A 144,179-nucleotide genomic window follows, 5' to 3' on the forward strand; every position below is an offset into this window, starting at 1 on the left:
GACACTCTGGAAAAGTTGGAGAAGTGTGAGTTGATATTCTCTCTCTCCTCCCTCTCTTTATCTCTCTCTCAACTCTTAAACTCACATACCCCCATGGGTCCTGTATTTGATACAAGGAAAAGAGAGTTCTAGGCTTGTCAAAGACTTAGATTCTAGTCCTGACTTTGCCTATTGTGACCTTTGATGAGTGACTGAACAGTATGTACGTGGGAGTTCTGAACTACTTGCGTTAATTCTTCTTGCGTCTGCCATTTGCTAGCTTTGTAATTTTGGGTTGTTATTCAAACTTTCTGAAATATGGTAGGGGCTCAGTAAGTGTTAGCCCAGTGTTACCCACTCCAGCACAAAGCTTCTGACACCTGCCCTTTCCTTCTCTTCCTCTCCTCTCCCTCTTCCTACTTCTCTGCAGGGCTCCCTTGCTCCCTCTGCGGGCCGAGAGCCGCAGTACCAAGCCTTCTGGTTGCTATGGGTACCGAGGTAACGCGGTAACCAAGGAGACCAAGGCGGAAGCTCCCGGCAGCTCGCTGCGGCGGGCGACGGTGACGCACACGTCTGGGGGCTCCAGGTGGGTCGGCTGGCTGCGGTGGCGGCGGGCCTCGCAGTCGGCGTAGCGGGCAGCGCGCCGGGTCTGGGTGGTGCGGGGAGCGGTCCGGAAGGCGGGAAAGGAGACAGGGCCCCAGGGGAGCTGGGGGCGCCGGCCCAGCGGGTGTTTGTTGAGCTCCTGCCTTGTGCCCGACACAGTGCCAGGCGCTGCAGGAAGCGGCCTAGACTCCCGGAGTTGGGAGTCTTCTTTTTTTCCAAAGAAAGGACTTCCCAGCCCTTGATGCTAATGGAGACATGAACGAGGGTGACCCCTAAACAGTGAAACCCGGGCTTTCGTCACATCACTTGTACCCTTTCTACCACCCAGCTTTTCGAATGAAATCTTTTTGAGTCTTATTTGAAAAATTTGGTGCCCTGACAAACCATTATCACACCTCCTTCTGTAGCCGTCTTTCTGCCTGGGCGGCCACATGCATACACTTCCTTCTAGAAGTCCACTCCTCCCTAAAGGTCACGGTGAGGGGTGGCAGATTCCTGAGAAATCTGAAGCTGTGGAAGTTTTTTCTTCTTCCTCCCATCAGCATTCGAGGAACTTAGATATACTGTATAAGTTCAGTTATGTATTTTTTATTTGTGGAGTTATCAAGACTCATTAAAAAAAAATCCTATAAAGTTGATGCCTACCCAGGATTAAAACTATGTAAACTATATGCTTATGGAAGATGAGAAAACACACACAATGCACACACCTCTACTTCCCTCTAGCACCTTATCTTAGGGGCTACTAGAGGTCTGCCCTGACCTCCCATAATACTGCCAGTTGTATTACAAATAATTATTTGAAAGAATCTCGGTCCTTTATTTCCTTCAAAACATTTAATACTTCCTACAATTATTTTATTTGCTTTTAAATTTTTTCCTACTTCCTTCACCAGAGTGTAAGTTTAGTGAGAGTTAGTACTATACCTGTCTGGTTCACCTTGTTCCTCAGTGTTTAACCTGATACCTGGCACATGGAAAAAAGAAAACAAAAAATTTGTTGAAGTGGGAAAGAAGGTGTGTTTGTTTTAAATTTTTTTTTCATGGAGTTGATTATACAGTAAATTCAAAGCAGTAGAAAAATATTAAATACTAAAACCTAGCACATTATTATTGACAGTACACTATGTGTAGACACTCTACTAATTGCTAGGGATTCAAAGATCAATGGTAGGACTACCCTCAAATATCTGGGATACTTGGGGAAATAACATCTGTATAAGCAAAGCAGCAAAAATAACACAAGACAGAATATAGTAGCAAGTGAGTGTAATACACATTATGTACTTAAAGGAGAGAAGCTCGTTTCTGATGGAAGAAACCTTCATGGTAGAGGTGGCCTTTGAACTGGGCACTGAATAGAAAAAAACTTGGTGAGCCAAGAAGTGGCAAATAAAGCATAAGGCATAATGGATAATGGAGAATTTTTTTTTTTTAATTATTTGCTTTATTTATTTTTAAAAAAATTTTTATTTATTTATTTATGGCTGTGTTGGGTCTTCGTTTCTGTGCGAGGGCTTTCTCTAGTTTCTCAAGCGGGGGCCACTCTTCATCACGGTGCGCGGGCCTCTCACTATCGCGGCCTCTCTTGTTGCGGAGCACAGGCTCCAGACGCGCAGGCTCAGCAATTGTGGCTCACGGGCCTAGTCGCTCCGCGGCATGTGGGATCTTCCCAGACCAGGGCTCGAACCCGTGTCCCCTGCGTTGGCAGGGAGATTCTTAACCACTGCGCCACCAGGGATACCCGATGGAGAATCTTAAGTACCAAGCTGAGTAGCTGGATATTTTTTTTCCTGTGTTTAGGGGGAACTATTTAGAGGCAAAATACAGAGCAGTCTGACACTCAAAAGGGTTTCAATGGTGTTTAAATAAATTGCTGTAAAATTTAGAAAATAGTTTTGGTAAAACAGTTTTTACTCTAAATTTCCTTTTTATGATAGGTTAAGAGTATGAAAGTATGAAAGGGGGGGAGAATCTGAATGATATGAATTAGTTATTTTAAGTATGTAGAACAATTTAGATTTTAAATCCTAAGAGGAGCTAACAGGACTGAGAATAAAATTGTAATTTCTGGCTTTGTCACCAGTCTTGGATGGGTGCCTTAATTTTCCCACGCCTAAAATATTCACAAGAGAGCACCTAGGATAACAGTAGATTGTATGAGAATGGATGGGAGAAATAAACTATAAATATATAAAAGGACTTAGGTTTCTAAAAGGTATGATTTATAAATTTAAAACCTGTATTTTTTATAATCATATAAAGTTTTTAGTTGATGCAGAATAATAATTATATATTACTTTATTATTGTGCCTTTTAAACTTTTTTAAGCTCTAGAAGAGTTTCTTTAAGTCTGACCCAGAGGCTCATTATGTAAAAATAGATGAAATCAGGGCAGCTGTGGGTAAAGCAGAGCCTTGATGCTCCCCTCATTTGCTTCTCAAGGTAGTTTCTAAGGCTGCCCCCTTCTCTAACCCTGAACTCTCTGAAGCCCTTTATAGGCCACGAATCACAGACGTTTTGTTCAATATTCTGCAAATTAGGGAGGGGGAGATCCCTACCTTTTTATACTGGATAAACAAACTGAAGCTCAGAGACCCTCTAACACAAAGGTCTTCTGAACTTATTAAACCCAGTATCTTTTAATATCACTTACCATTTTTATTTTATTTAAAACAATTTTTATTAAAATATAGTTCATTTACAATGTTGTGTTGGTTTCAGGTGTACAGCAAAGTAATTCAGTTATATATATATATGTATATATATATATTCTTTTCCATTATAGGTTATTACAAGATATTGAGTATAGTTCCCTGTGCTATACAGTAGGTCCTTGTTGGTTATCTATTCTGTATATAGTAGTGTGTATATTTTAATCCCAAACTCCTAATTTATCCCTTCCCCCACCCTTTCCCCTTTGGTAACTGCAAGTTTGTTTTCAATGTCTGTGAGTCTATTTCTGTTTTGTAAATAAGTTCATTTGTGTCATTTTTTTAGATTCCACATATAAGCAATATCATATGATATTTGTCTTTCTCTGACTTACTTCACTTAGTATGATAATCTCTAGGTCGATCCATGTTGCTACAAATGGCCTTATTTCATTCTTTTCCAGGGCTGAGTAATATTCCATTGTTATTCTTCATGGGACTACTTATCATTTTTAGTTGGAAATTATCTTAAAAGGATATCTTGCCCCTTGATATTTAAAGCCAAACTTTTTCAGTTGTTCTCAAGGGAACTGGCACATAGAAGGTAAAAACTGGGTGACTTGGGTACCATTTAGTGCCCTGAAGCAGTGTTTAATTATCAAATATTTTGGTTGGTTGAAAGATTGAATGCAGCCTGGATGTTAATCTCTGATTTACTTTCAGGGTCTATGGTAGGAGAAAATGACATATATTTATTTAGTAGGGCACTCAAGCATAAGATGTTATGCTAAGGACCATGTGTTTACAGTCCTTTCCTTAGATTAAAAAAAAAAAAAAAATATATATATATATATATACACACATATATATTTAAAATAAGGATTATATCAGGCAGAGAAACTGTTAAAATTCTTTTATTAATTTAACTATTTTTAATTAAATTCATTTTCATTTAACATTTCTTGCTTAGGTCTTTGATTTCTAAGTACTATGGTAAATACCCATCCCCAAAATCTTGCTTATTAGACCCCTTGAAAGTATGTGCTAAAGTAAAGAAAAATCCTTATTTATTGGCTTTTAAGTTTTCAGCTCTAAGATGATCTGGGTTGTTAGAAGAATCAACTAACCTTAGATAAGTTTTCAGTTATATGAAAACAGTGGTTTCCCAAATATCCCATTCTGCCAATGGTGTGATGGTAAATTCTCTGAGCCTAGGGCAGCTCTTGAATACTCTTGAGTTTCTAGATTTATAGAGCATACATTCCTTGTTTCCATTCTGTCGTGGCAGGCCTTGATGCTTGGGTTGCTTTCCCAAAATGGGAACTTACGTAGAAGGATCATTCAAACCATCATGGCCAGTTCTGGGTCATATTGTGTGTATGTGTCTGGGGAGGAACAATGTTGGGGACAAAAATGATGCAGTCTAATAAATCAGGTAACTAGAAAAATTTCCAAATAACTACTGAACTTTTGGTATTCAATTATAAGAAAAAATTTATTGATCAAAGGACACATGGAATTATGAGGTTTGTATAACAGAGAGTATATCTGTATTTCCATGGTTCCATTAAGTGACTAAGTTTTGTGCCTTGCTATTCTTCCTGCTGACATTGTTATATCCTTGCTGTCCCAAGAACGGTGACTAATTCTCTGTTGGTTTCAGGGAAGGAAACAGGCAGAAGAGCGTGACTCACAATTATAATCTTCCTTTTCTTCTTCATACAAGAAAATTGGCCTTTGTTTGTGGCTTGATAAAACATTTAATTGAGAAGAAGCCTTACTAATTGCATTCAGTGAAGTGAAATGCCCCCTGAATAAGACTATTTATTGGCTAAATCACATTATCAGCAGAGCTATAAATCTGAATCATCTCATCCTAATGAAATTTACAGATTTTTCTTTCATTCATTTCAGTCCTTGTGTATCAGTTCAGCTTTATGCATAATGTACATACACATATAAAATTGTGTATCTCAATGCATAAATGAAGTTAAGGCAATTTAAGTTATTTTAATTAATCAGACATATTAACTTTGGGGATTCTTTTATTTTATTTTTTGATGATAATGGTAATGATAACATTATGGAACTTTTCATGAAAAACTTACCGACAGTAGATGGGTGTCCAGCAGTTGGATTTCCTGATTTAGATCAAAAAGAGATACATAGACTCTCTGTTACTCTATGTCCTAGAAGTTTTTAAAAGGTGCCTTTTGTAGTCTCTGATAGAAATGAGACAAAGATTTTACCTACAAAGAAGGGGTAGAAGCAAACCAAATTTTGTTTTTCATTCCTGTGGTATCTTTGGTTTTCTTTGACTCTGATTTTAGCTTTGAGAGACAGGACTTAGTGGTTGAGAAATGCGTCTGAGTTAGACGTCTCTCCTAAGTACTTTCTTCTTTCAGAATGTCGCACGGTATTGCCTTTATTTGTGTGGTTTCCCCTTGATTGTGAGTCCTTTGAGGGAAGACACCATGTCTTATTTACCATTGTGACTTCAGTACCCACAATAGGGCTCACAAAGGAGCAGCTAAATAACTACTGTTGATTGAAGGCACAAATATACTTTGTCCTATGATGCAGCCATTACATTACTTACAGTATAAAATTATTTTGTATAATTGCATTTTGGAATTCTCTTAGAATAAATAAATTCCCTTAGAATTTCCTCTAAGGAGTTAAAAATCTACCCTTTCAGGCTAAATCTGATTTCTGGAGGTAGAGTAATTTGAAACTAGATTTGAGTGAACAAAGTAGTTGCTCCTGCTGGCCACCATCATTTTTAGTTTTGAATGAGGTATAGCAAAGTAGATTTGTGTGTTTGTTGGATATATGATGGACTCTGCAGACAGTCTCAAAAGAGGCATTCCAAAAATGTTTTGATCAGTGGTTGCATCATTGGAATAGTAAAATAATCTCCCAGAGATTTGATTCATTCGATTGTGTTGACCTTAATGTCACAGTAGACTTAACACTTGATTACTCCTGTTCTGATGTCTTCTCTGCTTAAGTCTTTGAGCATACCTTCTAGGCTTATTTCCTGTTCTTCCTTCTAAAAGTTTCAGTGATTCTCATTAGCTACAGAACACATTCCAAATGCTTTAACTTGGGATTTAACATCACCCATTATTGGGCCTCAGCCTACATTTCCAAGTTTACACCTACTATTCCCCCTCCATTCAAGAGCTGTTTTCTTCTAGCAGTGAGGAAAGTTCATCCCATCCATATCTTTATATATTAACCCCCCTTCACCTTAAAGCCCCACTTTAAATGCTAGCCAGCTTGAATTCTCTTCTTTTGCTCCCCTCTTATATCTGTAAGTTTTATAGCCTTTGTAATTCCTCCCTTGTTTTATGGCTTTTATATATAGGTCTTCTATGCCCTATTTGACTCTACACTATTTGAGCCCAGAGAACAGATCTCCTTGGGCCTTGACTCCTTCACGTCTCTCAGTACAGTGCTGTGCATATAGCAGAGCCTTAATAAATATTTATAGGGGTTATGAGCACATGGGAGCACATATATAAAATGACGGTATCAAATGGTTTGGGCATTTATGACTATGGACTCTATTATATGGCCTCATATTTAAGAGTGTTTGGAATTTGGAAATTTTTATTCATATAAAAATCTAATAGTTGTGCATGTGACTCAGCAGTTCAGCATTACAGAGTAAATTATTGTAGAACCGTGAGTAATTGGGATACTCAGGAAATAGGGTGTTCTGAATAATTTAATTTTCTGGCTAACTTGGAGTTAGGCAAAAAATCTTTTTTGTTTCATTTTATGTTGAAAAATTCTTTCTAAATATGCTAATTTTTGATCTTAGGCAAAGAGCATCATTAAATTTTTCTTTGATAAATGAGGATACTAGAATGCCTTTGGGTAATTATTGCATACCTTAATTCTCATTTTACATTACCGTATAGGTAAAAAAAAAGGTTTTCGAGTTTGGATTGTGTTTCTAAGGTTCTTTTCACTACTTACCTAGCTTTGGATATTATTTTTGGCTGGGAACAAATACCTGATATATATTGTTATAATCTTAATCATAGAAAGAGCCAGAATATGTGCTCTATTTGTCTTAAGGAATTCATTCTTCACTTTCAGTTTCCACAGTCTTTTGCTATATAATTATTGGTAAAATTTTAGTTCCATCAGATATGTTATAGTTATAACTATATTAGCATATAAATATTTGTATAACATAATATATTTATCATTTATAATAATTTCTTGTTGTTTTACCATTGATTCGATCTTTTCCCTCATAATGTTTTCTTGTTAAAAAATTTTCCTGAGTTATATGTATTTTCAAATTTGTAACGTTAACCACTTTATGTTGACATAATTCTTTTGCCTTTGTTACTTTTTCAGAAGTTTTCGCAAATCACAATAATTTTTAGACAATACTAAGACAGTAATCATGAACACCAAAGATTTTGTGGTTCTTCCATGGGGAAAACCTGGAAATTCTGTAAAGCTAAAATATAAGTAAGTGCATATGTGTTTATTACTTAAATAGAATAGTTGCTAAAGTTTCTGTATTTTATAATTTAAAGTATTCTTTTCCTATGAGGCTGTTTAGAGTTGAAATAAAATTTTGTGAATTCTCATCTCCATTTTCTTCACATTGCTCTATTTTAAGAGAGTAGGTTTGAAATATTATAAATCTATAATGGTTTAAAAATGAGGACTAAAAATACTTATGCCACAAGAATCTGTGCGAATTGGGTTCATCAACTATTGAAGCACTACAACAGAAAGTTACAAATATTTTTGTAACACTTATACAAAATTAGAAAAGAATCACCCTGAAGAAACTGAAAGAAATTGAAATTTAGGGAGACTGTTAAAGTGAGAGACCTTTAAACAGGGAATAGAAATCATTAACTACCCTTGCACTTTGCATCGTTAAAGGACTTTATGTTGAATTCACCTTTCCCAGGACGGGTACCTTCTGTCCTAGATTGCCTTGGAGATGCATTCGGCCTGAGTCAGGCAATTCTGGGTATCCTAGAAATTTCAGGACATGGTAGGGGTACCAGACGGTTCAATATACCATTTCCCTTTGAGATCATCTAGAGTCACTGGGAATTCCCAAGGCCTTCCTCTCAAATATGATTCAGGGCCAGCCATCATGGGTTGGGGGCTGACTGTCAATGTTTAATTTTAGTTTCTGAGTTCCCTGATCCAGATAAATAGTCCTGTGGTTACTCAGTGTCTTCAGAGCTTTCCTAATTCTCCCTTTACTTTTGAGATACTGTGTGGAAAAGCATTTTGTCAACTGGAAAGAGTTATATGGCATTATCATTATTAGGTTTACTAGTTTTTGGTAGGGAGGGGAGCTATCCAATTGCTAGTATTACCAATTTTACTTTTTTAATGCAAAAAGAGAAGGGGCAATGCACTTTGGTGATATGTTTTAAGTCTGTGTATATATACCTATAAACATTCATCCAAGAAACATTTGTTAAGTACACATAGTCTATACACCGTGCTAAGGAACAATGGATACAAAAGAAGAAAGTCACAATCTTTGCCCTCAGGTAGCTTGTGGAGGATGTGAATAAGTAAAATTACATTTACAAAGTAGTGTGAAACATGGTGTGATATTAAAGCACAGGTAGCTATGAGAATATGGCCCAAACTGCTAGGCCAGGGGTGAGGAGGTCTCCAAGCTTTGCCTGAAAGATGCAGTAAGTTGGGTAGTTGCTGGGTGAAACTTGTTCAAAGGCACACAGACACATAGTCTGGGGACTTTCAGACATATCCAGTTCACTAAGATTAATAGAACAAAATTGGTGAGAATGGCAATTCATGTAGCTAATAAATTAACTTGTATGCCACACTAAGGAGTTTGGGATTTATCTTGGAGATGAGGGGGAATCACTGTTCCCTGGCCTGCATGTCTCCCTGGTCCACCCATGAACCACAACCCATAGAAACTAGGGTGGGAACACCCGTTCTATGGTAATTGCTCTGGAGCTTTTCTTGCCCTTTCCTTGTTCCAAGTCTTTCTTATTTGACATTGTCTCAACAGTTGTCTTAATGTTGTCTTACGTTTTGGTGTTCTCCAATTCCTCTCTACTCTTTTCCAGCCTCCACACCATTTCTGTGGGCTGTTTCTGCCTCTTGGATTTGTTGTGTTGACACGGTCCCTGTGGGATCAACTTTAGTTGCCCTTCTGGCTCTGTGTCTAAGGCTGTCTCCAGGAAGAATCTTTTATTTTGTTCCAGACCCACGGAATTGCACCATCAACTTGACCACTTTGTCAGTAGGCCAGTTGCTTTTTTTCAGTCGCACCCCCTTCCTCTACCGTAGTGGGGACTTTCAAAACATCAAAAGTTTTGTAAGCAAACAAGTGACACAATCACATGTGTGCTTTTGAACTCTTCCTCTGGAGGCCATGTGGAAAGTGTTGTGGGCCACTGAGTCTTTGGGCCACTAATCCTGAACTGTGTCCCCAGCCCACCCCAGAGTGAATTAGTTCAGGAAATGGCATCACTGGCTTCCTGGTTGCCCCTGGGATTATCTCAGGTTCCTTCCTTGTCCCTTCCTTGGTCAGTCACCGACTTCTGGTCAGTCTCCAAGTCCAGTTAATTCTATTTTCTTATATTTCTCAAATGTTCCCATTTTTCTCTCCACCGTCTCTGTCCTGTCAGACCAGCACAGTCTCTCTGTTATTAGGATTACTGAGATAGTCTCCTAACTGGCTGCATTGCTCTCAGCCTTACACCCTCTGATTAATATTCCATTATACAGCCAGAGTGATCTTTCTTTTTTTTTTTTTATATTGATACCTTATTATTATTTATTTATTTATGGCTGTGTTGGGTCTCCGTTTCTGTGCGAGGGCTCTCTCCAGCTGCGGCGAGCGGGGGCCGCTCTTCATCGCGGTGCGCGGGCCTCTCACTCTCGCGGCCTCTCTTGTTGCGGAGCACAGGCTCCAGATGCGCAGGCTCAGTAGTTGTGGCTCACGGGCCTAGTTGCTCCGCGGCATGTGGGATCCTCCCAGACCAGGGCTCGAACCCGTGTCCCCTGCATTGGCAGGCAGATTCTCAACCACTGCGCCACCAGGGAAGCCCCAGAGTGATCTTTCTAAAGTGCAAGTATTATCAAGTCTCAATTCTCTTAAAACCTTTTAAAAATTCTTATTGCTCATAGAATACAAATCCCAATTCCTCATCATGGCCTACACAGCTCTTCATAATCTGGCCACTGTCCACCTCAGCAGTTCCATTTCTTGCCAGTCTCCCTGTCCTGTACTTAATGCCTGGGCACATGGAACTTCTAGTTCCTGGACCCACACATCACTCTTTTCTACTGGTACCCACACTTTTCTTTCTTCCTGGAACACTGCTCTCACCACCTCCCTTTGACTGGCTAAGTCCTTTCATCCCTTGGGACTCAGCTTAGTCTTCACTTCCACCAGGAACTGTTCCTACGGCCCCAGGGGCTGGGTATGTGCCCCTTCTGTGTGCTCAGGTATCTCCCTCTACTTCTCCAATGAAAACACCATTATACTATACTTCAATTACCTTCACACTTGTCTACGTTCCTTTCTATAATGGAAGCTCCATTGGGTCTCACATCCTATCACTTACGACAGTGCTTGTTTGTAGTAGGGGCTGAATTACTCCTTGTGAAACAGATATAATGAAAATAATGCCTCTCTCTCTCAATATCTTCACCAGCTTCTCTGAATGCTCTAGACAGTTTTCGCCCCCTGTCACTTTCCATATATCTTCCTGGACTGTCCACCTGGGGACATATCTTTGGCCCGCTTGCTCTTTGGTGGATTGCTCACCACCTCTCAATTGTTTCTCTCTCTTATCTTCATTATTCTTATTTTGGTTCCTTGCCATGGCACACATACCCAAGTAGCCCACACTACTTGATTATAATAAGACACTACTTGATTATAATAAGACACTAATGAAATAACGAAGGAAGAGATTTAAACTCATGATAGAGAATGAAAGCTAGAGAACCAGGTTGGTTTACTTCTATGAAAGAGAGACTCAGTGACTAATGCTGACAAGGGACCAGAATTGTAGAATGAAGAAAATAGCTTGCGTCAAAAGCTTGATGAACTTCAGATATTATTACGAGAGCTCTTGTACATGAATCTGTAAGGGGGCTCTTCTCTGCCCTCAGAAAGTTTTCTTCTTGTTGCTTTCCTTCAATGGAAACAATAGGTGGTGCTTGGCTCAGTTCCCATTTATCCCTTTGATAGCTCCTGTTCCAAAACCCTTGATAGGTGTTTTCTTCCTAATAGGTTCCAAGCAGGCCCTTCTCTCTCTTTCTCTCTCTCTCTTTCTCTTTTTGTATTATACGTACATGGCATAAAGGTAGAAATTTATCGAAGTTTTCCAAGATGATTAATTTAGCAAAAATGTTTATTCTGCCCATACAGAAGTTATTTTAAACACTATGATTCAAAGTATGAATACTTGCATCCTTTAAAGACAGTATGAAAATTAGAAAATAATTTTTATTTTATTTTCTATTTGTGTGTCATGGATATTTGTACCTATATAAAGACATAGCTCATGTATAACGTGAATTATGATTTGAGACCTCTAACAATGTAATAAAACGAAAGTCGAAGATTTGAAGCGATACCTTGCTTCAGGAGAATATTAATTGAAGGCAAATGCTAACTTTAGAAACCATATTTCAAAGACTACAAAGGAAGTATTTAAAATAGTTTTTCACATATTTATTATTCATAATTTTAATTAAGGGCAAACCATGATATAAACTTATTTTGCCTTTTTTTTTTTCTTTTTGGGGGGTTTGTTTGTTTACCCCAAATGAACATTTTGCATTTAAATCTTATTCAGAAATGCTCAAGAACTGAGAATGGAGAAAGTACAGTTAGAGTTGGAGAACCAAGAGATGGAAAAGAAACTACAAGAATTCCAAGCAACAAGGAGCAAAGAAAAGGAAGAAAGAGGGTGGGTGACATTTTTAGAGTATTTTAGAGGAATAAAATGAATTTTATTATAAACTGAAGTTCTTATGTCAAGAACTATTTTATATATTATTGTCATTCCAATGACTATCTGTCCTGAATGAATCATTTCTGGCTTTTCCTGATGAACAAGCAATATTAAATTTCCCCTCCTTTTTCTATTTGTGTCCCTTTCCTCTGAACCTTATTTGGTCTTACATGTTCTTATTTCTCTTCTTACATTCCTCTTCTGAACCAGTTATAGTCTGGAATGTTGAGGACAGCAATGCAGTACTTGCCCTTTGCTCCCATAAAATTGCCATCAATAGCAGATTGCCAGTTTATGTGTAGGGCATTTTTATTTATTAAAAGACTTTTGGGGGGCAGGGGTTAACATGCACATAGATAAGAATCATTCAGACCCTCACGTATGTTTGAAATATTTTTAGCAAATGTGCTTTAGCTGAAATTTTATTAATGAGACTTCTCTAATATTATGCTTGCATATCTGTACTAATTTTACCGAGCATTTTGCTTTGTTGTAAAAATAATACATAAGTATAATTAAAATTAAGTATAACTGATAGTTATATAATGAAAATTATCTCTTCTTCACTTTAGGCTAACTCCCAGCCCATTTTGTAGTACCACTTTTAATAATTAAAATGTTTCTTCCCACAAATGTCTTGTCTTTGTACAAGCCTATGTATATATAAGTGTTTGAATGTGTGTGTGTGTGTGTGTGTGTTTGTGTGTAGGTTTGTATCTGACATGTCTTTTACATTTTTAAAATGAGTTCACCTATAAAAGTCTGTGGATGGATTCACATTCTACTTTTCTACTTGATATATCTTAGTCCTCTTGCCACGTCAGTGCACAGCGATCTCATTCTTTTAGTGGCTGCATAGTATTTCTTTGTGTGGCTATAATAGCATTTATTTTTCAGATCTTTATTAAGTTTTCAGTATTTTGTGATTATATATGCTGCCATGAATATGCTTCTACATATATTTTTGCTTACATATATAAGAGTATCTCTGGGATAAATTCCCACCCATGTAATTTTAGGTCAAAGTCTATGGCAGTTTACATTTTGGTAGACATTGGAGTACTTCTTTCAAATAGGCTTCAAAAGTGTATAACTTTCTCCTACAGAGAATGAGTGGGCGTATTTCATATGCTTTTGGTGGTACTAAATATTACCAGACTCTTTGTGTATTAAATTTGCTTTTGTTTAGTATTCAAAATGATGATTATCAAATATCTATGAAGTACCTTCTGAACCATTAAAGAAAATTCAAAGGTTTATTATAGTTTTAGTAGTGTTTATCTTTAGAGATTAACTCTTTGAAAAAGTATTCATGAGCTGTACACACAACCTTTCTAATAACCAGAGTATTGGTTTAATCAAAGTCATCTCAATGTAGTACATCCCAGGTGACAAAGTTTATTCTGTATCTTGCTGCTCTTATCCAAATGATCCAATGGCCAGTTCTCTTTTTTTATTGTGGCTTTTTTGGTTTTTCCTTTTCTTTCTTATTTTTTTAAACCTTCACTAATTTGGATTTAGTTTGGGCTTCTCAGTGGATCATGAATATATCTGTGAATCAGAGTTCCTGAAATCAGCCCCCAAGAGTAAGTTTTCATTCGTTGAGGAACCTTTTCTAGATGTTTTCAAAAATGTTCTAAAGCTTGACTAGGTTTTCAGAATAGTTAAATGCTTTTCTAAGGTCACACAGATAGTAAATGTCACAGCCAGAATGAGAACCTGCCAGTTACTGGTCAGGAAGATGGCAAGTCTGGTTTTCCAATCTTGGTTTTATGATTTATTATTTCTGTGGATTTGGGCAAGTTTTTCTCTCATTATTGTTTAAAATGGGAATTGGCCTCCCTGCTCTGCTGACTTCAAAAGATTTTGTGAGGCTCAAATAAAAGTGCTTTGAAAACTGTAAAATGAAACAGTTTGCCTTCTTTGCAAGCTCTGTTACCTTTTGCTGTGGGAGCTAATTTGAAGTCTTAATAAGGAATTCATCACATAGTAGATCTGCTGAATTTTGGGGGGTCTTGTTTTGCTTCCTTTTTCTCTTTACATTTCTGAACGCTTAGCTTTTAAAACTGCATGACAATCTGTAGAATTTCCTATAAATCAGTAAAGCCATCTTTAGTCATTGTAAATGTCTAAAAAATGAAATTCTTCATCTGTGTTTGGACATTTCACTTTTATTCATTTCTTCTCAAAAGTTCCAAATATAATAGAGCTATATTTTAGAATTACTGAGGATATTGTGGCATTACTGATATTTCATTTTTATTTTGTGGTGGTCTGTTAAATGTTAACAACTGAATTTCCATTTTCTGAAACAGGGGAAATATATTTGTTTTCATTAAAAGGAGAAATATATTTAGTAATTACATTTTGTCTTCTGTTCATATATATTGAAGGTCAAGTGGATGTCACTGGAAATCTGGACAAGTGGGCAGATTGGGTAATCAATCATGCATGATGTCACAAAATAAAGGAAATGTTATTAAGGTAAGAAAATACCATTTGATTCTTAGGCAGTTTGCTGAGAAGATATAAATTATTTTTTCAGATCTTGCATTCCTTTCCATACTTAAGAACCTCCTATTCTTGTTTTAACAACTTTGCATGTTACTGGATTTCGATTATATTTTATGGGCTAATATGCAACTTTCACTATTCAGATATGTTTTTGTTTTTCATCTGAAAGTTGATTTTTGAAAATTCGTCTTCAGGTGAATTTTCTAAACTGAATTTTTCCATTCAGTTCAGTTCTGGTTTTAAGTATGTGAAATAGAACTATGTAGTTCTATATTAAGGTGAAAGCAAAATTATTTGATATAACAAAGGACAGACTTTTTTCTGCCTTTTTATTATATCACATTTATTTAATGTATTTATGTTCTGCTTGAATAATAATTATTCATAAACTGTTGATTCCGTATGTGAAGATACCCAAGGGAAAATGCTTTAAAATTTCCCAGCTATAGAATTGCTTTATCTTTACTGTGTATTGTAAAATATAACATTACATAATATTTAAGGTTAAAGGCAAATGAGTGTCCTTATGTAAAGAAAACTGTTTTGCTTCTGGATTCTTTAGTACAAAATCTGTGACTTTGTAAGTTTTAACTTATATAGCTTTTTCTTTTTTATACACCTGTCATTAAACTTTCATTGGGTCAGTTGGCATCTACAGACATCTTGGCACCTCTAACCTTTTTGGCTTAGAAAAGGCATTTTATTCTTTAGTGTCATTCTCTTACTGAGATATGTTTCTTTAATTTTTGTATTAAAAGTTTTATAATCCACTTTGCATTTTTCATTATCTTTCTGAGACAGTGTTCCATACTCTAGATGTTGTTATAAATATAATATATTAAAAGTGCTGACTCTTTGTGATTATTGATTTATTTATTCAATAGCATTTATTAAGTGCCTTCTTTGTCTTCTAGTGAATTATCCTTGTTCTCAAGGATATCCTTACCTAATGTAAAAGATGATGCACATATGAAAATATTTATAGGAAAAATCACTATGTAATTTTTGCCATGTAGTGTATGAATCATTTGTGCTTGGGAAATAATAGTTTAGCTCTACAAATATTTGAGAGTGTACTAGATATATTTGTAAGGAAAAGTGATGAATAAGTCATAATGCCCATTCCCATAAACCTCATAATTGAGGATGAAAGCGTGGGGGGTTGGGGAGTTACAGAAGGTGGGAGTAGAAATAAGATTGGGCAGGAGGGTAGGAGGCCTGAATACCAGACTCAGGAGTGTTGACTTTTTCACTGGGTGGATAGAATTCCCTGACAACTTTGAAGCAGGAGAGTAGCAAGTTTAAGGTAATGATGTATGATGGTTGATCTTGTTAATATCCAGTGTATTTGAAGTTTATGTAAGTAGAGTATAGAGCAAATGATATTCAAACTCTTTCGATCATGTACCACAGCAATAAAAATATATTTTGAGAATGGACTTTCTATCTATGAATTTTTTATTTACTTATAAATATAATTTATTTATATACATACTAATTTACTAATATGTCATGTTTATTGTAAAACAAAATATGGAAATTAATCAAAGATGATATAAACATGAATAGATGCTTCTTTTCTTCTCTTTGATCTTTTCCTGAGCTCCCTCAGGCATGCATACATGCTACTTTGGAGACCACTGATACAGAAGCATAGAGACTATTTATAAGTCTATTAAAAGGTCAGATGAGAAGAGTCTGAATGAGAACGTAGCAGAAGAAATATAAAGGAAACATGGACCCAAAACACAGTGAGAAAGGAAAAGAAGAAGTCAAATATATAACTGATATTCCAGGATGAATTGCCTAGGAGATAGAATAAATAAAGGAGCTGGAAAAAAAAATTCTGGTGTTTAGATTTAGAGCTAGATAGTTGGCTTCCTCCTTCTCTCCCTCCCTTCTACCCTCCCTCTCTTACTTTCTTTTCCCAGCTTTATTGTATAATTGGCAAGTAAAATTGTAAGTTATTTAAAGTGTACAACACGATGATTTGATATACATATACACTGTGAGTGAATTCCCTCTATCGAGTTAATTAACACATCCATATTTACCTTGTTTTTTTAAATAAAAACATTTAAGTTTACTCTTAGCAGATTTCAAAGATTTTAGAGTTTTGTTTGCATTCTCATGTATTAGTTGAAGCTGAGAGAGTAAATGTGCTCCCTAAGAATTTATAAAAAGGATAAGAAAGGTGTAAAGGATAAAGGGCAGGTATGAAGGATAAAGCCCAGAGAATATGGAGGCAAAGAGAACTCGAATATTTATTCACTATCTGTTTTATACCAGTCAACAGTACTTTTCCTGTTTTATCTCATTAAGTGCTTGTATCACTCCTAAGAGGCAGTTGTTATTTTTTCCAGTTCTACAAATGAAGTAATTTAACATCAAAAAAGTTAAATAACTTGCTCAGTCAAGGGTCAGGGCCAAGATTTGGAATGCAGGCTTTCAGGCTAGTTCTAAGATAATTTGCCAGCTCTCCAGTAAAGGGAGCCTGAGAAGAGAAATAATGGGAGAAATAGAGTCAAAGTAATGTAATTTCATAGGAGATGAAAGTAAAGGAGGACATTTTTAGGAAAAAAATGGAGACGTCAACCTTGATTGATGTATTTGTAATGAAAAAGTTAGGTTTAGTTTTAGACCAGTGTTTCTCAACAGGGGGCAGTTTTGTCCCCCAGGAGACATTTGGCAATGTCTGGACACATTTTTAGTTATCACCCCTGAGGGGGATTTTTTTGGCTAATGGTGTGTAGTGGCTACAAGCCAGGGGTGCTGCTGAACATTCTACAATGCACTGGGCAGACCCCACAACAAAGAATTATTTGGCCTAAAATGTCAGTGGTACCAAGAACAAGAAACCCTTTGCTAGACTATATAGATTAAAATCCTGACTCATCTCATTAGCTTTGTGATTTTAGACAAATGATGTAACCTTTCTTGGGCTACTGTTACCATATTTGTAAACATGCATAACAGTACTTGCTGACTACTTCACAGAGTTTTGAGCAAGGTGTAAGATAATATGTGTGAAACCAATTGTAATATTAACTGAAAATCACATTAAAAATGTTTATTTACGGAGAATGAGAATTTTTAAAAACAATAAATTTGATGGTTGGATTGTTATCAGATGTAAAAATATATTTCAAGTGGTTGAAAAAGAAAGGCAGGTGGCAATGAGTAAAGGCTAAAGTTTCAGTAAACGTGAGAACAGAGGATGATCTCTCAAGGCTTTAATAGGATCAAGGAGACTTTATATATATAATACAAAAATATATAAACAAATACTATATATAAATACTGTATATATATATATATATATATATATATATTTAGAAGCAGGGGGAAGGTGTGAGCCAATTTGTAGCTGAGGGATAGATTCACTAGTGGAAGAAAGATTGAAGATTCAAATGAGAGAGGTGCCAGTTGCTGAGGGCTTTGAAGAGGTAGCTCCTTGAGGAGGGCCTGACCAAGGGAAGGAGGGCACATTTTCTCTGAGACAAGAAAAATGGAAGAGAAAACAGGTGGCAGTAAAGGTACATTTTTAGAGGTTGCTTTTGACAGGTGGTGAGGCAGGAAGCTGTGGAAAAATATTAATAGGAAGACCTTGGCATTCTTAGTAAATTTGAAGGCAAGATCATCTGTTCAGATTAAGGAAAGGAAATGGGGTGAATCTGAGTTTTTTGGAATGGAGAAGATTTGGAGTAGCCAAATCATGTGAGAATCATGTTTGAGGTTTAGTAGCAAATGAATGAATGGATTGCTGAAGAGCCATAAGAGCCCACGGGGCTTATTCAGCATGGATTTGTAGGGGACCCAGTTGCTATTATTTCATCACAATGGTTGGTAGATAATGGGAGGTCTAAGAGGAAGGAGGTAAGGAGATTGCGGTTTGCACTGAGAAACTCTGAGTTTGGGATTTTGAAAATATGGCCATTCAGATTGCTGCTTAGGTCCAAGGTTTGGTCATAATGGTCAGGTGGCTGAGGAGGCACTTAGACGTTCATAGTAGTCAGCATGTCGGAGGGTTTTCAGCATCAGGATGTCAGGTGAACATGGACAGTAAAGTCTCCACGATCATCACCCAGAAATGTGCTGGAGAGAAATACTGAACAGACTGCTGAGGTTCAGGTGGAAGAGGATCCTGGGTATTGATAAAGGCAAAAAGTGGATGCTGGGGACCTTCAGTAGAGGCAACTTCGCCTAATGGTGAGAGCGGAACAGTATTCTGGAAGCAGCACTGAGGGGCAAACAGGGAGAACATTTTCCTTCTCTCCTGGTGAGTGAAAGGGAGTAGAAATGGAGCTATTTCCTCTGGAGAGTTCTGTGGAGAAGGTTGTGTGTGAGGAAAGGTGGGTCCAGTTACTGTGAACTTTTGGAAGAGATATTTTAAGGAAATTTTTAAGGCATAAGATAGTTAAAGGACTCTTTAATAAAGGGCTTCATGGAAGGGCAGAGCAGCCTGGACGGAAGGACAAGTAGTGGAGAATGGCAAAGGTTGAGTAGCTAATTGGATTAAGAATGAGGATATATGAAAAGGCGGCTTGTGGAAGGAGTGTGGGCCCAGCACGGTGGATTAGGACATTAGTGGCAGGATGGAGGCATTTGTGAATGCCAGGGAGGCCGATGAATACAACGTAGTCTGACCCCAAGGGCCCAGATGATATGTCTGTGTGGTAGAGACACTAAGCTGCCCTGACTCCTGATAGGACCCCGTTAGTATCTCCTGGTGGAGTCATAAGTGGGTTAATAAGGTATAGGCTTCAGTCTATTGAATTCCTGGTGTTTTATATATACACACATATGCATATCCATATATATATATCTTTATGGTGTTTGCCTGTGTGTGTGTGTATCCCTGATCCAGCCCTACTCCACCCTCATCTCTTTCCCCAACAGATAAAAATCAGACTTAGGAGGAAATTCTATTTGCCTAAAAATAGTAAGCTAGCAGTTTGTTCATTGAAATATTTGTATGCAGTTTGATTCATTTGAAGTAAATATGGCTATATTCATAGAGCAGAAAAATATTATTCACAGTAACAAGAACAAAGTATAACATGTCCCTAATAATGAATTCGTTTTGCTTTGGTATATGCATTCTGCCCAGGTAGCCTATAAACACATAGATCATGTTGCAATTCAGATGTATCATTAAGGTAATAGTATTGGATAATTTGGTTATAAAAAATAAGATTAAATTATCTGTAACTTGTACAACACTGCCAGTTTAAAAATAAAAGTGTGGTTCACATAAAAATTGATTATTTCAATTCTATTTTCTTGTCTGCTGTGTTTGGTACATAGCATCTGAGCAGCTCCTTAAAGAATGGGAACAAACAAATGCCCTTTTGAAGCAAAACCACGAGATTCACTGAAAATAATTAGGCCTAAATTTTCAAAGATGACTGCAGTTGGTACAGCCATAGACATAGAGGCAACCATTGTTCTCATATTCTCATGTACAAATTGGGCAATTGAGCATGCAAATTGAAAATTGAAAATGAGGCATGAATTGACAGTGTGTGTGTAAGTGTGCACCATGCTCTGTGAATGTCTGTGTACTTCAGATGTTGGTTTTAATAAGACCAAGGCAAGTATGTGCAATTGGCGAGTCTGTTTCGTTTCTTAAACTCTTAAGATCCAAGGATTTTAAGTGATTATTTATTTGAAATACCTATCCATAATTGTTACTTACTCAATTTTTTTGGCTACAACTTGGGGAAGTCAGGGATCACAAATAATATATTTGAAGGTTATGCCTATGACGCTTAAACATGTGGTCCTCTAATTTGGGCAATTAAGATAATAATATTAGCTTCTACAGTTATGTGAGCAGAATAGCTTAGTCAGAATTCAGCTTAGATTCAGTCTACACAAATATTAGGCTTTGTGTGTTTCAGAAAGATCAGAGATAGAAAAGACTTACTGAGCCTTTACAATATTTGAATGCTAGTGCTTTCCTAAAATCATTTCATGGTGATATGTAATTTTTGTTTAAAGATAATTTGTGACATGTTTTTTTAAAAAACTGGTTTATATATATTTCCAAAATATATTTTTCTTTTATGAATTTTCTCTTGATTTAATTAAAATTCCTATATATGCATTAAAGATATCCTATTATATTATTCTTTCAAAATGTTTGTTTTGTTCAAGATGCACCAAAATGTTATGGCTTTATAATATTTTTATTAGTAACTTAATTTGAGTTTGTATACCTGACATGCAATATCTATTTTATTAATACAGCTTTCTGCTGGAAAAGTGAAATTAAAATTACTGAAGGAGCAGCTTCAAGGTAAACAGTTTACCACTGTATTATTAAATGCTGAAGGTATAATTTCTTGTTTTTACATTTGAATTACATAGAAAATTTAAGTGTTAGAACTGTTCATGCAGCATAAAGATTCTAAACCCAAAAATGGTGACTCTTTATCTTTGATACTCAAAATATATTTTATCTGTATTTTGGGGTGGGGTGCTTATTTTATGTCACAAATCAACTTAGGATATGATCATAATAATAGTATTTTTGAAAAGTGAGAACTTTCATAGCATTGTTCCTTAAACTCTAGGAAGAAAATTTTAGCAGTATAAAATTATAGATTGAAATTTTACTCTGGGAAATTAAAAGAATATTGAAAATTGCTTTATATTTTAATACAGTATTTGAAAATAGCAAAAACCAAAAATAAAATTTGAATTTACAGTAATTCTAAAAGAAATAAGATTTTTAAAATAGAGGGTAAACATTTAATTTGGATAGTTAAGATAATTTGATAGAACAAATTATAAAAATATATATAACTTATTATAGAAGTTGTTCTGTGTGGGCTTTAGTTTGATCCAGAGATGGGGCAGAATGCTATGGGAATTCTATCCAAAGCATAGTTTTTAACATTCTGTAATTTTACATGTCCATTTCAACTGAGTTTACAGCACAATGGATATGGGTGGATATGTGTGGCCCTGTGGTCACAGGGGGTGGGAGGGGGACTGTGGGCTCCCTAGTCTACTGGGAAGATTAGACTTGGCTACATGCCATTCTTATTGGGCAACTAACATTTATATACTATTTGAGAATTTAGAAATGTGCATACTTTCCTTTATCAATCAGAAAACGGAACATTGTATTTTAATGTGATTGGTCTTTTTTTTCCCTTTCAGAACCAGTGAAACAACCGTCTAATTATAAAATGGCAAATTCTTCTGAACATGAAAAACCCAAGATCAAAGGGAAGGTTTGTGGGCAGTGTGAGAACAAAGCCGCTCTGCTAGTACGTACACTGGAATAAGATCAGACTTTCACATGGGCTCATACACCTGTCCCGACTTAACTTGCTTGGTAGCCATGTCTTTTCCTTCATGACCATTACTAAGGGTGAAGTGTGCAGGCTGACAGGAAAGGCCAATGCTACACAATGCCCTGAATCTCATCCTCTCATGCTTGTTTAAAGACACCACCTAACTCTTGTCCTCTCTCCCTTGGATTGTGCCTATCAGCACAAGGACATGCTGCAGTATTTCCCGAACCAAAACTGGAACAGAAATTCTTCTTTGATCGCCACATCTCCCCCTGTACCCCTTTTAGTAACATTTCTAAAGAGTTGTCTACACTTGCTGTCATCACATTATCTCCTCCCATTCTCTCTCTCTCTCTCTCTTTTTTTTTTTTATTGAGGTATAATTTACCTACTGCGAAATGGACAAATCTTAAATGTATACACCCCCATCAAGATAATAGAATACCCCAGAAGGTTCCCTTGTGCCTTTTCCAATTAACTCCCACTACAAAGCCAACTACTATTCTGATTTTTAGCAGCATACAGGTAGTGGTGCTAAACCTATTGAAATTTATATAAATGGAATCGTATGGTATGTATTTTTCTGTGTAAGGCTTTGTTGTTTTTCTGTATTCTTGACCCCTTAACGTTTGAGTGCCAAGGGGCTTAGTCCTCAGGCCTCTTCTCTAGTCTGTTTATACTTGTTCTTTAGGTAGTTTCATGTACTCTCTTGGCTTTAAAGCCCATCTTTATTTTGATGGTTCCCAAATTTACATCTTTAACTCATATCTCTCCCCTGAACTTTCAACTCAGACTGCCTAATCAACACTTCTACTTGGATGTCTAACCAAAATCACTAATTTAATGTGTTCAAAATTCAACTCTTAATATTTCCCCATCAAATTTTCTCCCCCCCAAGGTCTCCTCATATCAATAAAGGTCAACTCAAACATTGCCTGTCCTGACAGCTCTTTATAAAATAGCAACAGCTGAGATGACTCTCTATAGTTTTGTGAAGCTGCCTCATTCATCTGCATAACATTTATCACCCTTTAGTGTATGTTTATTTGTTTATTTTCCACTCACCTACAATGTAAATTTCATGAGAGTAGGGATTTACTTTTGTTCCCTGCTGTGTGCTCGCCACCTTGAATTATGCCTGCAATTTAATAGGTACTCAACAAATGTTTGTTGAATGAGTCATTTCTTTAAAGCATTTCTGTTATTGAAAACACTGTTATCATTGAAGGTAACTGAAAGGAAGATATCCAATATATTTTGCAATTAAAATATTATACATACCTAGGAAGCAGTTTTCCCCCAAAGAATTTAATGATTATAACTAATGTGTGTGGATCACTGTAACTAAGATTTATTAAGTTTCAGAGAATTTAGTTATAATCACTTCTGGTTTAAGATTATATTACTAGCCTTATTTCATGGCAGTTTTAACTGAGCTCAGAGAGTTAGAGTGCTTTAAGTCTAATAAAGCACTAAAAATATTAAATGTAAAACCCTGGCTCTTGGTATAATGCTCTTACTTTTACCTCATACATCATACTATTTTTCTCCTTACTTGATATGATGGTGGAATTTTAACAAGTTATACCTATCCAGAAAAGTTCAGAAAATGTAAACAAATGCTAATATTCCTGAAGTTTGAAGTATGAAAGCTAAAAGGGTCTTATGGCAGAACTGAATTGTTGGAGTCCACTGTTGATCTGCAAAAGTATTTGCGTAGGAGCTATGAGTCAATATTTCTTATTAATCCTCTTCTATGTTGAGCACTTTTTAAAGGCCATGGAATTCAAACAATATGGCATACGTAGATAAGATCTGACTTGGAAATAAAGGCTCTGTTTTTCCAGAGAGAAGGAAAAGCAAGCAAATGACATTCCCGGACAGTGTAAATGGCATGTGCCTTGGCTGGAAAGCAGATGAGAGTGACGAAGCGTGCAGTGATTACAAAACTGATTTGCCTGAAAACTGCTGTAAATAGAAGTCAGGGTTTAGGCCCTAACCATTCTTAAAGAATTTACTAAGATTTTAAGAAAAGATGTTCCCTGATTTGAAATGAAAATAATATCCCATGATACTTGTTAAAAGCACAAAAAGTTATTTAAAAATTCAAGCTCGGTAGATGTAATGAACTCTATAGTGTTGAACTCTGAGGTTACCTGGTGTTCTTAGCTTCCATCATTTTAGATGGTCATGCTGACTGGATAATCAGAGTCAACCTTTCTATATCCTATGATATAGACCTTAATCAGGGAAAATTGTACAGGGATGGGAGGTGGGGAGTAAGAGCTTACATTTTGGGGGTTTGAATCTCAACTTTACCTGTTGTTAGCTATGTGAACTTCAGCAAATGACGTAATTCTTTTGTTTCTGTCTTCTCATTTGTAAAATGGGATAAAACGGGTAACAGTAGTATAACGACCTCAGAGTTATTGAGGATAATGGTTAATGCATGTGAAGTATTTAGCATTGTGCCTAGCACATTGAGAAGAGATAGTAAATTGTATGCCTTTTGTTGTTGGCACATTTTATATGTGTTGCATTCATATATGTTGGTGGTAAAAATAAAAGCCCCAATTTGCAGATTTCTTATTTTTAAAAGAAATTCCAGTGGCTTTAGGCTGTTTCTACATAACAAAAGTGAAATGGATAGTTAAAAATTACATATTAATTTGGCAAATGTGGATAATTTAATTAAACTCAAATGGTTCTGAAGGCTTAGCATAAGTGATCTAGCCTTGAACAAATTAAAAAGATATTTGCTAAAACAGCACTTTAGTATTCCATCGTCAAAGAAGCATCTGTGGTGGAATGGCGTCCTTATCTACATTTTTAGTATGTTCCTGCCAGTTATACAAACTACCTAAAAAGATTTTCCAGTTGGCGGTCATTTTAACCCAATTTAAATCCAAATGTGCTTGTATAACAAAATATATAAGCTTACTCTGTGACTCCAGCTTTGATCTTCCAGTATAACATCCGTTTGGCTACTTTCATCGAAAGTCTATTGTTAGCAAATATTTGGCTTAGAATTATATGCTGAAACTGACTCTCAGTCCTCTATATTACATTGTAAGAATGGTGCCAAACATTTATGAGAAATTCGTTAAAATATTAGCTGACATGTTGTAGAATACATTTTGAAGTCTACGTTAATACAATAATACTTCCATATGTGTATGTGAAATTATAGCTTTTAATTTTGCACTTAAAAATTATGGATTTAGATAATGTTTGTATCATCATTTCTCTAAGAGACTATAGCTCTTGAAACAGGAGTTGAAAGGCTAGGATTAGTTCCCATACTAGGGATAGTATTTATTTTTCTTCCACTAAAATTATAAATCCAGTTCTGTGTAGCTATAATCACATTTGAAAAATACATTTGGATTTTGATAAATACCAGACCATGCAATCATTTGACATTTTGGATTTATTTTATTGCAGATTTTATGAAGGTTTTCTAATAAATGATTAATACTGAAATTAATGGTCAATGATTATTAGTAATGTGGGTCATGGGTAAGAGCTTAAGCTTTGAACCAGACTCTGGGGTTGAAATCCTGGCTCCGTTAGCTGTATGACTGGACAAATTCTCAATCATTATGTTCCTTTGTTGCCTCATCTTCACAATGGAGGTACAATGGTCATGCTAACCTTATGAGGTTATTGTGAGGATTAAATGAGATGGAACATACGAAGCCCTTAGAACAATGAGTAAGTGCTCCCTGAATGTTGTGGATATTGTTATTGTTATTTGACCCTTCCTTTTTAGTTTCATTTTAGTTATATACAACTTCCTACTCTTTTAACCTATTTTTGGAGTGTTGTCCTAATCATTTCATATTTAATAAACATGGCTACATTATTGTAGGTAACTGCATCATCATGTGGGAACTTGCAATACAATTTTTAAAAATTAATGGACTCTTATTGGGTTTTATTTTTTTTTTATTGAAGTATAGTTGAGTTACAATGTTGTGTTAATTTCAGGTATACAGCAAAGTGATATATATATGTGTATATATTCTTTTTAAAAAAATTAATTAATTAATTTATTTTTGGCTGTGTTGGGTCTTCGTTTCTGTGCGAGGGCTTTCTCTAGTTGCGGCAAGTGGGGGCCACTCTTCATCGCGGTGCGCGGGCCTCTCACTATCGCGACCTCTCTTGTTGCGGAGCACAGGCTCCAGACGCGCAGGCTCAGTAGTTGTGGCTCACGGACCTAGTTGCTCCGCAGCATGTGAGATCTTCCCAGACCAGGGCTCGAACCCATATCCCCTGCATCGGCAGGCAGATTCTCAACCACGGCGCCACCAGGGAAGCCCTGTATATATATTCTTTTTCAGATTCTTTTCCCTTATAGGTTATTAAAAATATTGAGAATAGTTCTCTGTGCTATACAGTAGGTCCTTGTTGGTTATCTATTTTATATATAGTAGTGTGTATCTGTTAATCCCAAACTCCTAATTTATACCCCCCTAAGTTTAGTCTCCTTTTCTTCATCCAATACACTCTAGTGCCTTCTTACTCCCTGTGTGGTCTGCACCCAGCAGCTGCATGGGCATCACCTGGGAGCTTGTTAGAATGCAGGATCTTGGGTCCCATTTCAGACTTCCCAAACCAGCGTGTGCACTGCAAGGAAATCCCAGGAGATGTGTATGCATGGTACAGTTTGAGAAGTGTCACTGAATTGCGCATCAGGTCACCAGTGACCCGTACAAGGCAGAAGAACCTGGTCTGTCTCTCCCAGTCTGCCCCAGCTGCTTTATGCTTATTATACCCTGAGAGGGGAGAGGAAGAAGGGGGAGAAGGGTGGTGGGCACCCTAAAGGGAGAGGAAATGAAAGAGAGCTAAAGGGAGCGTGAGCTCCTTGGCACAGACTTTCTGACTGTCTCTCTCCAGGCCTCATGCTTTCTTATTTGTACTACTGGATGTCCTGAACCTAGGCCAAACTCAAGAAAATGGGGGCTACTAGCCATTTGCACTATTTTTTATCATACTGTAAAGGGTGTTAGAGTGGCTGTACGTCTGCACAGTAGTAATTACTCTTGCAGTAAAAATTCCATGTTCTTTTCTCACTTTCACCCTTGCTTGGCACCATCATAGGTAGAGGTATATCACATTTTCCAACTTATCTGAAAATTTAAAGAATGACATTTTAGCACCATAGAGAACTTGCATGACAAATACACACTTGTCTGTAATCATTTCACCAGTCATAAACATTGCTGACATGTTGATGAAGATCCATCCAGTTTTTTTCTTATACTTTTTTTTCCTTTGAGGAATCTTCTAAGAATGCTTTTAAAATCACATTTTGAGAATCACCAGTGAAGTAGTGCTGTTCAAAGAAGACTGCGGGGATTTTTGGAGACAAATAGTATACACATCCTTTGAAACTAATTGTGTCATGTAAATCCATACAGAAAGATAAAAGAACTCATAATGAAATAGTTTTGACCCAGAGATGTTGCTGTTAATTTTTACCAGGTTAAGAAGTTTGATCTGAGGTTGCCGTTTTTTTAGTGATTTATTCAGAAATTGTATATACATACATGCACCTAACACATATATCTAAAACCTACTTACAGCTATTATATTTATTTTGCTATGAGAGTAATTAAAGTTTACAAGTTAATTTTTCTCAGAGTTACATCTTAACTGGGACAAATGTCCCGTTTCCTTGGGCTTCTCAATTCTGCTGACATCTAGGTGTGTAATTGGAGAAGTAAAGATGAGAGCAATGAATTTTTTATGCACATATTTTCTCAAAGTCATATTTTATAAGATTGTATGATTTTTCAATATCTTTTAAGGTATGCCTTGAATGTGGAGAAGATTATTGTTCAGGATGCTTTGCTAAAATTCATCAAAAGGGGGCACTGAAACTCCATAGAACAACTCTTTTGCAGGTATGACTTTTTAAAACGCTTTACTTGTAGTGTATTTATAAAATGTTTCAACACAAAGACATATAAAACATGTTTAATTATCTAGAATTTAGGATGATTTGCATTAATTTGTAAAATTCTACTATCTACAATCTTTACATATAACTTAAAATTATTTTACTGAATGCTAATCTGGATTTTATTTTGCTGTTTAAACTGTGCTTTAATATAGCTCCTGAAACACTTAGCTTGATTAGAGTTTTTACACTATACATTCTATCTGTGAACTTGACATTTAAAAATTAGACAATATTTTTATCTATTGTGGTTTCAAATGAACACATGATTTAAGTATTATTTCTATCTAGTTTTAAAATAGAAATCTCTTGTTTTCTTCTCATGTTTATTTAAAAAAAATTTGTCTTTTATTTGTCCTCCCCCACTATTTTTTAAATAAGCTTATCTCTCAGGTTTCTACTTTTCCTCGTACATATCACAAACTTTTATTTATCCTCATATAGTTGTTGTTTTTTGAAATGCCTAAACTCAAACCCTGTCAGATGGCTTTAAGATTCTAATACTTAAACAATAAATATGGTTAAATATTGATATAACATTATACCAGTTACGTTTGATGATGCATTGTTTTGTCATAGATTTCATTCATTGTGCAGGGTCAGTGCTAGGCAGTGACCCTACACAGATGAATAACCCTAGGATCCTCCTCTTAAGGACCTGGAAATAAAAGTGAGAATCGAGTACCTTGTATAATGGATTGAAGGATTAAATATTATCTTGTAAATTTTAATATTGATATTATCTGTATTTAGAAAGATCACTGGTAGACTTCAATCTTTACATGTTGCTTCAACATATATAAATATTGGTAGCTCTCACAGATGCTGATGACCCAAGTCATGATAACCACAAAGCATAAAACTGACCTTACTTTTATCAGTATTTACCGAAGTCTGTTAACTTTTTTTTTTTTAAACAACAGCTCCTGTTTATTTATTTTTTTTAATTTTTATTTATTTATTTAATTTATGGCTGTGTTGGGTCTTCGTTTCTGTGCGAGGGCTTTCTCTAGTTGCGGCAAGCGGGGGCCAAGCTTCATCGCGGTGCGCGGGCCTCTCACTATCGTGGCCTCTCTTGTTGCGGAGCACAGGCTCCAAACGCGCAGGCTCAGTAGTTGTGGCTCACGGGCCTAGTTGCTCCGCGGCATGTGGGATCTTCCCAGACCAGGGCTCGAACCCGTGTCCCCTGCATTGGCAGGCAGATTCTCAACCACTGCACCACCAGGGAAGCCCAAGTCTGTTAACTTTTGAGTGGCTAGTCAGTGTTTAGAGCCTTCTGGCAGAAGTGATGGAGGGAAAACAAAAAGAAATCCACCAACTACTCCCCTGCCTCAGGAAGTATCCTAAGACCGGACAGTCATAGGAAATGAAAATTAATGTATACAAAAGTGAGTGTAATTGTTAATATGCAAATAATATAGAATTTAACTAAAGGCACGCCACTGTAAGGGTAAAGAGTGTAATTATCCCACTGTGAATTCTTGTTAGAATTTTCCATTCAATGATTTATTCAGCACATTTTCTGAATTACTGCTCAGTGAATTTAGGCACTGTCCTAGCTGGTGTGGAGGGTACAAAGAAGAATCAGACATGGCTCCTTCCCTCAACTTCAGTATTTGACCTTCAAGATTTATCTAAGTCTGATTCTCTTTTCTCTCTCCCTTCCTTCCCCTCTCTCTTCCAGACCTCTGTCCCTTTCTGCTTCTCTCAGTCCTCCCCCCCGCCCACATTCAATTTCAAAACACAGTCAAACTTTGCCATGATATGGTTTATTGTAATCCAGAGGCAGATATGACATGGGTCAAATCATGCTTACTAAAAGTAGTGTGACATAGCATATGTATAGTAAACATTGAGTGTTTTTCTATTCCATGTTAATGTCATTAAAATGGATATATTCGATATCTTAACATAGAAGAACATGATTTTTGTAAATTATATTCTTATAAAGTTCTAAATGTGGAATTGATGCTGAAGTGAGAGAATTAATATTTACTGAGTATAAGCTTCATCTCATCCCAGCATCACATTTTCTAGTTTTGGTTGCAGGGGAGGAAAGGTTGGTAAGCCAGAAACAGTAGAATGGTATTTAAGTTCCTAGTGAATTTCTAATTGTAGAAGATGCATTCATCTCTAGAAATTAACATAAATGAATTTCATAATATGTATACAAATCAAAGAGCATAGCAAGTAATAATGAATCCTTGAGAGTTTTTTTCAAATACGGGAATTCTCTTATGTATATATTTTAAAGTTAAATAATGATAAATAACTATATATCTTCTATATTTATGTTACTCCTCTGGATTGCCCTCTAGTCTGTGGAGACCAAAGTTGCTACTTGGTGCTATCTTGAGGATTTTCCTGGGAAGTTCATTGTCTGCTGGGGAAGTCAGATTGTGAGGCTGACCCTTAGAAAAGAGCAAACAGAGACCACCTGTATTGGGAGCTAAACATACATGGTTACTACTCTCTTTGTATATGACATCATTTTATGTACCCAGATTGCTAAGTAATGAAATACTTTGAAGGAGCTATCTTTTTTTAGATAATTCAAGTAAATTTGACCCTTTATTTTATTCAACTAAAATTTTAAAATAAAAAAAAAAGTTTTTTTTAAAGGAAGCTATTTCAGAATGTATAACCTACTCCTTCCGATCTTAGTAAAGTGTACAGTGGACAGAGTCTCACTATATATTGGTGACTCCTGCCCATTATGTTGATCAGTAGCTGTTAGAACAGTTAATAGGAGGTCTCAACTAGCTGATGTAATATGTGTCGCTACACATTCATCCTCAGAGATTTGCTCTTCCGGTTAGTACTTTATTTTTGCTCCTCTATCATGGCCTTATCCATTCTCTGCCATCCCATCTTGAATTTAATCAATTGTCCCATTAGCTATCTGCCATTTTCTTATTATTTCTGTGCACTATTTAGCCCTTTGTGTTTTTTTTTTCAGTCATCTTGCTTTTTTTCTTCTTGTTTCCATCATTCTTCCCTGTACATTAAGGTAAGGTTCTTGATGCTGTTGTGTCTTGGCCTGATGGCCATTGTTCAGCAGTGAGTGAATACCTCTTTCTCTTTAGCCCTCATTAACCAGCCATAGCATTTTCAGTTTTCCACCACTTTGGTAACTGTCAAAGTCATGAGATTTTTTTTGTACACCTGTAACTTATATAATATTGTACAGCAACTGTATCTCAATTTAAAAAATACGTGAACTGTGAGGACGAAGAAAAAGAAGTCATGAGATTTTTTTTTGTTGACTGTTGAATTCATACCTAATCTGAGAAGTTAGAGCAGACATCTTATATCTGAGTATTAAGCATTACTATATAAAAAGCAAGCATTCTAGGCTAATGACGGTTATACTTTATATTATTTAACCTATGTTGACATTTCTGGTTATTATGAAGAATAGCTTATTTTGAGTGTTGTTAATCATTTCAGCCCCCAGCCTACATACCAGTGAGTCTTTACAAAGTTCACAGTCAGTAGGGAGCATTTTGTCCTGGCATATCTTGTTTCACTTAAGAGATAAATCCCTGAAAAATTGAAGACAAACTATTACCATTTCCATGTTGGCTAACATAATTTCAAAGGGTCTTTCTTTTGATTTACGATTGATTAATACTTGGAAGTGATTTCAGCACAAGTTTTTGTTTTTGTTTTTAACCTTCTCTAACCTCTGTGAAATAGTTAATTATCTGCAAAATGATGTGTAAATTCATGAGGGGAATTACTAAGGATGAAAATTCTACTTCTGTATTTAGAATGATTTTCAACACTAAGGGTTAAAACAAAAGGCTTTTTCACTTGGTAAGCCTCACATTGGTGAAAAATAAGGCCTCAATATATCAGGAATTCCTATTTCCTTTTAACAACAAAAGATCAAAGAAGAGACAAGGTTAATCAGAGATAAGGGAAAACGGGGTGGGGGGGGGAACAAACGAAAGGCATTTCATTGTGAAGTATGACATGCGCAAGGGGAGGCTGGATTAAGAAAATCATTAATAGATTCTGGTATATATATTTTCTTAATTAGAATGGAGATTTTCTTAACTAGAAAGGAGAGACCTTGGGAAGAGGGGTGGTTAGTAATGAGAGAAGAGATAACTAAGGTAGAATTTCTATGTTTTCTAATATGAGGCATGTATATGCAGCCTCTTCACTTTTTTGTCTACGAAGTAAGGTATACCTACATAAATATGGATTATAAGTGAGAATATTTGTTTGCTTGAACATACCTACAGGAAAATAATTACCAGGCAGACCTCAGTTATCATAATACTATTTATGCTTTCCGACTTTATGGTAGATTTTTTTCTTTCATTTGACAATGACCAGTATCAGCTTTTAGGCTCACACTACCATTATTCTGTTAATGTTCAGGATAATACAGTAATTTTAGGTCATAGCTGGTCATTTGGTTAATATCGTGATTGCTTACTTGGATGATCCTAATGTACCCGTTTTAAATGCTGTGGACACACATAATGTAGATGCTATGTGTGCCACCCAGATCTTCCTCTTTAGAAATGAGACACTCACTACCCTAGCTGTCTGGAATGTTGCCTGCATTTGTATCATAGTTGAGTCTCTCCCCTGGAATTGCCTTTGCCCAAAGAGAACTGCCACCTCCAAGCCTACACTCCATCCCTGGAGGCAGCCCATCCTCTGGGCCAATATCTGGTCTATGTTAGGGTACAAATTCCCAGCTACCTCTTGCCTCAATTGGGAACAACTCTGATGGGCCATCACAGCTCCTCCCTTGGGATTGGCAATTGCATCAAATTCAACTCTCTGCTTTGCCCAGTTCTGCTTCCTTCACTCGCCCACAGGTGTTCTTCTCAGAGAACTCCCCAGTAAAAGTCAGGCAGGCAAATCTCAGAATTTGTTTCCTGGCCAACCTGACCTGTGACAATATGTAATTCAGAATGAGATTACAGTATAGATAATTGTTGGCCAGTTTTAGAGTGTACTGCAATTTTTGAAGGGCAATATATACCATCTCTTTCTTCACTTTCCATGTTCTAAACCAATTGAGAAATAGGTATTAGAGTCAGAAGGTAGAAATCAAAATATCAGTTTTATTATTGATACAATCAGAATTGGTGGTTGTAGCATGGGTGTTCAGACAGATCAGCTTCCTGATATTTCCTGGAACTGAACTTTTTGCCCTCCCCCCTGCCCCAATGTTATAGACTTTTCCCTTTGACAGGGCAAGACGTACCCAGAAAAACTCCTTAAAGGAGATCTAGACTGGAATACATCCCTCTCTAGACAGGTAGCCCTTGGAGAACCCAGAAGGGGCAGAGGTCAGCACACTCACTTTCTTCTCCCAAAGTCTCACAAATAAGATAGAAATATAGGGATGGGGAGTAAATGTTCCCTCAAAAAAGAATTATAATAAATTCACATGATTTTAGAGTCCAGGTAATGTCAATATCCTAAAAAAATTATAAATTTGCTATTTATAAATATTAGTGTTACACATAAGAAAAAATAAAATATTTAAAATATATATAAACAACTGAGTATTGGCATGCTTTTCTTTCTTAAATATAAATAATTCTGTATGATTCAATATGATTATAACTTTGAACTTCTGTCAAAGGATTTTTTAAACTATATTGTTATTGACTTTTTACTCTTTTATCTCTTCTGATAAATTTCAAATCGTGTAAGGAGAGGGACTGTTTCTGTCATGTTCATCACTGTATTCTTAGTGCTTAACATTGTACCTGGCATGTAAAAATCTCATTTTTGAATGAGTGAAAGCATGAATAAATCCTGAATGATATGCTCAAGCTCGTGAAATAATTTAAAATTACATTTTAAATGACAAAGTTTATTTCTCTCTAAATTTTGAAAACCAAAGGTTGGACAATTAAAAGAACATATGGTATGTTAATATGTTATGTTGGTGAAGGGTTAAGAAAAGCTTTTCCTCTTGTGTCTGAGAATTTGACCTTTAGTTAGCTTTCTAGCTCTTTTCCAGGGAAACAGATAAAGGTCCTAATGTCACCTATGTTCCTAGACAACATATTCATGGTAAACATGACTCCTCACTGGCAAATTGCATCTAACGGGAGGACTATAAATACTTGGGGTAAGCCACAGCTCCCTGAACATGGTGAGCTTTGTAGCTGGCACGTGGGCTGTGGGGCTCTGGAAACCTGCAGATGGGGATTGACTCTGGTGGGAAATAAGGCTTCTAAACCAGGTCTCTCCCTCATCTATCTGAGCTGTACTTCTGCGTGAACTATTGCCAGGACTCCCAAGAATAACAACTGATGCCGTCCCATTGGTAAACTATTGTTCCTGTTCTTATCCTTGTGAGCAGACTGTTGCCAAGAGGGGTTTGCTGACAGCCTGGTGAGTCTGAAAGTTTAGTTTACCCAGGTAGACTCCTTGGAGGGCATTGCAATTAAGTCTTTGATTAACCAGAATTTCTAAAGACAGAATGATGGGTTACCCAAAAGACAGATCAAGAGCACTTATAGAGGCATCATAGACAAGAATTTTTTAAAAACAGTTTTATTAAGATATAACTCACATACTGTACAACTTTTCCATTTAAAGTTTATAATTCAATAGATTTTAGTACATTCACGGATATGTGCAACTATCACCACAGTTAATTGTAGAACATTTTTATCACTTCAAAAAGAAACCCTGTACCATTTTGCTACTATTCCCATCCTCCTCTACCATCCTCCCTGCAGTCCCCTGGCAACGACTTATCTACTTTCTGCCTCTATGGATTAGCCCATTCTAGATATTTAATATAAATTGAATCATACAATATGTGGTCTTTTTGACTAGCTGCCTTTACTTAGTATAATGTTTTCAAGTTTCATCCATGTTGTGGCATGTATCTGTGCTTCATTTATTTATGGCCAAATAACATTCCATTGTATGGATATATCACATTTTGTTTATCCATTCATTGTCTGATGGACATTTGGCTGTTTCCACCTTTCGGCCATTATGAATAATGCTGCTGTGAATATTTATGGACAGCTTTTTGTGGGCATATGTTTTAATTTTTCGTTGCTATATCTCTAGTAGTGGACTTGCTGGGTTGTATGGTAACTCTAATATTTAATTGTTTGAGGAACTGCCAGAGTGTTTTCCAAAGTGGCTGCTCCATTTCACACCTATCAACAGAATATGAAAGTTCTGATTTCTCTGTGCCCTAGCCAACAGTTATTAATCTCACTTTTTGACCTAGTGGGCGTGAAGTAGTATCTCATTACGGTTTTCATTTGCATTTTCCCGATTACTAATTATGTTGAACATCTTTTCATGTGCTTATGGCCATTTTATATCTTCCTTGGAGAAATGCTGATAAGGATTTTTGAGAAGACAGTTTCAAAATGTGAGACATATTTTAAATATGGGACATTTTAATAACCTGCACTTCAGTGAAACCATAACTGTGATGATGATATTTTTAGGTGCCAGTACTAGGAAAAGCTAGGGAAAGGGAAAAGACTACATTTGAAAAGTGTGTAGAAAAGTAAGAGCAGGGCTTCTGTTACCACCAGTGAAGAATTGGAAGAACATTAGTGGTTCAGGGAGTATATTACAGAATCAAGTGACAGAGTTACAGATGCAGTGGAGAAGGAAGATGCAGTGCTAGGGTTTAATGCAGAGGTGGCCTGAATTCATCTCAAAGGGAAAAGAGGGTGTTTCTGTAATATTTATGCTAAAAGAATCTTTAAGATAAAACTCATATATGCAAGCTCAGAAGCTTGTAGAGATGTTGTGAGGATCTGATTAAATGACAACAAATATAAAAGTATTCTGCTCATAGCAGGTGCTCCAGGCATTAGGTTTTATTAGTCAGGATATAGTATTTGTAAAAATTCAATGCAGTTCTTAGACCATCTAAATTTAGAATCTAGAAAACAAAGTATTTTAATGATAATGACTCTAAAGAATTAATGAAATGGTTACTTTTGGTTTTAGGGATGTTTTAAAAAGTATTATAGTAATACATATTTTGGAAGACTTTTGTGAAAATACAGTGAGGTAAAATTTTAGAAAAATACAGACTTTCCAAATAGAAAATAATAGAAGCTCAATATTAGAGGGGACCATAAAGATCATTAGTCTGAGAACCTGTGACTTGCCAATAGAATATGACAAAGGTCAAGGGGTTTTGCAGATGTAATTATGGTTCCAAATAAGTTGATTTTGAGTTATCAAAAAGGAGCTGATTCTGGGTGGACCTGGCTTAATCACATGAAAGCTCTTAAAAGGGAGACCGAGGCCCTCCCTGAGGTCAGAGAGATCCTCTTTTTGGCCTTAAAGAAGTAACCTGCCCTGTAGTGAGAGGGCCTGGGAGAGGGAGAGGGCCACATAGCAAGAAAGTGTGGGCAGCCTCTAGGAACTGAGAGCAGCCTCAGGCTGGCAGCAAGCAAGAAAACCAGAACTTCAGTCCTGTAGCCTCAGGAACTGCATTCTGTCAACAACCTTGTGAGCTTGGAAGAGAACCCCAAACTCAGGAAGGAATGCAGCCTGGCCCACACCTTGCCTGCAGCCTTCTAAGATCTTGAGCAGAGCATCCAGTTAAGCTGGAATTAGACTCTGACTCATGGAACTCATGAGATAATGAATGTGTGTTGTTTAAAAAAAAATCGTTAGTCTAACCACATGTCTGAACCTTTAATCAATCACATCGATGCTGATTATTTGAGGAGTCTTTATAATTTACAGGTGCTACCCATATTATCTTACAGGTTTTTCATGGAGTCTGACAAATTTTACAGTAGTTTTTTCTTTTTTTTTTTTACTATATTTTATGTTCATTGGTATTTATGGGATAAAAATTGTCAATTGTGATGTACTACTTATACATAGTAGTAGCATTACTATGTATAAGAAAACGAATGACAAATTACTGATTGTTATTTATTAGTTAGTTTATTCTGCTATGCCTAAAAATCTGTTATTCAAATCATTGCATATTAAATCATTTGTTCTTCATGTATCTCAAATATGCATAATTGCTAAAAGCAGCTAACTCATCTGGATGCATTATACATGTAATATTAGTTGAAAACAATAGTAAGTACTTGCTAAGATAATTAATATAGTGCATAATTATATGGCATCAAAACTGCAAATAGAAAGCAGATTGCAGGTGTGAATTTCCTACGTTGTTTTCTTGTTGCTATTCTGGCTCACTTTTAAGATTGCTCTCTAAATAGACTTTTTAATGTTGTAATAAAATTTGAAAGGCTGAGAACACATTTTGTTATTTTTCTTAATATCAAGTGATTTAAAATTTTTGACAATATATTATTTTTTTAGCTATTACATTTATATGCTGTATTGTCTTATTTTTAAATAGTTTAATGGCATTAAGTGTGTTTTATTTTGTTACTCTCACGTTACTTTATGATAGTACTAAATATTGAGTCCAGATTACTTTTATTTGACATTTACTGTCTATTGAATAGTAAATTGCATTTATAATCCGAGGCCTGTGTCCAGGTACTTGCTTATTTTTTTATTATCCCTTATGTGTCAAGGAGGAATAATAACACATAAATCTTTGATTAATAAAACCTGTGGTTTCCATTAGACCTTTAGAGGAAAGGTAAATCTAAGGGTCCTTTAAGTTCTACTTAAAGTTATACTGAAATGATGCTGGAATAAGCAATAAACTTTAGTCACATGAATTTCACACTTCCAGAATTTGATTCCTAACTAGCTTGCAATAAGTAGTTCTTTATACCATTGACATTTTTGTACTACTCATGCAAATTTCATATCTGTTTTTAGAAATATAATGAGCAGAACTGGATTTGAAACATGATTCTGTTGTGAGTTTCTCTGCTGCAATTTTCTTTCATCCTATAAATATTTAGTTTTCTCCTGTTTCTTCATGTACTTATATGGGGACTTCTACTCAAACTCTGTTTTTCTTTCTGGTGTCTGCTATATGGAAATTCCTGTCCTTTGTTTCTTTACCTTTCAGCTGGCCTGAAGTTGACTTTTTTCTTTCTTTCTTTTGATCCTAACAGTAGACAAAAACTTTGGTCAAGTCCTTTATTTATGGATACCTTTTACTTCAACTTTCATGGAAAATTCAGAGTTGGCCCTATGGTAAAGCCTATTTTTAGGGAATAAATTTGTACTAAGACTATCTGTAAAGGTGGATTCATCAGAAAAGCAAAATAACAATTTGCTCTAAGAATAGAGTATATATTTTAATAATGTGAAAAAATTGAGAGATGAAGCTCCATCTTGATCTCAGAGAGACAGCAGCAGGGTCTTAGTTCCCTGCCCAGGAATCGAACCTGGGTAGCCTGAATGAAAACCAGGAATCCTAGCCACCAGGGGCTAGAGGCTAGATGCAAAGTTCCCCTGGCTCTTGCCCCATGTGAAAAATCAATTTCTTAAGGAGGCAAAAACTGTAAAAACAGGTACAAAGTTTATTATTAGAGACACAGTGAGACATGTGGGGGAGAACACAGAGAAACTGTTTGTTTATTTAAGACAGAAGCAAGGCAGAAATACACACCTGGAGAGAAAGGGTGTGGGCGTCCTCCCTAATGAGGAGGAGTGTAGTAAAGAGATGGTTAAATCATTTGTACAGAGCAGTTAGTCCGGGTCTTTGTTTACCTTTGACCAATTACCTCACTTCTCTTCCCACATCTGACCTGTTCTAGGACACTCCCCAACATGCCTGCTCATCGTCTTACCAAGATGGATTCCAGCACAGAGGCTAGTGGGAGGTTTGACAGCACCTATTATGGGGTGGCGCCCCTCCCTTTTGACCCCCAAGGAGCCTTTCTGCACATGTGCAGTCGGGGAGGTCTCCTTGACCTCAAGAGTGGTCATCTTATCTCTTTGCTCCAGCAGAGCTCAGCTCCTGTCATTAACTTGGTCCTTGAAGTGTCTCGGGAAAACAAAGCTCCAATTTTACTCCGCTTGACAAATACCATCTGTCCAGCCCAGGGGCCCATCCACCTCTTACCTCAATCTTTTTCATTCTTGTTTATTGGGTTAGGATGTTCATAGTTATGTATTTTTATAAATAAGTTTTACTCTGCAAAGATAGTTTTACTAGGTGGACATTTCATGGGCTTATTGCATCTTATCATAGATATATGATAATTTGAGAAAATTCATCTGCTTGGTATGTTTAGTATTCCTTCTTTTCTATGTAGCTTCCAACTCAGAGAGATTTAGTCTGGTTTGTTATTGTTGATTTTAGTTAACAGGATCCTTACATTATCATCATGCACTGTATTTAATATATATATATAAATAGAAATATGCTAGCAAAATAATCTGTGGAGGTTTCTTTGGGTAAATATACCTTGAGCAAATGTTTTGATGAGTTTTAATAAAAAAGTATATTTTACTATAAATTAAAGCACAGTTCTTTAGTGTACATGTATTACTGCCATAACAATATACAATTTCTGAAAAACTTCCCATTCTGGATAATCCCCTACCTATCTAATAGGGCTCCAGGAAAAATTAGGGTTAGGGGAAGGCCGCTCAAATCCCATGGCACTTTGTAATCAGAGCCCTAACAAAAACAGTTAACCATCCTTATAAAACCACTGGCACATGTTCCTTGAGGATTTGTGTTTCCTTCTCTGTGATATAGGTCCTGGTAGTAATTCACTTCTAATGACGTCATATTTGTCAAAATGAAAACTCTGAATCAAACTGTTGCCTCCTTTATTAATCCATTGTTTTAAATCAGAGAGTATCTTTATTACTTCTTTATCTGCACTCACATTTTTTCCAGATAGCTTAACTTAGTGGAATGCATGGTCATGAAAGTCATTAGTCTGTACTTGCACTGTGGGGAGGCATTTTTATAGATTTTCAGCTTTTTTTTCCCCTAAGATCTTTATATATTGCTAAGATTTTGGCTTTAATTGTGAGACAGCTTGCCCCCGATTGCCTCAAAACAGTAATGTGCTGGAAAAGAAAAACTTAAGAATCAATAAAACTCCATAGTTTTATACTGACATCATTCCCCTATTTACCAATTGCATATGAGTTAATTCACATCAAAGAAACCAAAAAAAACTGTACTTGGGAAAATATTCTCTATATGGGAGGGAAGTGTTTTCTCAAAAGTAAGGCCAAAAAACCCTATATACATACACACAGACACACACATATATATATATATATATATATATATATATATATATTCCTTTTTTAAAAATTCCATTAGTGCATAATTTCATCTTCCTGAAATGATTTTTATAGTTAAAAGCTATCCAAATTCCAACTGTGTTCAACAGTCATTGTAACCAGTGAATTCATAACGTTTCTTGGGTTATGTGTATATGTAACACAATTTTTTCTGTGTATGTGTATATGTGTACACCTCTGTCTCTACCTCTATTATCTATTTGCCTAGCAAGTACCAATGAAATAACAAAACTCTTCTACAGGAATTAGAGTTTTCCATTTTTAAAAAAAATGTTTATTTATTTATTTTCTTATTAGTCATCCATTTAATACACATCAGTAGAGCTTTCCATTTTTTTTTTTTTTAAGATTTATTGATTGATTGATTGATTGATTGATTGCTATGTTGGGTCTTCGTTTCTGTGCCAGGGCTTTCTCTAGTTGCGGCAAGCGGGGGCCACTCTTCATCGCGGTGCGTGGGCCTCTCACTACTGTGGCCTCTCTTGTTGCGGAGCACAGGCTCCAGACGCGCAGGCTCAGTAATTGTGGCTCACGGGCCTAGTTGCTCCGCGGCATGTGGGATCTTCCCAGACCAGGGCTCGAACCCGTGTCCCCTGCATTGGCAGGCAGATTCTCAACCACTGCGCCACCAGGGAAGCCCCCAAGCTTTCCATTTTTTTTTTTTTTTTTTTTTAAACATCTTTATTGAAGTATAATTGCTTTACAATGGTGTGCTAGCTTCTGCTTTACAACAAAGTGAATCAGTTACACATATACATATGTTGCCATATCTCTTCCCTCTTGCATCTCCCTCCCTCCCACCCTCCCTATCCCACCCCTCTAGGTGGTCACAAAGCACCGAGCTGATCTCCCTGTGCTATGCGGCTGCTTCCCACTAGTTATCTATTTTACATTTGGTAGTGTATATATGTCCATGACACTCTCTCACCCTGTCACATCTCACCCCTCCCCCTCCCCATATCCTCAAGTCCATTCTCTAGTAGGTCTGTGTCTTTATTCCCATCTTGCCACTAGGTTCTTCATGACCTCTTTTTTTTTTTTTTCCCTTAGATTCCATATATATGTGTTAGCATACTGTATTTGTTTTTCTCTTTCTGACTTACTTCACTCTGTATGACACACTCTAACTCCATCCACCTCATTACAAACACCTCCATTTCATTTCTTTTTATGGCTGAGTAATATTCCATTGTATATATGTGCCACATCTTCTTTATCCATTCATCCGATGATGGACACCTAGGTTGCTTCCATGTCCTGGCTATTGTAAACAGAGCTGCAATGAATATTTTGGTACATGACTCTTTCTGAATTATGGTTTTCTCAGGGTATATGCCCAGTAGTGGGATTGCTGGGTCATATGGTAGTTCTATTTTTAGTTTTTTAAGGAACCTCCATACTGTTCTCCATAGTGGCTGTATCAATTTACATTCCCACCAACAGTGCAAGAGTGTTCCCTTTTCTCCACACCCTCTCCAGCATTTATTGTTTCTAGATTTTTTGATGATGGCCATTCTGACCGGTGTGAGATGATACCTCATTGTAGTTTTGATTTGCATTTCTCTAATGATTAATGATGTTGAGCATTCTTTCATGTGTCTGTTGGCAATCTGTATCTCTTCTTTGGAGAAATGTCTATTTAGGTCTTCTGCCCATTTTTGGATTGGGTTGTTTGTTTTTTTGTTATTGAGCTGCATGAGCTGCTTGTAAATCTTGGAGATTAATCCTTTGTCCGTTGCTTCATTTGCAAATATTTTCTCCCACTCTGAGGGTTGTCTTTTGGTCTTGTTTATGGTTTCCTTTGCTGTGCAAAAGCTTTTAAGTTTCATTAGGTCCCATTTGTTTATTTGTGTTTTTATTTCCATTTCTCTAGGACCTGGGTCAAAAAGGATCTTGCTGTGACTTATGTCATACAGTGTTCTGCCTATGTTTTCCTCTAAGAGTTTGATAGTGTCTGGCCTTACACTTAGGTCTTTAATCCATTTTGAGTTTATTTTTGTGTATGGTGTTAGGGAGTGTTCTAATTTCATACTTTTACATGTACCTGTCCAATTTTCCCAGCACCACTGATTGAAGAGGCTGTCTTTTCTCCACTGTATATGCTTGCCTCCTTTATCAAAGATAAGGTGACCATATGTGCGTGGGCTTATCTCTGGGCTTTCTATCCTGTTCCATTGATCTATATTTCTGTTTTTGTGCCAGTACCAAACTGTCTTGATTACTGTAGCTTTGTAATATAGTCTGAAGTCAGGGAGCATGATTCCTCCAGCTCCATTTTTCGTTCTCAAGATTGCTTTGGCTATTCGGGGTCTTTTGTGTTTCCATACAAATTGTGAAATTTTTTGTTCTAGTTCTGTGAAAAATGCCAGTGGTAGTTTGATAGGGATTGCATTGAATCTGTAGATTGCTTTGGGTAGCAGAGTCATTTTCACAATGTTGATTCTTCCAATCCAAGAACATGGTATATCTCTCCATCTATTTGTATCATCTTTAATTTCTTTCATCAGTGTCCTATAATTTTCTGCATACAGGTCTTTTGTCTCCTTAGGTAGGTTTATTCCTAGGTATTTTATTCTTTTTGTTGCAATGGTAAACGGGAGTGTTTTCTTAATTTCACTTTCAGATTTTTCATCATTAGTATACAGGAATGCAAGAGATTTCTGTGCATTAATTTTGTATCCTGCTACTTTACCAAATTCATTGATTAGCTCTAGTAGTTTTCTGGTAGCATCTTTTGGATTCTCTATGTATAGTATCATGTCATCTGCAAACAGTGACAGCTTTACTTCTTCTTTTCCGATTTGGATTCCTTTTATTTCTTTTTCGTCTCTGATTGCTGTGGCTAACACTTCCAAAACTATGTTGAATAATAGTGGTGAGAGTGGGCAACCTTGTCTTGTTCCTGATCTTAGTGGAAATGGTTTCAGTTTTTCACCATTGAGGACAATGTTGGCTGTGGGTTTGTCATATATGGCCTTTATTATGTTGAGGAAAGTTCCCTCTATGCCTACTTTCTGCAGGGCTTTTATCATAAATGGGTGTTGAATTTTGTCGAAAGCTTTCTCTGCATCTATTGAGATGATCATATGGTTTTTCTCCTTCAATTTGTTAATATGATGTATCACGTTGATTGATTTGCGTATATTGAAGAATCCTTGCATTCCTGGAATAAACCCCACTTGATCATGGTGTATGATCCTTTTAATGTGCTGTTGGATTCTGTTTGCTAGTATTTTGTTGAGGATTTTTGCATCTATGTTCATCAGTGATATTGGCCTGTAGTTTTCTTTCTTTGTGACATCTTTGCCTGGTTTTGGTATCAGGGTGATGGTGGCCTCGTAGAATGAGTTGGGGAGTGTTCCTCCCTCTGCAATATTTTGGAAGAGTTTGAGAAGGATAGGTGTTAGCTCTTCTCTAAATGTTTGATAGAATTCGCCTGTGAAGCCATCTGGTCCTGGGCTTTTGTGTGTTGGAAGATTTTTAATGACAGTTTCAATTTCAGTGCTTGTGATTGGTCTGTTCATATTTTCTATTTCTTCCTGGTTCAGTCTCGGCAGGTTGTGCATTTCTAAGAATCTGTCCATTTCTTCCAGGTTGTCCATTTTATTAGCATAGAGTTGCTTGTAGTAATCTCTTATGATCGTTTGTATTTCTGCAGTGTCAGTGGTTACTTCTCCTTTTTCATTTCTAATTCTATTAATTTGAGTCTTCTCCTTTTTTCTCTTGATGAGTCTGGCTAATGGTTTATCAATTTTGTTTATCTTCTCAAAGAACCAGCTTTTAGTTTCATTGATTTTTGCTATTGTTTCCTTCATTTCTTTTTCATTTATTTCTGATCTGATCTTTATGATTTCTTTCCTTCTGCTAGCTTTGGGGTTTTTTTGTTCTTCTTTCTCTAATTGCTTTAGGTGCAAGGTTAGGTTGTTTATTCGAGATGTTTCCTGTTTCTTGATGTAGGCTTGTATTGCTATAAACTTCCCTCTTAGAACTGCTTTTGCTGCATCCCATAGGTTTTGGATCGTCGTGTCTCCATTGTCATTTGTTTCTAGGTATTTTTTGATTTCCCCTTTGATTTCTTCAGTGATCACTTCGTTATTAAGTAGTGTATTGTGTAGCCTCCATGTGTTTGTATTTTTTACAGGTCTTTTCCTGTAATTGATATCTAGTCTCATAGCGTTGTGGTCGGAAAAGATACTTGATACGATTTCAATTTTTTTAAATTTACCAAGGCTTGATTTGTGACCCAAGATATGATCTATCCTGGAGAATGTTCCATGAGCACTTGAGAAAAATGTGTATTCTGTTGTTTTTGGGTGGAATGTCCTATAAATATCAATTAAGTCCGTCTTGTTTAATGTATCATTTAAACAAGCTTTCCATTTTTAATACAAGGCTGTGGTTGCAGTAAATCTCTTCTAAAATTTTACAACTGGAAAATCAGTGAAAGTTAGGACCATGAAAAGAGACATTTCAACATTTTTTTTCAAACTTAGGAAGTAACGTCGGTCTAAATCACGTGTGAACTTCTTTGAGCTGGAACTTCTGGATCATATAAGGAGGCATGGTTATGTCAACATGATTATTAATGTTGCTGGATAGCCAGAGTTTTGGATGATGATGATAGAGTTTTGAAGCACTGACACTACCATAAAGTATATCATTTTTCTAACTAAGCTAAAACTTTTACTGTTGGACCTTAACTTCTATAAGGTGCCATCCATACCAAAATGCTATAAAATATTAACCCTCTTTACTTTGATTAATGATACATTGTCAGAGTGATGAATTCTCCTAGAGTGTAATTTGAAAGATAATATCATTCTAGGGAGAAAAAAAAAGTTCAGGTGAGAAGTTAGAACAGTTACCAGATGAAATCCTACCATCATGCAGTGTAGTGAAGGCTGTGGGGGACTCTGGAAATGCTGGCAGTAAATCACATTCTTTGGCTTTAGTTTAAGCCTCTCTCTTACAGTGAGATATATGATTTACTATGTGCCCTGAAGGCTGTTTTGTTTTGATTTTTAAACATTTTTGGCATGTAGAGAAGTTGCACAGGTAATTTTATTCAATTTTAGTCCCCTCTGCCTCCTATTAGTTGCTACCTATGAGTACTGCTATATGTAAATTTTCATGAAGATGGAAATAAAATTATCTTCGAGTTTTTTTAATGTTTTTTTTTATTGTGGTAAAAGTCACATAATATAAAACATACTATTTTAACCATATTTAACTGTACATTTCAGTGGCACTAAGTACATTCACATTGTTGTGCAACTCTCACCATCATCCATCTCCCGAATTTTTAACCTTCCTGAAAGTGAAACTCTGTCCCCTTTAAACACTAACTTCCCATTCTTCCTCCCCAACCCCACCCCACCCCCACCCCTCGGCCCCTGGCATCGACCCAGTGTACTTTCTGACTCTATGAATCTGACTATTCTAGGTACCTCGTATAAGTGGAATCAAACAGTATTTGTCTGCACCTAATGTATATTGAAATGTATTTCTAAGGTTAACTTAATAAATATCCTGCAAACAGATTGTACCTTCTTTTTTTTTTTTTCCTGTGCTATACACATTTACCATTGCAACAAAAGAATAAAATACCTAGGAATAAACCTACCTAAGGAGGCAAAAGACCTATATGCAGAAAACTACAAGACACTGATGAAAGAAATCAAATATGACACAAATAGATGGAGAGATATACCATGTTCTTGGATTGGAAGAATCAGCATTTTGAAAATGACTATACTACCCAAAGCAATCTACAGATTCAGTGCAATCCCTATCTAATTACCAATGGCATTTTTTACAGAACTAGAACAAAAAGTTTTACAATTTGTATGGAAACGCAAAAGACCCCAAATGGCTAAAGCAATCTGGAGAAAGAAAAATGGAGCTGGAGAAATAAGGCTCCCTGACTTCAGACTATACTACAAAGCTACAGTAATCAAGACAGTATGGTATTGGCATAAAAACAGAAATATAGATCAATGGAACAGGATAGAAAGCCCAGAGATAAACCCATGCACCTACGGTCACCCAAGCTATGACAAAGGAAGCAAGAATATACGAGGAGAAAAGACAGTCTCTTCAATAAGTGGTGCTGGGAAAACTGGACAGCTACGTGTGAAAGAATGAAATTAGGACACTCCCTAACACCATACACAAAAATAAACTCAAAATGGATTAAAGACCTAAATGTAAGGCTGGACAATATAAAACTCTTAGACGAAAACATAGGCAGAACACTCTTTGACATAAATGTTTGAGTTTTAAAATTTGAAAATATCTTATAATACATATCAGACAGTGTTATGGCACAACATTTATAGTTATCTATTTTAAATATTTTATAACAATAACCTTTACATTCTTGTTCATTGGTTACTTATTACTTAAAATGATAGTTGATATATTTTTAAGTGAAAGATAATGTGTTTTGTGTTGCAAATCTAGATGTGTTCTTCTAAGCAAAGACAAAAGGCTGCAGGGATATACACCGAACTGTTAATAGTGGTTACCCCTGAGAAGTAGTATTCATGAATTGGAAGGAACCTCTATTTCTTACTTTTTAGTATGATGGCATGATGATTTATTTTCACTGGGTTTCTGTAATTTTTTTTTAACTGTTGCTAGTGTAATTCTAGGTCTGTGATACTATTCCTCAACGGGAATCTCTTGAGTGTTTGGGGCAGGAACTTTTCTTGAGGTGGACCATTCCTCACATTTCAGAATATGTATTAAACCTGGTTATCATCCATTAAATGTCAGTAATGCTCTCCAATGCTTGTGAAAACCCAAAACATCTCCCCACATCTTCAGGTTTCCTTGCCTCAATTGGGAAGTACTGATCCTTGCATTAGTTAGGACTCTTTACACTAACTTGGTCAAAAAGAATTTTTTCTTGTTATTAAAGACCTCACAGATGTCTCATTGTAGGAGAGTAGGGGTCATGTAGCTGAATCATGGTAAGAACCAGGACTGGATTTTGGAAATTGTTGAAAGACTAGGCAGACTCCTTCTTCCACTTTTATTATTTTTTCCTGTATATCTACTTTTTTTTTTCTTGTAATTGACAAATTATGAAGATACATAATAGAGGATCAGTGACAGAGAGACCAATGTTGCTTTCTTGATTTCAAATCTAAATCTTCATGAGCTCAACCTGGTGCTCACTTATTGTCCAGTGAACCGTGGCCCAGAGGGCAGAAATATGTTGAGCAGTTGTATTTTCCATGGTGGGGCTGGTGAGGATGAGCACTGCTGTGGGTCAGGAAGAAATTATGATAGAAGGGGACATGACAAGAGACTGTGCATTCACCCTAATACAAGTCTCTGCTGCAGTCAGCCTAGTCTTGTCTATTGTTTTATTTTTTAGTCTAAATTCCTTTTATTGAGGTTTAATTTACATACTCTGAAATTCACATTATAACTGTGCAATTTGATGATTTTTTTTAATAGATGTATTTATTTGTTTAGTTTTTGGCTGCATTGGGTTTGTTTTTCATTGCTGCACACGGGCTTTCTCTAGTTGCCGTCAGCGAGGGCTACTCTTCATTGCAGTGCGCAGGCTTCTCATAGCGGTGGCTTCTCTTGTTGTGGAGCACGGGCTCTAGGCGTGTGGGCTTCAGTAGTTGTGGCATGCAGGCTCAGTAGTTGTGGCTCACGGGCTCTAGAGCGCAGGCTCAGTAGTTGTGGTGCACAGGTTTAGTTGCTCCGCGGCATGTGGGATCTTCCTGGACCAAGGCTCGAACCCGTGTCCCCTGCATTGGCAGGCGGATTCTTAACCGCTGCACCACCAGGGAAATACCAATTCAATGATTTTTAAAGTAAATTTACAAACCTGTGCAATAATCACTACAATTGAGTTTTAGAACATTTCTATTACACCAAAAATTTCCTGGTACTTTTTTTGCAGTCGATCCTTGCTACCACTTACAGCCCCGGGCAACCACTCCTACGTTATCTGTTGCTATAGATTTGTCTTTTCTAGAAATTTCATTTAAATGGAATCATTCCTATGCAGTCTTTTGTGTCTGACTTCTTTCACTTAGCATAAGATTTCTGAGGTTCTTCCACAGTGTTGCATGTTCATTGTAGTGGTTCATTGCTTTCTAATGATGAATAATATTCCATTCTATGGATATATTATATTTTGTTTATTCAGTCATCAATTGATGGGCATATAGATTTTTTTTTAGACTTTTGGCTGTTAGGATAATGATGCTAGAGATATTTCTTTGTGTACAGGTCCTTGTGAAGACATATTTTTACTGCTCTTGTGTAGGTACCTAGGAGTGGAATTGTTGAGTCCCAAGGTTAGTACTTGTTAACTTTTCAAGAAACTATCAAACTATTTTCCAAAGTATCTGTGCCATTTAACATTTCTTTTTTGTTTTTTTTCGGGGGTGGCTGTGTTGGGTTTTCATTGCTGTGCGCAGGCTTTCTCTAGTTGCGGTGAGCGGGGGCTACTCTTCGTTGAGGTGAGCGGGCTTCTCATTGCAGTGGCTTTTCTTGTAGTGGAGCATGGGCTCTAGGGCACGCAGGCTTCAGTAGTTGTGGGACGTGGGCTCAGTAGTTGTGGCTTGCGGGCTCTAGAGCGCAGGCTCAGTATTTGTGGTGTATGGGCTTAGTTGCTCCACGGCATGTGGGATCTTCCCGGACCAGGGCTCAAACCAGTGTCCCCTGCATTGGCAGGTGGATTCTTAATCACTGCACAACCAGGGAAGTCTGCCATTTTACATTTCTTACCAGTAACATATGAGGGTTTTATTTTCTCCACATTTTTGCCAAAGCTTGGTACTGTCAGTATTTTGCATTATAGCTGTTCTACTATGTGTGTAATGATATCTTATTGTGGTTTTAATTTGCATTTCTCTAATGACTAATGATGTTGAACATCTTTTTATTTTCTTGTTAGCCATTTATATATCTTTGGTGAAATGTTTATTCATATCTTTTGACCATTTTAAAATTGGGTTATTTGTCTTTGTGTTATTGAGGTTTGAGTTCTTTATGTATTCTAGATATATGTCTTTATCAGATATATGATTTTCAAATATATTCTCCTATCTATGGCTCAACTTTATTTTTTAATTCAAATTAAAAAATTCAAATTCTATGTCTTTTACATTTCCATATACATTTTAGAATAAGATTGTCAAGTTTAGGATAAGATTGTCAGTTACTATAAAAACAAACAAACAAACACAAAACCTGATGGAATTTTGGTATAGAATATATGACATTCTCAGATCAAATTTCATTGATCAAGTTTCATAACAAAGGCTTCATTTATCTTTCTTTCATGGGTCATGTTTTAAGTGTCATCTTTAAAAATTTTGCCTGATCCAAGGTCCTAAAACTTTTCCCCTACATTTTATTTCATAAGATTTATAATTTTAGCCCTTGGATTTAGAGCTGCAATGCATTTTATTTTGTATACGGTGTGAGGTAAGTGTCTGTAAGTTCATATTTATGCATATTGCCCTCTAATTGGCCCAGTACTATTTGTTACAAAGACTATCATTTCCCACTGAATTTCCTTGGCATCTTTGTTAAAAGTCATTTGAACATAAGGTCTTATTCCTGGGCTCTGTATTCTGTTCTTTTGATCTATTTACCTAGCCTTATGCCAATACTACACTGTCTTGATTACTGTAGCCTTATAAGAAGTTTTGAGATCAGGTGGTATAAGTTCTCCAAGTTTTTTCTTCTGTTTAAAATTATTTTGGCTATTCCAGATCATCTACATTCCATATACCTTTAAAAATTTTAAATTGTGGTAAAACATACATAACATAAATTCTACCATCTTAATCATTTTTAAGTGTATAACTCAGTATGTTCACGTTATTGTGCAATCAGTCTCCAGAACTTTATCTTGCAAAACTAAAACTTCATCCCCATTAAACAACATTGTACTTTGTTTCTATGACTTTGACTATTCTAGATACCTAATATAAGTGGAATCATACAATATTTGTCTTTTGGTGACTGACTTATTTCATTTAGCATAATTTTCTCAAGTTCATCCATGTTGTGGCATATCAGTTTTCCTTCTTTTCTAAGGTTGAATAATATTTCACTGTATCTATATACCACATTTTATTTATCCATTCATCCACTGATGGACACTTGCATTATTTCTACCTCTTGGCTACTGCCAAGAGGTAGAAACAATGCTGCTATAAACATGGGTATGAAAATATCTCTTCAAGATATTTTGGATATATACCCAGAAATGGAATTGCTGGATCATATGGTAATTCTGTACTTAATTTTTTGAGAAACCCCCATTTTCCATAGCTGCTGAAACATTTTACATTCCAATTAATAGTGCACGAGTGTTCCAATTTCTCCACATCCTCACCAACACTTGTTATCCTCTGTTGTTTTGATAGCAGCTATCCTAACGGGTATGAGATGATATCTCGCTGTGTCCATATACATAATAGGATAAGTTTGTCAACTGCTACAAAGAAAAATCTTCATGGGATTTTGATAAGGATTTTATGGAGTCCACAAATCAATTTGGGGAAAATTGCCACTTAACAATATTGTCTTTCAGTCTATGAACATGATTTTGTTCCATTTATTTAGATCTTATTTAATTTCCTTTGTCAATGTTTTGTGGTTTTTAGTCTTAAGTTCTTATGCTTTTCTGTTAAATGTTTTCCCAAGTATTTTATTCTTTTTGAAGTTACTGTGTATGTAATTCTTTTCTTAATTTTATTTTCAGGTTGTTCATTGCTAGTATATAGAAATAAAATAGATTTTTGAATGTTGATCCTGAGTCCTGTGACCTTGATGAACTCACTTATTATAATAGTTATTTTTTTAGGTACCTTGGGATTTTCTACATAAAGGATTGTATCCTCTACAAATAAAAGTAGTTTTACTTTTTCCTTTCCAACCTACATGCCTTTAATTTCTTTTTCTTGTCTTAATGTGTTAGCTAGAGCTGCCAGTAAATGTTAAAAAGAAGTAGTAAGTGTTTACTTCCTGGCTTTGTTTCTGATTAAGGGCAAAGCATATAGTCTTTCACCATTAATTCTGATGTTAGTTATAGGTTTTATTGTAGATGCTCTTATCAGTTTGAGGAAGTCCCTTTGTATTCCCTGTTTGTTGTGTGTGTGTGTGTTTCCTGCTCTTACTGAAATAATCATGCTGTTTGTCCTTTATTAATATGGCTTATTACAGTACTTGATTTTCAGATGTTATGATTGCATTACTGGGGTATAATTTCACTTGGTCATGATGCATAATTTACTTGTTGGTGGATTGAATTTGTTAATATTTTGGGAAGGAACTTTGTATCTACATTCATGTGGAATATTAAGCTGTAGATTTGTTTTCCTGAAATGTGGTTATCTACTTTGGTATCAGGGTTGTATTGGCCTTATAAAATTCATTTAGAAGTATTTCCTTCTCTATTTTCTGTAAGTGTTTGTATTGGATTGGTTTAATTTCTTCCCTAAATGTTGGATAGAATTTGCCAGTGAAGCAATCTGAGTCTGGGATTTTTTTCATGGGAAAATGTTCGATTACTAATTCGATTTCTTTACCTTATTATTCTACTTTTCTTCTTTTTCTTGAGTCAATTTTGGTAATTTATGTCTTTCATTGAATTTGTCCATTCAATCTAAGTTGTCCATTTGTTGGCATGAATGTTTCAAATTCCACTATAATCCAGAAATTACTGTAGGTCTATAGCAATGTTTCTTATTTCATTATTGATTTTGTTAATTTGTATTTTACTCTGTTTTTTTTCTTGGTCAGTTTAGCTAAAAGTTTATGAATTTTTAAGTCTTTCCAATTTTAGTTGCCTTGATTTCTTTGCAGTTGTTTTTATTTCATTGATTCTACTCTGATCCTTATTTTGTGAATTCTACCTCCTTTTGGACTTTTTTCTTTTCTTTTTCTACCTTCTTGAAGTGAAGCTTAGATTATGATTTTAGATTTTTCTTCCTTTCCAAAATAGCACTGAAAGCTATAACTGTCACTCTAACCACTGCTTTTACTGCATACCATACATTTCGATATGTTGTGTTTTTATTTCCAGTCAATTTTCTAATTTTCCTTGTGACTTATTTTTCATCCAAAAGTGATTTAGAAATGGGTTGTTCAACTTCTAAATATTTTATTATTTCCCAAAACTATTTGTTCCTGATTTATATATTTTTGTTGAGATCAGAGAACATACTTTCTATGATTTCAATTCTTATGAATTTATTAATACTTATTTTATGTGGAGCATATGTCTGTCTTGGAGAATGTTCCATGTGATCTTGAAAAGAAGTCATAATCTGATGTTGTGAGATTGAGGGTTATTTAAATGTTATTTAGGTCAAGTTACTTGATGTCGTTAAAGTTTTCCATGTCCTTACTGATATTCTGCCTAGCTGTTTCATTAATTTCTGAGAAGGAGGTATTGAAATTTCTAATGGAACAGCTAGGCAGAAAATCAGTAAGGCCATAATGTTAATGATAGTGCTAATGATGTTGCTATATATGATTTTATGCTTTTAAAAGAAATTAAGAAAATAAAAGAGAAAATAAATACTTAAGCATCTTTTCTATTTACTCATATATTTATGCTTCCAGGCCTCTATCTTTCTTCTGGTAGATTTAATACCTTTCAGCCTTAAAACCTTTCTTTAGTATTTCTTGTAAGGCTGATATGCTAGAAATGAATGATCCTCTTTCTGAATATAAAATTATCTTTGGCAGTTTTTCCTTTCAGCACTTTGTATCATTCCACTACCTTCTGGGTCTCCATTTTTTCAGATGTGAAATCAGCTTGTTATTCATACTGATGTAGCCTTATATGTAGTGAGTCATTTTTCCCTTTTTCCTTTCAAATTTTTCTATTTGTCTTTGGCTTTCAGTAATTTGATTATGATATGTCTTGGTGTGGATCTCTCTATGTTTATCTTTCTTGGGACCTGTTGAGCTTTGTGGATTTTTGAAGTGATAATTTTTCATCAAATATGAATATTTGGGGCCCTCATTTCTTCATATTTTTTATGCTCATTTCTCTCCCTCTGATATTCCCACTAAATGTATGTTGGATGCTTGATGCTGTCCCAAAAGTCTTTAAAGCTGTGTTCATTTTCTTTAATCTTTTACATTTTTCTTTTCAATTTAGATGATTTATCTTGGTCTGTCTTAAGTTGATTGACTCTTCTTCCTTTCATTTCAAATCTATTGTTAGTTTATATAAGTCGTACTCAAGAATTTTCACTTGGGGTTTCTTTGTGATTTCCATTTTTTAATCAGCGCTTATATAGATCTCATTTTCAGGATCATTCCATTAAGTGTTTGTCTGGTCCACTGCTCTTCCCAACTGGGACCAAAACCTCAGGCTGTCAGAACCAAAGGTTTTCCCCATTCATTTATAACCAAATTTTCTAGTTCACTGATAATGCCAATGTAACTTCAAGACTCTGTCCTCCCCTGGGAATCAGGCACACTCCCTGTTCAGCAAGGCCAGTCTTGCCTTAGTAATTGACAGACTTGGGAAGGGACATTTAATATAGGAGTAGCCCCATGCAGGGAAGCCTTACACTTTTACTGTTCTTCATTAATTTCAGCGTAGTTTTTCTTGAATAAATATTTCTTAATTTGTTTGCTTTTGGTTGGTTTCCAGAGTTCTGAAATGGTTTTTAACAAATTTATCCAGTTTAGCATTTGTTTTATGGTGATAGAATTATTTACTGACCTCTTCATTATACCGTAGTCAGAGGTCTATTGAATTTGGCAGGAATTCTATTTTCTGGATATTTAAACTATTTATCTTATTTACAGAGAAATAGTATGCTATCGTGATCTAGATAAAATGATAGCAGTCATTTGAATGCACTTCTTTATGTCATCACTCTGCTAGGTGTTTTTCATAAAAGATATGTACTCACACAGCCCTGCAAGGTAGAGATTGTCTTCATTTTACAGGTGTAAACATTTAGGCTTAGAGAGGTAAATGATTTGCCCTTTTGTGCTGTTATTAATAGTGCCATTTATTTTGCCTGTGTTGACATTGACTCAGATAGCTTGGGTATAAGGAATGAATGTTCAAATGGAATTTTTAGTCATTTTTATCTCAGTAAGTCAGTTAAATTAGATTCAACCAATATTTCTCAAGTACTTACCAGCATCAAACAATGTTCTAGTTGCAAAGCATGAAGGACAGGGCTGCAGGGAGGAGAATTTTATATATATATGTGTGTGTACACATTTATATATATGACATGGTCCCCTCTCTCAAGGAATCAAGGAATTCATCATCACAAAAGAGAAGATAGATATTTTCAAACAACTGTAACACAGTTGACTAAGTGTTCTGACATAGTGATTCTCAAACCTTAATGTATGTTAAATTACATATTAAACTGCAGATTCTGATTCAGCGAGTCTGAGTGGGACATAGATTTCATATTTTTAGCAAGTTTTCAGGTGATGGTGATACTGCTGATATATGGATCACACTGAAAAGCAAAGCTCCAGCATAGATGTAAGCTGGGAGTTATAAGAGCACCCAGAAGACGTGAGGTTTTTTTGCTGTGGTTAGTTAAGGAAGAAAACATCATCTCAAAAGGATAAACAATTTGCTCTTGGAGTGATGTCAACATCATGGTAGCATGAGATGCTCTGTTTGTCTCTCTCCTTCAGTCCACAACTAGTAAAACATCCATAACTCAACAAAGCTTCCTCTGTCCAACACACTAGGATGCCAGAGAGTTCCACACATCTGTACATCAGGAGGTGAGTGGACTGGAACACAAAGGAGAGGCAGAACTGTTGGAGCAGCGGAGGTGGTACCCATGATCCCAGCCTGCTGGCCATGGCAGGTGATCCTACAGCCCCAGGGAACCCAGTAGCAGAGCACCTAACTCCAGAATCCCAACTGCAGTGGCACCCATGGCCACAGGGGACCAGGCAGCAGTGCTGGCGGCAAGGACCCACAACCATGGTCCCTCCATCCATGGTGGGTGCCTGTGATTCTGGCCTCCCCCTACCTGTGGCAGTGGCATCCTTGAACCTGACAACCCCAGATGCAGCAGGGGTGCTCATGACCCATGCTACTCTCCCCACAATCCGGGTGACCTTGGATGCGGTGGGGTGCCCACTACCCTGGTGCCCCCAGTGGCAATGCTAGCAGCAGCAGTGACACTGGCACAGCAAGGCACCAGCAACCCTGGAGACCCAAGCAGTGACAACTTGGATACTGAGGACACCTCTGACAGAGGCAGTGGAGGGTGGAAAGTGCCCATTCTCAAACAAAGCCAGAGGCAGCTCAGGTAAGAGAAACCAGAAACTTGTGCTGTAGTGCCACCTACTGAAAAACAAAAGAAAGGCTTCTAATATATACCAACTTGTTTAACTGTTAGAATCAAAGTTAAAAAGCTTTATCTAAATAAGAAAGGTGTTTGCTACTTCAAATGCACTGGCAGAGGAACAACTCCTCAAGCACCATGAAAAACCACGATAACACAGTATCACAAAAAGAAAATGACAATTCTCTCGAAATCGAACTTAAAGTCATAGAATAATGCAATCTGACTGATAGAGAATTCAAAATAGCTGTCACGAGGAAACTCAGTGAGTTACAAGAAAACTCAGAAAGCCCATTCAAATGAGCTCAGGAATAAAATTAATGAACAGAGGGAATACTTTAGCAAAACTGAAACTCTGAAAAACAGAACAAACAGAAAATCTAGAGCTGAAGAACTCAATAAATGAGATGAAGAAGGCATTAGAAAGCACTGGAAATAGAGACCATATGGAAAAAAGAATTAGTGAACTCAAAGATGTAAATATAGACATGATTCAGGTAGAAGAGGAGAGAGAACTAAGATCTTTTAAAAATGAAGAAATTCTATGAGAACTATCCAACTCCATTAGGAAAGGCAGCATAAGGATAATGGGTATCCTAGAAGGAGAAAAGAGGGAGAAGGGAGAAGAGAGTTTATTTAAAGAAATAATAGCTGAGAACTTCCCAAATCTGAAGGATCTGGAGATAACAGTCCAGGAAATTAAGAGAACACATTATTATCTCAGTGCAAAAAGACCTTCTCTAAGACACATTATATTAGAACTGTCAAAAGGCAATGATAAAGAATTTTTAAGGCAACCAGGAGAAAAAAGATAGTAACTTACAAAGGAACCCCCATCAGGCTATCAGCAGAAACTCTACATGCCAGAAGAGAGTGGAATGATATTCTCAAAATATTGAAAGATAAAAACTGTCAGCCAAGAATACTCTACCCAGCAAAGTTATTTTTCAGATATGAAGGAGAAATAAAGCATTTACCAGACAAACAAAAGCTGAGGAAGTTCATCACCATTAGACCTGCCTTACCAAAAATGTTGAAGAGGGCTCTTCTACCCAAAATCAGAAGGCAAAAGTACACAAAACTTTGAGTAAAATGATAAATAGAATCAGAAAATTGCAACTCTGTTTCAGATTAGGTTGTTAAACAATTATAGCATAGAGGTTAAAGGGGAAAAAGCAGTAAAAATAAGTATAGACACTTCAATTTGGTTACAAACAACATAAAAATGGATAATTTGAGACAACAAAAACATATAAAGGGGAAGAGGACAAGAATGGAACTTGAATAGGCAAATGAAGATAATATGCTATCAGCAGAAAAAGGACTATTTTATCTATGAGACTTTTATATAAACCTCATGGTAACCACAAAACATAAATCTAGAGCAGAGGCATAAAATATAAAACAAGAGGAAACTGTGAAAAACATTGTAGAAAACTACCAAAGTGGCAGACAGAAACACAAGGAAAAAGAAACAGTGGAGATATAGAGCAACCAGAAAACAAGATATAATGGCAGTACTAAGTCCTATTCTGTCAATAATCATCCTAAATGTGAATAGATTGAACTCACCAGTCAAAAGACACAGAGTGGCTGGATGGATTAAAAAACAGGAACCAACTCCATGTTACCTCAGGATACTCATCTCAGCTCTAAAAGCAGACATAAGCTTAAAGTAAAGGGATGGGAGATGATATTCTAAGAAAATGGTAGCCACAGGAAAGTGATTGTAAACATACTCATATCAGTTAAAATAAACCTCAAGCTAAAAAAAGTAACAAGAGACAAATATGGACATTATATAATGATAAAGGGAAAAATTTATCAAGAATATATAACATTTGTTAATATATTTGCACCTAACATAGGAGCACCAAAATATATAAAGCAATTATTAACAGACCTAAAGGGAGGAATTGACAGCAACACAAAAATAGTTAATAGTAGGGAACTTTAACACCCTGCTTACATCAGTGAATAGATCATCCCAGTCAGAAAGTCAACAAGGAAACAGCAACCTTAAATGAAACATTAGACCAGACAAATTTGATAAATTTGTTCAGAACATTCCATCCAAATGCAGCAGAGTACACAGTCTTCTCAAATGCACATGGAACTTTCTCAAGAATAGACCATATGTTTCGGCACAAAACAAATATCAATAAATTTAAGACGATTGAAATCATATCAAGCACCTTTTCTGATGACAGTGGTATGAAAATAGAAATTAATTATAAGAAGAAAGCTGGAAAAGTCACAAATGTATGAAGACTAAACAGCTTGCCAATGAACAACTGTTGGGTCAATGAAGAAGTCAAAGGAGAAATAAAAAAATACCTGAAGACAAATAAAAATGAAAATACAACCTACCAAAATCTATGGGATGCAGCAGAAGTGGTACTATGAGAGAAGTTTGTAGCATTACAGGCCTAACTCGAGAAACAAAAAACCTCTCAAACATTCTAACCTTACACCTAAAGGAACTAGAAAAAGAAGAACAAATGAAGCCCAAAGTCAGTAGAAGAAAGGAAATAATAAAAATCAGAGTGGAAATAAATGAAATAGAGACTTCAGGCAATAGAAAAGATCAATTAAACAGAGCTCATTCTTTGAAAAGATACAGTTGACATACTTTTAGCTAGATTCACTAAGAAAGAGAGGAGGTTCAGATAAATAAAATTAGAAACAAAAGACTAAAAATTACAATGGATACTACAGAAATACAAAGGATCGTAAGAGGATGTTACAAATAGATATACACCAACAATAGGACAACCTAGCAGAAATGGACAAATTCTTAGAATCAAACAATCTTCCAAGACTGAATCATGAAAAAATAGAAAATCTGAATAGACCAATCACTAGTAAGGAGATTGTAACAGTAATCACAAACCCTCCAAAAAGCAAAAGTCCAGGGATAGACAGCTTCATGAGTGAATTCTACCAAACATTCAAAGACTATTTAATACTTATCCTTCTCAAACTCTTCCAAAAATTTGAAGAGATGAGAATGTTTATTTTACAAGACCATTACCTTGTTACCAAAAACCAAACAAGGACAGCACCAAAAAATAAAATTACGGGCCAATATCTCTGATGAACATAGATGCAAAAATTCACAACAAAATATTAGCAAACCAGATATAATACATTTAAAGGATCATGCACAATGATCAGGTGGAATTTATTCCAGGGATGCAAAAATGATTCAACATTCACAAATCAATCAACATGATACACCACATTAACAAAATGAAAGAGAAAATCAAATAATCATCTCAAAAGATGCAGAAAAAGGACTTGACAATATTCAACACCCATTTATGATAAAAAACTCTCAATAGAATGTGTATACAGGTAAAATACTTCAAAGTAATAAAGGCCATATATGACAGATTGACAGCTAACATCGTACTCAATGATGAAAACCTGAAAGCTATCCCTCTAAGATCAGGAACAAGACAAGGATGCACACTCTTACTACTCTTATTTAATATAGTATTGGAAGTCCTAGCCAGAGCAATTAGGTAAGAAAAAGAAATAAAAAGCATCTAAATTGGAAAGGAAGAAGTTAAACTGTCACTATTTGTGGATGACATGATTTTATTTACAGAAAACCATAAAGACTTCACTGAAAAGCTATTAGAATAATAAACAAAAACCGTAAATTTGCAATCAATATAAAAAAGGTTGTGTTTCTATACACTAGCAACAAATTAGAAGAGAGAGATATTAAGGAAACAATTCATTTACCACTGCAATAAAAAAATAAAATATCTAAGAATGGAGGGGAGAGTTAATTGGCAGGTCACTTACTGTGTAAGTAGTATAGCAGCTGTCAAGCTGGGTCTGAAACACGAGTCCAAACCATGGTAAGGATGTCTCATGTTGTAAGCAGTTGGAGTCAACATCGGTTTTAAACAAAGGAGTGACCATCAGGTCTAGATTTTAGAAAGCTCTGCCTGTCGTATGGAAGATGGATTGAAAGCAGCACTGGAGGTGGAAGACAAATTAGGATGTTATTATAATAATCCAAGTAAGAATTGGTAAGGGCCTCAGTCAGCAAGAATAATGGCTGTGAGTGTATAAAGTTGCAGCAGATATTTTTTTAAAGTGTATCATTAAATGTTTTTCAGTAGATCCAAAAAAAAAAAAAAAAAAAAAAAAAATCTAAGAATAAATTTAACCAAGGAGATGAAAGACCTGTGCATGAAAACTATTAACAATATTGCTGAAAGAAATTGAAGAAGACACAAACAAATGGAAAGATATTCTGTGATCATTGGAAGAATTAACATTGTTAAAAATAACATATGGGTGATATATTTTTCACATACGTAGGAACTTTTAAGTATTATAAAATAGCATGTTATAGTATTGTGGTGAACTTCTAATCTTAATGATTCTGTTAAATTTTACACCTCTTAGTTAGGGGATAGATGGCTTAAGTTTGTTGTATAATTCTACTCTTATAGAATACTTTTAACTTTGTTGCTCAAAAGTTGTGTTTTTTCAAAGTTCATGTAGCCCTCCAATTCCCCTCTCTCCTGCAATATGTAGGTGAGATGAGTGAAAGGAGTATCTCTATTCCTCCCTTCAATGTGCTAGTGCTTAGTCAAACATGAAAATAAATAAGCACAATAAATGTAATTAAAAACAAGAACTCAACAATCTAATCTCTGCACAAGCAGTTGTATATATTAATGTTATATATGAAAGTTGTTAAGAGAGTAAATCCTAAGAGTTCTCATCATAAGGAAAATTTTTTTTCCTATTTCTTTAATTTTGTATCTATATGAGATAATGGATGTTCACTAAACTTATTGTGGTAAACATTTCACGATGTATGTAGTTTTGTTTTGTTAAATGGAAGGAACAATGTTCATATCCATTATTAGAGATACAATTTAATAATTTTAAGTTTCAGAAAGTCAAAAGTAAAACACATTTTCTGTGTTAACATAATTCGGTAGGGAAAAGGGATTAGGCTGGAAGAAGGAAGACCTTGATTTTAACTCAGGCCGCAGCGTTTTGTATCCACTTGGCTTTGACCTAAGCTTTATGAGCTTGGGTTTTCTTGTCTAAGTAGTGGGGATCACAATTCTGTTCACTTTCCTTGTAAAATTCTTTTAAGAATGAGAAAAATAGAGTATACTTATACACTCTAACAACCAAGAAGAGTAATATTTAAATGTAAGGTGTCGTGGGAAAAAAAATTCACATTTATTGGCATTTTATTTATATTGAATTAATGGAATCTTAAGACATTTAGATATAGCATTCCAATTTATCAGTTATTCATGATATTTATCTTATTTTTTAGCACTAAATTTATTTATTTGTTTGTTTTTATTTTTGGCTGTGTTGGGTCCTTGTTGCTGAGCGCGGGCTTTCTCTAGTTGTGGTGAGCGGCGGCTACTCTTCCTTGCGGTGTGTGGGCTTCTCATTGTCGTGGCTTCTCTTGTTGCAGAGCACGGGCTCTAGGCACTCAGGCTTCAGTAGTTGTGGCACGTGGGCTCAGTAGTTGTGGCTTGCAGGCTCTTGAGTGCAGGCTCAGTAGTTGTGGCGCACGGGCTTAGTTGCTCCGCCACATGTGGGATCTTCCCGGGCCAGGGCTTGAACCTGTGTCCCTTGCATTGGCAGGCAGATTCTTAACCACCGTGCCACCGGGGAAGCCCACTAAATTTAACTTAAGAATAAAATCATTTTTTTGGCCATTTAAGGGTCTCTTAATATGCTACCTAAAACTGTTATAAAAATTACTGAATCATTGATAGCAAGATTCATTTTAGGACAGAAATAATCTTTGTTCTGTGCTATTTAAATATGTATATATATATATTTGAATGATAATTCTATCTTGATAATTTTATATAAAATACTATTGTTTTTTGATATTTTTAAAAATATAAAATACAAACTAGAAATTTTAACCACCTTTGAAGTCAATAGTACTTTATTCTAGGGAATTTAAAATCAGGTTATATTGGATTACTTCGCTTAAAAAAATATTTGTTAAAATGCAGATGTTTCTGGAAAAATGAAACATTACCATTGGCTTAATTTCCTTTTTTTTCTTGATAAATCAAGTTTATTCAGGTTTAATTTATGAACAATAAAATCACACATTATTTCTGTGTCCACATTGTTTAAAAATTGTGGTAAAATACAAAAAATGTAAACATTACCATCTTAACCATTTTTAAGTTCAGCAATGACAAGTATGTTCACATTGTTGTGTAAAATGCACTCCTTTGAAGTGTGCAGCTTGATTAGTTCTGAAAATACATTTCAATACACTTGTGTAACCTTCAGTATAAATAAATACACAGTATTTCTGTCACCCCCCAAATGTTCCTTTGTGCCTCTTTATAATCTCCACTAACCCCAAACCAAGTAATGTCCTCAAGAAGACAACAGGTGCTGGCAAGGATGTGGTGGAAAGGGAACCCTCGTACACTGTTGGTGGGGATGTAAATTGGTGCAGCCACTATGGAAAATAATATGGAGTTTCCTCAAGAAATTAAAAATAGATCTACCATATGATTCAGCAGTTCCAGTTCTGGATATATAGCCAAGGAAATTAAAACAGGATTTTGAAGAGATAGATACACTCCTAAATAGCATCATTCACAATATCTAAGATATGGAAACAACCTAAATGCCCATCAATGGGTGAATGGATAAAAAAGATGTGGTATATATGCACAATGAAATATCATTCAGCCATGAGAAAGGAGGATATCCTTTTGTGACACCATGGATCGACCTTGAACACATTATGCTAAGTGAGATATGTCAGACAGAGAAAGACAAATACTGTATGATATCCCTTATATGTGGAATCCAAAAAGTCAAACTCATAAAAAACAGCAAAATGGTGTTTACAGGGGATGGGGCCATGAAGGGGATAAGACTGATGTTGTTTAAGGGTACACACTTGCAACAAGTAGTAAATAAGCCATGGAGATCTAATGCACAGTATAATGAATATAGACAACAATTTTGTGTTATAAATATGAATTTCTTTTAAAAATAAGGACTGCTTAGGTCTGTAAAGGCTTTTTGATGATCTTTGGGAAAATTTGGAGCAGATGCCATAGGTTTGTATATGGAAAGCAATATGTGTGCATAGGTCATTTTAGTCATTTTTCATAGATAAATTTATTAATTCAGTGTGAAGTAACACTAGTTAATTTGATGTTCACTGATTTATTCCAGAATCAGATTGCATTGAATCTTAATAGATTTACTAAAGATCATAACTGGAAAGTAGTCTTAGCTATTTAAATAGGTAGCTAGATGAAAATTTTAAAATAGGCACATTTTCATGGGAGAGTATAAAATAATCATTTCTGATCCCTGCTGAAGTTTTCCTCTATCTTGAGAACATTTGCTAAGAAGTAAGACCTATTACTTGTGTTCCTAATGTCAGGTTTTCAGAGAGTCTCTGAAGTGCCTGCATCTTCCCTCTGGAGTTTGTTTGGTTCAAGCTCAGATGGGATCCAGAATCCTGCAGGGTCTCCTTGGGCAAACCAGGCTTATTGCCTATAGGAAGTCCTTTAGAAAATAGGGCCTTCCTGAGATTTGCCTGTTCTTTTCCGGCCACTCTGAAGGCACTTGAAAAGGCTTTTTGAATTCTTGTTTCCCAGTTATTTATTTTAATTCTGTGATTCTCCCTCTCCCTCCCCCAACACCTTATTTTTATGTTATTTTGCCATATGCTATTTGCCAGGCACTGTGGTAGCCACACAAAGATTGAAGAAGACATGATGTTTTTCTTCTGTGAACTTTTATGGTGTAGACAGACATCAAAAGATGATATAAAATCAATACTGTGTGGGCTGGTAGGGATCTCCTCAGGGTAGGAAGAGGGTGCAGAGAATGGGCGCCTCATGCATCTGTGGGAGGGAGGCAGGGAGAGGTGCCTGGACCCATGGGAGTAACTTGGGGTGAATCTAGAAGGAGAGGTAGGAGTGTGCCCGACAAGGAAGATAATAGAGGAGGGAGGGCCTTCCTGGTAAGTGAAACTCATGAGCAAAGGCATGGCGAAAAGAACAACTGGGAGTTTGCTAGGGCACTTCTGGATGTGCACTTTTGAGTAGTTAATACTTTCTAAAGATGTTTTATCACCAACAAAATACTCATTACTGCTTATTCAGGCTCCCTCTAGATTATATTTAGTTCTTTAGCCATGATGTGCGCAAAATAGCACACCTACCTATTTAGGGTCGATATAGTGGAAAGGCTAGGAGTCATTAGAATTATACACACCTGGGGTCACTTCCCAGCTCTGCCACCCACTCACCATGTGACCAAGGACAAGTTATTTAAACCCTCAAAACTTTCCTTTCTTTATCCCTAAAGCAATGATAAAAATAGTTATGCTTTAGAGTTGAGGATTAAATAACATGTTTTTAAGATACTTAGGATAGTATAAGCTCAAACTAGCCCTTCAGTAGATGGCAGCTGTCACTATTATATGGTTGATGTAAATGGCAATTTGTATTTTTAAATATTAAATAAAATGCATTGAAGTTTATTAGTCATAGAATAATGAAAACATGATTTAATATATCTAAATTACTTAGGCTGACATATTAGGCTTTTTATTCCTATTTTGTTTATTTATAGGCAAAATCTCAAATATTATCCAATGTATTGGATGTTGCCCATCAGTTTATAAAGAAAGTTAATCCGGATGAACCCAAAGGGGAGAATCATTCTACAAAAGGGATTAGTAAAAGTCAGCATAAAACCAAATCTCTTCTTCTTCAGGGGAGCAGCTCTGAGGTAAGCTGAGGAAAATATAGTAGACATTTTCTGTCATACATGATCATGGAAACTGTCATTCATATACTCAACTAGAGCTGTAGAGTTTTGGAGATTATTTGATCACATTGTTGGTAATATGAATTTGTTTTTTTTATTAATCAGAAACACTTTCACTGTAAAAATCCTTTTAAAGAGATTGCTTTGATTTCTCTGGCTACTAGTTTGTTTTTTTTTAAACATCTTTATTGGAGTATAATTGCTTTACAATGGTGTGTTAGTTTCTGCTTTATAACAAAGTGAATCAGTTATACATATATATATGTTCCCATATCTCTTCCCTCTTGCGTCTCCCTCCCTCCCACCCTCCCTATCCCACCCCTCTAGGTGGTCACAAAGCACCAAGCTGATCTCCCTGTGCTATGCGGCTGCTTCCCACTAGCTATCTATTTGACATTTGGTAGTGTATATATGTCCATGCCATTCTCTCACCCTGTCACATCTTACCCCTCCCCCTCCCCATATCCTCAAGTCCATTCTCTAGTAGGTCTGTGTCTTTATTCCCGTCTTGCCACTAGGTTCTTCATGACCTTTTTTTTCCCTTAGATTCCATATATATGTGTTAGCATACTGTATTTGTTTTTCTCTTTCTGACTTACTTCACTCTGTTATGACAGACTCTAACTCCATCCACCTCACTACAAATACCTCCATGGCTACTAGTTTTTTGATGAATGATCCTTTGATCATATTGCTTTCCAGGCATTTTCACCACATCAGGAAATGAATATTTGGGAGAAATATAAAAAAAAACTACAATGCAATATAACAATTTTATATTAATCAGGATCTTAGAGAGGCTAAACATACAAAACCTTGCCAAGTGTTTTAGGTGACAGGCAATTTCACAGTTATTTAAAATCAGATTTATACCAAATTGTGTGGTCATTCAGATTGATTACTGATCCTATGATGTACTAGATAAGCTTTCATCAGCTCATGTTTGTGTTTTAATAATAGACTTGTTGTATTGATTCTTTAGCAAGAAAGAAACTTCCTCAAATTTTGATCCTTGTAATTAATAATCCTCATTCTTTTAGATGCCACTCGCCTTTTCACTGTAGTTCAGAAATAGTAACTTGGCCAGAGTCACACAGCTTGTTACTTTGTGACAGAATCAGGCTTGAACTTCAGTCCCGTGAGTTCCTAACCCTTGCTCAGAGAACATAAAAGAAAACATGCTCTATGGTAGTAGGACCTCTTTACAGTAGAGAAACTATACTTGAATTGTCCAGGAAGGTTAGCAGTTTGGCATGAATTTCACTAATAGACCTGCCAAGGGTGCTTGTGAATAATCACTGAATGAGTTACAGTCTTATTAGAATAATAATGTACTGAGGACCGACTATGTGCCAGACACCATCCTACATATTTTACGTGCATTATCTCTTTTTACTCTTTTAAATTTTTTTCTTTTTTTTCAGATGAGAAAATAGTGGCAAAGCAGTTTTTTTAAATTGCCCAAGATATCATTGATAGTGGAACTTCAATTTGAACCCAGGCTTTATGACCCCAAATTACCTGCTTTTAACCATTACCCAGAGGCTGTGGTTTTAAGGGTTTCTCCTTCATGCCTGCCATTTTATCTAATTTATCCTACCAATAAAAATAGTGATAAATCAACAGCTAACATTTATTAAACTCTGTATGCTAGGCTTAATCCTTTAATTGCTTTATCTTATCCAGTAATCACAATAGCCATATAAGTTTTACATTATTATTATCTCACTTAACAGATGAGAAAGCCAGAGAGGATTTAAGTAACGAGCTCTACTAGAAAGCTATAGAGCTACTCTTTTGCCTGCTCTTTTAATCCCTAAAATAAATGCTGCCTCTTGTTCCCATCGGTAACTGTGTATGCTGTATAGACCCTCCACCCCTGGTCTTAATGTGAAGCCATTAATTCAGTGGTTTCATCCAGGAATGCACATTAGAATCAACTGGAGAAACATTAGAGAAACACACATGACTGAGTTTAGCATCTCTCTGGGTGGGTCCAGACGTGTGGTTTTAACACCTGCTCAGTCATTCTGGTGAGTAGTCCTGGTTGGGCATCCCTGCTGTCGACCCTCAGGTGTGCACCTGTACACAGCGCACACACTAAAGAAGTGCCCCCCTCATATGCTTCGTACTACTCTGTGCTGAGGAGCAGAGGTTCTCCAGCTGCAATAAGCATCAGAATCACTGGGTAAGTTTGTAAAAAATGTGCATTCCTGGCCTGCCACTCAAACTTCGATTTTTTTTACATCTAGGTTGGGCCCAGGAATCTGATTTTTAATTGGCTTACCAAGCAATTTGAATGCCTGGAAGAGTCAAAATGGTGCTAAAGCCTGATATCTGTCTTAGGACTTTTCTTATGGATTCAAGCCAGTGGATATCCTCGGAAATGGGTGCAGTTCATGAAAGAACTTTCATTTTAGAGACTGAAACCTGGGTTTGAAATCCTGACTCTGGTTTTCTAGCTTTGTAACATCGGGTAGTTTACTTTAGCCTTTTGATCCTCTGTTTCCTTTTCTGGAAAGTGGGGATATTAAAACATATTTTGTGGGGTATCATGTAGCCTAGAGGGGTAATGGATGCACAGCATTGGATTCCATGTGCTTCTTCAAATTTCCTAGCCCCTGTAGAATCGGGCAGGATCCTGACGGGCTCTGAGTGGAAGTGACATATGACAGTTCTGAGCTGAAACATTTAAGAGCCAATGTACTATCCTCTGGCTTTTTCCTATCCTGCCACCGCTGTGTGGAAGCCAAGTATTCCATAGGCATAGCTGTAAAATGCGAATGTCTTGTGTCTCTGATTCATTGCTTGGAAAGGAGCTGCCCTGGAAAGCTGCTAGAATCACCAGAATACTTAACTCATTTTGTATTAAGCACTGAGTTTTCAGTGCATCTTCATGAGTGCAGCATACATATACACACGCATTCACATATTGCTTACTGAATACCTGTAAATACCTTCCCACATACTTCTAAGACTCAGTATTTCCAAACGAAATTCATCATGTCTTCTCCAAAACCTATGGATGTTACTGTTGGTGGCAGCCTCTCTTCTAGCTTTCCAAGCCAGCAGGAACATTTATTTTCTATAGTCATTTCTCTTTCTCCTTTGCATATCCAGTCAGTTACCACATCTCATCTTAAAACTGTCTGAAAACTCTTGAATATTTGGTCACTTCTATTCTTATTGCTATTCCAAATACTGAAATTAGCTTTTGCTTAAAGTGCAAAAGGTCTATAAAGTGAAAAGTGCATTTTCTTCTCTCCCTTTCTAGAAGGGGATAATTATTTAATAATTATTCTACTTTTGTATGTATGTATTTCTTAACAAAATATTAGTATGTTGCATACTGCTCTGCAAACATGCTTTTTACACTTAACAGTAGTTTTGTTATCCATGTAAGTGTATTCCACAGCCTTCTCATTCTATATAGTGGTTGTTAAATACTCCATTTATTGGATATAAAATAACTTTTAAACTATGTTTTCTCTGATCAGCATTTATACTGTTTTAATCTTTTGCCAGTATAAACTATAGTATAAAAAATAATTTTGAAAAATATTGTTTTGCAATATTAAATAAAAACAATAAATTAAAAACAATAAATAAATTAAAAACAGTAAAACAATAAATTAAAAACAATAAAAATATTGTTTTGCAATACTCAGAAATATATGAGTATATCCATATGATAAAATCCTAAGATTCTTAGGTGAAGAGGGTTATGCATTTGTAATGTTGATAGATATTGAGAAATGGATGTAAATTTTAATTTGTTTCCTTGCATCCAAACTCACTGTTCTCCAATTTCTTTCTCTCCCACACTACTGTGTGGGACTCTTCAGTAGCTACTGTGTGGGACTCTTCAGTAGGTTTGCATTTCCAATATGTTTTAAGTGTAATTTTCTCTGTATGGCAGGCAGGATCCTTTACAACCTGCCCCTACTTGTCTTTCCACCCTTTATATTTTCTCATATCCCACTTTTTGCTATAGCAACACAACTGCATACAGTTCCATGCCACTGTGTTCTTTAACTCCATGCCTTAACATATGTACCATTCTCTCACTCCGGAATACTGCCCCTGACACTTTTTGTCCATAGGATTCTTGTTTATCTGAGTTAAATTCCTGCTCTTTGCTCCTATTTCTATTTCTGTGTTTCTGTGTCAACCACTAGCATAGTGTCTGTAGGTTCCAGATGCTTTTTGTTTATACTGAATTTTATATATGCACATATTTAACGATTTTCTCTCAATTGTCCTCTGACAATCTGCCTGGTTTTTTTGCAATTAAGGGCTGAACATAGAGGATTCTACTGTTGTATCTAGAAGATACACAATGGAGATTTAGCAATTTCATCAGTGTAGGTAATCCACATTTGATAATTCAGCATTGGTGCGGAACTTATTTTGCTTTAGATTCCTAATTTGGCTGTTTTCTCTGATTCACTGGATAACTGCCAAATCCTACCTTTATTTTCTTCTGTGTGTTCACAGTGGATCTATATTTTGTATGGAATTCATCCTTTCCCCCCCGTCATTACATTGAGAAGCAGGCAGTTTTTCATATGCATTCATTAATTTGTCCATTCATTCAGCTAACTTTTAATGAGCACCTACTTTGTGCCAGGCACTACTCTTGGCACTGAGGAAACAGACAGCATTCCTGATCCCATTACATTCTAATGGGGAGAGACCAGCAATAAACAAACATGTAGAGTAAATTCACATGGAGATAAGTTATTGAGAGAAAAATAAAGCAGATAAGAGATTGGAAAGTCGGGGAGAAAGGGGCTTTGTTTTTAGGGTCATCAGTAGTGTCATCACCTGTTCTCTGAGTAGGTGACATTTGAGCCAAGACCAAATTAAATGAGTGGAATGGCTGTGTGAAGATATGAAAAGGGACCATTCCAGGCATTGGATATAGCCTGCGCAAGGCCCTCGAGTGGAATATGCTTGATGGGTTCCTAGAACTGAAAGAAGATAAGTTTAGCTGGAGCAGGGTGAATGAAGGGGAGAATTAAAGGAAGTGAAGTGAAAGGCAGGGGGGTACAAGTTTGTGTACAGCCTTGTAAGTCCTAGTAGGAACTGAGGGTTTCACAGAGAGTCATTGGAGGGTTTGGAGCAGAGAAGTGACATCAGATTTACATGTTAAGAAACTGTTCTTTCTGCTGTGGGGAGGTTGCAGGGAGCAGGAGACTGGAGAAGTAGAATTAGATACAAGGCTATCACTGCTTTCCAGGGAAAACACTGGTGGATAACATAGTGATAAACCCTCAGTCCTGTAGGTTCTAGTTTTAGTATTTCTGAAGAGACAGTTTAAAACTGTCTATAGTTTTAAAGAAATCAGTAAAGCACATAAATAAGTACAACTTTAAAACATTCTGTTCTAAGTTTAAAAATAATGTGTGATTCACAATGCTCACTAATTAATGCTACCTGTATTGTAAGATACAGAACATTTAGTAAAGCACATTTAGATACACTTTTAATTGTTTTAGGTAGAACTTTCAACAACAAAAAAAGAAGAATGTGCAAATCCAAGAGATAGGCTCTTGTGTGAAGGGCCATTTGTTGAAGAAGCTTCTGCCCAATCCTTTCAAGAAGTTCTAAATCAATGGAGAACTGGGCATCATGATGACAATGAGAAACAGAAGTTACATGCAGCAAAACCAGGTACTGCTTTGTTTTTTTAAATAAAATGAATGCTTTAAAATAAAGCTGAATTTATTTTATCTCCATTCTCTGTGAATATAAATGCAGTGTTCAGAAACACTGAAACATTGGGATAGTAGTTTGATATAACTCTTCAAAGGAGTAGTCACTCTATGACCATTGGTTTAGTGTTTTAATATTTATAAACCCCAGAATTGGGCATTGGGGATATATTTGCCTTTGTTTCTTACGTAAATTCAGGCTGTCAAATGAATAGAGAATTAGATTCTCTCAGCTCCTCTTCTAGCAGAAAGTTTTGTCAGAACAACTATTCCTTTATTGAACTGTAATTACAACATATAAAACAGGAGGATCTATGAGATGAGAGCAGTAGAGAATTTTCTTATATGTGTCTTGAGAAATATATTTCAAGGACTGCTGTGAAGTTCAGGGGGATAATTAATTTGTCTTTTGTTTTTCTTTCTTTTTGAAGAAATATTTGTTTTTATTTTTCCTTGGTAATTTTCACACCCATATTCTAGACATTGAAGATCTGGATGACCGAAGTGTACAGTGTCTTTTCTTTGTTTCCCAGTACCTTTTGAGGGAAATCATACCTTTAGAAGTATTCAATTTATTAATTTTATTACTCAGAATCTTGTTGAGGCTTCCAATTGATTTTCATTAAAAATAAAATATTAGATAATAAACTTAAATCATGTAACTTAGTTGAAGCATTCAATTTTATGATTTTTATTTCATTTTTTTTCCAGTGAAGGAACTCTCCTGATTAGTCCTCTTTTGTAACATAGTGTAATTCCTAATGTCAAGATATCACACACCTTATTCCCAATTAAAATCTGATTTTTTACTAAATAATGTTCTCTCTTTCAAATATTTTTCCTACATTTGTTCATGATACATCAATTTTGTTAATACTTCCAAGACTTTATTTGTATACCCTGTTTTAGTATGTACATCAATATAACTCTCATTGACTATGTTATTTTATGTGCTCTTTTATTTGTGCTTTCACATTTTGATGTATTTTTTACTTTTTTACTCTGAAAAGGATTAAGTCTTCTATAGAAATACCTTTTCGATTGTCCACTTTGAAGACATAGTATTTAAAAATAATAGAGGAACTGATGTGTTGTAGCTTTCCTCTATAGGCTGAAGATTGTGGATAAAGATGCTTAAATGGAATTGAACTGCCTGATTTCAAAGGAATCATGGAAACCTGGAATGGTAGAGGCCAGATGTTGGCATATAATTATCAAAGTTATAGTGGAAAAATTACCAAAATAAGGGGCAAGGAAGACTAGTAATTAGATTGTTTCAATTCACAGAGATCTGTGGTACTAATTGGAGTACATGAGAATGAAAAAGTTTGTATAGACTCCTGTTTTTCCTATCTGAGTAGAAAATTTCCATCCTGATGCACAGAGACCCAACTTGAGCTACCATATTGGGGATTCAGAGTTTATTATAAAGTTCTCAGCGCTAAGCCAGACCACAAATCTGAAGCCCCTTGAGGTAGAGGCTGAGTCCTTTTGCAGGTCACAGGGTACACTATGAATCTTCCTCTAAGCTTTCACTACAGAACTTATGGCTATTTACCAGGATAAACATGCACTGAGGAAAGGCAATGCCCAGACCTTCAGAGGGGTTATTAGATTCTGGGTCTGAACTGACAGTTAGAGACCCTGGAGACCCTAAGTACCACCATAATCCACCAGTCAGTCTTAGAGATTTATGGAAGTGGAATGATAGATAGACTCTTGTCTTTATTCTGTCTCATAGTGCATTGGGACTGTGGGACCATTATGTGGTTATTTTCCCAGTCTTGATTCTTGGGAACGCATATACTTAGTAACAGGAATAATGCCTATATTGATGGTCTGACCTGTGGAATGAAGGTTGTTATGGTAGTATGTAAGTAGAAGACCCTAGAACTGTCTCCCTCCCTTGCCAGTGTCCATGCTAATAAAATACCATGCCAGAAGCAATACCTGGGGATTGCAAAGATTAATGCCAACATCAAAGACCTGAAAGATGCAGGAATACTGCTTTTTATTATATTTCCATTTAACTTACTTATTTGGTACAAAAGCCAGTGATCTTGGAAAATGACTACAGATTAGAGTAAACTTGATCCGATGATGATGATACAGGTCACAGTTGCTTTTCTGGATGTAGTGTCTTTGCTGGAGAAAACCAACACATTCTCCATGGTTGGAGGAGGGAGACAGCTATTGACCTAGCCTAGGGGTTGATTTTTCTGTAAAGTGACAGGTAGTAAATATTTTAAGCTTTGAGGGCCATTCAGAAGGGCCATACAACTCTGCCACTGTATCATGAAAGACAATATATAAACAAACGAGTGTGACTATTTTCTAATAAAACCTTGTTTATGGATACAAATTTGAATTTTACATAATTTTCACATGTCACAATATATTATCCTTCTTTTGATTTTTTTTCAACCATTAGAATATGTAGAAACCATTCTTAGCTTGAAAGCCATACAAAAGCAGTGGACCAGATTTGGCCCAAGAGCTATAGTTTACTGCTCCTTGACATATCAAATGTATTCTTTTCTATTTCTATTAATAAATATAACCAGAGATAGTTTGATAACATATGGCAGAGGTTACAGTATACCTTCACAGTCTTGCTTCAGACCTACATTAACTCTCCAGCTTTCTAGCATTATATAGTCCCAAAGAACCTTGATTGTCTTGCTATTGCACAGAAGATAATGCTTGCCCATTAGATTGATGGCATGATGCTAAGTGGATTTTGTGAACAGGGAGTATCGGTTACAGAATGATTATATTGGACCCTTTCCATCATGGGTAGGGCAGTAATTTGTCTTCATGGGAAAAGCTACATATTTCAGAAGAGGATTTGCCTTCTCTTCCTGTAGTGTATCTGCCAGCAGAAGCTTTATTTGTCACTGTGGTGTCTTACACAATGAGTGTCTTAGATCAAGACACTCATTTTATTATGAAAAAGGTATAGGAATAGGCTCATACTCATGGAATTCACTCATCTTACCATGTGCAGCACTATCCAGCTAGCTTGATAGTTTTGTGGAATGGCCTGCTGGAGGTTCAGTATGGGTTCCAGCTGAGAAACAACATCTTGTGAGTTTGGGGTGCTTTTCCTACAAGGGGCTCTATATTACATGAAACTCCAGCAAAACTTCCATTAAACAGGAAGCTGAGACTACCCACTGCCATTTGGGGCTCATCAGCACTGAGTTAATAGTCAGGAAGGGTCACTGTACCGACCATGTTGTTTGAGCACAAGTATGAAGGAACAATTAGATTGTTATCATACAATAAAGAAAAGATAGACTTCATCTGCAAACCATTCAGTGGCATACTTAATTTTTCTGTGTCCAGTAATAATGTTCATTGGAAAAATGTGGCAACCCAATGAAAAGAAGGCTTCTATGGTCTTGAATCTTTTGAGAAAGATTTTAGTCCTCTACCAGGTAAAAGGGGTTGGCAGACAGTAAGGTAAACAGAATGGGTGATGAGAGAAGGAAGCTATGGTAAACAAATCAAGGTAGGCTTCAAAACCAGCTACAAAATGAAGAACCATGGCAGCTATGTTTTATATTGAGTAATTGTTTTTTTTTTTTCTCCTCTCTTTTTCCTGATACCTAATATGACACGTACTACTGGTATCTAACATTTAAATTTAGTTGGGAGTATCACTAAATTGAAATCTCCCTGTGATACATAGTGGCTCTAGAACTTTGTGTTCCCTGTGCTTCAGACATGAGTTAGTTTTGTTTTGTTTTGTTTTGTTTTGTTTTCAGAGGAAGAGACAGACAGACAAATGGATGCTTAGATGCAAACTAAGTAGACTCTGTCTCTCCAGATCCGTTCTTTCCCATTTCTGCCCTACTCTGTGCCCCTAGAGGTTTAGATCTTTAGAGGCTGCATCACGTGAACTCCCTTGTTCTCTGGCTTCTGGTTGGGTTTGACCAGTTGGAGACACTAGCAGCACATTGAAGGGTGAGAAGAGAGGTAGAGGTATTCACTCTCCCTCTCCTTTATGTGCTGAGATTTTGCAGTTACTGCTTTGTCTGCATATATCATTAGCTCCACTCAGATGACCTTTCATCCACAGCCATTACTTTCCATGACTACTTACAACACTTGCCTTACTTTGTCCTCTCAAGCCTAGGGTTGGTAACAGCTCTCCACTATTTTTAGTCTCTGAGTGCTTCAACATCACTTGTTCCCTTAACCTTAACATGATTATAAATTAGTCCCTTCATTTGATCTTCTTCAAATTACCCCTTTGAGTTTTTTCTTTCCTGTCAGGACCCTGACTGATACAGATAATTAAAAAGGGATTTCTAAGAAGCCAAGGTTCAAGTTGAAGTCTAGAAAATGAGTTGGAGAGTGGAGACAAATTAGAATGTACAGAGGCTCCATGATGAAGAGAGCATATTGTGTTAATGGAACTGAAGGTAGATGTGCACGGCTGGACCTCAGAGAGCAAGGTTGTAGCACAACAAGCTAGAGAGGAATTACATTTAGTGGCTTGGAAAGACAAGGCTACAAACAAGACAAAGAGTGGCATAGATATAGGAGGAAAGTTGGTAAAGTGTATTATCATAAAAACCCATGGAGGACAGTGTTTTTAAGTAAAGAAATGAGGCCAACAGTGTGGTTGCCATGGAGAAATCATTAAGATGAGGACTTCTGTTGATATAATATGTGATTTTATTTTGCCTCAGAGTATTATAAATGTGATTGTTTATGTGCGTGTATATTGTATGTATGTGTTTGTAACTATTTTCCTTTCCCTAAGATATTAAGTAGATAAAAAGAACATTTATAAAATTTATATACCTTATGGAGAAAAACAAAACAATAAGAACCTGTTCTCTTCCTTTTCCCTCCCCTCTAAGTGATTATCACTAGCCTGGATTTGTGTTTTTTCATTCCCTTGATTTCCTTGCAGTTTACTGCATGTGTGTATCTCTAAACAATATATTGTTAAATTTGCATGTATTTAAACATTGTGTAAATGGAAAACTAGTATATGTACTCTTTTTCAACCTGTTTAACTTGTTCAACATAATTTACTGAGATTTACCCATAAAGGTGTGCATAGTTGTATTTCATTCATTTTCCCTGCTTAAGAGTCTTATGCTTAAAAGTCTTCTTTATATGACTACATCACTGTTTACCTGTTTAAATATTGATGTTTGTTTAGGTTGATTCCCATTTGGGGTAAGAAAGAGGTAGAGGTACTTACTTTTCCTCTCCTTGATGTGCTGAGATTTTGCAGTGACTGCATTCTCTACTTATGTTACAGAGCAGCACTTACATGACCTTTCATCCACAGCCCTTGCTTTCAAAGACTTCTTACAAATTTCTCCTACTTTGTCCTCTCAAGCCTAGGGTTGGTAACAGCTTTCCATTATTTTTAGTTTCTGAGTGCTTCAACATCACTTATTCCCTTAACCCTACCCAGCAAACACTGCTGTTTTGAATATTCTTGCACAGGTCTCCTAATACACATGTGTACACATTTCTAGGTGTCTCTTCCTGGGAGCAGAATAGCTGGGTCATAGGGTGTCTGTGTCTTTAACTATACTAGGTAAACCTGAATTTTTTTACCAAAGTATTTGTGTTAGTTTATACTCCTCTCTGCGGTATATAAATGGTTTGGCTGCTTCCCATTATCACCAACACTTTACCTGTCAGTTTTTAAAAATTTTTGCTGGTCTGATAGAGATGAAATTGTATATTTCATTTGTGTACCTCATTACAAATGACACTGAGTATGTTTTCCTCTGTTTCTTGGCCATTAGCTTTGAATTATCAAGTGTTCTAGTTATTTCTGTTATTGATTTCTAACTTGATTACGTTTTAGTGAACTGTAAAATTTCATTTCCTTCAGTGTGAAAGGCAAATACTTACAATGGCCTAGAAGGTTCAATGTAATCTGAAGTCCCTATCTCTGTGATCTCACTTCCTATTACTCTCTCCCTGGCTTGTTCTGTTTCAGCCACACTGGCCTCCTGGCTGTTCCTTAAACACCTTGGGCAAATTTACCTTAAGACTTTTAAAAGCATTGTCTATTAAGGAAAATACCCATCATCCCTTCAATATGAACAATGGGACATCTTACACAACTTCACACAAAAGGTAGCTAGGGAACCATTAAACAAGGGAGCAAACCAAAACCTTAGTTCCATAGCTTGTGTGGCATTGTTCAGGGAGACATGACTCATGAATCCATGTGTTCTAGATTTGTTTTCTGTAAGCAATTTGAAACAAAGCTTATCCTGCTGAATGCATTACATAGCTAAAGACTCTCTTTCTAGAAAATATCATTAATCTGTTTGCCAGAAAGTCTAGTTATTAGCATATTCACAAGCAAGTTAACCCAGGCCACCTGCCATCTTTATTTCCTGGGAATGTGCCATTGGTGATGGGAGAAGAGTGAGTCACAGGTCAGCTGCTTCATCTCCTTCCTCCTCATCACCCTTCTAGACTTGGGGATTATCTCTCAAGCCACAAGTGACTCTTCTCCATGATCTGGACAGAAAAAAAAGTGAGTCCTCATTTTTTTTCTCTTTCAGCTTCCCTGCCGGGAAATATTTTGTTTTCTTATGAAAAGGAGGACTCACAGCAGAGGGCTCTCCTTTTTTCTATGACTTGCCCTTGTCCTTGACTCCTACTCTTTCAGTTCATGCGTTCTGATGGTGGTTCTCAGAACATCCTCCAGTTGCTTTCTTCAACACTGCTCTACACTTTGGGAAGAATATGAGTGGATGACTTACATTCTTTTGGTTTATTTCTATTGCTGGCATTTGGCTGTTTCTAAAAGCGATTTATTAAAGGCTGCATTATGAGCTTGGGATTATTCTCTAGTTTCAGTCTATAAAAAAATAGTTGTTTCCCTCTTTACTACTTCTCTACCTTCTCCCACATTTTTCCTCCTGTTGTGGTCGTTATGGAGAGAGGGCTAATATCTAGGAGGGTGGAGAGACTAGTAACTGTATTTATGCTGCTTTCTTTCCCAGAAATCTCCATCAGTTTTAAATATCTTTGAATGGTGGTTTTAATTTAGTAGTACTTCAGAAACATCTTAAGCATCTGGAAGTAAGTTGCCATGTAGATATAAATTCATGAGGACAGTTGGTGCCATGAGGACAGAAAGTGCCAAAATGGCACTCTCCTCCAGGTGCCATTTTGAGTTAGTTATTTTCTGTTTCCCATAATGTGTAAATATTATTGTCAGTGGCTCTAACACATACCTTTATGTGTGTGTGCGTTTATAGAATATATAATGAATCTATTTGTATTTATCTTTATCGTGTAAAATAATTAGTTGCTTTAAAAAACCTTGTGAATCATAAGATATTTTTCATTTCAATAAATTATTGAAGAAAACTATCTATACAGTAATAGAATAAATCACCAATATTTAACACTTTTGCATCATTTAAGCCTAGAACTATTGATTATACAGACAAATATCAAAGCATATTTGCCTCAAAAATGGTGAATTCTATATCCTGAGAGAAGATGTGGTAATTTGTAGACTAGGTTACCTTAATTATGCATATTATGTTTATTTTTATAGACTCATTGGAAGAATGTGAAATACAAACTAATCTGAGAATTTGGACAGAACCACTTACGATTGAATTTAAAGAAGACAGTCTATCCTACATGGAAAAATTATGGCTTAAAAAACACAGAAGGTATTTTCTGATTTTTTGCATTATAAATAAGAAATGTAAAAGCTATTTACGTTCCTTGTGTGACATGCTTTTTTGTAGCAGTGTTATTTATGCACTTCACATTTGCATAAATAATTTTAAAGCAATATTAAATCCCTGTGAAGCTTCTACCGTTCTGATAAGAATTTTAATTCTATTTATATATGTAATGTGTGATTGATTTAGGGTTTGCCTTGAGAAATGGAAATGTGTATGTGGGAAACAAGGCACAAATATGGTATAGAATTTTAAAATAATAGCAAAAATAATGTGATAAATGAAAGCTTACTTTGAAGAGGTCATTTTTGAGGCTGTACTCTTCAGAAACTTTTAAGTTACTTTTAAAGTTACTTTTAAGTTAAGCAGACCTTTGATTTTATAGTTTTATTAGTAGTATTCAAAGGCTTTATCATTAGATGTAGCATTTCATAAGTTGTTTAAAAGTTAAATATCAAACCAAAATGATGACTGAGTACATGTTGGAGTCATTCATAATTTTACCATGATATAAGAACCACATTGGGAGGTACCTTTAAAGGCCATGGGCTCAGTTTACCCTATAGCGGTGCTACTCACACTTCATTGTGCCTATGAATCAGCTAGAGACTATGGCAAAATACAGATTCTTCTTCAGTAGGTATAGGTGGAGCCTGAGATTTTGCATTTCTGAATTTCTGACAGCTCCCATGTGATACTGCCGTGGATAATGCTAGTCTCTGAACCACATTTTGAGGAGCAGGGTGTTAGAAAACCTGTCTAGAATGTACCTGAGGAATGGTTTTCGAGCCCTTGCTTCACTTCCAGTCATACAAAACCGTCTCCCGAGACGGCCCACTCCATCCTTGGAACATTCTGCCTCCTATGATATCTCCTAGTGAGCTGTAATTTTTTCTGACTAGTTGCTAACTTGGTCCCAATTCTACCAATTAAACCAACACTGAGCAAATTGAATTTCTCCTCTTCATGGTATCCCTTCCTATTTTAAAAAGCAGCCCTCATGACTTCCTTGAAGCTTCTGTTTGACAGGTTACCATCTGCCCCCACACCCCTTCAACTGTTTTTCATGGACAGATTTCTTTTCTTTTAATTTTTTTTTTAAATTTTGAAATACGACATGCAATCAAGAGTTGCAAAACAACATGAAGAATTTCCACATGCCGTTCATTCAGCTTTTCTAATGGTAACATCTTATATAGTCATAGTGCAGGTATCAACACCAAGAAATTAACATTAGTACAATATAACTCACTAAACTACACACTTTATTTGGATTTCACCAGTTTTTTTCACTAACATCCTTATTCTGTTTCAGGATTCAACTGAGGATCTCACATTGCAGTTTTGTCCTATCTCCTTATCCATTGCAATTCCTCAGTCTTCCCTTGTCTTCATGACCTGGACATGAGTACCTGCTGGGTATTTCATAGAATATACTAAGTGTGGGTCTATCTGGTGTTTTTTCATAATTAGATTGAGGTTGTACATTTTGAGGAAGAATGCCACAGAGAGGATGTACCCTTCTCAGTGCATGATATCACCCAATCATACTATCAGTAGATCTCATCACTAGGATGTTAACCTTGAACACATGGTTAACGTGGTACTCACCAAGGTTCCCTGCTGCAAAACCACTCTTTTCCTTTCATAATTAACATTGTGGTCTGTTCAAGCTGTCAGAATACCATAGACTGGGTGGCTTATAAACAACACACATTTATTTTTCACAGTTCTTAAGGGTGGGAAGTCCAAGACCAAGGTGCCAGCAGACTTGGTGACTGGAGAGACCCAGCTTCCTGGTTCATAGAGGGCTGTCTTCTCACTGTGTCCTCACGGGGCAGAAGGGGCGAGAGGTCTCTCTTGGGGAGAGACTAATCCCATTCATGGGGGTGCTACCCTCTTGACCTAGTCACCTCCCAAAGGCTCACCACCTAATACCATCACCTGGGAGGTTAGAATTTCAACATATGAATTTTGTGGGGACACAAACATTCAGAAGAGAACTTTCTGCTCCTTGCCCTCCACCAGTTTATGTCCTGCTCACATACAAAATATGTTCATTCTATCCAGTAGCCCCAAAAGTCTTAACTCCTTCCATCATCAACTCAAAACTCTAAAGTCTTAATTCTAAAGTCTTATCTAAGTATCATCTAAATCAGATATGGGTGAGATTCAATGTATGATTCATTCTGAGACAAACTGCTCTCTAACTGTGAACGTATGAAATCAAACATGTTCTGTGCTTCCAAAATACAAAAGTGGGACAGGCATAGGATAGATATTCCCATTCTAAAAGGGAGAAATTGGAAATAAAAAAGAAGTAACAGGTCCTGAGCAAGTCTGAAACCTAACGGGGCAAATGCTATTAGACCTTAAATCTTGAGAGTATCCTCTGCTGTCCGGGCCCACTGGGATAGAAGCCCCACTTCTGGACACACTGAGGCAGCAGTTCTGCCCCGAGCTTTGCCTGGCAGGGGCTGGGCCCCCGAGGCTCTGGTTGGCTCTGCCCTGTGGCTTTGAGTGGCCCCATTCCTAAGATGGCTCTGAGCTCGGTGACATGCCTGTGACTCCCCTGGGCTTGAATTGTGTGGCTGTTCTAGTCTGGGGTCACAAGGGCAGCCCAGGGATTTACTGGGCTGTTGCTCTAATGGGGGCTCTCTGTGATGGGAGAGATAGCCCTGATGATTTCTGAATTGCCTTCAGGATCATTCTTCCATTGTCTTGGATAATAGGTCATATCTTCTGTTTAGATGGCTAACTGATCTCCCTGTGAGATGATCCTTTGGCCATATACTTCCTATTCTCTCCTGTATAGGTTGTGTCATACTTTTCAATATAAATATAAATAGGCTGAGAATGTTCCAAATCTTTAAGTTTTGCTTCTCTTTTGATTAATTGTCTTTAATTCATTTCTCTCTTCCTTGCATTTTGTTATGAGCAGTCATGAGAAACCAGGCCTCTCCAACACTTTGCTTAGAAATTGCCTCAGCCATATGTCTAATTTCATTACTCACAAGTTCTACCTTCCATAAAACACTAGGACAGGAATGCAATTCAGCTAAGTTCTTTGCCACTTTATTAGCAAGGATTGCCTTTCCTCCATTGTATGATAACTTGTTCCTTACTTCCATCTGATACCTCATCAAAATGGCATTTACCATCCATATTACTACTGACATTCTATTCAGGATTACTTTGGTATTCTTTAAGACTATTGAAGCTTTTTCTGCAGCTCTCTCTTTTTTTTTGAGCCCTTACCAGAATTGTCTTTAAAGGTCTATTAATAGCAATGTAGCCTTTTCCTAGCATGAACTTCAGACCTCTTCCAGCCTTTACTAATTAGCCAGCTCCAAAGCTGCTTTCACATTTTAAGGAATTTTATAGCAGCACCCCACTTCTGGTACCAATCTCTGTCTTTGTCCATTTGGGGTGTTATAACAGAATACCATAGACTGGGTAGCTTATAAAAAACAAACATTTATTTCTCAGTGTTCCTGCGGTTAGGAAGTCCCAGATCAAGAAACCAGCAGATTCAGAGTCTGGTGATGGCCTGCTTCCTGGTTCATAGGAGAAATCTTTTCATGGTGTCTTCACAGGGCTCTCATGGGCCTCTTCTATAAAGGTGCTAATCCCATGTGGGGACTCTGCCTTCATGACCTAATCACCTCCCAAAGGCCTCATCTCTTAATACCATCACACTGAGTGTTAGAATTTCAACATATGAATTGGATGGGGGGGGACTTAATCACATCATAGTAATAAATATTTTAGGGGAGATACTTTGAGATGATGCAAAATTCTGTTTTTCTTTAAACTTTCATCTACTAATTGTAGCATTTGTCAGTGGATTTTGCCTGTATCAATTATTACTCTGCTGCTCTGTTGGGGATTTTCTATTTCCTCTATTCCTTCTACATTTATTAATTGGAATTCTTCAAGGAAGAATATCTCTTTTCCCACTTTGGTTTATTTATTCAATTGTTTATTTATGTGGACTCATGGATATTTATTTTATTTTGGATTAATATCCAATACGATTGTTATTTATTTTTTGACTCAAGTTCCTGCTTTGATCATTGAGAGCTCTTTCAGGTTGACTTCTTGCTCCTTTCAATACGTTCTTGCCCTTTTTTGTTTGTTGGTTGGCTTGAGTTGAACATCTCTTTATTTTTCTAGCACCTGAGATGCATTTTCCTGTCCTAACCCAAGAATCATTTTTCCAAGGAAACCTGATTCCTTTTACTGGAGACTGTTATTCAGAAACCAAGATCTCAACTTAGGTGTACACCTTGCTGCTCAGGAGTCACAGATCCTAGGTTTTCTCAGAGAACATCTAGGAGATACATGTATATATACTAACCCAGGATACACACACAACTAAATTTACTTCTGTACCTGTCTACCTGGATATCTATTAAAGTAAACATGAGTTCATATTCATACATCCAAACCAACATCAAATGGTTCATTTACATTCTCCCTTTGCTTATTTGTGGTTTCTTCCACCTGCAGTGAGAATCCTGGCTCTCAGTATCTATAATATATTTATTAATTTATCATCCTTAATATATGTGTAAAGCAGTTTCAGAATCGCTAACTAATATCACTGTGAGAAACAAATTTACCAATTAGAGTACACTGTGTATAGTGCTTTCTACAGTATCCAGTCAAAATCTTGTTTTCCAAAGTTGCTTAGGCCATGGCACTCATTACTTTCCCATCTCCTTTAGAGTCGTTCTACCATTCTTTGGAGTATGCCCATATCCTGAGTACTTTTTAAAATTTGAATAAACTTGTGTACCGTTCTATGGGCTTTTGCCAATGCCTAGAGCCATGTGTTCACCACAGTACTGAAGAATACAGTTCCATCACCCCATAATCCCTCATGCTTCCTCTTCTTTTAGTCAACCCTTTTTCCTCAACCCATGGCAACTATTGGTCTGTTTCCATCCTTATACATTTGCCTTTTTCTGAATGTCATGTAAATTAAATCATAAAATACGTAGCTTTTTGCATCCTTCATTTAGCAAAATGCATTTAAGATTCAACCATGTTCTTGAGTGAATCAAAGTCTGTTCCTTTTTATGGTAGAGTAGTATTTCATCATCATGGTATATATTTTATCCATTCATGTGTTAAACAACATCCTGCTGGTTTCTAGTTTTGGGCAATTATGACTAAATCTATTATAAACATTTGCATATAGGTTTTTGTTTGAATATAAGTTTTTAATTCCTTGGGTAAATACCTGAACCAGGATAGCTGAGTTATATGGTAAATATATGTTTATCTTGATGAGAAACTACCAAACTGTTTCCAAAGTGACTGCATAGTTTTGCATTTTTTTCTGCAATGTGTGAGAGTTCTAGTTGCTCCACATCCTTGCCAGTGCCTGGTATTCTCAGGTTATTTTTTCTTTTGATGGTTGTTTTAATAGGTGTGTAGTTTTATCCCATTGTGGTTTATGTGGCAGGGTTTTAAGTTCATACATAGACTATTCTGGTTATTCCTATGTAACTATTGTCCAAGTTGTCTATATCTCTTTTAAAGTATGATGTCCACAACAGTCTTTCAGGTGTGAAACTTAGTAGTGTATATCTGTCAATTGCCTCTTTCTAGCTTAGGAATTAGTACATAAAATTAATCCCAAGGTCACTTATCGTTTTTAGTGGCTGCCTTTCAAGGCCCTTCACACTGAGTTTCCTATACAGTAAAAGAAGAACACTTTTGTTAAATGACTGACTTCATTTCTGCCTATAATTGTCATATTTTATAAAAGGCTTAACAGGCTTATAAATATATGTTCTATTGCATTTTGTTTTTATATCACTTTTCTGATTTGGATAGTAATGATTCTTGTATTTTACCTGCCAATACATAAGTGTTGATAGACCTTAATAGCAATCTTAATATCTCCAGTGGTTCTTTTTGTTGTAGTTGAGATAACATTGGTTTATGACATTATATATATAAGTTTCATGTGTGCAGATTATATTTCACACTGCAACCTGCTCACGACCAAAAGTTTAGTTTCCATTCGTTACTGTACAGTTGACCACCTTTACTCATTTCACCCTGTTCTACTCCCCTTCCCCTCTGGTAACCACTAATCTATTCTCTGTATTAATGTGTTTGTTTTTGTTTTGTTTTGTTTGTTTATTTTTGATTTTTTTATATTTCACTTATGAGTGAAATCATTTGTCTTTCTCTGACATTTTTCACTTATACTATCAAGGTCTATCTATGTTGTCACAAATGTCAAGATTTTATGTTTGCTTATAGCTAAGTAGTATTCCATGGTGTGTGTGTGTGTGTGTTTGTGTGTGTGTGTGTGTGTGTGTGTGTGTGTATAACCACATCTTTATCCATTCATCTGTTGCTGGGCACTTAGGTTGTTTCCATATCCTGGCTACTGTAAGTAAAGTTGCAAAGGGGTACATATATCTTTTCAAATTTTTATTTTCATTTTCTTCAGATAAATACCCAGAAATGGAATAGCTAGATCATATGGTAGTTCTATTCTTAATTTTTTGAGGAATCTCCATACTGTTTTCCATAGCGGCTACACCAAATTACATTCCCACCAACAGTGTATAAAGTTCCCTTTTCTCCATATCTTCTCCAACATTTGCTATTTCTTATCTTTGTGATGATAGCCATTCTAGCAGGTGTGAGGTGATATCTCATTGTGGTTTTCATTTGCATTTCCCTGATGATTAGTGATGTTGAACATCTTTTCATGTGCCTGTTAGCCATCTGTGTCTTCTTTGGAAAAATGTCTATTCAGATCCTCTGCCGATTTTTAATTGGGTTCTTTGGGTTTTTTGTTGTTGATTTATATACCTTAGATATTAGTTCCTTATTAAATATATGATTTGCAAATATCTTCTCTCATTTGGTAGGCTGTCTTCTCATTTTGTTGATGGTCTCCTTTGCTGTGCAGACGCTTTTTAGTTTGATGTAGTCCCACTGGTTTATTTTCTCTTTTGTTTCTAGTGGATCTTTTAAATGCTAGGAAAGTTTCATGAAAGAGATCATACAATTTGGATTTAGAGTATTTTAAGGGTGGATATTAAAAATTAGCTGGTATTTCTACTCCAGTTCCCCTACTCTTTTTATTATATGTACTTCTCAGTTCTAGCTGATCATCAGAAGCATGGGGGGAGGTTTTTAGAACGCTGATTTCTCCTCCCAGCCCCAGACAGACCTAAAAATCAGTGTTTTTAAGGATGGGTATGAGACTCTGCATTCAAAAAGATCTTCTCTGGTGATTCTGATGCAAACAGCCTAACACTGATTCACAGTGTTAGAACCACTCATCACAAGAATGATTTGGTCAATTTGGTTTCCCCAAATGAATTGGTCAATGCTCAATATATATTTGTTTAAATTTTAAAAGAGGAAAATCTGATGAGGTAATCCTATTCTAAAGCATATGTCATCTTTTATTTATGTGGCATGATCTTTTAACAATGCAATTGTGCTAGGGTCCCAATCCAGAATGTAGAGTTAGTTTATTGACTAACTAGTTGTTTGTTCATGGGCAAATCACTTTAGTTCTCTTGGTCTACATTTTATCACCTGAAAAACATTGAGTTTGGAATAAATAATCTAAGGGACCCCTTCAGCTCCAGTGCTCTATTAACTGGACTCTCTAAGTCTTTGGTTCAGGGCTTTCCTCCTAAAATTAGGTAAGTTTTCACTTCATGAAGGAGTATCTGGATATTAGTACATTTATGTGTATCAGTGATTGAATTTTTAGTACAGTCTATCTATGTCAAACTGGAAAGAGGTTTCTGGTAGCCAGATGCCAGTTTGTCTTTGACCTTTACTCTTTAATATTTTCCATCATTTAATTAAATTATGGATGTAAGATGACATGCTCTTCAAAGCTGGATAATATATAAATATTTTGGAGTGTTCTGATATATACATTACATATACTGGGGAAATGCACATAGTCACAGTTTGCCAGGAGATCATTAAATTTTTAGTACCTTTGCAAATTGTGAGAGAGGCAATATAGAGTAATGATTAAGAACATGGGCTTAGGGAGGCAGACTCCTTGAGTTCAAATTGTCTTTGCTGCATTTACTACTTGAATGACTGAACAAGTTGGTTTACTTCTTTGTGCTTTAATTTTCTCATCAAACTTAGATAATATTAGTGCCTATTTAATATTCCTGTTAAGATTCAGTACCCCAAATTGTTTAGAACATAGCCTGGTACATTTTTTGTATTATTGTCACCAGCTAATATTATTAAGAAGGCCCTGACTTTTATATGGGGACTCCATGAGCATGCATAATCTAGAAGAGCTGTGCGGTTTAAGGGCAGTTAAAAAGTGACTCCCTTCCCCATTGTTTGGGACTATCCTTTGGAACCAAATGCACAAGACCTCTAAGAATTCCTGTGCTTCATTGCCTTGTATGTGAGACAGGCCACATCAGACCTCATTGTTAATTACATAATAGATGCTACAGCCGGAACACCTCACATTCTTATCGTGGAAGCCTATTTTATCACCCGACTGGCTTGGTGGAAGTTTAGAAAAATGTCTTCAGTTCTCTTAGAACTTATCAGCATAATGCCAAGTCTGTGAGATATAATACACATTTGTAAATTAGCTTTTCAAACAGTGTGATAAGTTTCATGGATTCCATGTGTTTTTTTGCAAAAATACTGAATTCTGTCATAACTTTGATTTTCATCCTAAAGGAAAAACAATAAGATATGAAATTAAAAACCTTGTGTGATGTTAATTTGATTTACAAAATTATTTTAGTGGATTCAGATTATGTTATACAGTTGTACTTTTCTTCTGTGAATTAGAGGTATGGCTATGGTTTTCATTATTAATTTTGTAGACTCACTTGTTTGTGAAATAAATCAAGATCTTGTCTGGAGAAATTTCAGATAATGTACTTTAGGCTTTTAATTGCTTCTTTCTTGTTTTGTAGAACTCCACAGGAGCAACTTCAAAACATGCTACTGGACACCTTTATACCTCAGTGTAAAACCAGTAGGGAGGCACAGTGTTCTCAGAATGAAAATGATGAAGATAGTGATGGTTAGTTCAGCCTTGATTAGATATTTTCAAATTTACTATTTCAAATTATATACACTGAGCATTAATCAGCATCTGCTTTTGGTTTTCTTTACTGTATCATTCTCAACTGCACTGTGTACACTTTATCTCCAGATCAAAATCATGCACACTGTCCTTGCCATTCTCTAGATTTACTTTGCCTTAGTTCAAGTAGTTTCATTTAAAAATCGAATGTTAAGTAAATGTGTATTTTACTTGAACTGGGAAAATTGACAGTATTTATACCTTTGTGTGGATGCACAGGAGAACATCCTTCTTCTATTGTTGCCTTTGTTATTTGAAGATGAATTATCAGGTAAGGTATATGCTTTGATGATATTATTTTTAATCTTATTTTCTAGTTGAAGATATCAAAATACAACCCCCAGCTCTTTTTCTGCCAGTAGAAGAATTAAACATAGAGAGACCTGAACCATCTCTAAAAATAGTCGAACTGGATGATGTAAGTGCATAATGACCACTCATATTACTTAACAAACAGGAAATTCATAACATACAGTTACAACTACATGTTATTTTCAACAAGATTTCTTGTTGAAATAAATTTACAAGTATATAACAAGTATTATAAATTTACAAGTATTTGAATTTAAATATGCTGACAGGAATACAACCGACTATTATTTTAATGTAGATAGTAAATTTGTGAGCTAAATTGATATTGTGTCATAGTATGGGAGATGAGAAGACGTTTCACTCTTTTAACTTGTAGAAATGTAGTTTAGTGTTTGTTTTATTTAGTTCTCTGTGTTATCAGCCTTTTTAACAAAGACTATTCTCATTGTATGGTATTTGTTTAATAAAATTTGTATAAATTTAGTTTGTTGAATGTCATTTAATATTTTCTATTTAAAGGAAAAATAGTATTAAGATTTAAGGGATTTAGTATAATAATAACTTGAATACAAACCTCTAGAAGACAGCAGGTAGAATAAGCTGGAGCTAGAGCCAGTCAGAGCTAGAGCTCCAGCCTGGAGGGTTAAGTTGTGATAAACTCAGTGCATTTCTGACTTTCTAGTCCTCTAGTAGCTGAGTATACCCCCTGTCCTCAATGTTGCTCTTACTATGGTTGTCACAGAGAAGGACTACAATGAGGAAGTACCTTTTTAAGTACTACTTTCTTCTTGAGGTTAATAGTTTCTGCTGTGTGTGTGTGTGTGTGTGTGTGTGTGTGTATGTCTGGCAACATTTTTATTTCTGCTCTGGATAAATTGAAGATTCTGAACAAATAAATACATACATGCATGTGTATTTGTGTGTGCTCCTCATTAAATTGTTGATGCATATGGTATGACATGCTGGCCAGAGAATGAAAAACATCTTAGTCACTGATCTACTTGGCACTTAGTAGTTACAAAATAAAACCTAAGTTGTTATATTTGGTTCTGGGTGTGAAAGTAGTGATAAATGTACTGACACAGCAAAAGCCCTCAGCAAATATCTGTTGAATTTGTTTAGTTCTCCTAGAACTAATGCTCTATGGCATATAGTCAGAGAGCTCATGACATTTCTCTGTGAGAAAAAAAATTCTCTAAATATTATGCACAAATTAGCTGGTTAATGTATTATAAATTTGTTGAACATACTAATATTATACAACATACGTTTAATAAGACTGATGAAGCAGCATTTGAAGAACCAGGAAATGTCGTGCCTTATAAAGTTGAGTTAGCAGATGCAGACAGTCAACAAAGGTAAGATCTTTCTAATTCACTTTTGATACTTATTAAAAACTCACAAAAAATTAACTATCTCTTGAGAAATTCGCAACATAAAAAAAATGTGACTTTAATGTTAGAATATATTTTACTTAAGCCATGTTTAAATTTGGGTACAATATTGCTAGTGTTTATCAGCATTCAGTAATTAGAAAATTATCTATAATGATATGTTTATACTCTTACCTAATATCTGGATTATTTAATAGATGCTTCTGAATTTAGGAATTGTTATTATTTGAAATGGCCTCCCAAGTCATATATTTCATATGAACTTCCTTACTTTCTCCAAAGATACTCTTTGGATTTTTCTTCAGTTTGTTATGAACCCTAAATAAAAACAGGTACACTAATAAGTTGAGAGACAAGAAAAGCCCCCAAACTATAGATTACTTCCTAGGTAGATTTTACTGTGTAATAAATTAAATAAATGAATTATAATGATTCAGCTTGTAAATTTTTTTTAGAATTTTGTCATTTCCAAATGAAAAATAATATCTAGCTGTATCTGTTAGTAATGCTAAAAATTATTCTAAGTCCTCTTTGCTGTTGAAACTTTAGCTAGGATTTCACATGTTTTGACTACAAAGCACTAAGTTGGGTAAACAGCAGAATGAAGTTCCTATTAAGTAGCCCCTACACCGATTCTTTGTTTATATGTTCAGATCACCTTAGGCCCCTGTCAGCATTTTGGAACAGCAGTGGGCCTAAGTGATGCCCTCAGACCCGAAAAGCCCCACGTTTGGACACATAGGCCCAGATATTTAGCAGCAAATGTGCTTTTGGCAGGGGACAACCTTCTGGTCAGTATATAAGAGGTTTATATGCACTACTATATCCCTAAGGAAATGGATTTCTACTCTCTAACTTGATTCTTTTATATATCTTATCACAAGTCTTTGCTTTGACCTCCATGTTAGACAAGGCAGAGAAAGTTACTGATTATGGTTTGGCAATAGTTTTGCATCTTGGGTTTGGAGGTGCCCATAGAGCTTCTTTTCTAAGAGTCATAAAGCATCATAAGTGACACAAGAGGACCTTTTTGGTTAAGCATAATCCATGAGTTTTTATGGTGGTACTATGTAGAGCTTACATAAATATCAAGTATTATTAAATATATTATTCCATTCATAGAAAATGTTATTCAATTGTAATTATGCTTGTATATGGTAATCTTCATTAAAATTGAGATATAAATACCACATAAGGCTTTTGAACTCATAAAGTTCATGATGAACAAATAAAAAGTTTATTTAAGCAATAAAACCTTGATTTCATGAGCTTGATGAGATTGAAAGATAACTCTCCATTTTTAGAAGAAAGACCATGAGAAACCAAACTTATTTCAGAATATTTTTAACAAGAAACTGTCAATTAAAAATTTGTAGTTAAATCAGGTTTGTCCCAGTTGCCTATTTCCTTTAAATTCATAATACTGTTTAGTTACTTGTGGTTTAGAATTTGTCCACAGAACGTTGAAGCAAATATTAAATTAATGTGAATAACCCTATTCGCTTAAAGTTTTACTGTATTTATTTTAATAAGCTGGGTCTTTTAACTTTTTTATATATAATTTCTTTCAACTCTTTTCTTTTGCTTGTCCCTAAACGTGAAAGTTGCACATTTCATGATTATCAGAATATTTTTCTATATGAAAATGACATCCATCAACATCATATTTTCGCCAAGGGAAAAACACACCTCTTACATCTTCATCTGAGCAACAACACTTCTTATTGTAAAGATAACTCAAAAGGTAACTTTTGTTGTTGTTGCTTAATATTATTAATGGTGAATGTTAGTAACTTAGTAAAACCAATAGGTATTGCAGTATATAAAAGCTTTGCCTATTTTGCTGTTCATTTTAAACCCAGAAGATTTAGTCCTCAGGAGAAAATTGGTTGAAAATACATAATTTTCTATCAAATACTCTTTTTGGTCACTGGACAATGGTATTTGTATTCAGAGGAAAAAGCAGCCGGTATAGGACTACTCTAAAAGTTATTATGGACTAAGCTAGCATTTAAAGGATTACATAGATGGGCTTTTAGTGACAAAAGTCTGATTGGCACTCTTTTGTCCTCCCTCCCTTGCACTAAATCTTTTCCTAAAATATTTAAGTTTGTGTAAAGTTTCACATTAGTGATAAAACCAAAACAAATCATCTGTTTATATATCTACATTGTTATTACTAGTAGTACCCTTGGGATCTATAGATTAGAATACTGTGTGCTAATGTCTGGTTTTAATTTCTAGATGCTGAGATCATCATTTAAAGACAGTCATAGCAAAGTATCCTGGCCTGGCCTGCGAGTCAGATTTTGTTTTCATTTCTGCCTTAAATTGCTGTGTGACCTTGAACATGTCACTTCCTTTCTTAGATCTCACTTTCCGAAACTAAAATATGGGAACTAGATTATTTCTAATCTGCTTTTATCTACTTAGGATTTTATTTTATCTACTTAGGATTTTCAGAAAAACCAATAAATATATCTTATGTGAAGAATTTCAGAGATGCCAGAGATCATTATTTAAAGTGACTAGTTGTAAAACTGATGATTACCTTTTCATTGGGTAAGAGATGGTAGAGAACAATGATTTGTAGTAATCATGCTGGTTTTAACATTTTCAGCTACGAAGCCTCTAAATCATATGACAATGAACTATACCCACATGGGAATTTAAGACTTTACAGGGCTCCAGGTCTAAGCCAGAAGGTATTTTTAACCTACCTGGAGCATGGAGTTCCAATTGCCTTTGGGAAAATGCTGAATACAAATGCCCATTAAGTGTTACTTTAAAGATACTTAATTTATTTGAATAGACTTTATTTTTTAGAGCAGTTTTAGGTTCATAGGAAAATTAAGCATGAAGTACAGAGTTCCCATATACCCTCAGACTCCACAAACCCATAGCTTCTTCCACTATCAGCATCCCAAACCAGAGTAGTACAAATTACTTAACAATAATTTGTTAAAATCAATGAACATAGACACATCATTTTTACCCAGAGTCCACAGTTTACATTAGGGTTCACTCTTGGTGTTGTACATTCTCTGGGTTTGGACAAATGTATAATGACTTGTATCCAACATTATAGAGTAATACAAAGTAGTTTCAGTGCCCGAAAGATCCTCTGTGCTCTGTCTTTTCACACAAACTTCCCTGCTAACCCTTGGCAACCACCGATCTTTTTACTGTCTCCAGTTTTGCCTTTTCCAGAATGTCATATAGCTGAAATCATACAATAGTCTTTTCAGATTGGCTTCTTTTACTTAATAATATGTATTTAAAGGTGCCCCCATGTGTTTTCATGGCTTGGATAGCTCACTTCTTTTTAGTGCTGAATAATATTCCATTGTCTGGATGTACCACAATTTATTTATACATTCACTTATTAAAAGACATCTTGGTTGCTTTCAAGTTTTGGCAATTATGAATAAAGCTGTTATAAAAATCCATGTTTGAGTTTTTGTTTGGACATAAGTTTTTAACTCATTTCGGTAAATACCAAGGAGCACAGTTGTTGGTAAGAGTATGTTTAATTTTGTAAGAAACCACCAAACTGTCTTTCAAATTGACTTTACCACTTTTCATTCCCACCAACAGCGAATGAGTCTTCCTGTTTTTCAAACCCTTGCCAATATTTGGCATTGTCAGTGTTTTGGATTTTTGCCATCCTAATAATTGTATAGTGGTATCTCGTTTTAATTTGAAATTCTCTAATGATGTATGATGTTGAGCATCTTTTCATATGCTTATCTGCCATATATCTCTTCTTTGATGAAGTGTCTGTTAAGGCCTTTTGCCCATTTTTTAATTGGGTTGTCTGTTTTCTTACTGTTGAAAATTTTAGAGTTCTTTTGTATATTTTGGATAATAGTATTTTATGTATGTGTTTTGCAAATATTTTCTCCAAATATGTGGCTTGTCTTCTCATTCTCTTAGCAGTGTCTTTCACAGAACAGAAGTTTTTAATTTTAATGAAGTCCAGCTTATCAATTATTTCTTTCATGGATCCTGCCTTTTGTGTTGTATTTTAAAATGTCATTCCCATAACCAAGATTATCTGGATTTTCTCCTATCTTCTAGGAGTTTTATAGTTTTGCATTTTACATTTAGGTTTATCATTCATTCTGAGTTAATTTTTGTGAAGAGTGTAAGGTCTGTGTCCAGATTTATTTGGGGACGTGTGGATGTCCACTTGTTCCAACACCATTTGTTGAAAAGACTATCTTTTCTCCACTGTATTGCTTTTACTCTTTTGTCAAGGATCAGCTGACTATATTTAAGTGAATCTATTTATGGATTCTCCATTCTGTTCCATTGATCTATTTTTATATTTTTGCTAATACCACTTTGTCTTGATTACTATAGCTGTGTGATAATTTTCAAAGTTGTATAGTGTCAATCCTCTGACTTTGTTCTTTTCCTTCAATATTGTGTTGCCTATTCTGGGTCTTTTGCCTCTCCATATAAATTTTAAAAATCACTTTGTCAATATGTACAAAATAACTTGCTGGGATTTTGATTGGGATTGCATTGAATCTTTAGATGCAATTGGGAAGAACTGACATCTTGACAAATTGAGTCTTCTTATCCATGAATGTGAACTAGCCCTTCACTTATTTAGTTTTTTGATTTCTTTCATCAGAGATTTCTAGTTTTCCTCATGTAGATCTTACATTTTTTTAGATTGATACCTAAGTATTTCAATTTTTGTGTGCTAATGTAAATTGTGTTATTAATTTTAAATTCCACTTGTTCACGTTGGTGTGTAGGAAAGCAATTGACTTTTGTATGTTGACCTTGTATCCTGCAACCGTTCAATAATCACTTAGTAATTCCAGAAGTTTTTGGTCAACTCTTTTGGATCTGTACATAGACAACCATCTAATCTGTGAACAAAATCAGATTTATTTCTTCCTTCCCAATCTGTATACGTTTTACTTCCTTTTCTTGTCTTATTGCATTAGCTAAGGCTTCCAGTACAATGTTGAAAAGAAGTGGTAAGAGTGGACATCTTTATCTCGTTCCTGATATTAGAGATAAAGCTTTTAGTTTCTTATCATTAATTATTATATTAACTATAGGTTTTTTTTTTAGGTAGTCTTTATTAAGTTGAGGAAATTCCCCTTTATTTGTAGTATGCTGAGAGTTTTTATCATGAATGAGTGTTGGATTTTGTTGAATGCTTTTTCTGCATCTATTGATATGATCCTGTGATTTTTCTTCTTTACCCTGTTGATGTGACAGGTTAGAATAATTGATTTTTGAATGTTGAACCAAGACATCTATTTTTTATGACTTAAAAGGGCTTCTAATGAGACTAAATTAAATCATATCTCTACTTTCTGCATTGCATTTTAAACATTATTAAGAGGCTCTGTTCTCACCTTTTTAGCAGCAATAAATCCTAATAATGGAATTTTACAATCTTGCAAAAATATTGTAGAGGTTCGTTGTAGACATTTATACATAGGAAATGGCAGCTCTTTCTGCAAAAATATTAGATTCAGATAATTTCTTTTCAAGTTTAGTAGGAAAGTACAGCATTACCATGAAAATTTCATTAAATTGAATAGCTTTTATAAAGTTTTTCTATAAAATATTTCTCTGACATACAACTTATTGCATTTCTCACAGTACTTGTGCAATTTAAGAGATGATATTGGAAGTGGAAGTTCTAAGTACTGTGTGTAATTGCTGAATTGTATAAACATTTGATTGCAACAAGTAAGTCCTTTGGGCTGTAAGGCAGAGTTTGTATCACTGGAGACTATTTTAGTCATAGCCTCTGCTATTTTCACAGTCTATTTATAGAGGTAAGACATGTATATTGGAAAGAGAAAAAGGGATAATCAGATGAAGCTGTATTCAGTCTGGATAAATATGTGTGTGTGTGTATGTGTGTGTGTGTGTGTGAGATAATGAAAGCAATATGGTACAAAGCTTTTTAAAGAATTTTTATTATTAAGAAAATCTAGAACAATGTTTCATAATCCTGGATGCACATTATAATCACCTGGAGAACTTGGTGGAGGGGGAAAAAAACAAAAAACACTGCTTAAGTCCCACTGTCAGTGTTTGATTTAATAGGTTTGGGGTCAGGCCCATATGCTGACAGTTTTAAAGAGTACCTTCAGATGATTCCATTGTGTAGCCAGGTTGAAAACCAGTGATCTAAACCAAGTGGTTTTTTAAAGCAGACATAATGAGGTGGGTGACTAATATAATCTTGCTCATTTTGTAGTTTTTCAGAGGCAGGTGTCCCAGCTTAAACATTTCTGTGCCCCTAAATGCTGCTGTTCTTTCATCTGGCAGATTTCCCTTTGCCCTCTCTTCATCACTAGTCATGCTAAGCAAAAGAGGTAAAATGTGGGAAATAAGGTTCCCTCTGTATTATTTCTCATAAATTGCTGATATAAAACTTGAGTGGGAGAGAGGGTAGGAAAGTGGGAATTGAACCACAGGCTGACATGAAAATTTGCATCAATTTCAAGATTGCATTACAAAACAATATCTTGTCTCCCTCCATTACTCTAAATAATTTAGGCTTGAATATATATATATATATATAATTATCATTTATGAACATAAGCCATGTAAAAGTATTTTAACACTGAGAACTCAGTAAAGAAACATTGGTTAAAAAAATAGTGTTTAATGATAAAGGTTTATAGCACAGAACTTTTGGTTAGTGAACAGTTTAATCAATTTATTTGTTTATATTTATTTATTTAACTTTTGTAAATATGTGTTTTCAACAGCAGGAACTTCAAGTGCAGATTTTGGTGACATTGTGAATCCTGATGCTTTCTCTCCTGCTGTTGAAAAATTAGAGGAAAACAGCTTTTTTGAGAGAAATTTCAAAGAGGACAGCATAGATATAGAAAGTAGTCAAAAGTATGACGATTCCTGCATATCACTTGACAGCAAGGATTCTTTGCCAAGTACAGATTTAGAAAAAGCCTCCACTAAGGGGAAATTATCTCAAGAGGACAAGGAATCCTTGGAATTTAGCAATCTGCATGAGAGGCCAAACTCTGAAGATTCTAAAACTACAGAGTCACCACTGGTAAATATCTATTTTGTTTATTGTATTAAAAATTTTATAATAAACATAAAAAATTCATATTGACACAATATATTCTTAAATGTTACTTCCTATTGAATTTAAAATGTGCGACCTTATAGTTGAAGAGTAACTCACATGGGAACGAATATAAATGACTTGCAGAACAAATTCTAATATGGTAAATGCCATTGTAACAAATGATTTTCTATGACAAATAATTTAAGACCCACCTCATGCACCATAGTAAGAGTGCTGTTACTTTTCTAAATGAAAGTCATTATTATGAATAATTTACTGTAATAAATCCTTTCTAGCTTTCTACTCTATAGTCACTGGTTAAAATGAAAAAAAAAATGCAGTTTTGTAGATAAAACCAGTTTTTGTGGCTTAATTTAAATATAAGGTTGAAAAGGTAATTCTTCAGGAATATGGCTAATAAAGAAATAGGGGTGTAGTTTTTGTTTCTTCTTAGAGAAAAAAAGATAAAGCAGTTCATTATTGCATTATTGCCAAATTTAAAACCTATATTTGAGTCTCTGTTCTATGTACTAAAAATCTTAAGTAATTATGATTATTAATAATAAATTATTTAGAAATTGGACAAGTCAAATGTTAAATTATTTGGAAATTGAGGAAGTCAAACACTTTACCAAGACTTTACAGTCATTTGTAATGAATCTCCGTGGTGCCTAAACTGAAGGTGGGACCAAAAAAGTTGAAGAATGAATATTGAGTTGCTGCTACTTCTGCTTAGGGGTTTGGATTTCTACGCCCACTTAGTGACAGGTCTTTTTCCTTTTCAAAGTGAGAAATTAGAATTGAGACCTCTGCAAAAACCTTAGATCCCTAAAAGTCTGCTCAGTCTCTGAAGGAATACACAAGGAGACATACTCACAGGTACAACAAGATGAAAAGAAACTGATTTCTGCAGGGGATCTGGCCCAAGTCAATAAATATCTTATCTGAAAAATGGAAATCTTGGGCTTTAATCTAGCTTCGGTTTAGAGTTTGAATGTACATTTCTTACTTGGAATCTGCAAGCCAATAAATTAACACTAATGTTGATCCATGTCTATTGATGCCCTGATGCATCTGGCAAAAGTAAACCCCAATCCCTTCTAGGAAGACATTCCCACAATTTAGCCAATAACAGATTCCCCAAATCAACGCCCACGGCAGCTGAGCTTCTCCCTTTCCCCCAATGAAGAAAACAATTAATCATGGAATGAATTTCTGCAAACAGAACAAACAATGACTCTGATTTTCCAGTTTCCACAGGGCATCATGCGGAGGGCTAGGTGACACCTGCATATGCTGTGTGCTGTGTTATAAGAGAGGAATTCTGAGCATATAGAACCCAATTCTTTTATACTGGGTGTCAGCCTGCCTGACCTCTGCCCTGGGGGGGACATTATTTTCTGTAACCTAATAAAAGACATTTGGCAAAACTCACCGATACATAATCTGTGGTAATTCACATAATGGAAAGCAATGTAACAATTAAAATGAATGAAACATAACTACTTTTATTAACGTGGATACATCTCAAAAATGTGATGTTAAAATTTAAATATGAAAGGATACATAGAGTATATGTAAGTCTGATAGCATTTTTGGAAACATTTAAGATAATTGGAACTTTTTATGGATACACTCAGATGAAATAATACTCAAAAACTTACATTGTAATAGTGTATGTCAACTTCAATACAATAATACAATAAATTCTACTTATAAAGTCTAATATATATATTTTTGGTATAGATATTTGAAGCAAGTCTTTTAACTTACTGATATTGTGTGAGAAAGTTATGTGTTGTACATATCTATATATTTAAAGTATTTCATCATTAAAATTGAAATGTTAAAAAACTACTAATAATTTTGATCTCTTATACTACTATTGTAAAAAAAATAAGTGGTAAATGATTATATCATAGCACCACAGTGCTTTACACTTAGTGGTAGAATCTACTTTCTTTTCATCCCTAATGACTCTACGTGAACTGCTTTTACTCTTCCCCTGCCCTAGTAGAAACCATCCCCTGAGCAGAAACTATTTAGAAATCAGTTATGCTCCAGTAGAAAATTCAGGAGTGGACAGTAGGGGCAATTTTAAGCAGTGGCATTACTTGACTTAAAAATGGAGTATAAGACAGTACATTTTGCACTTCAGTTTCCAGAAATTGAGTTCTTCATAAAGGTGTGGAATTGAGTACTAAGTTGTAGAGCAGCAGCAGTGAGGTAGGGGCATGTGCCAGGAAGAACACGGACTAGTCAGGGGCTCTTTGTTTTGAATCTGAAACTTCCAGTAGTTAACTTGGTGACATTGGGCAAACAAGCAAATTCACTCTCATTGTTCTCTGTTAGCCTAGGCTTTAAAAGAAACTTCCATATTTTCAATTGTCTGATCCAAATATGAGCTCCACTAGAGCTGAAGGGGTCCTGTGAATTTTTGATCAGTGTCTGGGAGAGCCAGTGAAGACGTCATGAGTAGGGTGGACTTGGACTTGTCTTTGAAGGAAGTGCTTTATTGGTCACTAGCTTAGTTTTGTAATATCATTTATATGATTTCTACATTTGAATAGAGTTATCGTAATTTTCTTTGTGTGATTACCACCTTGAAACAGACTGCATCTGGGCATTAGTTAGATACATTAGGGAACTGTTAAATACTGATAGCCACTCTGATTGTATTTTAAGTCCATCCAGAGCTCTCACTGGTACATCTCTAATCTGTTTCCTACTAGACCCATGTACTTTTTTAATCCCATATTTATATTCTTCCCTAGGATGAAAGCATATCAAAATATGAATTCATAGGGTGGTGGAGTAAGCCTAGGCTTCAGATCAGCCAGATCTATATATTCAAAATCTAGGTCTGCTAGTTTCTACCTGTATAAACTTCACAAATTACTTAGCTCACCCTTGCCTCAGTTTCCTACTTGTATATTTTATTCATGGTGAATGTTTTGTTAACTTGGATTTTCTCTGTGACCATGATCAGATCAGATTTGTTTCCATCAGTATTTTACTTTCGTCTCTGAATTTATTTTATGTATAGACAAAGACACTGCTAGTACAAAAGCACAGCATGTGAGAGAAACTCTTTTTTCCAGAGTAATTTATGTGCAAAGACACTGAGGGAAGAAAATAAAGGAAAGGAAAGAGAAAGGAAAACTTTACTTTTTTTTTCATGAACTTCTGTCCTCCTTAGATTTGATGGCAACTTTCAGATTATTACTGTAATTGTGGTTTATGCATTTTTCTGAATTTACTCTATATAAATGTTGTGTTATTACTTATGTCTCCACAACTAGAACCTAAACTTGATGTGGGCAGAATCCATGCCACGGACATAGTAGGTGCTCAGTGAATGAACATGCTGGTTTGTGTGGATGAGATAAAATAAACTTAACTTTGTTGAATATTTTGTTTCCTAGTTATTACAAGAAATAGCCCTCAGAAGTAAGCCCATAACTGAACAATATCAAGGACTTGAAAGATTCTTTGTTTTCGATAAAAATGAAAGACTCAACTTACTTCCCTCTCATAGCTTAGAATGCAGCTACTCCAGTACTAGGATTACAGTTGCAGGTAAATTCAGATATAAAATCAGACGGCCTGTGGACCAAGCTAACAGTTTTCTGACACCTTTTTTTAAAACAGTTTGTCAACATCTTAGGAAATACTGGGCAATTCTGTTCAACAAATAAATCATTTTCTTCTTTTCTGGCTGGAATTATTAACCCTGTGTGAGTTGCCATATATTTATATTTAAGGCTACTGTCAGAAAACATGGCTATAATGAGACTGAGAGAGATTATTTTTGTATTTTAGAAGTGTGGCCCTTAATAAATTAATAGTAATTCTTCAAATCACTTGATTGACTATCAATCAATCAATGTTAAGTATTGTACGATAATTCTTAAATGGCATCTTAAAATCTTAGGATCTGTGAGATTTCTGAGACATATCCATAATTTCCTTTTAAAGCCATGTCTTGGTGTCGCCTGTATTCTTAAATTTCCTATGTATTCAAATATATTTTTTCACATACAAATGATTATATTTTATGTTATATTGCTGTATACTTTTTAAAATATTTGTTTCTGTTCAAACTTGTATGTGTGTGTGTGTGCAATATCTTTGCAATTTAGAATTTATTCCTTTTGTTGTATAATTATGAGATTTTCTTTCATAATATACACCTCACTGTTTAAATGTTTTTTATTTAGCTAAATATTATCCAGTGAGGCAATACATATAATAAAGCAACAATATAGATGTCTCCTCTTTTTCAACTTTATATAATTTTACCATTTTTCCATTTTTAGGAGACAGAGAATGGATCCCAGACCATAGCGTAAGTGCCTATGCTGATAATGCAGTTGCCTTGGGTGTTCTGAAGAGAGCCCAGAACCCATCATCAAGGAGAACACAGCAAAAGACTGGTAACATTGGCTGTAAGGCTGCAGTGCCATATTGGTGGCTCACTTCATTTATTAGTTTGTCTCTTAGCAGTTTACTAGGCACCTGAAAATTAGTTTTTGCAGTTACTTAATTTAAACTTACTCATTTAAACTGTTCTGGACTTTTCTTCCAAAACCAAAAAACCATGAGTAGTCTTTATTCTTCTCAAAAACATAAATTTTACAGTCTTAGCTCCTTTCTGTAACAATGTAGTAGAGAATAATATTTTTAAAATGTAGCTCAGGATATGGCATATATTTTGAACAACGCTTATAAAATACATGCTAGGTTTCATTACACTTTCAGGAAAGAGTATATCTATACTAGATTTTGCATACTCCTCTACTTGATTCGTATTATGATCACACAAAGCCACAAGATTGCTACTTGCTGCTGTGGTTAAGACACCTCTGCTTTAAACCTGATGCTTAATATGTTGGCCCTGGAATCTTGATTTCAGTTCATTAACTCTATTTTCTAGCCAAAATAATTTCAAGATTTTCTATAGGATAACTCTTTCGACATATTGAATGCTCACTGCAGTATTTTCCTAGTGAGGGTATGCAGAAAATTTTGGCATGATTAAAATCAATAGTATTATTAGATCATTATTGTTATCCTAAAATACCTTCTGAAGTAGGTTTGCTTTGTGCTGAATTTCATATGAAGTTGTAATAGATGACTGAGGAATTAAGGCAATTCAATACACGTGTTGAGTATGACGGCACCGTGCCGGGCCCTGGGAGAAAATGGTTGCATAAATCACGTTCCCTGATCTTCGGGAGCCCATGGTTTAGGAGAAGCACTTGACAAAGAGGACTGTTTGCCTTCGTCTGAAGGCCATCTTCAAGCTAGAAATTTAATTACATATGATTTGTCCAAATATGTGAGGTTTATATGTCTCTCTTGCCCTAAATCCTGTGATTAAAACTACTTGGCTAGCTTAGATTCTTTCCATATGCATTTATGTTGAGAACCTGTCAGATTTTAAAAGGTCTTTTTTTAGTGGAAAATCCATTCATTTATGATAAATGTTTTTTGGCTCTATAATTAGATACCTATTCTCACAACAAAGTCTAGGGCAGCTTTAAATATTCTGGCTGCTTCCTTCTGAGGCAGTCAAAGATAATTTTTAAAGTCACTATATATTGATTAAAAACAAGTTCACATGCATGCTATGAGAATTTGTCACTAAGACAAATCTTTATATGTAAGTAGCCAAATGCCTTTAAGTATCAACTTAGAGTGATCAGTTGAAATCAATAATTTACTATAGAAAACATTTGAAGGAGCACCTACTTGAGGCCTGGTGCTGGTGATATAAAATAAGCCTTCTTCCCAGAAGCCCGAGAGCTTAGAGTCCAGTTCAAAGGCTCTCGAATGTCAGCATGAGCATAATCACCTGGGAAACCTGTTGCAATGAGGATTTTTCAATGTCACTCTTAGAGATTCTGATTCATTAAGGCTGAGATGAGGTCCAGGAATTTGCATTTATTTTATCAACAATTCCATGTCATGCTGATGTAGATAGTCCAAAAATCATACTTTGAGAAAACTGCTGTATAGACATGCAAATACATAAATTGTACCATATGTATTAATAATAAAAGGTTTATGAAAGAACCATGAGTAACATGCTTCTGGAGACTGACAGGTATCTAATAATAGTACATATGATCAGTTATAATACAGGTAGATGCATGTGCAGTCTTTTAGGAATGGAGATAGTAAAATAATTGCTTTGCCATTGAAACATGTTGATATTTTAAGATGTTAGAGAGTAGGTGACATTTCAGCCAAATCTTAAAGCATTATTAAGACTTCCCAGTTAGAGGTGGAAAGAGATGGCTTTCTGGACAGAGATAGTGGCCTGAAATAAAAATGAAATTTTCCTGACTATGCCACAAGTTACAGAAATCTTATGTTCTGAACTGATGCCAGTATATAAAGGAACGCCTCTTTCTGTAAGATTTTTAAGTTTGTGAATGTAAAAACATGATAGCTATGAAATACATGTGTGTTGAGCAGGAAGTCCATTGCTTCTCCCTACCCGCTGCCCAAACTTACTGCTCCCCGACTCCTACTTCCTATCTCGGTAATCGGAGGAAATTATAGATTAACACTGATCACAGTTATACTGTAAATATAACAGGAGAAATTGTCCTTGGTATTAGCTCAAGAATATAGGCTATGATTACTAATAAGACCAGTGAAATATTGGGAAAATAATGTAAAATGGTGCTTTGGGTTACATTAATGGGCATAAGAATGCCGATATATAAAAAATATTAATCACTCACTGAAGAGTCTTTAATACAATAGTAATTATTACTATTCTAAATAAAACATTAGAATTGGATGAAACATAAGCAGAGCAACATGCTTTTTGCATACTGTTTCAATAACAAGTAACATTCTGACCAAAGGACTCAATATTTTTTCCCTGGATAAAGGTCGCACAACGTTATTGTCTTTTGATATTCTTGCTCCACTGTGTGAATTACTGAGAATTTATACATTAAAAAAAATGTATTTTCTAAGAGTCCCTGAAACATATATGGGAATATTATTTACATTGCCAATGATAGCATAAGTTACTTCCAAAAGGAATTTCTTATGTTTTATAATCTGCAAATTGGACTTTTAAAAAAAATATGGGATGATCCCTTTAGTCGTGGCATTTTTCATTAGTGCCCGTCTTAACTGGTTCTCTAATCTTAACCTTAGCGATAACATTAATAAGCTTACACAGGAAACACTAGAGGAAATGACATACCTAAATGAACAAAATAAATAAAATCAAGGACCAATCTGAAGCCTCACTGTCTTTCTATGTTTTAGGTACTTTAAATTACACTTTGAGTGTATGTCCAGTAAGAAAGATGGTCTGTCTCTTTGCTGTGTGCTAAGCATAAGTCTGATCCAACCCCAGTGTACTTTTTCTTTCTCAACTGGGATCAATTAACCTCTAATACTGTAGCAGCCAGATGATGTTATAAGAGTTCAGCAAGCGTTTGTGCTCTCCTGAATTTTCTGAAGGGCATCTACATTATGTTAAATTTTTCTCACCTCATGTTTGCCTGTGTTGGCAGAAGTCCAGTTCTTCCTAATAACTTCTTTTGTTTGTTTATTTTTATTTATTTATTTATTTTTTCTTATTAGTCATCCATTTTATACACATCAGTGTATACATGTCAATCCCAATCTCCCAATTCATCCCACCACCACCACCCCCCGCCGCTTTCCCCCCTTGGTGTCCTTTTTTGTTTATTTTAATGAGTTTTAAATTCCTTTTAATTTTGACTGAGACATAGTACAATACAAATAGAAGGGTGTGGTTTTCTCCATAGATCTAGAAGTTTCTATTTATATAGCTGAATCACTGTTATACTCTCTGACCTTTACTTCCACCATTACTGTTCCTACTACTACCTCACTCTTGGGAATGGCAAGTTTGCTTTTCTTGATGGCTATAAATAAAATATTGATTCCTTACATATTACAGGTAAAATCATTTCCAAATTCTAGTCATTAAAATAAATCTTAGGGATATTTACATTTATTTTTTAAAAAACATACGCACGTTTTTGTCAGTTATTTTTCTTCAGAATTGTCTCTGAGCACAAATAGACACAAAAAGGTCAGAATCTTAATTTATTCACAATTTCACTCCCACAAAAATTGTTTTCAAAATTGATTTCTGAAATGTTCATTAAAATTGGTGCCCTTTGGGACTTACCTTAGTCAGTTTTAATTGCTTAAATAATTACATACTGCATTAAGATTCTTCTTAGGGTACTAGCTACCTTCAAAGTAGATCTTTTAAGTTAAAAATAGAAGACAAACTCAATAATCATTAACCATTTAATACATGACAATTGCCTGTAGCCACCCTTCTAAATCGTACATTTTCCTTTGAGTCAATAGAGTGGGCATAATGTTACATGGCATATGTTAAGTCAAATCATGACTTTTATGATATTGACAATAGCACTTCTTTAAAGAATCCAATATTTTACACAAAGGCAATTTATATTAAGGGAATGCAAGATTATCTTATAAATTATTTATATTTAATATATATTTATCTAAATCAGAACAATGATTCAGGATATTAAAAATATACCTGCACTATGCATTTCCAAATTTATGCCTTGAATATTCATTCCCTTGGCCTTTTTTAAAGAACTTTGTGAGCAGTACCAAATGGTATATATAGTTATGTTCTGTTAGTATGTTTTGAACGGATTATGTTTTCCTACTATGAAAGAAACACTCATATTGAAGAAACCAACTAAGTCAACCTTTGAAATAGATCAAGATAAAGTGGTCACTACCCTACTGGAACAAAGTGATAACCTGACTCAGATCTGTGCAACTTTTCCACTGAAGCGCCCTATAAAGTGGCTGAGGGTGAACTCATATTTAGCAAAATTAGAGATGTGCTCTCAATTTCTTTAAAGCCTGTGTTTTTCTAAAAGATTTTGCATACTGGTCTATTTTGTCTCCATATCTGTTTAATGGAAGAATGTTACACACCATCAAATAAAATTGGTTCACTAGGAAGTGGTACCATGTTTATCCTATCCTCTTACAAGGCACAGTGTGGCATTGTCCTAGAATTTAAGATACATGGCACAGTGGCTGGCTATGGGGTAGATGATAAGATTGGGGGTGTTGAATTGTTGTGGAATTGCCTGGGTTTACAGATGTTTTGTTTTAGTTAATATTAAAATTAGCTTGCCTTTCTCTGAATGTAGAAAAAATTAGGGAAGAATAACCCAGAAGTGTTCTTTATGACATAGGGAAAGTAATTTGGGATTCACAAATTGAGGTAAACCAAAATGGATGACAATCTAAAGTTCATTTTCTCATAAACTCTGTTGCATGAATTTAACTGTTCTAAGTTCAGGGGACTGGTATTTTGTATCTTTAAGCACTCATTCAGAATTTTAAAAACAGTTGATTTAAATTTTTTTTATTTTTTATTTTAGGCTGGACATCACAGAGACCTTCAACAGCAAATTTACCACTTTGCAACTCTGTGAAAAGAAGTTCCAGCCGCCTTTCCTCTTCTCATCCCCGATCAAGAAATACAGCTGCTCGATCACTCTCTAGCGCTGCTTCTGAAATTTCAGAAATTGAATATATTGATGATACTGACCATGACGAGCCTTTCTTAGACGACACTGCTGATCAACAAACCTTAGACAGTTTGGAAAAAGAATTAAATGCACTGAGAAATCCTGCAGGTAATGCTATTTTTTCACCGTAGACAACACTAACTCTGCCTTCCACCTGATTCTTCATATCATGCTCCAAGAAAACAAGCCTTTCCCTTCTCTTTTAACCATCAACCTTTGTGTCTGTTTTCTTGACTATCCCCCGATGTCACCCTGAAAATGTTATAAAACGTGTGGGTGCCCAGCCATATCAGAGATAGTCCCCTTAGCTCACATAATACACAGTTAAATTGTGGCTTAAGGACCTTCATCCTTCATGCGGACAGAAGAAAATTTTTTTTTCTCCTTCCTACAAACTCAGTGAGTGGCTAATCTCTGTTGCTTTATAAAAGCCATTGCCCAACACACTTTGAGAAGTGAGCTGTTCGATCTTTTGAAGCAGTGTTTCTCAAGTTTCAATGTGTACGCAGATCCCCCGGGGGTCTTGTTAAAATGCAGATTCTGATTCTTATGTCTGGGATGGGACCTGAGATTCCGCATTTTTATAAGACTTCCCAATTTTCAACCTTTTATTTTGATTCATTTCTAGAAGTTTTGATAGTGGCATTCTGGAGAATGTCTGAGTTTTATCTTTATGGTCAATTGGCAAGTTAGCTAGATTAATTGAGTGGATCACAGTTTTTTTCCTCTGCACTCAGTAGACATTTCTCCAGTGTCTTCTGTCCCTGGATATGGTGCTAGTTAGTCCTTTGGCGTGGTTTTTCCATTTAACTTTTGTTTGGTTGAATTTAATTGTCAAATGCTTTTCTTTCCCTGAGGTAGAGCTCATGGTAGCTCTATTACTGGAGTCCTGTCATGTTTGAGAATGCCTGCTACCTTTGTATTTGAATGGCAAATTGACTGTGGGTAATTTCCTTGAGTCAATTTTCTCTTCAACCTTGAACATACCGATTCATTGTGTCCTGGGTCTGAATTTGCTGTGAAATAGTCTGAGGTCTCCGATTTTTTACTTCACCCTCTCTCTTGCATGAGACTTGCTTCTTTCCTGACTGGATGTTAGAAGAATTTTTTTCTTAATCTTTGAAATTCAGTTACTGGACCAGGATTATGTTTCAGTGTCAGTAATTCAGCATTCTTAAAGTACTTAAGTTCCTCCTAATTTTCAGAGAAATTGTCTGCTATTGTATATTTGAGTTGCTTTTCTGTTCCATTTGGCTTTCTCCTGCTGAGACCTGTTTTGTTTATGGTGGATCTTCTTACATTTTCTTCAACTGCTTTAACCTGTTTTTATCTTCCTTTGCATTTACTGACATCTTCTATGTCAGAATTTCAATTTTCAGCTGGTTTTAGTCCTTTCTTTATTGATTGACTTAATAAATTAGCCCTTTACAGGTATTGCTTTGACGTTTTTTTGGTAATTTTTACTTTGATATAATTTCAGATTTACAGATAATTTGCAAGTATGCAAGAATAGTACAAGGAACTCCCATATACACTTTACCCAGTTCACCACCTGTTTGTCTTTTACCTCATTTGCGTATATGTACACACACACACACACACAAACACAAACACAACACTTTTTCTGAACCATTTGAGAAGTTATAAACATCATGACCCTTTTCCAAAACATACTTCAGTGTATTTTCCACGAACAACAGCATTTTCTTATATAACCACGGTACAATGATCAAAATCAGGAAATTTAACAATGGTACACTATAATTCTCTAATCCACAGTGCATATCTAATTTTTTTAAATTGTCTCAGTGATGTTCATTACAGCTTGTTTTTTTCTGGTGCAAGATCCAGTCCAGGAACAAGTGATCATTTAATTTATTTTCCTTTTTAATGTCTGACATGTTGTTGTTTGATCTTTGATATTAGTTTTATTCTTTTTAAAAATGTCATTATCATTATTTCTTCTGTAGCCCAAGGACTTATGGGGGAATTTTGTTATGGTCTTGATCTGTTATCTACCAGATTGGTCTTTCATTTAATCATTCTTTGTGCGCTATGGATTCTTGGATTCCAGTTTGTTTGCATAACTAGTTGCCGTCAGTTCCATGTATCTTACTTGCTCACATGCATTGTGGGTGGCTTTGCTCATATCTTCTGTCTTTTCTGATATAGTGAGACCGCATTCTCCCTGAAACTCTCTCCAGCTGTACTGAGATGTGTTAATCTTCTCTTTGGAGTTACTATTTGGGGGTTGGCTGTTGCACTCTTTTCTGTATCCTGCTGGCTCAAAGGCACAGGAAGGATACATGAAGGACTGGGGAGTTTAACCTCTTTTGTTGGAGGATCTGGGCTCTTTTGTCTTTTTTTATGGATTTTATTAAACACCAAACTTTACTGGACCTGATTTCAAGTGTGTTCTGTCCCTGGGGGGACACCTGCGAGTTTGCAATTTTCTTGCCTCTGCTGAGATCTTCTGGTGGATGTTTAGGGCTTAAAAATATTTAAAATGTTTTCTCCTTACTTCCCCTTCACCCACTTTTCTCTAAATTCATGTGGTATTGGTGAGACTTGTCAGCACCTTAGATGACTCTCCTTTTCCTGTTACTAGTTTGTGTGCGTACTGGGTGGGGAGGGGAGGGGGTGGACAGCAGTAGCCCCCAGCTATACCTTAGTGAATCTTCTGTTTATTACTTTGGTTGTCCCTTGTCAAAGTTTATTATGTGAACTTATACCTCTTTCTTTGGTTCTTTTTATGATTTTATTTTATTTTTTTATTTTTCTGCTTTTTCCATTCATTTCATTAGGGATTGGGGAGGAGAGATTGTGATCCATCTTTACCTGTCATTCCTTTGCCTGACTCCACATTACTAAAAATCAAATGGAAATATCCTTGGAGGTAATTCTCACATTAAAAGCCAATTCTAAAATGAAGCATGTCAGGTCTGAACTGGATCAAAAGGATAATCATACAATTTTAAATCAGAAGGTGAAGGTTTTTTACTTTGATAAATTGTTAAGTTCCATTATTTACAAATGAAATATTTTATAAACAGTAGTCTTTTTTTGTTTCTAACCTCTCAGCTTTTCCATTTCCTCTGTCAGGTTTGTCCTTACGTGCTTCACTTTTTCTCCATGTCACTCATTTCCTCGTACTCCAACACCAATATTTTCACTAGAATACATAACTTTTCATATATAAAAACAAGCACCCACTATGTAGCCTGCGAACTGCCAGGGCTTTCTGATAGTTCAGGAGCAGAATGCAATCACTTATACACACTCTACCCAGGAACAGCTCTCTTTCTATTTGGGAAGATTGGCCTTGGATGAGTGCACAGCTTTGGAGACACTCACCTGGAGCTGAGGAAGGAAGAGGACAGCACATCAGCTGAATCATCCCAACAATCAGTGAGGGGACAGATGCTATGGTGCAATCAGGCCTTATTCTAGAAAATTCACTGATTCAGCACAGGCTTTTGTGTTCTGTTCAGCATCACTGGGCAGAAAAATTCCGCCTACATGTCACTACTCATGGTGCATTCCGGAAAAACTTCATGAGGTCTGGTCTCACACAAACACAGCTACACAACTGAACTCTTAAGCAAATATAAATGAGTTCGCATCCCTGTGAAACCTGCCTTTTTGTGAGCAGCAAACTTTCTGACTTGTTTTCTGTTAGCTCTAGGATAGATACATCCACTTCCTCTAAGCTCTAGGAAAAGAGCCAAGGAGCCTGGAGAAGAAAAGACAGAAAATAACTATAATACATTGAGTAGTTTCTCCTTTGACTCTGATTGCTGAAGCTGACAGTAGAGCCATTTTAAAAGGAGGTGGGGCCGGCAGGGGGCTAGGGATGTGCATGCGTGTGCGCACGTGTGTGTGTGTGTGTGTGTGTGTGTGTTTGTGCGCACGTGTATGCAGGTTGCAGATACAACTTCCTGCTGAATCAGGAGACAAGGGGCAGCAAGGCAGGGTGGTTGAGAATCAGGCTCTGGGGCCAGGGGTCCAGCTCTGAAACTTAGAACCACCAATTCCTAGCTTCTTGACATTGGGCAAATTACTTTCTTAAACTCACGCTGCATCAGTTTCCATGTATGAAAGATGAGTATGATAATAGGCCCTATCATAAAATTGTTCAATGACTGAATTTCACTACAGGTATATATTAAATATTTATAAAAATTTTCTCTCACACACACGTGCATTTTAACATTTAAGTGCCCAGCACATAGTCTGTCCTGAAAACACTATTAAATTATATAAGAAACCAATGGGTGGTGCTTTTGACATACAGTAAGGTATGGTGCACTTGACAAGTCCAATTTTTAGTCAAAAACATATAAAAGCTGTTTCTGTTCTAGAACTATGTTTTTCTCTGGGCACTTTGAGGATTATAGTTAGCTATAGTTCAGGCCGTATTTTCACTCCCTCTACAAATATCTTTGTAAATAACACTATAGTCACTCCCTTCATGAACTCAACGTATCAGTATAATTTACTTACCAAGGCACTTTTTCAGTTTTCGGATATTGTTATAGCCTGAGGAATTTGGAAATATCAGAAGATATGCATTACGAGAAAGTATCAGTAATAATACACAGTAAAGCATTCATCTTTTCAATAGTTAAAAATGATTCATTTGTTTTAAACTCATTCTGATTTGTGGTTTAAGAGTTTCTGTGGTCCTTACATTTCCATGGCAATCTGATGCTTGTACGAGCCCAAAGGTACTGAGCCAAGTAATTAAAGAGAGGAAAAGACTTCTTCTTAAACAAGAAAGAATAAAAATCTACCTGATACTAGCAGATGTAGCCATACTGCCTGTGAAGTAAAAGAGTGAGGCAGTAGTTTCCTGTGTAATTAGAAGGTTGACCATCAAGTAAGATATTAAACTGTAAAAGGGCTAATCAGGATTTATAGTTAGCTAATTAACTAGATAACCCTTGTAAAGACAGTCAGGTTGAGTTGGGTTAGAATGGCAATCTGTTTGCTTTAGGGCATCTGAATTTCAGGGAAAAAAAATTGAGTGACACATAAAAGTGAAAGTCGACATATTAAATACATTCTGATGTAAGGAATATGAAACCGTTCAATGAGTAGTAATAATCACTGTTTATTCTTCCATGAAATGTTGCTCCTTTTGATCTTCACAGCTACCCCGTGAGGTAGATGGGGCTGGTGCTGCTTTTCGTACCCCCTGTGTGGCTACAGTAACTTGGGCTCTGGATGGCACAGTAAGTGCCTCCCCTGGGTACTCAGAAGCCCCCAGGCACAAACCCAGGCAAGTCTGCCCCACATTCCTTTGTCTTACCACCAGACCACAGTGCCACTTAAACAGTGTGAAATCCTTCCTTCAAATCACTGTTGTGATCACTTGAGAGGGAGAGGGTGTGGGCAGAGTGAAGGCAAAGGAAAGAAGGGATGGAGGATAAAGAAGGCAAGACAGTGGGTGATGAGGAAGACGCTGGCGGGCTGGGCACGGGCTCACAGGTTACAGGGCGAGGGTCCTGGTTGTCACACCTCCCGAACATTGGGGTGTCCTTTGTATGTGTATCTAGTTCTTGTTTTTGTTGTTGGTGGTGAATTCCTTATTGGGAAATAGCCTGTCTGCTTTGTTTTTGTTCTTTGAAGTTTTTAACCTGTTTCTTTGGTCCTGCCTTTCTTCTTTACTTCATTTCTTTTTTTTTTTTTTTAACAGCTTTATTGGAGTATAATTGCTTTACATTGTTGTGTTAGTTGCTGCTGTGTAACAAAGTGAATCAGCTATACGTATACATATATCCCCATATTCATATGTGTTAATTTCCTCGTAGAATAAAGTTTTATGTACATGTTTTAAATGACCTGAGTTTAAGAAATACACTGTAGAACTTTGTATTTAGTCAATTTTCCTCCTTGGCCATTCTTTATTATTGCATTTAAGAGATTCTTCAGTGATCAGAGAACATACACTCTTACTCCAGGGATAGAAAAGATTTAACTTCGGTCCACTCCTCAACAATCAGCTGACTTGACAGTTATGAAGTAAAATCTCCAATGTAAACATCAATGCAGTCTTCCTTGGTCCTGTATGAGAAAAATCAGAAGACTTAGGTTTTTGTACGGTTGACCTCTTAGGTTTTAATGCTAACCTGCAGTAGGGTTTTTGTTAGCAGTTTTATTTTTCTCTGCCTTGAAAGTCAAGTGATGTCACCTTTGTTCCTGCTAACTTCACAAGGTATTCTGAAATATAATTTTGAGAATGAATAATTATACAAAAATAGTCTCATCCTATTTGCACAATTTGGATTAGCTCTACACTCATTCAGTTAGGACTCAAATGCCTAACAGAGGTTGACTATCTCTCCTGGTGGGATTCCTTAGATCTAAGTATCACCATTGGGTTTTAGCACTGTGGTTCTACCAATTCCAAATTCTGAATTGACTGCTTTCCCACGGGTAACATTCTCTATCACCGGGGTATGTGAAGGGACCTTGCCTGCCTGTTTTCTTTCATCTTGTGGAAAAACAGGAGAGAAGATAGTAGCCTAATGCTAAAGAATTAGATTCTGGAACATAGTGATTTATTATTTTGGTGAGCTAAAAGAGCTTAGGTTGAGTTCCAGTTCTTCTGATATGTAGTTACATGACTTTGAATAAGTTATCAATCCCCGGTGGGCCCTCAATTTCCTAATCTCCAGCAAGTGGGGATGGGACAAAAATTTTAGCTGAGGAATCTTTTGTTTTTCTCAAAATTAATCTTATAGAGAGTTCCCAAACATAAACGAGACCAGGGAAAGCTGTCCTGCTTGCTTTGGGGTGGTGGTGGGAGCAGTAGCCTTATCCCTCAGCCTACTGAATTTCTCCATGTATCGTAATTTAGAAGTCACTGGGATTTTAAGGACACTTCCAGTCGTAAATGTATTGAGCTCTATCTTGCAGGAGGAATAATCTAAGTTACCTTCTGTAGGGGAAGCTCTGCTTGCTTAAAAACTTCAAGTTATTTCTAACCAGCCCCCCACCACAAAAGTATCTTTTGTCAAGTGTATTAATACTCGCAGTTTGGTGTTTGGTCCTTCTGATCTTGGCGCTTTCATAAGAGTGAAGGGAGGAACAGCAGCCAGTAGTTTTAACAGTTTTAAAAGTCTCCATAACATAACCTCATGTATAAGTTAGATGGCTCTTGCAACTTTATCAATGACAAAACGAGTGCATTATGACCTAACATAGCAATTGTATTTATTTCTATACTTGACTTTTTGGTAGTTCATATAAAGATGTGTTTGCTTATACATTTGCTTATTTAGCTTGCACTATTTGTCCTTACTCAGGCTGAATCACCGGCCAGCTTCATGAAAAGGAAAAAGATTTAAGGCTTCACCCCTTTCACATACACATGGCTATTACCTACCCAAACAAAGCAAGGAAGTCTAAAAAGAAAGGGTAGCTTTTCCAAGACTAACCATTGCCTCAGACTGTGTGCGGGCAAACCTTTTAATTCTTAGAAGATAAAAAGATATAATAAAGTATTTAACATTCAGGCAAGTTTAGGAGTTGCCCAGTATTGTAACTTTAAAGAGGCTCGCTTGATTTTCTTTGGAATTTTGGGAATTATCAGGGCATTTGACACTTAAAATATCAAACAATCAAAATTTGTATATTAAAAAATCAATGTGGCTGGGTAAAGTAAGTCAGATAGAGGAAGACAAATACTGTCTATACTACACTATACAAATACTAATCAAATATCACTTCTATGTGGACTCTGAAAAAACCAAAATCATAGGAACAGAGAAAAGTGGTGGTTACCAGGAGAGGAGAGTGGGAGAAATGGGGAGATGTTAGTCAAACAGGATAAACTTATAAGATGACTAAGTTGTAAGATGAATAACTTCTGGGGATCTAATGTACAGCATAGTGATTATAGTTAGTAATACTCTATTGTATACTTGAAAGTTGCTAGGAGAGAAGATCTTAAATGTTTTCACCACAAAAAAGAAATGGTAGTTATGTGGAATGATGGAGGTATGAACTAACACTATGGTGGTAATCATTTTACAATATATGTGTCTCTAATCAACACATTGTACACCTTAGACTTACACAATGTTACCTGTCAATTGTGTCTCAACAAAGCTGAAAAAAATTGGGGAATTTGCTAAAAATAAATCAGTGTGATTAAAGTGACTTGATACCCATGCGCTCATTTGGAATCTCAGATCAAACGTACCTCACATTCAGCCCACCCCACCAACACTAAAAAATTGAGATGATTGAAAATCTGTACTGACCATCTTTGTACTGCTTGTAGTTTACTTTGAGTAAACTTCCAGCACCATATGCTGTACATTTGTTTCTTGAATTTATGTGTTGACAATGCATGAAATAAAATATTTCAGATCCTTCAGAAAAACTTTACAGCCTAACCTCAGAAGAGTTACCAGCCTTCAACAACCATTCGCTGAATATAAGTCAGACTACCCGGAATTTCCATAAGACCTCACGTGCGAGGGGCCCATGTGGAGTTGAGGAACAGAGGTAGGTTAAATCTGCACTTATATGTACAGACAGTGCATAGTAAAATTTTTGACAAGCCCCAACTAGTTATCTTTACTACAAAAAGAAAGATTGTCCTCATGTGTGTACTTTATATGGCCATTCTTTTTAAAATGTTTAGGTCCTTTGCTGACCTATTATCAGGATTTAGTGAAAGGCTTATGAAGTTGTTACTTTAACGTGAAGAGATAATTCTCTGCTGCACAATGTGTGTCAGGAAAATGAAAAAACATTTGGAATTTAATAATCCTTCAGCATTTCTTCTTATATTGAAAAACAATTGCCTTGCTTGCATTCATTAACTTACTAAATTTCAACACTTTGCATTAATAGCCTCTTACTCAATGTATAGAACAGAATATTGAGAAGTCTCCTTGAAATCAAGTCTAGATCATTAATGATAGCATATTTTAATCTGTATAACTTCATTGTTTCCTTACATAAGATAAGAACATTTATTTAGAGACGGTGATCTGTTTATAAGGAACATGGGTTATACTAATAAATCTTCAGAAAAGTAGTCTATCATGTCAGGCTACTATTGACATACTGGAATTCCCTGAAAAAGGAAGAGGGATTCTTCTAAAAAGACTGAGATAAATGTAAAATAAAAGTCCCTTGAATTGTAAATTCCTTTGATTGGTTGAAGTCTAATATTGCAGTAAAAGGGAATCAAGAGTCCATTACTCTGTCTTTCTGAAGGAGGAAATCATTTAGCTGTGGTCCGAGGATTTTTGCATTTCTGACACCACGAATATTTTTTTTAAAGGGATCAATATAAAGTTGCTATTTTTTAAAAATTATTATTTATGCATTTATTTATTTTTGGCTGTGTTGGGTCTTCGTTTCTGTGCAAGGGCTTTCTCCAGTTGTGGCACGCGGGGGCCACTCTTCATTGCGGTGCACGGGCCTCTCACTATCGCGGCCTCTCTTGTTGCGGAGCACAGGCTCCAGACACGCAGGCTCAGTAGTTGTGGCTCACGGGCTTAGTTGCTCCGCGGCATGTGGGGTCTTCCCAGACCAGGGCTCGAACCCGTGTCCCCTGCATCGGCAGGCAGATTCTCAACCACTGCGCCACCAGGGAAGCCCAAAGTTGCTATTTTTTCCCTAAAAAAGTCATTAAGAACAAAGTAACTAAACCAACTTCATGCTCTCACCATCATTTCATAAAAGGAAAGACATTTGTACTAAATATAAGGAGAATATACTAGTAAAATAAAGCACAGTTCTTTAAAATTAAAAATTTCATGAAAAAGTTATTACCTTGTCCTTCTTTTCTCAGACCAGTGAAAACTTTTTTTTTTATTTTTTTATCACAGTTAGATATGAACTGGTCCACCGACAAGAGTTTAGGAAATGCTGGTTTAGCCTGTGTTGGGCATAAAATCCAAAGAAGAGTTCTATCTGTCACAGGGTGAACTATTGTATATTATTTAGTAGCATACATCGGCTGAAATTCTAGATAACTTGGACCAAAATATCTGAACTATGCAGGCTCCTCTCTGTTCCCCCATTCTACGTCTTTCCCCAAATCTCAGACAGCAACACACTAGAGTTTCCACGAGTTCCTTTCCACCATAAAATGCAACAAAATAAAATAACTATATAATTGCTGTTCTTAATTTTGGCTTTGCCATATCTTGACTGGCTATCCACATAGTCCTAATTTACCGTACACAAAAGAGGTGATTTATCTGGCAGTCTATTCACTGGGATTCTGTTAAAGAGCCCATGTAATGATGCATGTTCTTAACGATGACCCGGAGGCTCTGTAAGTTTGTGAAGTACCTTCTGAATCATCAGTGAACGACACAACAAGAGACCATAAAATCTTCTCTCCTTGGTTCCACTGTGGCTTTATTTCTTGGGAGAGGGAGAATGATGGGGATCTCTCACTACAAGGAGGCTTGGTGTATTGGGCCCATTGAAAATTATGGTCTCAGTCTAAGACAGCCCCCTCACGTCTGCCTGCCTCCGATGACTTCAGCGTGTGTAGTATTGATCAGAAGATAAATGAAGAGTTGAAACCTGGTTCTGTATATTGTGTATTGATCTTTTAATGTATTTCCAGCTCTTCGGAAAAAGATACTGAAATCCAGTCCTTGCTGACAGTTTCTGAAAGCAGTACGGATGAGGAGGAAGAAGATTTTCTTGACGAGCAACATGTCATTACACTCCCGTGGTCAAAGAGTACCTAATGATCATTTGTTCATTACTTTTTCCATTTTGTACCCAGAATAAAGCGAACAACTGAAAAAAGTAATCAAGTGATTACGTGTCCAGGTGCTGGAGATTTTGATTATTGTCTCTGATACTTCAAGGTTTGCAGACTAATAAAAGTTAGTGAAATTACAAGTTTAAGGGCTTTTTCTTCCAAATGGTATATTTTATGTCAAATACTAATCTATATTGCAGATCATATTAGTAAAATTTAGTGAAATTTAAAAAGTAAGTGGCAGGGTGTGGTGGTGGTGTGATGAATTGGGAGATTGGGGTTGACATATATACACTAATATGTATAAAATAGATAACTAATAAGAACCTGCTGTATAAAAAAAATCAAATTTAAAAAAAAGGAAATTGATAAAAAGTAAGTTATAACTATATCTCTAAGAACTCATCATAAGATGGTACATGATTATCTTTTTAAAATTAATTAATTAATTTATTTTTATTGAAGTACATTTGATGTATAATATTATATAAATTAGTACATGATTATCTTTAAAGTAACACTAATTGTGAAATTACATTTTAAATAATTATGTCATCAATGTACATTTGATGGCCAAGTTATACTTGGCAGTATCATTAATTGAGCCTGGAATCCATTTTTTACTTTGGTGATTACAACTTTTTTTTTTTTTTCTATTGGTGTTTTTGACATTTATAGAAGTTCTGGTAACATCAAAAGTTTCTGCTGGAAGAGAAAAAGGGGACCTAAAATAAAGTGGACATAATACTTGCCATTCTCTGTTCTAGTAAAAACACAGAAAAGATCCCCTAAGTATCTTATTCGGGGAGGGTCAGTGTGATGGTTAATTTTTTGTGTCAACTTGGCCAGGCTAAGGTACTCAGATATTTGGTCACACTTTATTTTAGATGTTTCTATGAAGGTATTTTTTAGATGAGATTAACATTTAAATCAATAGATTTTGAGTAAAGCAGATTACCATCCATAGTGTGTGTGGGTCTCATCCAATCGTTTGAAAGTCTTTAGAGAAAGAAGACTGAGGTCCTCTAAGGAAGAGAGAATTCTGCCTTCAGACTGACTTCAGGTTCAAGCTGCAACATCAGCTGTTCCCTGGCCTCCAGCCTGCCGGCCTGCCCTATAGATTTTGAATTTGCTAGCCATCACAATTGGTTCTGTTTATCTGGAGAACCCTGACTAATTCAAACATAGTCAGTTTGAAGGACTGTTGTGGTAGCCAAAGAAAATAACACATTTGGAAGTGTTTTGCTAGTCTTGAGTGGTAGTGGATCTTGGGGTTGGTAGGTGTTCAAGGTTTTACGTAATTTTATAATGCAAGGGCTTAAAAAAGAGCGGAAGACAACATGGGAGGATAGTTTTATGGATGTCCCTTTGTGACATTTTAGGACACTTTCCCCTTAAGGAGTTTGTTGACCTATCAGAAGAACATCCCTACAGGTTGGTTATGCTATCACCACAGCATAGTCATATCTCGGGGTTCAAACCCTTCTTCTGAGTAGTATTCCAAGATTCTAAATTCTGAGATTCTGGGTAGAAACCCCTTACACAAGACTGATGTTTGTTTAGTGTAAATCGATCTTGGATACTTTTTTCACAGCATCAAAAAATTATACTGGCATTCACACACATCATCTACTGACAGTATAGAAAATGATGGTGAAGAGAACCTATAGCCATTTCTATGTCTTTTAGCATAAAAATGCCATTTGTTAAAAGTGATTAACATAAGTGAACAATAAGTAATCAGGGAAGCCAATCATAGTATCAGAATAAAATTTTTCAGAAGAAATATCTTAAAATTAAGAGCGTGACGCCTCTGTAATTGTTACTGTTCTCTTAGTACTTCTACTGCAATCCCATAGAGAGACAGCAGTGAGTCACCCTTGAATCTTTGTCATTTGTGTCAAAAGCCCTTCTGGCATCTTATCCTGAGGCTGCTAGCTTTCTGAATTTTAGTATCTATAGCTTAAATGGAGATTTCCTCTTCATCTGTTCAGATAGGAAAAGATACTGTTTTTAACATGTCTGCTCAGGTTTAAAGTTTCTTGGCTTTTCCTCTCCTCCTTTGCTCTAAGACATCTTCCTTCCCCCCCCCCCCCTTTTTTTTTTTCCTTTTCCCTTTTGATGGAAAAGAAAATCGTTCCTCTGGGTGCAATTTATAAAACTCCAATGTTTTTTCTCAGACAAAATGGCAGGAGATGTTGTCTTATTCTCATTAGGAAAGTAGAACCACTACTATTCCTTCTGTGTATTTGGCCATAGCTTGAGTTTTTTATAAACTAGCTCAGAAGGAGATTTTATAAGATGACATTACCTTTTACAATATAAGAATTTTGAAATAAAAATTAAGCTGGTAATTGGTTGTCGTCAGTACATTTCTGGCCAGAATTTGAAATAAGGAGTGTACCACTGACTTTGTCATTTGACTTCTAATACGACATTGAAATTAAACATGAGGGTCCTCTGGGGCAGAGAAGACCCCCTTCTGCCTTTATTTGCTTCGCATAACCACACATTTAGAAAAGTTCCTTAATTCATTTGTCATTAGTCTAATAAGGAAATAAAAGCTAAATAAGATTAGGGCCTTTGCCCAAAGCAGCTTCAATGTGTTCTCTCATCTTGGAGATCAAGCTTAAAAATCACTGTTAAAGGCATGCACCTAGTTCTGACTGTGGAATTGAGAGAGTTACAGATATTCTAGAAAAATCACAACCATATTCCTAATTCTAGAGTTAGTATAGTGTGCTTCTAGCAACTATTGGACAAATGATCATATGATTTTACATGCGTGTTAGGATTTAGCAGTTTATATGCAGATTTGCCTCTGGTGTATAGCCATAGGAAATTCTGTAATTTTATAACTCTGGCCATACACATGATGGAAACAAATTGAAATTAAATTATATTTGATAGTTTTAATATGTTGTTTGATGTTCATTGAAGTCATTCACATCTGGTGCACTCTGAGTGTGTCACACAACACAGGCCAGTGGCACACCCCACCCTTAAGACCACCTAATTCTGTGTTTTATATGTAAGGTACGCAGAAAATTTTTCTTGAACACATGAATGTTACACAATGGTTCCATCTCTGAAATAAGGTGCTCAAATATTTTAAATAATGCCTTGATTCAGAAAAAAACAGTTCTCTTTGTCCCTATGATTCAGTTGTTGGAAAGATCTTGAGCAATGATTAGCTCATCTTGGTTTGGGGCACATGCAATTTCTCATCTCCAAGGTCTCAAAATGTACCTTCTCAAGAGACTCTCTAACATCTATCTAAATTAATTCCCCTTGTTCCTTTTATTCTTTCTCACAGCATCCTACTTTTTCCTTTGTAGCACTTATAATTATTAATTTATTTGTGTTTTTTTTGATGTATGTCTCTCAACTAGATGATACAGTTCTATAGAACATGGATTATATCTGTTTTGTTCACCACTCTATTAGCTTAGCCCCTATCATGTGCCTGGCTGAGATTGGGCGGTCATTAGTAACGAATGAATGAATGAATGAATGTGCAGGATCCAACTGATAAGCTGTCTCAGTCCCTAACTTTTCCCGAGGGGAGACAGCATGATACATGTAGTGTGAGAAACACAGGTTATCAGGTTACACTGTTTACTAGATGGCAGATCACTTATTTGAATGTGTTTCTTCATGAATTGGAGAAAAAGACTGACTTGACTTAGCTCAAAAGATGGTGTGGGGACTTCCCTGGCAGTCCAGTGGTTAAGACTCCGTGCTTCCATTGCAGGGGGCACAGGTTCGATCCCCGGTCAGAAAACTAGGCTTCCACATGTCGCGTGGCACAGCTAAAAAAAAAAAAAAAAAAAAATGGTGTGAGTATAAAAGGCAGTAATGAGTGCAAAATCCCTTTGGGAACTGGAAAGGGCTCTGCCATGCTTATTATCATCATTTCTCATGAGTTTACCCTACAATCATGGAATATACAGACAAATTAAAGGATGGATTAGTGAATTTAGAACCAAGTTGACATAAATGATCCATAAAAATCACACACTATCAAAAGTGAAGAATGCATTCAGTGAGTTGGACAATTAGATTGAATATTGTATAAAGCTTGTGTTTTTGTTGAAATTGAAATATCTAATTTTGTTAAAAATCTTTCTGAGACATTATTTCCCTGTGTTTATAGATTTCTTCTATCATGTAAATTCAGAGTTTTTGAGTATTATAATTGCACTGGTACTTTATAAACACCCTGTGCATCATACTTCCAGAAAGGAGAAATTTTAAAAACATACTATTTATACCCCCCCAAATCTGTTTTTATAGAGTATTCTGTTTCATCATAATTTTCATCCCTGGTTATTTATTACTAGCCACATTTGCATGAAAACAATCTTTATTTCCTCAGAGTTCATCTATGCCTGTAGTTTATCCCCTACCTAAAGTCATAATTCTTTGTTAGTGACACCCTGATTGTTTGCTGGGTAAATGATTATGATGTTGCAAACAGGATTATGGCTTTAGCTGGGGAATAACCAGCAGGCATAGATGAACTCTAAGGAAATAAAGATCCTCTTCTTTTAATGCAAATGTCTTTCATAGTTAAGGAGAAGGAGAGAGTATTCTTAATATTCTCCACGAGGTGACAGTTATGTTTAAAATGAAAAGAATTAATTGATTAATGGGATTATCTTGTGTGTGTTTTTTTTTTCAGATACATATACTGTACAATAACAGTTATGGAAACATTGGTGTGAAAGTGCTCTCTATATGCCCTTATTTCTCCCAGAAGGAAGCAATATGTGAATTGTTTTCTATCCAGAAAACAAATACACATTATTCTACATACAAATGCTTAGAAAGATTTCTAAGAGGGGAAATGTATTTCATCCCTATTTACAATTAACTAAACCTTGTATATTCAAAACTAGTTAAGTATGAAAGAGATGTTTTAAGGTAAGTTTGGATATAATTTCACATTATTTAGGTAATTATAATACTTTTATAGGATAACGTTTTGTTGTTTATTCAAACGATGACAGAGTTCTTAAACAGCTTCTGCACTTAAAAAAAGAGCTGCAAGTGGAGGCATGAGATAAACAGATGCACGTTTTATTCTTCGAAAGTAATCATCACGTCTACTTTCTCCTCTGACCTCCTATGCCGTAGCCCTGGAAGAATATCTTGTAAGTTAGACTACTGAATCAATTAGGATTTGGTTTAATTTTATATTATAGGAAACATCAAAGAACAGTGGAATAACACGGAGTGTTCCCCTTGTATGTCAAGTGAGGGATTAGGCAGTCAAGAGCTCCTCGGGCGGTACATCTCACTACGTTGTTTCCGTCCTCAGGGTCCCCTCGTCATAGGAGAAGGTTGTAGATCTTTGGCCATCACAATCTGAGTTTGAGGCACCGAGAGGGGCGGCAGTGGGGAGAGAAAGATAGGCACCTCCTCGCTGAGGCAGCTTCCTTGAAACCAGCCTTTCTGGAAATCTCACACAACACTTCTGCTCACATCTTATTGGCCAGAACTTAGCCACGTCTGGACGCAAGGGAGCTTGGAAATGTAGCTGTTTAAGTGGTCACATTGCTGCTCAAAATAAAACTGGGGCTGTGTCGCTAAGGAAGATGGGGAGAGTGGATACTGGGGCAACTGGCCTCTCTGTTAGAGAATGTTATTCTCATCACTGATCCACAGCTTCTTGCTTTCAGAATATATGGATTTTGAAGTTAATGTGGTTTGAAATATGTGGTAGAAACCACCTTTTGAGATTTAAATAAGTCAAATTTAAGAGACACTGCTGTGCTTATATCATTCAATTTCTTACAGAAACCGTACCTCTTTTTTAGCCTGAAAGACATACTTGAGTTACACAAACAGAGACGTCATCATTGTTCAGCTTCAAGTTTTCACCTTAGGACTTCTTGAAACACATTCCACATCTCTTAAAAGTTCTTAAAAGCTGGTGCCCAAATCCAATCTGCTTTAGCAAAGACTTTCAGTGCATTCTGTTAAAAATACTGTGGTAGGAAATATTTGTCTCAGATGAATGTTCCAATATTAGGCTATTTTGAAACCTATGATGTTGGAAATTTCCACAAGAACACGTAGAGAACAAATATACAATAATTTCTTCTTATAGGACTGCTGAATATTCGTACAGTAGAGCCAGAGATTACAGATGGTCTCAGAGGTAAAGGCTTGTGGTTATGTTTCCATAGGGCAGTGCTTAAATCCTTTATAGTCCACATATACAATGAGAGGTTAATTGCTTTCCAACTGAGTTCTGGGGACTGTTAGGGTTTCTTGATCTGGTGGGGGAGTATAAAGGGGATGCCCAACAAAAGCATCTGTAGTTGGATATTTTTTTATATAAAGAGGTTCTTTGTAAAACTGAAGAAAGAATTCTGTGAGAAAAGTTAGAGATCCTTGGCCTATTGTCCTAGAAGGTCTCTGGACCCTCTCTCAGGCTGGTATTCTGAGATTTATGTTGTCACAGAATGTTAAATGTTGTTAAGATATGTGACTGGATTTTCATATCTTTGGTTTAAGACCAGACCCCAGAGAACCACAGAGAGAAGATAGTTTCTCCTCCTCAGTTCTTTGGAAGGTATCCAAACATTATCCAACCTTAGCTGCCTGTATTGCCAACTGACTTCTAGTTAGAATTTTTTCCTCATGTATGGAAACCCACTCAAAATACTTAAAGTGGGCTTATTTTAATGAGAAGTGGAATTGTATGGAATCCAAGAACAGGAACTAGAGAAGAGTTGGCCTCACAGGGATTTAGGGCTCCTGGACCTGAGACAGTTCTCCACCAGGATGGTCGTGGACACACATGGGTCCTTGATTTTCGGGGGCACGTTAGTTCTCTTTCTCCCTACTGACTGACGTCTTACGTTCACTCGTCCTTTCTGCTTATGCCCAGGGATTTAATTTATTACTGTTCATGCAGGCCTCTCATTCAGCTCACAGCCTCCCTCTCAGCACTACTCAGACAGCTAACAGTCTCAGTCTCTTGAGTTGGTTTTTCAGTTCCAATTCTAGAGAGAGAAGCTAGACTGGTCCAGTTTATATTTTCAAACCAGGTAACGTGGTTGCCTAAGGAGGGCCCAGGGCTGGGTCAGGCTCAAACAATTGTTGCCAGGCCATGGTGAGGGAGTGGAGAGAGGGAAGGGCAACTTGTCACATGGCCTTTGCATCTCAACAGGCCCAGGGCTATGATTTAAGGCAGTTTTAGAAAGTGAAGTGGGTCTGGTATGCCACAGACCCCCCTGAAAGACCCTCAGGGAAGGAACACAAAGTCAAGGAGAGGAGGTTTGTAGGAACGAGCTGTAAAAGAGTTGGGGTGGGCGTGAGGAGAGGGACAGTAAAGGAGAGGGTATGAAGGGCTGGTGGCATGTCAGGGTCACCCTGATGCGTGGGGACAGTGCAGGTGGTACCTCGTCTCAGACAGCATCAACCTGAAGTGCAGGTGCTCTTACTAGGCCTCCTCCAGGCCGTCCTCCCACGCGTGACTGGAGTGTAAATAGTACTCTAGTCTCAAAAAGCCATTGCTGGAAATGAGTAACCTGGAGCTTCATTCTAATTTTGTTCCCTAATGTCCTCATCACAGGCAAATTTTCATTTCCAGGACTGATCTACTTGACAACTACGAAGGGAAATTTCACACCAAATTCCCCTTGGGGCAGAGTATTCTCTGGAGGTCCCAGCGGACTCTCAAAAGCAATGGTACAAATGTGGCAGGCGCCTCCCCTTGGCTTGCCTGCCATCCAGGGCCAGATGAGTCTGACAGCCGGTCTCACACAGATTCCCCTTTATTGGTTTTTTAAATGGCCCCATTTTCTTCTTTATAGAGGAGGAACGAAACCTCAACCAGATGCTTGTGATTAAAATAAGGAATGATGATGACAGAACTTTTACCAAGGATATGTCTCCTCCTGCTATCAGCTAAATACCAAGGTGAAAATGAGCCATTTATCCACAAATAAACATTGCACTAGGGGTAAATGGTTTATTTTCCAAGTTTGAGACAATTATACTTTGACAGCATCACTCTCCTCTCAAGATTTTAGGTTCATTATAACATCATTAAAAACACATTTAGTTGGTATTAGTGAAACGGTTCATTGCACTGTTATGTAAAAGACAAATTTGACATAAAGCTAGTTAAAAAGGTCTCAATTTAATTTTTCATATTTCCAAAAAAATTTTCCCATCTTTTCATAAATTAAAGTATCTGACTCACTGAGACTTCTTTGAATAGATAAAATTTTATTTTATTTTTCTATAAACAAGAACGATAGATTACAATCGTACCAAATGGTCAATTTTTCACTGTATGGTATTTTCTGTTCTAGAAATAGAAGTGCTTCAATTTTTCAATTAGACTTAGAGAAATTATTCTACTTGATTATACAACATCAGTCAACATAAATGGTACTTCAGAAGAAGTGTTTTTGCATTGTCTCCAACTGTACAAAGTTTAAGTCCAGTTTAAGCATCTATTTTTTTTTGGAATGAATACCCTTTTCAATACCCACCACAGATTTGGTGCGAGATTTGTTAATAAAGGAGATAGAATTCATCCCATCTCTTGCTCAATCCAAAAAGTTCTTTTGAGAGAGGGGATAGCATATTGTTATGAGTTCCATTGAAAAATAGATTTCTTTGAACCCATATCCTCATTAGCCATTCCCCTCACAATCACTTTTGCTCCCTCTGTAGTAAAATTTCTCGAGAGAGATGTCTATACACACTTCCATTTCCTCACGCCCTGTGTTCTCTTTGACCCATGAAATTAGGCTCTTGTTCTCACCATCTGATCATAGTGTTCTTGTCCATAGCAACCTCCATATCTCTCAGAGCTCACCTTGGCCTCTCAGCATCATTTGATGTGGTTGACTCCTACTCCTCCATCCTCTATGAAACTCTTCTTCACATATCCTTGGGGACACAACATTCTCATGATTTTTCTTTTCAGACTGCAGCTTTACAGTGTTGTCTGAAATTCCTTCTCCTTTTCTCAGTTTCTGAATATCGATGTGCTCAGGGAACAATCTTGTGACCTCCTATATCGATACTCTCGCTAAGTGATCCTTTCCAACTCGAAATACATAACTTCACCTTAAAAATCACCCCTTAACTCCAGATTAGGATACTGGTAGGTCCAAAACAGAACTGTTGATTTTTCTTTGCAAACTGGCTTCTCCTTTGGTCTTCTTCATTTATTTTTTAATGACAGCACTGTTCACCTAATTGCTTGGGCCAAAGACACTAGGAGTTTTACCTTTGAATCTTCCTTTTCCTTGCAGGTGAATACCTATTCTGCAGTAATTTCTGTTAACTCTGTCTTGAAATATACCCTGAAAATGGCCCCATCCAACTGCCTCCACCACTCCCACCCCATTCACTCCTCTCACACTTGAGCCAAAATCTCTACTTCACAAAACAGCCAGCATTATTTTTCAAAAATGAAGACAAGATCACATGCCTCCCCCGTTCAAATTCTTCCTCGCATTACAGTTAGAACTAAAGCCAGAGTTTCCCAGTGTCCATCAAGGCTTCATATGATCAGACCCCTGCCTCACTTGAGGGCCTCACTGCCCGCCCTTCTTCTCTGAGCGCCCCCTGCTCTGACCACACCAATCTGATTGCTGTTTGTTGAACTTAAGAAGGTTCTAGCTTTAGGACCATTATACTCACTCTCCCTTCTGTAACACTCTCCCCTTAGATCCTTGCAAAGCTCCCTCTTCAGGTTCAGATCTCACCTCAAATATCTCTCAGAGAAGTTTCACTGGTCTCTGTATACAAAGGAGCCATATACCTCTTCACTCCATCTCCTTGTACATTAAATTTCTTCTCATTATTACCACAAAGAGCATTGGTTCACCTTTTTACTGGTGTCCTCAGAATATAAGTTCCCTGAAAGCTGTCTCATTCATAACCATGTCATCAGTGTGTATCTGGCACAAAGAGCATTAATTAGTGAATATTATCATTCATTAGTGACTATTGATTGAATAAAATTTTGTTTTCTTTGCAAAGATCTGTAGAGAAGGAAGTTGATAGGAGAAACCTTCTATAGCAACTTCCTAACACATTGAGCATCGTAATTTATTGTAAGCATTTTCATGGCCTCACAACCACCATGCATGGTAAGTATTACTGTTAATCCCCATTTTGCATATGAAACAGTGGAGTCCCAGAATGATTAAATAACATGCCCCAAGGCTACTGGGCTAGTGAGAGTGTTGGATTACAAATATAGGCCTTCTGATTCCAGAGTCTACACTTGCCAACATATACAATACTTCCTTTGTACTTCTTTCCACTTTAGTAAACTTTTAAAAGATAGTTTACTATTGATTTATGGAACAGATCTTAACTTCAGGTGGTGGGATTGGATTTAGGGTTTTCTTAGTAAAATATATGAATATAGCTGTATTATACGTCAGTTGTAGTTTAATTCTTTAAAATGTGCTTCCTTGGAAAAATAAATAAATAAAATCTCCTACACTGTCTTGAACCTAGTAAATACTCAATAGGTCTTAGCTGAATAAAATATCAATAGCAAAATTTAGATGTGTGGAAATATTTACTCAGTATCATAGTGGTCATTTTTCTTCCAGAGGTGGGGTATGTAGTTTTGTCAATGGATAGGAGGTGGCTGGTGGGAAGGATAAATCTGGTGTGTGGCCTTTTTGTCCTTGGCTGTAGGTTCAGGTACCACTTGGACCTTCAGATTCGTAGTATGGCTACCTACAAAACAATTCTGTGAGACACCTCATTTATATCAGTAGTCAGTATTATCCACTTAGCAAACATTTTTGTCTATCCATTATGTGCTAAGCCCTGAAGTAGGCTCTGGGGCTAAATGAATAAAGTGTGAATCCTGCCTCAAGGAATGTATGGTTTAATCAGGGGGATACACCCATGAATAATTGCACTAATGAATGCAGATTGACCTCACCTCTCTGAGATTTGTGTTAAGGACATCTTCACAGATGAAGTGATCTTCAGTTTGGGTCTTGAGAATGATTTAGGTTTTGTCATGTCAACCAAGATAGTTGGGTAGAGGTTGAAAAGCAGTCTTGGGCAAACTTGTGTGACAGAAATAGCCCCCATAGAGAGGGCAACAGTTGCCTTTTGGGGTTTCTCATTAATAAGTTCAGTAATTATCATTCTGTATTCAGACAATTTATAGCTTGAAGTTGGAAGATTCTGAATTTTCATGTGCTAAGGTTATCTTAAGTTTTGATATCAGGGATCAGTATATTCTTCTAAGCTCTAGGGATTTGACATTCTGTCCTAAAGGGACAGGAAACAATGGAATCTATTTTTCAATTTATACATTAAGTAGTGATGACAGGATGGAAAAAGAGCAAGGGGGACCTCCACTGATACATGGGGACAAGCTGAAGCCAGCCATACATGGCAGGAGTATGTCATTCAGCAGAACAGCAATGCACTGATTTGTCTTCTTGAATTCCTGGAAAAATAGTCATCACCAGGAAAATCTAGCAAAATGATTGCCAGTGTCATGGGCTGTCTTCCTTTTTTTATTTTGTGGATGATGGGAAGCATTATCTGTACTCTTTATTGAGATATGTATCTCCTGTATTGTCATATGCAGCTTAGATTCAACACAACAGAAAATATTTTATGTCAACATGCTTCAAACTCTGCTCCATGGAGCACTGGTGGTTCTAAGAAGACCTCTCAGGGTGGAGGGCATCGGGGGCAGGGTCACAACCCCTATCTGCGTTTCAGTTCAGAAACTCTACTTCTGTATTTTCCCTATCACTTTTTGGGTAAGATTTTTCTCCACCAAAGATTTCTCATCTAAAATATTTAAATAACACTGTTCTAATCCTAAGTGTGCTGTAATGAGAAAGGAGCCCTTCTTATGGGTGCTATTCTAATTGAGTGGAATAGTACTGTGTACATGCTTAGGGCAACATAATGCACAAAGCCATAAGACAGACTGCAGAGCACCTTGTTTTGGAAAAACTCAGCTTGACTCAGAAGCTGAGTCATTGTTCTGATGATGTACTTTTATCAATTTAAGAAGCACTTTAACTCTGTAGCCTCTGGTTCTGCTGAAAGGAGTTTAAGAGATAACTTCTTAATGTGTGAAGTGACTCTACAACCTATTTTTATTCATTTATAGTTGTAAGGAGCTGAACAAATAAGAGAGATTTTAAAAGTCTTTTCATTTAAGAGATATTCAATATCAGAGGATTTTTTTTCTTCTACTTTTAGAGTGTTTGAAAGTGTTTTTGGGATGGACCTGAAGAGATTGGAAGGGTCCAGGACCTAGACTAAAAACATATTCCCTTGGTGGGACATGCACTGGGTCTCAGGAAGGGACCATTGTCCATCTATAGGCAAGGAGAATGGTCCAGCCTTACAGAAGACACACTGGAAATAAAGGGGAGGAGCAATTAGCCGAGCCCCTGCCACCCACCTGGTATTCAGGAGAGTAAACAGAGTAAGATCAAGGCAGAACCCCAGCAAGAGAAGATGCAGGGTGTTGAACAGATCACCAAAACAGAGCTCAGAAACAATGGGATACATGGAGGGTTGATCAGATTGAAGTCCATTTCTTACCTTGAGGTCTCTGGAAATATGGGGGAAGGAGTCCCTGAAGAAGCTTCAGGGAGTTTGTGAATCCTATGAAATTGTAAACTTGCATGATTTTGTACTGTGGAAAGAGTCCATGGCTTTCATCCGAGTTTTAAAGGAGTCTACATATGAAAAAGTTTGTATGGTGTATGGTACCTAAGGGTAGATTGGACTGAGGTAAAGGTAGACTTGAGGATGAGATATCTGAATAACAAACTGCTTCCCAAAAGGACAGGGAAGGACCCAGAATGTGTGTAGGAGTCAACCTACCATAGGAGTTAGCTGGCCTCTGCTTTGAGAGGAGGTAGGGGAAATTAGGCAAAGTGCAGCTCTGTCTTTCCTGAAGATTCTCTCTAGCCAGATTTAGGGCAATTAACAAAGAGTGCCACTCCCAGCTTACCAAGGGAGAGATCTGTATGCTTCCTTTCCAGTGAGCAGCATCTCCCAGGACCTAGGTTCTCTCCTGCGTTCATCAAATGCTTATTTAGCACTACAATGTATTCCACCCTGTGTAGGCATATAACGGGTTCCAGCTCTCATGAAACTTATATTCTAGTAGGGTAGTTCAACTATAAAGATAATAATTAATTATAGATTGTGCTTAGAGAGATAAAGGAAATAAACAGGGTTCTGAGATTGCATTAGTTAGGATAGACTGAGTTATGCAGCAATAGCAAACATCCCCCTAAAATGAATGGATTAATACAACTCATGCCCTGTATCCATCACTGGTTCACTGAGGCTTTACTCTACATCATTGTGGTTTGAAGAGTAAGCTGATGACATCTCTCCCATGTGGGACATTACCAGTTACTATGGCACAGGGAAAGAGGATGAGGCAATCAGATATTCCCTCTTTAAACTTTTGACCAGAAGTGACACATGTCACTTCCATTCATATTTCCTTGGTTAAAGAAACATAAAGAATGATTGGGGGGGGGATCCTTTAGGTTAAGTAGTCAAGAAAGTCCTTTATGAAGAGGTGATATATGAGTTGAGATTTGAAGGATAAGGAAAAAGCTAGCTATTTGTATAAGACAATGAAACGAGGAAGGGAAGTAAGTTCTAGTCAGAGAGAACAACGTACATGGATAAGAGTGAGCTTGGAGTTTTCTAGTGTCACCTACAAATTGGCACTTGCCATCTACCTCTACAGTATCAAATTATGAGCTGCTGCAGCTGCTGACCTTCAGCACCCCCTGAAAGGTGCTCAGGGTGGAGATCAGGAATGAGGCACTCTGTGCTCTGGGAAAAACTGGCAGAACAGGTCTTCAGATAGATATTTTCAGGAGAAGATTTTATGAACCCAATTTTTGCCCCTACTCATATCTAGAAAAGCACTAAAGTCCTTCATGGTGACGTCTGCTCCTCATGACTAGAAGTAGCCTTCTGCGAAAAATATGTGCTTGATTGCATATAATCCTTCTTCACCAAAATCAGATATATACTGACCTTCCGCCCTTTCTCTTTGGAGCAATTTCTCAGAGCTATCTGAAATGCTGTCTCCTGGGCTATAGTCCTCATTTTGCCCCAAATAAAATTTAACATACAACTCTCACATTGTACATTTTTTTTTTTCAGTTGACACTAGGGACACACAGAAGATTGGTGTCACCAGAAAATAACAGAGAGTAGAGGAGAGTGGTTGAAAATGAGGCTGAAAAAGTGGGCTGGTAGTTGCCTTTCATTTTGATTGCAGTAGGAGGCCATTGGATGGCTTTAAGGAGTCAAGTGACATGATTGAATTTAGGGTTCAAAAAGCTCACTCTTGCTTCTCTGTGGAGAATTTATTATCGTGGGGCAAGACTAAGTGAGGAAGAGTGGTTTAGAGTCTTTTTCCCGGACTAGTTTAGATACATAGACTCTAAACCACTTGACTTCTTAAAACCCTCTGTGGGGCAGGAAGGGGGATAGGAGTCTTGTGGAGGATGTTATAACTCTGGTGGTGGAAAGAAGGGACTATTAGGCTGGACTGGCAATAACATGGATGTCATGGATAAGAGAAAGTAATGGAAGGTGGCTCTCAAGTTTTAAGTCAAATCGGGAGATGGTGCTGACATTTACAGGAATGTTATGACAAGTGACAAACTTCAAAAGGAACATTTCATATAATTATATATTTCTATATTTAATCTACTATATATTTAATCTATACCATAACATTTCTCAAATATACATTTTTGGTCAGAGTTAGAACTACCTACTCCCACACTTAATGATGATTTTTAACTTTTATAAACTATGAAATTAGATTAATTTGAGATTCACACTGTTTTCTTCTGTGGTTTGATATCATTCAAAAGTGATATCTATCATATCTGCAGAACAGCAAGACCTTTGGTATGCCAGTTGATCAAAAATACATTGAATTAAACAAATATGAATCAATTTACTTATGAGAAGTCTGAAAATAATATAGTAAATATCTTCAATTGATTTACATGGAATGTGGTGGCTGGTTAATTCAGAGGCTTGTTGGGAAACCAATCTAGCCCTGATGTGGAGATAATGGACTGCTAATTGCCATACATTTGAGCCTGTTAATATCTTGTTTCCCACCCGCTATGTTCCCTCCTGTTGGCATGTCTGCCAAAGCAGATCAACCTGAGTGGTTGGATAAGGTTAAAGTGCTTAAGGCATTAAAATCTTCAGCCATTTCACTCTCATGTACTGCTAAAAATTTTTTTAGTAATTCATAAAAGAAACGTTGGAACAATTAGCTGTCATAGAGAAATCATTCTGTTTTAATGCCACATAGTTTAGGTAGAGCTACTAGTTATAAGGATATACAAGTTTGATCATGGGGCTAGCTAAGAACACATTTGTCAAGAATAACAGAAGAGAAGTTGTGAATTCTCAAGAGCTGTAAATATTTGATCTTGGACCAAGAAAACATAAAATAATGATTTAAAGGCAGACATTTTGCCTTAATTTTCAAGTTGGCCTATTTTCAATAGGTTATAAGGTGTGTTTGGTCATTAATCATATTTCTGACAGAGGAGAAAGAGTGTTAATAGAAAGTTAAAGCTAAAATTGACCTGAAAGATCAATTTAACCCAAACCAATGATTTTATAAGGGAAACTTGAAGACCAGAAAAGGTTAAGTAACTTGCCCAAAGTCATAGAGCAAGTTAGAATCAGAGCTAAAACTAAATTTTATCTCTGGATTCTCATACAAAATCTCTTCCAGGATGTATGACTTATGGTTTCCTAACATATCTCTCCCAAGAAAAATCCATTTGGTTTTTTTATTCCTTCATTGAAAAAACCTTTTTATTGAGGACCTACTGTTTTCCTAGCATTTTGCTGGACATTTTGGAATTAGGAACCAATAAGCTCTTGGCTTCAAGGGGCTTACATACAAGCAGGGCTGGGAGGATGGTATAGAGTGTGATGAACTCAAGCAGAATGCCAGATTTGGGCATGCAGTGAGGAGTCTGAGGGGAAGGCCATATTAGGGGTGGAGAGGGAGTCTTCTGATGAGTAGATGATTGTTAGGTTGAGAAGAGGAGGAAGTGGGACCTACTCTGGATGACAAGCACCTTTGTGCAAAGTTTCAAAAGGTGTCCTCTTTAGGAAGATACAGCCCAATGGGCACATGGTTTGAATAATGGCTAGAGGACTGGATTTCAGCCCCAGTTCCTCCCTGCGCCTAAATTCTTCTGTCAGGCACAATCTCCACAGCATAAACAGAAGAATGTTCCATGCCGAGGGACCACACTAGGAAAAACTCTATGACCTCACATCTGTGAGGGCGTTATTAAGTTAAGAGAGATGGGATAAATCCTACACACTTTTCCCACTCTTTCCTTTCCTAACTCTAACTCCCCAATCTGTCTAAATGCCAGAGAGTGATACCTTGTATTGCTTGCAATAGACTTTAATTTACATAAATTATTATTCTGGGCTATAATAGTGTATTTATTACAGGTTTTGAATCCTGGCTCCACCAATTACTTATTAGCTCTGTGAACTAGGGCAAGTTACTTCTGTCCTATAAAATGCAGACAAAGCTTGCAGTAGGAACTTTCTGCCATTCTTGTGAGTGCTTAAAGGGTAAAAATATCTAGAGTGCTCCTCAAAGTGCTTGGCATACAGTAAGTTGTGTATAAATGTTAACTATTATCATCTTATTTGATTAATACAGTAATTCTATAAAGTCAGCGGTAGCACATGATTATCCCATTTAACATATGACCCACATATCACTTGAGATCTCAAAACCACTTCAGATCTTCATTAGATTGATCATGGGCTGTGGAAGCCCAACACTCTTCTTAAAGTTTTTTTGCAGTCATCATGGCTTGCCTTCTCATGGTTGCCTTTGCTCCTTCACTGTACTCTTGAGGAGGACTCACCCTTTCTCATTGAGTCACCCCTTCTCCCTCCGTGTCCCCTACTATTTACCATCAACTATCAATATACTGTAACTATATTACTCTTCAGTGTAATAGAACTTCCACTGAAATTTGAAAATTTTGACGAGTGGTCAAATTGGACCTTACACAGCTAACAACTTAAAATTGTATATTATTCCATGCTCCTGCCTCGCTGCAGAAATTTCCCATGCTTGTGATATCTTATACTGTGCCCCCAGACTCTTGCCATCTTGCTGTCATCTTTCTCTCCTTCTATTTCCTCCTTGATTCTTCTTTCTCTTCTCACTGTCCCTTCAAAAGCAAGAACCAAATATACCTCATTTTGTCATGTAAAGAAACAACTAAGCCATCTTTTTTTTTTTTTTTTTTTTGTCTTGGTTCCTGTTCTCAGGACCTTATTTCTATTGCAAGTGCCTTATCACAGTCTTTTTCTAAATAAAGGCAATTCTCTCCCTGCACCTAGACCAGCTGTTAAGAAAATTGATTTTTCTTCTGCATTACCACCACATGAGGAAACCAAAACTCAGAGAACTTATGTGGATTGATGAAAGTTACCCATATGATATGCAGCAGGACAAAGACTTGAGTGGAATTGCTTGCACTTAAGTCCAATACATTCTCTGTTGTCTTCTTATTTAAGAAATAGCTATGAGATACTTCAGTGTCTTGTCTTTTGACATATTTCTTGAGTATGTGTTCAGTTGAAGGCACTATACTAGGGATTAAAAGTTTCAAAGATGAATAGGATTTAGTCTATGCTCTTAAAGTCCTTAAAAATTTACTGTGGGCAATGGAATTCTTTATAGGTTACAAAGAAAATGGCCTTGCATTAACTAGAGTAGTTTTGCTTTTTCCAATATTACACCTTGGGTGACTGTCTAAGACTTTTGCTGAAGAAATAATTTATAGTTTTAAAAAAGGAAAAGAAAAAAAAAGAAAAGAAAAAAAGATAATCACTGACATAGATAGATTAGTGTAGAAGTCCTTTGGTTCACCACTGTAATACTTCCTTAAGGAGATGCCCTGATATTTCATAACTAATAATTTGGTTCCTTTCTCTTTAAATAAACATGCATTGTTTTAAAATTTAGAAGAATATAAGGATGAAAATAAAATTAACCTCATTTACCCTGCTCATTTATTTCTGTTAATGTTTTGTCATATTTCCTTTTTGTTTTTGTCATAACATACACATACATTTAGTCAGAGGAAAATCGTTCTGCATATGATTGGTGTAATGGACTAAATTATGTCCCCTCAAAATTCATATGATGAAGTCCCAAACCCCAGTATCTCAGTATGTGACCTTATTTAGAGATAGCTTTTAAAGAGGTGATTAAATAAAAATGAAGCTGTTAGGATGGGGCCCTAATTCAGTATGACTGGTGTCCTTATAAGCAGAGGAAGAGACACCAGGAGCCAGCATGCACAAAAGAAAGGCCAGGTGAGGAGGTAGCCATCTGCAATCCCAGGAGAGAGGCCCCAGGAGAAACCAACTGCCAACATCTTGATCTTGGACTTCTACCCTCTAGAACAGTGAGAAAATTAATTTCTGTTTAAGCCACCCAGCCTGTGGTATTTTGTTAAGGCAGCCCTCACAAGCTAATTCAATTGATATCACATCTTTTCCACAATTAATATTAGATCATAAGCATTTTGCCATGTCAATAAAAATTCTTGATGAGCTAATATGCCACTATAGGGAAACGTCATATTTTAATTAACTGTTCCCTATTGTTGGATATTCAGCTTTTGTTCCTGTTTGCTAAGGAAATTTCAAAGTTAAGAATTAATGAAACCATGGGTCCCTTAAGATGATCTGAATAGGAAGTTATTGGGTTGATTTTCTGGGGTATAATAACACCGACAGTTTATTTCAACTAAGAATGGTAAAATAGGCATCCCACTTTCCACCACAAACAACGTTGCTTGATTACAGAGGCACCTCTTTATTGCTAAAACAGTTAAAGGCCTGTCATATGAACCTCCATTTTCAGGGTTTTAATGGCTATTAAGACTTTATTTGAAATGTAACTCTGCAGAATCAATTTTCACATTTTCTTTTTTAAACCCTTCATTTCTGAGCTTTCATTGTGACTTGGTTTGAATTTCATTAAAATGATAAAGGGGATTACGAGCAGAAGTTTACTAGTTTCAGATTTTATCTTTGGATTCTTTAATCTAACAGCTTTGCTTTAAAATAGAATTTCATAGACCATTACTTGATCATGTTGATTAGTTCAGCTTACTAAGTTATTTTAAAACAAAACCACAGAGACATTAAATCCTAATAAAATTTGCATATCTCCAATAGCTGCTTCTCAGCTATTTAACCCACATCCTGATAATACTTCTCACAAATCTGAGTCGAAGAGAACAGTTGCCCATTCTCTGCTCTGGTACATTATTTCATGAGGATAAGCTTTTCCCGAAACAGTTTGGAACGTCATAGCATGATAGGAAGACCACTAGACTGTTAGTCAGGGCTGTGAATCAGGTTCAACGCTGCTTCTCTCACTAAGAAGCCATGCGACCTTGGCTATCTCCAGGACATCCTTAAGCTTCACACTGATTACCTGTATGATAGATGTAGCGCTGACAGTAGCCCTCGTTCCTCCTCACCCACCACAACTGTTAGGAACCAAATGCCACCAAGTGAGCCCAGGTGCTTCACAAATCACAAATGTCATTTATAATTGTTAACTGGTATGTAGATGAGAACTATGTTGACCTTTTCAAAGAGGTAATACATAATTTGTGCTTGGTGCTTAAAATGGGAGGCCTTCCTAAAACAAGGAGAACCAGACATTTCCTCGTTAAAGACCTTAAGCATTTTTCATACTGTCAGGGAACATCTCTCCAGAAGTTCGTGTTCCTATGTGGAGAGTTGCATATTTTTTCTGTTTTGTAAGTTTTTTTTTTTTAATTGTAAACATTATTTGAAATGCAGAGACACAGCAAGCTACAGTCTGCATTTCCTGGAGTTTGACTCACACTGTTATTTTTAGTTATTTAAACTGTTATTTTCAGACAAGTATTTTGGTGGTTTACATGAAAAATTAGCCATTTCCTCTATTTTAGTGCAATTTTTATCTTAGGACCTCCTGACTGGTTTATACAGTAACGTAAAATAAATCACCAATTAGTATAGTTTTGTTCACGTTTAGAACTGAGAACATCCAGTCTTCATTTTATGTTACTAATTGGAAATCATTAGTAATGGGGCATTTACAAATTAGTTTGGAATGTGAATTATTCTTTGACTTTGTTTAATGAGGAATGAGTAACATTTCAGAATGGGTGAGATGATAGCAATGAGTTCAAGTTCCTTCCACTTTGCTTATACATCTTTGACGGTACATGCCCTATTGTTACGGGGGAGGTGTCTTTCTCATCAGTAGACCAACTTGTAGGTTCTCTGAGGGCAGGGAGCACATCTTACTTCTCTTCCTCAATTATGAGAAGAATGTTTTAGTATATGTGAAAGGAAGGAAAGAAGGGACTTGTATTAATAAAAATCTTCTTGGCTATAAAATTCTCTACTCAAACTACTGAGTAGATCTAAAAATAACTTCTGCTTTAGAAATACAAAATAGTTTTCCCCTTTCAATCTACTTTTACCAAACCCAACCCTAGTCTACCACATGGACCTTGGACTCTTATGCGAACCAAATATAAACTTAGGTTGTGTTTGAGCTATTGCACATTAGGGTCTATATTGTACATTGCGATTCCTAGGGAGCTTTTAAAAAAATTGAACCATCCTGGGCCTACTGAATCAGCACCCTTTGGGATGAACTACATACGTGCAGAACACAGGGGATTCTGACAGACGATGAAGTTAGGGATCACTGAATTAGATGACTCATCCTTGAACAGGCTAATGACTCCTTCCTTTGGTCAAGTTATTCTCTCTACCTAGGACACTCTCTCTAGCTTTTCCATCTTCTAAGGCCCGGTTCCAAAGCTACCTTTGCATGAAATCTGACCTGAACCTTCCAGAATGGGTGGGATAGCAATGAGTTCAAGTTCCTTCCACTTTGCTTACATATCTTAGGCGGTACATGCTCTGTCTTGCAGCACTTATGGGGGAGGTGTCTTTCTCATCACTAGAACTAACTTGTAGGTTCTCTGGGGACAGGGAGCACATACTAATTCTCTTCTTCTATCATCTGACTGAGGGCCCACACTCATTTTTCACATGTATTCTTATATATTGTGAATAACTCAATAGATATTTATTAAGAAGCATTCATCAAGAATTTAGACTTCAAGAGAAAATGTGACAAAAGAAGAGGAAGGTTACTTATGCAAATATGTAGATAAAGTGGATTAAAATTTAAGTGCAGCTGAGTCTCTTCAAAAGACTGGTAGAAATCAGGTGATGCTGAAGAGCCTGAATACCCTCCAGGAGTATTTTTTCCAGATAAAATGTAGAACATCCAATTAAATTTTAATTTCAAGTAGACAAGTAATTTTTAGTGTGAGTATGCTTCCTGCAATATTTTGGGGCAATATTCATTGTTTATCTGAAATTCAACTTTAACTGGGTGTACTGAGTTGAATTGTGTCCCCCCAAAATTTGTGCCACCTGGAACCCGTGAATATGATCTTGTTTAGAAATAGGGTCGTTGCAAGTGTAATCAAGTCAAGATGAGGTCCTATTGGAGGAGGGTGGACCTTAAATCCAATCACTGATATCTTTATAAGGAGAAACACAGACACACAGTCACAGAGGGAAGAAGACCAAGTGAAGAAGGAGGCAGAGATTGGCATGATATATCTAAAAGCCAAGGAACACCAAGGAGTACCGGCAACCACTAGAAGCTGGAAGAATCAAGAAAGGAGCCTTCCCTAGAGCCTGCAGAGGTAGCCTGGCCCTGCTGAAACTGTGATTATAAACTTCTAGTCTCCTAACTGTAAGACAATACATTTTGGTTGTTTGAAGGTGCCCAGGTTGTGGCACTTTGTTATGGCTGCTGAGAAAGCAAATACACTGGGTGTCCCATATTTTTATTTGCCAAATCTTGTAACCCTGTGGAGGATCTCTTCAGCCTCCTAAGAATATTCATTTGGTCATATTACCCATCTCATGATAGCAGGATGTGTTGTGATTATAGCTATATATTTGTAAAACATATACAATAGACCATAGTTTCAATGGAAATTTGAATTGATTATAGGAAAAGATGACTTTTTGATAAACTCTAACACATCAAAAAATCCACTGGTTTCATCCATAATCATAATCATATGCATATAACAAAACCTTTTAGAAATTTTACTGCTAGCATTCCTCTACTCACTGTGAGAGGCATGATGAAAGAATGTCTCTACATGTGATTCCCTGGGTCAAAGGGCATAGCAGAGGGCATCAGTGCCCCACCCTTGTCCTCTTTGCCTACCCAGGAGGTCACCTGCATACAATTCCTATACAGCCTGATGGTTCCCTGAGTTCTTCTGCTTCAAAGTATTCTCTGAATGCTGTAGTTAGCCTACTTGGCAACATAAGGCCAGATGAACCAGAAAGTTCATGTCCTTGAAGTGACCTTCAATCAACAAAGGATGAGAGTTGGTGGATAGATCTTCCAGCTCCATCAGTTCTCAGTGGTACAATCATGAGGTGTGTTTTATAGTCTCTCAGATGGTCCCCAGTGGGTTTGGGACCAAGTTATCCACAGAGGTAACCTGCTCATCAACTCACCCTTCATTGGCTTCCCCTGCTTCCCTGTCCTGCTTCCCCTGAAATCACATGCCAATTTATTTGTTTTTTCTTTCTCTTTCTGCTTTTAGAAAACTCCAAATAAAAACAAAGTGGATGAACATGTTAAAAGGTTTATGTTTTAAAATAAATACCATTAAATTGCTTTCCAGAAGGATTAAATCTGCATGCACTCCTACTAAATGGGCTTTACTTTCATTTTTTTAAAACCAAATTAAAGACTTGCCCAAACTTCTGAATCCTGTGTAACAAAGATAACCCTTGGCTGCCTGACAGGTGTAGGGCACTTTTGAAGGTACATTATGTCATTAACAAGTCCAGCAGCTGAAATTTTAATGAGTTGCTCAAAATGCCTAAGTCAAAAACCAGTTATGGTTTTGCCCAGTGGTTTTTAAAGCTTTGTGTTTCCATTCAGACCTGATAAGTATTTTTATCTCTATCATGTGGCTGGAAACCTGACATAATTATAAACTGGACCATTTACATAAGACCCTTTCCATTTAATCTTTCAACTCCTAAAACACAGCCTCACTATTTTATGGCTTTCATTTTTTTAAACTTTCTTCTTTTGAAATAGTCACAGGATCTATGCTAACAACTTTTTAATTGACCTTTAAAAGAGCTATGCCACCTTCAGATATAGTAATGTTGATTTTCTTGTCTTCACAACACTAAATATGTTTCAGGAGTATTATAAATAAATTTTTACATTATTATATTAGATACTCATGTGTCTGTGACAATAAAATAGAAAAGGAAACAGAGGCCTTTTTAGGGTTAATAAAGCCCTTATAAAACTCTACCCACATTCATTGACACATGTAAAACAATACAGCAAACCGAGAGGGGAAAGTATAGGGATGATTCTGAGAAATCGTTTCTGTAATGCTAGATATAGACTACCAGGACATTCCTCTTCAAATAACTAAGATACCTGGAGAGGGTTATTATGTTTTCCTTCCCTCTTGGGTCTTGGCCTATTCTCAAATAATATGATAGAAAAATCAATGTCAATCTTCTAGAAGAGATCCTTCAAATGGCCCTGTTTTTATCAAGCAATGAATCCTGGGAATAATTCCTTCAGTGTTGATTAATGAGATTTTTCTAAAATAGCCTGTAAGTACAGTGGTACTTATGTGGTACTTACAGACTGAGCTGCGAGACTTGTATCATGAACACACACATTTACCTTGGTCCAGCTCCAGCAGTCCTGGAGAATGAGAAGAGATTAACTCTTGTAAAAATGACAATGACAAAGAGGTAAAGGCAGAGAAACATCTAGTTTATATGTGTGTTTGTGTGTGCATGCACAAGGGTGTATATTTATATATATCTTGTAAAGCCAGCTCAGTCTGGGTAAAGATGATTGAGGTAAATATTGAGATACCATTTGATTAGTAATTCAGTAGGACTGATTAGGGTAACTGAACAAAGAATGACATGTTGAGAGATGGAAAAATGAAAATTTTTATTACTTATTTCATCCAACAATGTACCTTGCCTTTGTAGACTGCTTTAGATAAATGAGCCTTGACCGTGATAGCTCAGGCAAGATTTCTTCTGTTAAAAATGTCTTTATTTTAATTGTGGTAAAAGCAGTTCTATTAGAAATGATGATGTGTAGAAAACCATAACATATTTATAAGACTCAAGAAGTTTTTTTTTAAAGAGATCAGATTTGTGGTTACCAGAGGTGGGGATGTGGGATTGGGGAATTGGATGAAGGCGGTCAAAAGGTGGAAACTTCCAGTTATAAAATAAATATGTACTAGGGATGTAATGTACAACATGATGACTATTGTTAACATTGCTGTATGGTATATTTGAAAGTTGCGAAGAGAGTAGATCCTAAAAATTCTCATCACAAGGAAAAAAATATATATTTTTTCTTTTTCTTGTATCTATATGATGGATGTTAACTAAAGTTATTGTGGTAATCATTTTACGATATATGTAAGTCAAGTCATTGTGCTGTCATTAGATGTATACAGTGCTATATGTCAATTATATCTCAATAAAAACTGAAAGAAAAAATTTTAAATAAAGATATAGTGGAAAATAAATTTTAAAAAGGATGGAAAACAGACAATTAGCTAGAATGATGGTTCAAGATCAAGAAATGAAATTAATCATGATTAAAAATATTTCCCTACACATATACTAAAAGAATTAACCATTTCATAGACGTGGCTGAGATAAACTTGAAAATAGCAGCTCATATAAAAAAACAAAAAGTCTAGTGATATTACTTGACTCCCTTGTATAACATGAGGCTGTCAAAGAAAATAATGGCATAAAAAAAGAGATTTTTGGAGGAGTCCAAGATGGCAACAAAGGAAGACCCTGTAACCACCTCCTCCCATACACACACTGGATCTACACTTACACACAGAGCAGTTTTTCCTGAAGGAGACCTGAGGGCTGTTTGAACAGCTTCTGAACATAGAGGGACCACATAGAAACGAATAGGAAAGATGTAGATATGGTATCCACAGGAAACCCACCCTTGCCACAGTGTCCTGCAGTAAGAGGAGTATAACTGAAGGGCCCAAGTGCAGACTTGCCTACTCTGGGATATAGTGAAAAAATAGCAGTTGAAAGGGCACCTAGACTATATGGAAAGGAAATCCAATTACTAAGCTTAAAATATCTGTCAAAATGCACGGGGAACTGCTGGGACTCTCTCCAAGGTTGGAGGCACCACGCAAGTGCCGTTGTTTGAGTACCCCTAGGACTGATCCCATCCTGTGCCCACCTCAGCTCCAGCCATCCTGCCAAACTGGCCTAGGTGTAGCACACCTTGGACTTCCTCTGGCCACACCCACTCTAGCTCCAATCATCCCGACAAGGTGACCACAGCAAGGAGCACCCCAAGACTCTCCTGCAGCCCAGGCCCACTCTAGTACTAGCTGGCTGGCCAAAGCCACCCAGTACACGCATGCAGTCTACACAGGGGAGGCTCCCAAAGAAGGCTACTCTTTTAAGACTGGGAGAGGTAGCTGTTTCACCTAATTCACAGAAACTAAACAGAAAGTCTAACAAAATGAGGAGACAAAGGAATATGTTCCAAACAAAAAAATCTAAGTAAAACTCCAGAAAAAAATCCAAATGAAATGGAGATAAGTAATTTACCTAATAAAGAGTTCAAAGCAATGGTCATAAGGAGGCTCAGCAAACTTGGGAGAAGAATGGATGAACTTCATGACTACTCGGAGTTAGAAACTGTAAGAAAGAACCCATCAGAGCTGAAGAATACAGTAATTGACGTCGTGGGGAAGAATGTATAGCAACCACAGTAACTTTAACAACCATGGGGTGAGAAATGATTGAAGAATGGCTTTACTGCTTTCAGACAAACCACAAGAGTTGCAGTGTGCATGTACCAGTTTTTACTGATTGCATATACTGTGCAATCCCAAAATGAGCTAATCTAGAGAGAGTGAAACACCTGAACTTCAATGTTAAGTGAAGACTTGGGTTTATGGGATAGCAGATGGTGTAAACTCCTGTGACAGCTCTTCATTAGTTTATATTGGAAAACACTGCTTTAGATTCTTCGAAATGTAGAGGTAGCTTGAGGCTTTCTGTAGGCCATTATAAACATCGGAACTGATGCATTTAAAGGGTACCAATGTGGCTTCAATTTTAACAGCATACATGGTGATTTTGTTCTCTAAGAAATCCCCAAAATATTATTGTCACAACAGATGGTATGACTCTCAATATAAGAATTACTACATATACCAGGAAGAAAATTTGTTTTATTAAGTTTCAGTCTGATTAAGACTGATGCTGATTAAACGTATACTTTCAACAGTACCATGTGACTTGAATTTCTATGTAAAGTATTATTTGGGAAAAGATTAGTTTGGCATGTGTTTTGTCTCCAGGTTATTTAGGATATTCATGATTATTTTGAGGATTCTTCATATTATTTTATTCTAGATAGGAAGGAAAGCTCTCAGTTCATAGTTACTCAAAAGCAGATCGACTAACACCAATCTCTTATTGCCAGGCTCCACGTCAATTTGAATGAATAACCTAAGAGTTAATAATGCATTTGCATTCAGTGATATTGATGAACTTTATTTTTAACAGATTTCTTTTCTCGTTAGGAAAATAATGCTCTGTTAGACAGGAAAAGTAGATGGGAGGAGGAAAAGGAGTTGTCAGATTGTCCTTTAGCATAGGGAAATACACTCTGATTTAATCCATCCCAAGATTACCCAATTTCAGGCAGAATTCAAAGGCAAATGTACAAAAGAGGAAAACCATTCACCTAAGAGCCACTGACCTCACATAACAACTACCATCTGGGACTTTAATGGTAAATTTTGGGAATCTGGTACTCCATATTCTTGTATGGTGGATTAAAAATGTCTACAAATTATTTGTCACTCTTTCTATTGAGAGGTTGACTAGATTTCCCCTTCCAATATGGCAGAAGTGGTGCTGTGCTAGTTCTAGGCCTAGCCCTTATGAAGACTGGACATTTCTGCTTTCTTAATCTTAGAATGTCACTTTCAGGATGCTCCTTAGACTCTGAACACCACACTGAGAACTCGGAACACACAGAGAGCCTTCATGAAGGAGCTCTGGTTGATAAGCCAGCCAGGTGAGCTGCTAGTTGGTGCCCATGGGATGAGCCATCTCAATGGTCCTGTCTAAGCAAGCCCTCCTAGGACTAGAGTCCAGCCCACATTTCCTGGCACAAAAGAATCACTTGGGCACAGTAAACCCACAGAAATGTGAAAGATAAAATGATTATTAAGCCATGAAAAAATAAATCAAAGCAAACTATAAATTTTAAAAGGTTGACAAAATCACAACTGCCACAAATCAGTAAAATGACATATTTATTAACTACTTGATACATTTCTAAAATATAATTTTTACACTATTTGGCATATATATGATTGCCTCTTCATCTGACAATGCTTTTTTAAAATATTGTTTTCAATATTGAGAAGAGAAGTAAATTTATTATTGCTTGGTTAATCAAAATGTGTTTTTTATCATTTTCACATCTCATTATTGGTAATCCCACGTTTGTAACTTCTGTAGTTGGTTTCTGGGGGTTCTTGACCAGGGCAAACCCTCAGGAAACTTCAGGCCTTCCCTATTCCTTGGAACTACCTCTGATTCTACAACTGGTCCAGCTCAGCCAGGTCCTTGTTGCTGGTAACTCTCTCAACACCATCACCTCCTCATCTTGGGTCATTCTTTAGGGAGGAGGTTGCCATGGAACAAACAGCATCTAATTCACATTCTATTCCTTGGGGTCAAAGATAGAATCTGGTTGCTCAAAGAGGTCTACAGGGACAGGTTGTTGCTGGGAACTGAGTAGAGATAATGCTAGAAGCTCGTTGACCCTTCCTATTGCCC

General features: G+C 36.3%; 1 protein-coding gene across 1 annotated transcript; it reads left to right on the forward strand.

The window, feature by feature from the left end:
* The first annotated feature begins 533 nt into the window (after positions 1 to 533).
* On the forward strand, positions 534 to 116,107 carry ZBBX (zinc finger B-box domain containing). Its single transcript, XM_061193464.1, has 20 exons — positions 534 to 565; positions 7,614 to 7,730; positions 12,086 to 12,199; positions 14,638 to 14,728; positions 21,011 to 21,059; positions 21,929 to 22,038; positions 27,879 to 27,974; positions 64,207 to 64,365; positions 69,906 to 70,080; positions 77,686 to 77,806; positions 86,782 to 86,891; positions 87,272 to 87,372; positions 88,545 to 88,624; positions 90,265 to 90,404; positions 95,419 to 95,726; positions 99,170 to 99,323; positions 100,064 to 100,180; positions 105,194 to 105,451; positions 113,722 to 113,860; positions 115,950 to 116,107. Exons 2-20 carry the CDS (start codon positions 7,663 to 7,665, stop codon positions 116,074 to 116,076), a joined length of 2,517 nt encoding a protein of 838 aa, XP_061049447.1. The 5' UTR covers positions 534 to 565; positions 7,614 to 7,662; the 3' UTR covers positions 116,077 to 116,107.
* Positions 116,108 to 144,179: the final 28,072 nt, after the last annotated feature.

This window comes from Eubalaena glacialis, chromosome 6, assembly GCF_028564815.1.
Source record: "Eubalaena glacialis isolate mEubGla1 chromosome 6, mEubGla1.1.hap2.+ XY, whole genome shotgun sequence".
Taxonomy (NCBI): domain Eukaryota; kingdom Metazoa; phylum Chordata; class Mammalia; order Artiodactyla; family Balaenidae; genus Eubalaena; species Eubalaena glacialis.

Bases quoted from the DNA above. Each gene is read 5' to 3' on its own strand.
- ZBBX (XM_061193464.1), top strand. From the start codon at position 7,663: ATGAACACCAAAGATTTTGTGGTTCTTCCATGGGGAAAACCTGGAAAT. The intron at 64,366-69,905 runs GTAAGCTGAGGA...TAATTGTTTTAG, and splicing joins TTCAGGGGAGCAGCTCTGAG to GTAGAACTTTCAACAACAAA. The intron at 88,625-90,264 runs GTAAGATCTTTC...TAAACGTGAAAG, and splicing joins GATGCAGACAGTCAACAAAG to TTGCACATTTCATGATTATC.